Source organism: Bos taurus, chromosome 1 (genome assembly GCF_002263795.3).
Source record: "Bos taurus isolate L1 Dominette 01449 registration number 42190680 breed Hereford chromosome 1, ARS-UCD2.0, whole genome shotgun sequence".
NCBI lineage: Eukaryota > Metazoa > Chordata > Mammalia > Artiodactyla > Bovidae > Bos > Bos taurus.
The window spans coordinates 42,661,086-42,805,264 of record NC_037328.1 but is presented as its reverse complement, the minus strand read 5'-3'; the positions used below and the strand labels follow the sequence as shown (position 1 = coordinate 42,805,264).

At 38.0% G+C, this 144,179-nt stretch overlaps 5 protein-coding genes, 1 non-coding gene and 2 pseudogenes across 7 annotated transcripts; all 8 read right to left on the bottom strand.

Moving 5' to 3' along the window:
- Positions 1 to 12,251: 12,251 nt before the first annotated feature.
- On the bottom strand, positions 12,252 to 13,220 carry OR5K1 (olfactory receptor family 5 subfamily K member 1). Its single transcript, NM_001390439.1, has one exon. It carries the CDS (start codon positions 13,218 to 13,220, stop codon positions 12,252 to 12,254), a length of 969 nt encoding a protein of 322 aa, NP_001377368.1.
- A 55,709-nt stretch (positions 13,221 to 68,929) lies between these two features.
- Positions 68,930 to 69,856, bottom strand: OR5K8 (olfactory receptor family 5 subfamily K member 8). The gene has a single exon (XM_002684700.3). The coding sequence runs from the start codon at positions 69,854 to 69,856 to the stop codon at positions 68,930 to 68,932; it is 927 nt and encodes a 308-aa protein (XP_002684746.3).
- OR5K27P (olfactory receptor family 5 subfamily K member 27, pseudogene) lies at positions 82,530 to 82,895 on the bottom strand (annotated as a pseudogene).
- OR5K21 (olfactory receptor family 5 subfamily K member 21) lies at positions 92,479 to 93,408 on the bottom strand. The gene has a single exon (NM_001390444.1). The coding sequence runs from the start codon at positions 93,406 to 93,408 to the stop codon at positions 92,479 to 92,481; it is 930 nt and encodes a 309-aa protein (NP_001377373.1).
- An 18,676-nt stretch (positions 93,409 to 112,084) lies between these two features.
- On the bottom strand, positions 112,085 to 112,187 carry LOC112448299 (U6 spliceosomal RNA). The gene has a single exon (XR_003036666.1). It is a non-coding gene; the product is annotated as a U6 spliceosomal RNA (small nuclear RNA).
- A 5,218-nt stretch (positions 112,188 to 117,405) lies between these two features.
- On the bottom strand, positions 117,406 to 120,085 carry OR5K22 (olfactory receptor family 5 subfamily K member 22). 2 transcript variants are annotated; one of them, XM_010801004.3, is made up of 2 exons: positions 119,170 to 120,085; positions 117,406 to 117,883 (listed from the first exon to the last, which is right to left on the bottom strand). In XM_010801004.3, the coding sequence occupies exons 1-2, from the start codon at positions 120,083 to 120,085 to the stop codon at positions 117,822 to 117,824; spliced, it is 978 nt and encodes a 325-aa protein (XP_010799306.2). In that variant the 3' UTR covers positions 117,406 to 117,821. The 2 variants fall into 2 exon arrangements, with proteins under 2 accessions (XP_010799306.2, NP_001377377.1); NM_001390448.1 differs by lacking the exon at positions 117,406 to 117,883 and having other exon boundaries at positions 119,159 to 120,085.
- OR5K8BP (olfactory receptor family 5 subfamily K member 8B, pseudogene) lies at positions 128,850 to 129,236 on the bottom strand (annotated as a pseudogene).
- OR5K19 (olfactory receptor family 5 subfamily K member 19) lies at positions 142,548 to 143,483 on the bottom strand. Its single transcript, NM_001390689.1, has one exon. It carries the CDS (start codon positions 143,481 to 143,483, stop codon positions 142,548 to 142,550), a length of 936 nt encoding a protein of 311 aa, NP_001377618.1.
- Positions 143,484 to 144,179: the final 696 nt, after the last annotated feature.

Sequence of the window (144,179 nt, the reverse complement as noted above, 5' to 3'; positions counted from 1 at the left end):
CAGTCATCTACTGTGTAAGATTTTCTTTTTAAAAATGGAATTAATATATTTAACTTGTTTACTGTTGGTTATTTTGCTTTAAAAAAACCCACTATATATAACTATATATTAGCTAATAAATTACCCCTTCTGGGCATTTTTGCTCATTTTTTTCCTTTTTAACATTTTCACTATAAAAGGTGAACTAAGACAGTGAGAAATTGTTCAAATCAATATATTTTATAGTTTATAGTAGCAAGTTGGTGAATGTTTTCACTGCAAAATTGAAATAATGAAGTATGATGAAAAGCAGTATTTTGTAATGTAAGTTACGTGTTCAGATGTTCAAAGAGACAAGGCAGGTGGCATAAAAAGAAATAATTATTGCCAGATCTCCCAGTTTTTCAAAGTTACATTTTGCTTTCATAAATATTCTCCTGATTTTTAAATCTTGGAGAGTAAATAAAAAGTACCATGCTGTTCGGCACTGCATGGGTTGAACTATTCAGTGCAGCCCTCAGGATGATCTTTCATCAGACATCTTCATCAGATCTTTCATGTGACTTCTTACATGATAGGTGAAATGCAGGTTTTGCAGTTAGCCTGGGATTCAGAACACAAATTCTACTATGGGACCCTGAGCAAGTGACTCAGCCATACTGGGCTTCATTTTCTTGTCACGAGTGATGATAACTGTACCTCTCTTGTAGTATTTTGACTTATTGGGACCATGGGAGTTAAGGGACATCTGAGAAGCTCCATATCTGAAAAGCTGAATTCCTTTGGTGTTCCCTGCTTTGTTTTTTGTTTCACAAGAGTCCTCTTTATCCAGGGAAGAACAAATTTTACAAAGAATAAGTGACTAAGCAGTCCTTAACGTTTTCCCTTCAAACTAGCCGTTGATATCCTTCTCAACTCTTCCTCAACTCTTGTGGTGGTGGTGGTGGTTTAGTCACTAAGTCACGTCTGACTCTTTGCGACCCCATGGACTATAACCTGCCAGGCTCTCTGTCCATGGGATTCTCCAGGCAAGAATACTGGAGTGGGTTGCCATTTCCTTCTCCAGGGGATCTTCCCAACCCAGGAATCAAACCCAGGTCTCCTGCATTGCAGCAGATTCTTTACCAACTGAGCTGTGAGGGAAGCTCTTGTAAACTGTATAAATTGTGAAGGCCAACACAGTATATCTCATTCCACAAGAACATCTTATAGAGTGGCATTGACACTCTGTCCCCTTTCCTTAAATGAGTAAAATGTAGTGATTGTCTCAAAGATTGCTTTTATGTGACTTCCCAAGCTGGGCCTTCAAAATGTCATGCAATCCTGCCCTGCTCTCTTGGTATATTCTTGGAACCTAGTAGCCATGCTGTCAGGAAACCCAAGTGTATTGTTTTCTAGCACTGCCATAACAAAGTACCACAGAAAGGTGGCTTAAAACAGCAGAATTGTGTCATCACACAGATCTGGAGGCTAGAAGTTTGAAATTAAGGTGTTGGCAGGGCCACACTCCCTCTGCAACCTATGAAAAGAATCATTCGCTGCCTCCTCCCGTCTTCTGGCGGTTTATTAGCGCTCCTTGTTGTTCCTTGACTTAGGTACATCACTCCAATTCACCTTCGTAAGGCATTCTCCTGTCCCTCTGCACTGTCTTCCCTCTGCATATCTGTCTCTGTGTCCCCTTTTTCTAAAGGACACTAGTCATATAGGTTTAGGGCTCATCCTAATGACCTCATTTTAACTTGATTACATCTGTAAGGATCCTATTGCCAAAAATTCAACCCTTAACACTGATCACAAGGAGAGGCCACGTGTTGGCTTAGATCCCATCTGACAGCTAGCATCAACGGCCAGTCATACAACTGAAGAAGCTTTTGAGATGACTGTAGCCCCAGCCACCGTTTGACTACAACCGCATGATAAATACTAAATAAGAACTTGCCTGGGTGAGCACAGTCAACCCCAAACCATGGGAGATATAATATAGTGATTGTTGTTGTTTTAAGTCATCAAGTTTTGGGATCATGCAGCAATAAGTAATTGGACTGTAAGTCGTGGTTAGATGGTAAAGAAGTTTTATCCCCACAGGAGCCCAGCATACCCCAAAGTTGCAAATATCTCAGAATCTGTGGCTGCATCAGGCCAGTTCTGCTTCTTGTCTAGGCCTGCCCCAGCAGTTTTCAAAGTCTTACCCTAATTGGATGCCTAAAGACTCATTTTTTACCTTTGGCCAAAAATTCTTTCATTCTGTATATGCAGCATTTAATATGTACCTTTCCTTTAGGTCCTCCCTTGGCATTTATGATGCAAATTCTCTTGCCACTTTTTGTAATAATATACTTTTCCCAAGGAGTTTCTGTTAATTTTTTAAAAATTTATTTTATTGAAGTAAAGCTGGTTTACAGTATTGTGTTCATTTCTGCTGTAGAGCATAATGATTCCATTATACATATCCATTCTTTTCCATAATGCTTTATCACAGGATATTGGATACAATTTCTATGCTATACAGTAGGATCCTGTTTATCCATTCTGTATGTAATAGTTTACATTCCTAACCCCAAACTCCCAATCCATGCCTCCCCCACACGCCTTCTTTGGCAACCACAAGACTGTGCTCTGTATCTGTGAATCTGCTTTTGCTTCGTAAGTAAGTTCATTTGTGTCATATTTTAGATTCCATGTGTAAGTGATACCACATGGTATTTGTCTTTCTTTCTCTGACTTACTTCTCTTCCTCTAGTTCCATCCATGTTGCTGCAAATTTCTGAGGGACACAGAGACCAAAAGAAGCTTGGAATTTCAAATGTTTGGAACATACCTTTCTTCAAAAATGCTAATTTAATTTTCTATCATAAATATTGGACGTGGAAAGGAGCAAAAGACTCAAGTTTAAAATAATGTTACCAATGTTTTAAAATTCTTCTTTTATTTTTATCAAAATAATTTGCAGCATTTCAAATATCAGATAATTTTAAATAGCCTTATAATAAAGGTTTATAATAAAAGCCTTTATAATAAAAAAAATAGCATCTATACCTTAACCCTAATTTTGCCCTCCCCAACCCTCAACCAGTTTCAACTCTCCTAAATTTTTTCTAGACTCATTTTTGTATTTCTATGTGATACGCTTATACTGCTTTTTATAGTTTCTTACAGACGCTTCTGCAGAGGAAGGTAACAGCTCTCTCACTATACCACAGCCCTCCTCAGAGAATCCTCTTTCATTCCCTTTACCCTCTCAGTGCAGTTAAATCACCACTTTGGTTAAATCAGTAGTCATTATTTTTATTATTTTGAATATATATTTGTTGCTGATATCTATGCCATGTAATACATTATGATATCACTTTTCTCTTATTAAAAAAAATTCCCCTTTAGTTAATAAGGCCTTTTTTCTTACTGTTTTGACACAAAATTATTTTCTAGAAGTTTAATTATTTAAAAATTTTTATTGAATAAATTTGACATGTAACTTTGTATAATAGTGTGTACTTCAATATTTATATATTGTGATGTGATTGCTATTGTTATTTATCACATTCCATAATTATAGTACAATGTTATTGTCTATATTCATTATATCGTGCATAGGTCTCTATGTGCATTAGATCCCTAACTGTTGCAAGTTTGTAGCCTTAAGCACTACCACTGTGCCCTCCCCATACTAATCCCCTGGTAACCATCATTTTACTCTTTTTACAGGATTGACTTTTTTGGATTCTATGTATAAGTGATAACATACAGTATTTCTCTTCTTTGTCTGACTTACCTCAGCGTAATGTATTCATGTGAAGTTGCTCAGTCGTGTCCAACTATTTGCGACCCCATGGACTGTAGCCTACAAGGCTCCTCTGTCCACGGGATTTTCCAGGTAAGAGTACTGGAGTGGATTGCCATTTCCTTCTCCAGGGTATCTTCCCAACCCAGGGATCGAACCCAGGTCTCCCGCATTGCAGGCATTCGCTTTACCATCTGAGCTACCAAGGAAGCCCAATGTGTTCAAGGTCAATCCATATTGTTGCAAATGACAATCTTTTTTGTTAGGATCAAATAATCCATTGTGTGTATGTAACACATCTCTCTTTACTCATTCATCTATTGATGAGCACTGGTTGTTTCCATATGTTGGCTATTGTGAATAAAGCTGTAATAAACATTACATTGTAGTGTAGCTATTTCATTAAAATCCTGTTTTCATTCCCTTTGGATATATACGCAGAAGTGGAATTGCTGGATTAGTAAATCTATTTTTAGTTTTTTGAGGAACTTCCATGTGTTTTGCACAGTGGTTGGACCAGTTTGCATTTCCACCACCAGTGTGAAAGAGTTGCCTTTTCAATACCATCCATGCCAGCACCTGTTGTCTTTTGTGTTCTTGATGATAAGACTCCAACAGATGTGAGGCAATACCATCGCTGTGGTTTCAATTTGCATTTCCCTGATGATCAGTGATGTTGAGTGTCTTTTCGAAAGCTTCAGCACACAAGAGAAACAATTAGCAAAATGAAAAGACAACCTACACAATGAGAGAACATTTTTGCAAACTATCTAGTAAAGGGTTAGTATCTAAAATATATGAAAAACTCATAAAACAAAAAACAATCTGATTTTAAAACACCCTGAAGAACTAAATAGGTATTTTTTTCCAAAGATGATATCAAAATGGCCAATGCTGCTGCTGCTAAGTCGCTTCAGTCATGTCCGACTCTGTACAACCCCATAGACGGCAGCCCACCAGGCTGCCCCGTCACTGGGATTCTCCAGGCAATAACACTGGAGTGGGTTGCCATTTCCTTCTCCAATGCATAAAAGTGAAAAGTGAAAGTGAAGTCGCTCAGGCATGTCTGACTCTTCACGACCCCATGGACTGCAGCCTACCAGGCTCCTCCGTCCATGGGATTTTCCGGGCAAGAGTACTGGAGTGGGGTGCCATTGTCTTCTCCGAAATGGCCAATAGGAACATTAAATATTTAAATTGAACACTTCTCTGTAGCTCTCTGTCACTTTAGTCTGGTTTTAATCCTTGTTTTCTTTTGTCTCATCATTTCACTTCACAATCATCCTGTGTATTCTTCTTGTATTTATTAATATGTAAATATTTCCCAGGTAGTATTTATTTTTTCCTATTATTTGATAAGATGATGACAATTCCTATTATATAAACTCCTTATCTTTTTACTTTAATCTTCAATCCTTTTTTTCTACTTTCTAAAATATTAGGTCAGCTTAATCTTTTAACTCAAATTGACTTTTAAAAATTTCTTCCATTGTAATTTAAAATTTTCAAGATCCTTTTGTAGTTCCTTTTCCTGTTTCATTGCATTAGCTAGCATTCCAGTACAATGTTGAAAAGCTACGGTGTTTTTGCTTGCTTTGCTTCTGATCTAAGTGGGAAAGTTTCAAGTTTCTCACCATAAGTTTGATGTTAACTATAATTTTATGTAGATATTATTTATTGAGTTGAGGACATCCTTCCCCATTTTTAGTTTACTGAGAATTTCTATCATGAGTGGATGTTGAATTTTATCAAATACTCTTTATGCACCTATTAAGGTGATTATGTAATTTTTCTTCTTTAACCAGCTGATGTAATAAACTACATTAATTGCTTTTTAAAATATTGAACCAGCCTTGCATACCTGAAATAAATTCCACTTGATCATGGTGTATAACTTTTAATATATTGTTAAATTCACTTTGCTAATATTTTGCTGAAAAATTTTCAACTATGTTTATGAGAAATATTAATCTATAGTTTTCTTGTATTGTCTTTGTCTGGTTTTGATTTTAGAGTGATATTGGCTTCATAGAATGAGTTAGAAAATATTCTCACTGCCCACAATGTTTGGAAAGAAATTGTAGGAAATTGGTACAATTTCTTCCTTAAATGTTTTGTAGAAATTATTAATTGAACCTCTCTGGGCCTGGTGCTTTTTGTTATGGAAGGTTAATTAATTATTGATTCAACTTCTGTAATAGATATAAACTCATTCAGATTGTCTATTTCTTTTTGTATGAGTTTTGACAGATTGTATCTTTCAAGGAATTGGTCCATTTCATCTAGGTTATCAAATTTATGGGCATAGAATTATTCATAATATTCCTTTATTATCCTTCTAATGTCCAAGAGATATTTGGTTTTTAAGGATTTGAAGAGTTAACCACTAAGTAGTTCTGTAAGAAATGTTTTAAAACATATTGTCTGGCCGTTATAGAGTCATAAAGAAGATTGTTACATATATTTTAAATTTCTTAAATTTCTTTAAATTTTTATTTACCTTTAAGTATAGTTATGTTACATAAATTTTAAAATTATCTTTATAATTCAATTTTCTGAAGTTTTGCAAATTGTTTATCTATTAACTACAAGATCCATAGAATATTAGTGAATTTTTGCTGAAACAGTACAATGTAAATGTTGTAGCAAAATATAACCTTTGTACTTGTGAGCTATAGGAGATTAAACTAAGTTAAGACTGTACCTAGTAAGTATTTACACATGAAATATTTTTGAATAAAGTAACTATGCTATGCTATATTGTATATTTATGTTGTTTTTGTATCACAGCATACTTCCTCTCCTACCTTATATACCCAGTGTATACTACAGATATCTTAAAATTTTTGTTTTGATCATGCCAGAAGGGATCCTAGTTCCCCAACCAGGGATCGAACCTGCAATCCAGTGGTGGAAGTGCAGTGTCTTAACCACTGGACCACCAGGGAAGTTCCTAAACATTTTTTTAAGTAATAAATGAGCCTAACCCCATTAACAGGTTTACCCTCTTGGGAAAAAAAATGAGATAGTCATGTCTTTATTTAGTTAAAACTGTATTTTAGTAAAAAATTAATGAAAACTTCAAATTAATAGAAATAATTTACAACATTAATTTTAAATTTCTGAAAGATGTATAGGACTCAGGAACATTTAAGGTTGCCATGAGGTCTTTTATTTTTTCTGGTGTAGGAACAATTGTCTAATAAAACACATTATTTCTCCCTTATACATAGTCCAAATATAGTCCCATTTTAACAGATTAAAAATATAACCTGAGATTTATGATATTAATCTGAAGATGTAAAGTTCTAACATTTAGTATGATTTATAGAGGTGAATGGACTATAGGCATAAGTTCTGCCTCCCTGATGCTTCATCACATCAGTTATGATCCAGTATTTGAAACCAGGTAGTGAATCGGCTCACTGATAAAACAGATCTGCATCAGCAAGCAATGCCAACTTCAGAGCAATTTTGCAGGGGCTAAAAATGGGTAGGAAGATTGAAACAACAAAGGAAATCTTGAAATGTCTCCATTTTCGATCTTGAAATCTTTGCTTACATGGGATGAGCTGAATTAGATTTTTATGGAAATTACAAGTATAAACTAAGTAGTTATAGTTTTGTATTCATAAGTTAGAGAATTAGAAATATTGTACTTGCATGCCTGCCACTTTCTGTAAATACACGCAACATATTGATTTTCCATGTGAAGTCAGTCTTGGTGGCTAGCTAGGCTGGGCCATAGCTACCACCTGACCTGGTAATTTAGATGTGACCTCAGAGCATCAGGAGAGAAGGTGGAAAGGGGGATTTCTTTTACTTGATAAGAGTCCTTCTTGGAAGAAGTTAGTCATTAAAGTTATGGCAATGTTCTGTTATTTAAAAAAATGGAAAACCTGGTATTTTGGTAGCTAGTTATCCCAGCACCTAAAGCAGTGCTTCTGCATAGATAGTGCTTCTCTGTAGATATATGTTGAATAAATAACTGGAAAGAAATTCTTTCATTATGTCACATGAAGTTCATGCAGTTCTACCTACCTTCTAGAACTTCAGGTTTTACAGCAGGAAAAGAAAAAAATAGTTTCAGATAAGCCTTAGCCACAGTTCAAGAAGCATACTTTTCTTCATGTTTCCATATAGTGTAGTAAGTGTCCTCATTGTTGAACCCCTTCCTCATCTCTCAGGAAGGTGGATAGAGAAATTTAGCCTAACTCACTGGCAACACACTCTTCAAATCCTAAATGAGATTTTGCCTGGAACTTTATGTGATAGCATTATTGTGCATATTTATATGGGGGTAAATAAATGTCTGTGAAGATAACTACTCTTGAAAATTGACATTCCATCTTTCATTACACAAGTTGATAGGAAAGTCAACTTGGAAATTTAGTATTCACTTTTATATCACACCTTTATTTCCTAACTAACTCTATTCTAACTACAATGTGCTATTAAAAGTGATTCTACAAAATTCACTCGCCTCAAAAAAAAAAAAAAAAAAATCACTCGCCTCAACTTTGTCACAAATTGTTGTAAGCGATTTCATGGGTTGAAGATTCACATGCCCTTAAACCCTTTTAGCTTAACTGGAGTGTTCACATGCCAAATTATTAATGTACACTTGCTATTAAGGTTTAATTGAACTACCCTTTATATTTGTAACTGCTAATTTTGTTTTTATTCTTCCTTTTGTCTGACAATTTAAAAACTTTTTTTTCAGTTTTATTGTGATATAATTGCTGTTTTTCTTTTCCTTGGTGATAATCCCTCATGCTAAAACAATCCATGATCTTGGAAATGTATGTGTTATTTTTTTTTTTAAGATTTTTTTGATGTGGGCCATTTTTTAAGGTCTTTATTGAATTTGTTACAATACTGATTCTGTTTTCTGTTTTGTTTGTTTGTTTGTTTTGGCTGCAAGGCATATGGAATCTTAGTTCTACAACCAGGAATTGAACCCACACACCTTCCATTGAAAGGTGAAGTCCTAACCACTGGACCACCAGGGAAGTCTTGTGTTATTTCTTGAATTAATTCAAAATTTGGTTTTGGGGTTTTGTCATTTTGAATTAAGACATTCCTACCTTACATATTTCTGTGTAAGTTGATTGTATTATGATATATTTTAATATTTTACATGAAATTTGTACATTTTCTCTGTGTAATTTCACTTGAACAGTATGAAAAGGCAAAAAGATAGGACACTGAAAGATGAACTCCCCAGGTCAGTAGGTGCCCAACATGCTACTGGAGATCAGTGGAGAAATAACTCCAGAAAGAATGAAGGGATGGAGCCAAAGCAAAAACAACACTCAGTTGTGGATGTGACTGGTGATAGAAGCAAGGTCCAATGCTATAAAGAGCAATATTGCATAGGAACCAGGAATGTTAGGTCCATGAATCAAGGCAAATTGGAAGTGGTCAAACAGGAGATGGCAAGAGTGAATGTCAACATTCTAGGAATCAGCGAACTAAGATGGAATGGAATGGGTGAATTTAACTCAGATGACCATTATATCTACTACTGTGGGTAGGAATCCCTTAGAAGAAATGGAGTAGCCATCATAGTCAACAAAAGAATCCGAAATGTGGTACTTGGATGCAATCTCAAAAATGACAGAAGGATCTCTGTTCGTTTTCAAGGCAAACCATTCAATATCAAGGTAATCCAAGTCTATGCCTTGACCAGTAACACTGAAGAGGCTGAATGGTTCTATGAAGACCTACAAGACCTTTTAGAACTAACACCCAAAAAACGATATCCTTTTCATTATAGGGGACTGGAATGCAAAAGTAGGAAGTCAAAAAACACCTGGAGTAACAGGCAAATTTGGCCTTGGAGTATAGAATGAAGCAGGGCAAAGGCTAATAGAGATTTGCTAAGAGAAGGCACTGGTCATAGCAAACACCCTCTTCCAACAACACAAGAGAAGACTACACATGAACATCACCAGATGGCCAACATGAAATTAGATTGATTATATTCTTTGCAGCCAAAGATGGAGAAGCTCTATACAGTCAGCAAAAAGCAAGACCGGCAGCTGACTGTGGCTCAGATCCTGAACTCCTTATTGCCAAATTCAGACTTAAATTGAAGAAAGTAGGGAAAACCACTAGAACATTCAGGTATGACCTAAATCAAATCCCTTATAATTATACAGTGGAATTGAGAAATAGATTTAAGGGACTAGATCTGATAGAGTACGTGATGAACTATGGATGGAGGTTCATGACGTCATACGGGAGACAGGAATCAAAACCATCCCCAAGAAAAAGAAATGCAAAAAGGCAAAATGGCTGTCTGAGGAGGCTTTACAAATAGCTATGAAAAGAAGAGAAGTGAAAAGCAAAAGAGAAAAGGAAAGATATAAGCATCTGAATGCAGAGTTCTAAAGAATAGCAAGGAGAGATAAGAAAGCCTTCTTTGGTGATCAGTGCAAAGAAATAGAGGAAAACAATAGAATGGGAAAGACTAGAGATCATGGCACCCCACTCCAGTACTCTTGCCTGGCAAATCCCATGAACAGAGGAGCCTGGTAGGCTGCAGTCCATGGGGTCACTAAGAGTCGGGCATGACTGAGTGACTTCACTTTCACTTTTCACTTTCATGCATTGGAGAAGGAAATGGCAACCCACTCCAGTATTCTTGCCTGGAGAATCCCAGGGACAGAGGAGCCTGGTGGGCTGCCATCTATGGGGTCGCACAGAGTCGGACACAACTAAAGCGACTTAGCAGCAGCAGCAACAGCAGCAGCAGCAGAGATCTCTTCAAGAAAATTAGAGATACTAAGGGAACATTTCATGCAAAGATGGGCTCAATAAAGGACAGAAATAGTAGGGACATGACAGAAGCAGAAGATATTAAGAAGTGGCAAGAATACACAGAAGAACTGTACAAAAAAGATTTTCATGACCCAGATAATCACGATAGTGTGATCACTCACCTAGAGCCAGACATCCTGGAACGTGAAGTCAAGTGGCCTTAGGAAGCATCACTACGAACAAAGCTAGTGGAGGTGATGGAATTCCAGTTGAGCTATTTCAAATCCTAAAAGATGATGCTGTGAAAGTGCTACACTCAATATGCCAGCAAATTTGGAAAACTCAGCAGTGGCCACAGGACTGGAAAAGGTCAGTTTTCATTCCAATCCCAAAGAAAGGCAATGCCAAAGAATGCTCAAACTACTGCACAATTGCACTCATCTCACATGCTAGTAAAGTAATGCTCAAAATTCTCCAAGCCAGGCTTCAGCAATACATGAACCGTGAACTTCCAGATGTTCAAGCTTGTTTTAGAAAAGGCAGCGGAACCAGAGATCAAATTGCCAACATCACTGGATCATTGAAAAAGCAAGAGAGTTCCAGAATAAAACATCTATTTCTGCTTTATTGACTATGCCAAAGCCTTTGACTGTGTGGATCACATTAACTGTGGAAAATTCTTAAATAGATAGGAATACCAGACTCCCTGACCTGCCTTTTGAGAAACCTGTATGCAGGTCAGGAAGCAACAGTTAGAACTGGACATGGAACAACAGACTGGTTCCAAATTGGAAAAGGAGTACGTCAAGGCTGTGTATTGTCACCCTGCTTATATAACTTATATGCAGAGTACATCATGAGAAACGCTGGCCTGGAGGAAGCACAAGCTGGAATCAAGATTGCCAGGAGAAATATCAATCACCTCAGATATGCAGATGACACCACCCTTATGGCAGAAAGTGAAGAAGAACTAAAGAGCCTCTTGATGAAGGTGAAAGAGGAGAGCGAAAAAGTTGGCTTAAAGCTCAACATTCAGAAAACGAAGATCATGGCATCTGGTCCCATCACTTCACTGCAAATAGATGGGGAAACAGTGGAAACAGTGGTTGATTTTATTTTTTAGGGCTCCAAAATCACTGCAGATGGTGATTGCAGCCATGAAATTAAAAGACGCTTACTCCTTGGAAGGAAAGTTATGACCAACCTAGACAGCATATTCAAAAGCAGAGACATTACTTTGTCAGCAATGTTCCATCTAATCAAGGCTATGGTTTTTCCAGTGGTCATGTATGGATGTGAGAGTTGGACTGTAAAGAAACTGAGCACTGAAGAATTGATGCTTTTGAACTGTGGTGTTGGAGAAGACTCTTGAGAGTGCCTTGGACTGCAAGGAGATCCAATCAGTCCATCCTAAAGGAGATCAGTCCTGGGTGTTCATTGGAAGGACTGATGTTGAAGCTTAAACTTCAATACTTTGTCCACCTGATGTGAAGAGCTGACTCATTGGAAAATACTCTGATGCTGGGAAAGACTTAGGGCAGCAGGAGAAGGGGATGACAGATGGTTGGAGGGTATCACCAACTCAATGCACATGAGTTTGGGTGAACTCCAGGAGTTGGTGATGCCTGGCATGCTATGGTTCATGGGGTCAAAAAGAGTCAGACACAACCAAGCAACTGAACTGAACTGAACTAAATTTTACTTGGAATTTTTTTCTGCATTTAAACAATTAATGTATAGTAGACATCATTTGTTTTAAACTTTTTTGAGATTTTTCTTTCTTCAGAATTTTTCTCAAGATAGTTATTACTTCCTTATTTCTTAGGCTATAAATAAAAGGATTAAGTAAAGGAACAACTTCCGTAAACAAAATAGCAGCTGGTATATCTTTATCCCCTTCTTCAAGCAAATTTGGTCTAATGTACATGAAAAAAAGAGATCCATAGAATAATGAAACTGACAAAAAGTGGGATGCACAGGTAGAAAAAGCTTTGACCCTCCCATTTTTGGATTTCATTTTGAAAATACTTAACAGAATGTAGATATAAGATATTAAGACACTACCTATTGTGAAGACTTGAACTGAACCTGAAAAGATAAATAGTACCAGTTCATTGACATAAGGGTCAACACAGGAGAGCCTGTATAAAGGAAGAATATCACAGTAAAAGTGGTTGATGTGATTTGATCCACAGAAATTTAACCTAAATAGAAGACCTACATGAATCATGGAATGCAGGTTTCCAGCTATGTAGGCCCCTGTGGTCATCTGAATGCAGAGTTTCTTTGACATCATGGTGTGGTACTGCAGTGGTTTGCAGATGGCCACATAGCGATCATAAGCCATTGCTGCCAGGAGAAAGCAATCTGCAGTCTCAACAGTGCAAAGAAAATAAAATTGTGCCATGCATTCATAGAAGGAAATCATTCTGTTTTTAGAAAAGAAGTTCCTTAACATCTTAGGAGTCACAGCACAGGCACAGCAAGAATCCACAAGAGCGAGGTTTCCCAGAAAGATATACATCGGTGTGTGAAGACGATGCTCTTTCGAAATCAGTATCACCAGGCCAAGGTTGCCCACTATGGTGATCAGAAAGACGGTAAGAAACACAACAAACAGAAGAGTCTTCAGTTCTGGGTGATCTGTAAATCCTGTGAGGATAAACTCACTTTTTATGGTATGATTTTCTTTAGCCATTCCTGACTCCTCTGTTGAGGGGGAAAAAAAAAAAAAAGTTGTTGAGAAATGAGGTAGTAATCTATAGTATGCTCAATTCAACTCTTGAGCTCTCAGGTCCAAAAGGGCAAGGAGCTTCTTCCACAATACTTTGACAAGTTATGTGCTTTTGGATGCATATGCTTATCTGGGGGAGTATCAATCTCCCGGAGCTGTTACCTTTTAAGCTAGTTATTTAACATTTTCCCAGCATATTTTCAAGAAAAATGTCAAGTTAGATGGACAGAGATGGCTTTTGAGGTTTTGAGAGGAAGATTCAGTGCAAAAGTTTTCTCTGTGTGGTTTAGGTAAAGGTGAGTAATTTAGGTGTCACCAATAGGTATCAAATGGGCTTCCCTGGTGGCTCAGCTGGTAAAGAATCAGTCCTCAATGTGGAAGACCTGGGTTCCATCCTTGGGTCGGGAAGATCCCCTGGACAAGGGAATGGCTACCCACTCCAGTATTATTGTCTGGAGAACTTCATAGACAGAGGATCCTAGCAGGCTACATACAATCCATGGGGTCCCAAAGAGTTGGACATGACTGAGTGACTAACACTTTTACACCACTTTCAGTTACTGTCAGTGTTCTCAAACTATTTCAGTGACTGTATCTGCATAGATTAACATTGTTGTTTGAAAGACTATTTTTGTACTCTCATGTTCATAGAATTTTATTCAGGATAGCCACAGGTGCAAACAACCCAACTGTCCACTGCTGGATGAATGGATAACAAAATGTGGTATAGACAAAAAGTGGAATATTATTCAGCCTTAAAAAGGAATGAAATTCTGATACATGTTAAAACATGAATGAAATTTGATAACATTTCACCAAGTGAAATAAGCTAGGCACAAACAGACAAATATTGTGTGATGCTACTTACAGGAATTAAAGGTTGTCTGGGTAGGGAAGCCATGGGGAATTATTGTTTAATGGGTACAGAGTTTCAGTTTGGGCAGATGAAATGTTCTGGAGTTGGATGGTGATGATAGATGCACAACAATATAAATTTAGTGCCACTGAACTATAGATACTTAAATATAGTTAAAATGATAAGTTTTATGTTATATATATTTTTTTCTATTATAAAATGTTTTTTAAAACTATTTTCCTGGTCTTTGTGGTATTTAAAATATCATTTAGGCATAAAGTATAAAGTTGCTCCTGTGTCCATGTGCATATTAAAATGTAAAGAAATTTAAATGCTATCAAAAAAACTGAAGCATTCCTAAGGGTTAGAAATTGATAAATTCAATTATATAGCTATCTGTGAAAAACATCATGAATAACATCAATGTCAGACACAAACTAGGAAATTGTTTCAATAAATAGGATACCATTTCTATTGTTTTATTTCATAAAGAGCTTCTATCAGTCAATAGGAATGTGAAGTGAGTGAAAGTTGCTCAGACGTGTCCAACTCTTTGCGATTCCATGGACTCTACAGTCCATGGATTTCTCCAGGCTAGAATACTGGAGTGGGTAGCCTTTCCCTTCTCCAGGGGATCTTCCCAACCCGGGGATTGAACCCAGGTATCCTGCACTGCAGGCAGATTCTTTACAAGTTGAGCCACAAGGGAAGCCCAATTAATAGGAATAATCACTAGAAAATAGATAAAAGACAGAAACATAAAAATATCAAAAGAAATAAAATTTTTAACAAACTTAAAATGTTTGACTAATCAGAAAAACATAATTTGAAATAATTACAAGGGGATAATTATTTTGCCTATCAAAATAACCATATTTAAAAAATGATACTATATATAGTGTTGTTTAAAGTACAGTAAAATGGGAACCTAAAGAATTGATGCTTTTGAACTGTAGTGTTGGAGAAGACTCTTGAGAGTCCCTTGGACTGCAAGGAGATCCAACCTGTCCATTCTAAAGGAGATCAGCCCTGGGATTTCTTTGAAAGGAATGATGCTAAAGCTGAAACTCCAGTACTTTGGCCATCTCATGCAAAGAGTTGACTCATTGGAAAAGTCTCTGATGCTGGGAGGGATTGGGGGCAGGAGGAGAAGGGGACGACAGAGGATGAGATGGCTGGATGGCATCACTGACTCGATGGACGAGAGTCTCAGTGGACTCTGGGAGTTGGTGATGGACAGGGAGGCCTGGCATGCTGTGATTCATTGGGTCGCAAAGAGTCAGACACGACTGAGCAACTGATCTGGTCTGATCTGATCTGAACTGTTTTCTGGCAAAAGTATAAACTGGTGCAATTATTGGAAAATAATTTGTTTATAGGTGAAAGAAACTAATGTTCAGATCTGTGACCAGTAATCATGAATCTACAAGAAAGAAATATTTAGAACCTCACACAGAGATTTATATATAATTATGCCCACCAGAGCATTATTTATAATAGTGAAGAATTCTAATTGTAAACATTTGGTCAGTATAATTAAGTTAATGTGAATCATCCATACAATGGTATATTGTGCAATACTTTAAAACAATGTTTATTTAGAATATTTAAAGTAATGATAAAACAGACATAATAAAACATTATGTGAAAAACAGAATACAAAGTTTTGTGCATATAATAATTCTAGTTTTCCAAATAAATACTCACAGATGAATGAGAAGGGCAGGCAGAAACACATAAAATTTTTCACACTAGCTTTCCCTGTGCAGTGGAAACTAGAGATCTTTTTTGACTGTTTTTTCCTTCTATTTCAAATTCTCTACAATAAATATTACTTTTAAAATGACATGCTCTTAAATCTATGTTTTAAAACTTGATAGCCCCATAATAATTATTGGGAATCCAACTAATGTTTTCTGCACTTTATAATTCTGTAGTGGCTAAATCACAATGAATGTGTTGAGGAAGTGTCTGCTCCATTCCAATGATAATAAAATTCATGGTTTAAATAAGAATTTGCCAACAGTCTTACACACATTTCAGATCATTTAGGAATATGTTCATGTCTTGTGGTAATGCATTCCTGAAACCACTTACCTTTATTAAAGCACTAACGCTTCAGTGTCAAGTTCTGCTAACATCAAATGTTTTCACAATATTCTGAGATTCTATAATCCTCGTATTTATTAAATTTCAGTGTGTCTTGAAACTTCAATTATCTATCCCTCATATTTTTCCTTATAGCCTAACAGTGCTAATCTATTGGTGAATCCTTTATTTCAATCTACCTTCATTTGTTTTAGTCAATTCATAGATTTGTTATTTACTAAATGCCTGCTCTGTGATGTCTACCCTCTTAGAAGATTAGTAGACTCTCCTGGACATTTGCACATTGATAATTTGCTGAATAGTCATTAACCATAAATATACTGTATATTTTAGAGAGAAGATCTCTTCTTTTGGCTTCCTGAAACTGTTTACTAACTTTTAAATTCAGACTATTTGTGACTGATTCCTTTAGAAACAATATTAGAAATGGATATTTGAAATCTATATAATTTGAATTAATATTTTTTCATTAAATGCCTTACTCTTGATAACCTGAAGTCTAAAAAACCAAAAACTTTAAATCTATATAATTTGAATAAGTTCATTAAATGGCTTATACTTGCCAACTTGAAGTACATAACATCAGCTTCCTTCATTTTCCCCAGTTGATGATAATTAATCAGACAGAAATGATATTTTAAAATACATTGATATTTTATTTCTCTAAAAATTAAAAGATAAACTGAAAAGCTCCTTAAAATTATATCAGGAGTTTAAGAGCATGATTTAAATATATATTCCTTCCTTATATTGTTTATTTAATACGTAAGGAATGTCTGACACAAAAATTTTAAACACCATTTCCTTGTAGAGGCTAATGTTACATTTTTCCTGTTGAGTTGTAAGTTATATGGCAAACCCTTTTAAAAGAAGTTCCAAAAATGTTGCTAATGTTTTCTGTAATTACTAGAAAAGTATGTTTTTACTTATTTATTTTTGGGTAAATTTAGGCTTCTTTTAAATTCAGAAATGATGCAGATAAATTATAGTCATTCATCCATTTCTTATACAGTGGACCTTTAGGGTAGACAAAAGACTTCAAGGAGCTTTAAACATTTTCAAATAAAAATTGTAAGGAGAAAACCTTAAAGAACTTAAATAAATGTTTCTGGAGATTAATATTTCTACCCCCAAATTAAGCATTTTCTCACCTGGATTTCCCCAATAAGAGCTTAAGAAAGGCTATTGGTTGCCTGATGATAGACCCAGAAATAAAATTCTATCTTCTTGATTGTTTAGAACATTTCTACCAACAAATCAACAATAATATTTATGTCGTTGGTAGAGAATGGCTCAAATATTTTAAATAATTCTAGAGGGATTTACTTGGCATTGACATCAGAGTTTTGCCTGAGAGATTTAATTTCCTAAACTTTATAAGAATACTAAATTGGAATAATTACTTGTATCCTTTGAGACCTAAGGAGTAGGGCAAATGCCCATTTCTAAGCAAATATTAAAGGCCATGTTTGATTTTAATTTACCCTTGTTACCAATATGAATATAAAGTTGTAGGTGGGAAGAAAAAATTCCCTCTGGCTTGTTCAGGAAAGGCTTCATAAAAGAAGTGGGAACTGAAACAGGGTTTATTGACTGAGAGGAAAGATTGTGTGAGCAGAGGTCTTAAAGTAGCACCTTTCCCACCTCTTTTTAAGGTGGCTTAAATGGACTGTACAAATGACTTACTTTAAGGTGGCTTAGTGGTGAAGAATTGGCCCACCAAGCAGGAGACACAGGGGACATGGATTTGGACTCTGGGTTGGAAAGAACCTCTAGAGAAGGGAATAGCAATCCACTCCAGTCTTCTGGTACTCTCTGGCTTAGATTAGGCCAGATTATCTAATATCCGAAATGCCTGGTGGGAATAGAATACAGTGATGGAGAAATTACAGGAAGCATCCTAAAAAAGATGAGGTCAGAATGCCAAATCAAAGAGCTTGAATGCTATTTAGTAGGACCTGAATAAATTTGTCAAGGGACTGACTCTATCAAAGCTGAGTTTCAGAAAAACAATTCTGTGTATGATTCATTTCTTTATTCTGTGTGTGATATTTTCCATGTTGACATGGCATAAATTAACAAATAATTGTTTGGGTGCCCCTAGGTATCATGATAAGATTAAAGCTGTGAACTAAAGATGCCTTTAAGATTGTTATTTAAAAAAACAAAACAAAACGAAAACCCAAGACAACAAAAAAGGACCCCAGATTTAATGTGATGAATATTGATTTGTTCTTCTGGTCATGTTTGGCCCCTTGTTCAAGAGTTGACAGTTGGGGAATTCCCTGGTGGTCCAGAGTTTAAGACTCTGAGCTTTCACTGCTGAGGTCCCCAGTCTGGCCCTGGTCAGGGAAATAAGATCAGTGTGACACAGCCAAGAAATAAAAGAAAGCAAAGAGCTAACAGTGCTTATTATGCTTATTCCAATGCTAAGCACAGTGAATAAGCAATAGTAATTCAAAGCTGTGTAAGATTCAACCCTTGTTTACAGCAACTTCTCAACGTACTAAGGAGGCAGTGATGTAAACAAATACTTAGAATGCAAGGTGGTAGAATCTATAGTATAATCATATGTTTGGAACTATGGGAGAACAGATGGGAGCAAATTAATTTGTCTCGGGGTGTTGAAAAAGCTTCCTGGAAGAAATCTGTCTTTTTCATAATAGAATAACATTCTAGTTTGGCAGTAGAGTGCCAGTTCCCATGTGGGAGGGGCAAAATTCATCCTCCAAACCTTTTCCCAGATTCTCATGTATCTGAATTTTCATGAGATTCTCACAAATTCTCATGAGAATTCCCAGATTCTCATCCCTGGGGAAGTAGTCACTATTGCTGCCAAGACCATGGTGACCACAAAAAAGCATTGCTCTCTCAATCACTCTGGCCCATCAGACTTAAACATACTCTGGGAAACAAAATGTAGCAATATGCAACAAGAGGAGTAATTCTCAAACGTTTTCCCCACTGAGAAAGCAAGTTGGCAGATGATGTTGACTGAGTGATATGCGCCTATGGGCTTTGTCAGGTAATGAATAATTGCCCACTGGCTAGCTATGATCTCTCTGTATTTCTTCCACTCAAGGTACTATATTGTAAAGAAATGAGGAAAGTATTACTGAGATAATATGGAATCCTTTTTAGTTCATGTGTATGTGTATATATTATATGTATAAAACCATATTAAAGTATGATAGCTTATTATTCAGTTCAGTTCAATTCAGTCACTCAGTTGTGTCTGACTCTTTGCGACCCCATGGACTGCAGCACACAGGCCTCTCTGTCCATCACCAACTCCCAAAGTTTACTCAAACTCACGTCCATTGAGTCAGTGATGCCATCCAACCATCTCATCCTCTGTCGTCCCCTTCTCCTCCCACCTTCAATCTTTCCCAGCATCAGGGTCATTTCCAATAAGTCAGTTCTTCGCGTCAGGTGGCCAAAGTATTGAAGTTTCAGCTTCAGCATCAGTCCTTCCAATGAATACTCAGGACTGATTTCTTTAGGATGAACTGGTTGGATTTCCTTGCAGTCCAAGGGACTCTCAAGAGTCTTGTCCAACATCACAGTTCAAAAGCATCAATTCTTTAGTGTTCAGCTTTCTTTATAGTCCAACTCTCACATCCACACATGACAACTGGAAAAACCATAGCCTTGACTAGATGGACCTATGTTGACAAAGTAATGTCTCTGCTTTTTAATATGCTGTCTCGGTTTGTCATAGCTTTTCTTCCAAGGAGCAAGTGTCTTTTAATTTCATGGCTGCAGTCACCATCTGCAATGATTTTTGAGCCCAAGAAAATAAAGTGTCTCACTGTTTCAATTGTTTTCCCATCTATTTTCCATGAAGCTTATTATTAGAAACAGAATAATTGTGATGCATATCATGACTCATTCAGGGCATTCAAAATGTCTGAATGCTGCTGATCTTGATAATCTGGTTTATACAGGTGAGTCAGTCATCTTGTCCTTTTGGTTTCCTATGGCAGGGCCTCCTTACCAATCTCCAATCCTACCCTTCATGGGCAGATGCTGTTTCTTCCCAGTTGTCTGGAAGCTTAGGCATGGCTCAACTCCATGAGAGCTATTTCTAAGAAAGTGAGAGACAGGAGAGTGGGCAGGAGCTCCCCTTATGTTGTTTTGTCTGAGGACTTAGCTCTTTTGCTTGAGATTGCCACTAAGAATTCCCAACCCTTGAGGGAAGCTTCCAATCTAAACCACATGAACAGAGCCATATCCATAACAGAGGAGTCATATTAAAATATCCCACAATTATGCCCAACATCTCAATTAGAACTATACTTACACACACATAGGACACACATCAAAAAACAACTCAGTTCAGTTCAGTTCAGTCACTCAGTCTTGTCTGACTCTTTGCAACCCCATGAATCACAGCACGCCAGGCCTCCCTGTCCATCACCAACTCCTGGAGTTCACTGAGACTAACGTCCATCGAGTCAGTGATGCCATCCAGCCATCTCATCCTCTCTCGTCCCCTTCTCCTCCTGCCCCCAATTCCTCCCAGCATCAGGGTCTTCTCCAATGAATCAACTCTTCGCATGAGGTGGCCAAAGTACTGGAGTTTCAGCTTTAGCATTGTTCCTTCCAAAGAAATCCCAGGGCTGATCTCCTTCAGAATGGACTGGTTGGATCTCCTTGCAGGCCAAGGGACTCTCAAGAGTCTTCTCCAACACCACAGTTCAAAAGCATCAATTCTTCAGCGCTCAGCCTTCTTCACAGTCCAACTCTCACATCCATACATGACCACAGGAAAAACCATAGCCTTGACTAAATGGACCATTGTTGGCAAAATAATGTCTCTGCTTTTGAATATGCTATCTAGGTTAGTCATAACTTTCCTTCCAAGGAGTAAGCGTCTTTTAATTTCATGGCTGCAGTCACCATCTGCAGTGATTTTGGAGCCCCCCCAAATAAAGTCTGACACTGTTTCCACTGTTTCCCCATCTATTTCCCATAAAGTGATGGGACCAGATGCCATGATCTTCGTTTTCTGAATGTTGAGCTTTAAGCCAACTTTTTCACTCTCCTCTTTCACTTTCATCAAGAGGCTTTTGAGTTCCTCTTCACTTTCTGCCATAAGGATGGTGTCATCTGCATATCTGAGGTGATTGATATTTCTCCTGGCAATCTTGATTCCAGCTTGTGCTTCTTCCAGTCCAGCGTTTCTCATGATGTACTCTGCATATAAGTTAAATAAGCAGGGTGACAATATACAGCCTTGACGAACTCCTTTTCCTATTTGGAACCAGTCTGTTGTTCCATGTCCAGTTCTAACTGTTGCTTTCTGACCTGCATACAGGTTTCTCAAAAGGCAGGTCAGGGGGTCTGGTATTCCCATCTATTTAAGAATTTTCCACAGTTAATGTGATCCACACAGTCAAAGGCTTTGGCATAGTCAATAAAGCAGAAATAGATGTTTTTCTGGAACTCTCTTGCTTTTTCCCTGATCCAGCGGATGTTGGCAATTTGATCTCTGGTTCCTCTGCCTTTTCTAACACCAGCTTGAACATCTGGAAGTTCACGGTTCACATATTGCTGAAGCCTGGCTTGGAGAATTTTGAGCATTACTTTACTAGCATGTGAGATGAGTGCAATTGTGCAGTAGTTTGAGCATTCTTTGGCATTGCCTTTCTTCAGGATTGGAATGAAAACTGACCTTTTCCAGTCCTGTGGCCACTGCTGTTTTCCAAATTTGCTGGCATATTGAGTGCAGTACTTTCACAGCATCATCTTTCAGGAATTTAAATAGCTCAACTGGAATTCCATCACCTCCACTAGCTTTGTTCGTAGTGATGCTTTCTAAGGCCCACTTGACTTCACATTCCAGGATGTCTGGCTCAGATGAGTGATCACATCCTCGTGACTATCTTGGTTGTGAAGAGTTTTTTTGTACAGTTCTGTGTATTCTTGCCACCTCTTCCTAATATCTTCTGCTTCTGTTAGATCCATACCATTTCTGTCCTATATCGAGCCCATCTTTGCATGAAATATTCCCTTGGTATCTCTAATTTTCTTGAAGAGATCTCTAGTCTTTCCCATTCTGTTGTTCTTCTCTATTTCTTTGCATTGATCGCTGAAGAAGGCTTTCTTATCTCTTCTTGCTATTCTTTGGAACTCTGCATCCAGATGCTTATATCTTTCCTTTTCTCCTTTGCTTTTCGCTTCTCTTCTTTTCACAGGTATTTGTAAGGCAAATAGCTCCCCAGATAGCCATTTTGCTTTTTTGCATTTCTTTTCCACGGGGATGGTCTTGATCCCTGTCTCCTGTACAATGTCACGAACCTCATTCCATAGTTCATCAGGCACTCTATCTATCAGATCTAGGGCTTTAAATCTATTTCTCACTTCCACTGTATAATCATAAGGGATTTGATTTAGGTCATACCTGAATAGTCTAGTGGTTTTCCCTACTTTCTTCAATTTAATTCTGAATTTGGCAATAAGGAGTTCATGATCTGAGCCACAGTCAGCTTCTGGTCTTGTTTTTGTTGACTGTATAGAGCTTCTCCATCTTTGGCTGCAAAGAATATAATCTATCTGAAATCGGTGTTGACCATCTGGTGATGTCCATGTATAGAGTCTTCTCTTATGTTGTTGCAAGAGGGTGTTTGTTATGACCAGTGTGTTTTCTTGGCAAAACTCTATTAGTCTTTGCCCTGCTTCATTCCGTAATCCAAGGCCAAATTTGCCTGTTACTCCAGGTGTTTCTTGACTTCCTACATTTGCATTCCAGTCCCCTATAATGAAAAGGACATCTTTTTTGGGTGTTAGTTCTAAAAAGTCTTGTAGGTCTTTATAGAACCATTCAATTTCAGCTTCTTCAGCGTTACTGGTTGGGGCATAGACTTGGATTACTGTGATATTGAATGGTTTGCCTTGGAAACGAACAGAGATCATTCTGTCGTTTTTGAGATTGCATCCAAGTACTGCATTTCGGACCCTTTTGTTGACCATGATGGCTACTCCATTTCTTCTGAGGGATTCCTGCCCGCAGTCGTAGATACAATGGTCATCTGAGTTAAATTCACCCATTCCAGTCCATTTCAGTTCGCTGATTCCTAGAATGTCGACATTCACTCTTGCCATCTCTTGTTTGACCACTTCCAATTTGCCTTGATTCATGGACCTAACATTCCAGGTTCCTATGCAATATTGCTCTTTATAGCATCAGACCTTGCTTCTATCACCAGTCACATCCACAACTGAGTGTTGTTTTTGCTTTGGCTCCATCCCTTCATTCTTTCTGGAGTTATTTCTCCACTGATGTCCAGTAGCATATTGGGCCCCTATTGACCTGGGGAGTTCCTCTTTCAGTATCCTATCATTTGGGGTTTTCATACTGTTCATGGGGTTCTCAAGGCAAGAATACTGAAGTGGTTTTCCATTCCCTTCTCCAGTGGACCACATTCTGTCAGATCTCTCCAGCATGACCCGCCCATCTTGGGTTGCCCCATGGGCATGGCTTAGTTTCATTGAGTTAGACAAGGCTGTGGTCCTAGTGTGATTAGATTGACTAGTTTTCTGTGAGTATGGTTTCAGTGTGTCTGCCCTCTGATGCCCTCTTGCAACACCTACCATCTTACTTGGGTTTCTCTTACCCTGATGTCTTATTATAAATTATCCAGGAGAGGACACTTGACCTGGCCTTGAAAGATATTCTTGCCTGGAGAATCCCATGGACCGAGAAGCCTGGTAGGCTACAGACCATGGAGTCGCAAAGAGTCTGACATGACTGAGAGACTTTACTTTCACTTTCTTTACTTTCTTGAAAGATACATGGATATTTTCTCAGCACAAAATGTTGGAAAAGGAATGCTAAGCCAAGTGTCAGAGATATGAAAGCTCATGAAGTGTTAGAGAAATGGAAAGCAGTCCCCAGTCTGGCTGGAGTGTAGGGTGTTTTTGAGAACTTGGCTTTCACAACTATGTTATAGGTGGATTACTCAGTGCTTGGTCCGATTTTGACATCCTCTGACTGAAATGAAGATTGAATGACTCAGCTACACATAATCAAGTAATTACTCAGGAGGAATTCTAAAGTCATTCAGTATACAAGACAGGATCCCTGAATTTGTTCTCATCACAGTCAGAAGACTTCTTAGAACAGATAAAGAAGTAGACAGTGGTAGGCTGTGCTGTGCTCAAGGGAGAAACCCACAATTGGAAACACGGAACTTGCTTTCTTTTTCTTTCTCCCTCCCTCCTTTCCTCTTTCCTTCTCCTGTCTTCCTTTCTTTTTTTTTCAGATATACATACATTTATTTTGTATCATTTTATTCACATATATTGTATGTCTACTTTATGTCAGCCACAATACTGGGCACTGAAGTCAAGCAGTAAACAAAAGCAGACGTGGTATCTGATTCCCGTTCCCTTATAGAGCTGGGAGGAAGTTGCAGGAGACATTAACCAAATATTCACACAAATGAATTTATAGTTACAACTTCACTATTATGAAAGCAAGGTTATTAGAGATATAAGACTTACAATAGAGGGGTTTAGCCTAGTCTGAAAAGACTATATAATGTAGTAGTTAACCCTGTGGGTTCTGAAAACAAGACCTAATTTTGAATCTTGGCTATGCCACTTTACAGTTGGTTGTGGAAAAGTTCCTTAACCTCTCCATGTGTCAATTTCCTCAATGGAGACTAAAAAAAGTAGATTAGAAGACTTAGTGAATTATTTGTGAAACACCAGAAGGGAGCCTAATGCATATGTGTTTAATAAATAATAATACTAAATGCTATCACTACCACCAAGACTGTCATTACTACTTGAGGTGGGAATGGGAATGAGGGGAGATAACAGAAAGATTTCCTGAGAAAGTGATGACTGAACTTAAATTTGGAGGTTAAACAGAATTTGCCAGAGAAGGATGGAATAGGTAAGTTGTGAGAATGACTTACAAAGGCCCTATTTCTGGAGGAAACATGACAATTTCAAGGTACTAAAGAAATTCAATGAGGCAGAGAGAGTTCTGGAGAAAATGGTTTAAAGGGAGGGTGGACAGGAATGCAAGGATTCTTCAAAATCCACAAATCAATCAATGTAATACACCACATTAACAAATTAAAAAATAAAAGCCGTATGATTATCTCAATACATGCAGAGAAAGCCTTTGAGAAAATTCAACATCTATTTATGATAAAAACCCTCCAGAAAGCAGGAATAGAAAGAACATACCTCAACATAATAAAAGCTATATATGACAAACCCACAACAAACATTATCCTCAATGGTGAAAAATTGAAAGCATTTCCCCTAAAGTCAGGAAAAAGACAAGGGTGCCCACTCTCACCACTACTATTCAACATAGTTTTGGAAGTTTTGGCCACAGCAATCAGAGCAGAAAAAGAAATAAAAGGAATACAGATTGGAAAATAAGAAGTAAAACTCTCACTGTTTGCAGATGACATGATCCTCTACATATAAAACCCTAAAGACCACCAGAAAATTACTAGAGCTAATCAATGAATATACTAAAGTTGGAGAATATAAAATCAACACACAAAAATCCCTTGCATCCTTATACACTAATAATGAGAAAATAGAGAAATTAAGGAAACAATTCCATTCACCATTGCAATGAAAAGAATAAAATACTTAGGAATATATCTACCTAAAGATACAAAAGACCTATATATAGAAAACTATAAAACACTGGTGAAAGAAATCAAAGAGGACACTAATAGATGGAGAAATATACCATGTTCATGGATCGGAAGAATCAATATAGTGAAAATGAGTATACAACCCAAAGCAATCTATAGATTCAATGCAATCCCTATCAAGTTACCAACAGTATTTTTCACAGAGCTAGAACAAATAATTTCACAATTTGTATGGAAATACAAAAAACCTCAAATAGCCAAAGCAATCTTGAGAAAAAAGAATGGAATCAACCTGCCTGACTTCAGGCTCTACTACAAAGCCACAATCATCAAGACAGTATGGTATGGGCACAAAGACAGAAATATAGATCAGTGGAACAAAATAGAAAGCCCAGAGATAAATCCACACACCTATGGACACCTTATCTTTGACAAAGGAGGCAAGAATATACAATGGAGAAAAGACAATCTCTTTCACAAGTGGTGCTGGGAAAACTGGGCAACCACTTGTAAAAGAATGAAACTAGAACACTTTCTAACACCATACACAAAAATAAACTCAAAATGGATTAAAGATCTAAACGTAAGACCAGAAACTATAAAACTCTTAGAGGGGAACATAGGCAAAACACTCTCCGACATAAATCACAGCAGGATTCTCTATGACCCACCTCCCAGAATATTGGAAATAAAAGCAAAAATAAAAAAACAGGACCTAATTAAAATTAAATCTCTGCATAACAAACGAAACTATAAGCAAGCTGAAAAGACAGCCTTCAGAATGGGAGAAAATAATAGCAAATGAAGCAACTGACAAAGAATTAATCACAAAAATATACAAGAAACTCCCGCAGCTCAATTCCAGAAAAATAAATGACCCAATCAAAAAATGGGTCAAATAACTAAATAGACATTTCTCCAAAGAAGACATACAGATGGCTAACAAACACATGAAAAGATTCTCAACATCACTCATTATAAGTGAAATGAAAATCAAAACCACTATGAGGTACCATTACATGCCAGTCAGAATGGCTGCTATCCAAAAGTCTACAAGCAATAAATGCTGGAGAGGGTGTGGAGAAAAGGGAATCCGCTTACACTGTTGGTGGGAATGCAAACTAGTACAGCCATTATGGAGACCAGTGTGGAGACTCCTTAAAAAACTGGAAATAGAACTGCCTTATGACCCAGCAATCCCACTGCTGGGCATACACACCGAGGAAACCAGAATTGAAAGAGATGTGTGTACCCCAATGTTCATTGCAGCACTGTTTATAATAGCCAGGACATGGAAGCAACCTAGATGTCCATCAGCAGATGAATGGATAAGAAAGCTCTGGTACATATACAGAATGGAATATTACTTGGCTATTAAGAAGAATACATTTGAATAAGTTCTAATGAGGTGGATGAAACTGGAGCCTATTGTACAGAATGAAGTAAGCCAAAAACACTGGAAGAGGATCTGATTTGGGGAAAGAGAGCAGGAGCTAAGTTTTTTTTTTTAATTTAAATTTATTTGTTTTTATTAGAGGCTAATTACTTTAAATATTGTATTGGTTTTGCCATACATCAACATGAATCTGCCACAGGTGTACACGTGTTCCCCATCCTGAACAGCTCCCCCCACCTCCTTCCCCGTACCATCCCTCTGGGTCTTCCCAGTGCACCAGCCCTAAGCATCCTGTATCCTGCATCGAACCTGGACTGGCAATTCGTTTCATGTATGATAATATATATGTTTCAATGCCATTATCCCAAATCATCCCCTCCTCACCCTCTTCCACAGAGTCCAAAAGACTGTTCTATACATCTGTATCTCTTTTGCTGTCTCATATACAGGGTTATTGTTACCATCTTTCTAAATTCCATGTATATGCATTAGTATACTGCATTGGTGTTTTTCTTTCTGGCTTACTTCATTCTGTATAATAGGCTCCAGTTTCATCCACCTCATTAGAACTTATTCAAATGTATTCTTTTTAATGGCCGAGTAATATTCCATTCTGTATATGTACCAGAGCTTTCTTATCCATTCATCTGCTGATGGCTGTCTAGGTTGCTTCCATGTCCTGGCTATTATAAACAGTGCTGCAATGAACATTGGGGTACACATGTCTCTTTCAATTCTGGTTTCCTCGGTGTGTATGCCCAGCATAAGGCAGTTCTATTTCCAGTTTTTAAAGGAATCTCCACACTGTTCTCCATAGTGGCTGTACTAGTTTGCATTCCCACAAACAGTGTAAGAGGGTTCCCTTTCTCCACACCCTCTCCAGCATTTATTGCTTGTAGACTTTTGGATAGCAGCCATTCTGACTGGCATGTAATGGTACCTCATAGTGGTTTTAATTTGCATTTCTCTGATAATGAGTGATGTTGAGCATCTTTTCATGTGTTTGTTAGCCATCTGTATGTCTTCTTTGGAGAAATGTCTGTTTAGTTCTTTGGCCCATTTTTTGATATTTGAAACTTGTGGTTTGATTGGCAATTGAATACAAGGATTTAAGCTTCACAGAAGTCTGAATATACATTTATGTGAAGATGTATATTTATGAGTCAATTGTCTTAGAGGTGGTTTCTGAAGTCTAGAGAGAGGATACAAGTAAGAAAGCCTAGAGCAATGCTGTCCAATAGAAATATAACAAAAGTTACATATGTAACAGAGAGTTTTTTGGTAACTACATTAAAAATAGTAAAAATAAACCTACGAATTTAAATTTAATAATACCCCAATGAACGGTTATAGATCTTCTCTCGGGAGTTGTTGCAGATGTTCTCCAACTCTTCCTCCGTGATTTCGTCCACCGGGCGAACAACATGGGGAAGGGTCATGGGTCCCGGGCGAAGACTTCGGGGCATGTCATCTTCATTCATGTAGCCGACCATGGACTTCCTCTTCCTCACCAACAAGTACTTGTCTTCCTTTTCCTCCTCCTCCTCCTTCTCTGTGGGCAGGGCCCTGAGTGACCCAAGGACCCGGGACCTAGACCTTGTGAGTGGACGAGCTCTCCGCTCAGGGTTTCTCCTGCAGGCAACACCTGGAAATGTGCGCCTCCTGGGGGTCTTTGGACGTGAACTGGGGCCCGGCAGGGAACGCCTTCCAGGGAAGGAGCCAGGGAAGCTTTCTAATTCTGACATGAGTTTTGCAAGCATTGCTTTGTTTTGCTTTATATTTGCTTTATATTTAAAACCCAGAGTGCTGGGGTGTTCGAGGCCAATTCTGTGGTCCCTGCCTTCGAAACCGTTATGGTGAAGAAGTCAAGGATGCTCTGCTTGACCCAAACTGGCACTGCCCACCATGTCTCGGGATCTGCAACTGCAGCTTCTGTCGGCAGCGAGATGGGCGGTGTGCGACTGGGGTGCTCGTGTACTTAGCCAAGTACCATGGCTTTGGAAACGTGCATGCTTACTTGAAAAGTCTAAAACAGGAGTTTGAAATGCAAGGATAATGATTGGAAGATCCACTACCTGCCTTCCACTTCGCAAATCTTCCTTGTTAAAGTCTTCAGTTTTGTCATGTGATTGAAACCCGGGTTAAGAATTCTGAGGCTCAGTCTGTCTTAGAGGCAAATCAAGTTGTTCCCATTAAATGCGCGCGTGTGTCTGGGCATCACAGAAGTGTAGTGCCAGCTGTACTCTGCCCTCCTGCAGTTTCTCCTTTGCTTTTCTGCCCACCCCTTGCCCCATGCTGTCCTCTTATTTCCAGTGATTCTCCTCCATATTTAGTTTGGGAATCCTTTTTGAACGAAGTTTTATGAAAGCATGTTGGATTTAATTGGCGTTGAAAATAGCCCTGGAATCCATGCATAAAACCAAGCACTTAGAAACACAGTAGTAGTATTAACTACCTCTATTCAATTTCAGAGACTATCCCTGTAACTTGCTCACATGTAAACACTGGGTCTTATATAGTGTTTGTCAACCTTTTTAGCAGAATCATGGCACAAAAGTTGTAAGACCGTGTGGAAAAATTAGGTGATTGTTGGCAAGTAGAGCATATGACTGTGGAGGCTTCTGAGGATAATATTTCGTGTATTTTACTTGTATTTCCTCTGCCATGTGCATCTGGCCCACACAGTCACAATATGAAGGTTCGAGGACAGTACTAAGCTTGAAATCATTGTAGAAAAGCCATCCTAGGAAATTGAGATGGGGAGGCTTCAGGAGTAGGCCAATCTTTGAATTCATGGAATAAAACCTCAGGATAATTGAGTTTGCCAAGTTTATTTCAGTTCATAACATCGGGTGTTTCAAATAAATTCTTGGTTATTTTGCATGGAAAATTGGTACTTAAACTCAGCTACAATCCTTTGCAGTTTTTGCTTTCTTGAAGAAATTATAAGCCAGGCATAGAGGATTCATGTTCAGGTTTGAAGCACTTTTATAACTGAGAAGTGCCTTTTTTGGAGAAGGGTGACTGTCACCAGTTTGCGAACTTGCCATCTCTGCCAGTTTAGTTTCTGGGCAGAGTCGTGTGTTGTCTCTCCCTGGCCCTGTTTTGGCATGAATCAAACCTTTCGTAGAGGTAGATTCAGAGTGTGTGTGTGTGCATTTTGCTTTGCATCTGCAGCCTGTAGCTATGCCGGTTCGATTTAGTGTTTGGTGCATAATTGGACCTTGAATCAATACATGTAAATAGAGCTTTTTATCTGTTATGCTTTTATACAAAGTTTTTTTATTTTAATAATAAAACATTTTGTTTAAAAAAAATAAATTTAATAATATATATCTAACTAAATAGTTATAAAATATAATTTCAATATGTAATCAATACAAAATTATTAATAGATATTTTATATTATTTTTTTATACTAAGTCTTCAAATTCTGGTGTGTTTCTTTGTACTTACAGCACATTGTAATTTGGATTATACACAGTTCATGTACTCAATAACAATCTGCTTAGTGCTTACCTATTGGCTAGTCCACATGTAAGGGTAGGGAGAAAAGGGAGGAAAAAGAAAGGAAGCAGAGATAAAATAGGGAAAGGATCAGAGAATAACGTAGTATAAGCCAATGAGATGGTATTTCCAAAATAAAACTAGTGGCCCAAAGATTCAAATGACTTCAGTTTTTTTCACTATAAAAAGTGTTGGGGTTTTTTTTTTTTTTTTGGTCCTATTTTGGAAAACCTCCAATTGACCTCACTGTCAATTCTTAATTCCTTTCTCATTTCTCTCAATTTTTAGCACCAAACTTCTTTAAAAGCATCTACATCTGCTTTTTCCATTAACTCTCTTTAATTGTCTGCAACCTAGATTTTTCATTTCTTTTATTTTGTAATAACCACATTCTCCAATGACCTGTTCCCTCAAGTCCAGTGACCTTTCTTGGACTTCTGTTCTCCTTGACCTCTCTAAAACATTTGAAAGATTAAACCTTCTCTCATTCTTAAAACTGTTATTTTCCATTTCATCATAAGCAATTTTTGAAGTTCCATCTCTGAACATTTCATCTTACTTAGAAATCAATGACATTTGACTGGAAGCCAGATGATGCAATTGGCTCCCAGATATCCATTTGCAGTCCTAATCACCTAACTGATGTCCGTGGGATATGTCCATAATTTCTAATCATCCAGTCAAACTAGACACACTTGAAAGGAGAATTACCTTGTACTGCTGCTTCTGCTGCTAAGTTGCTTCAGTCGTGTCCGACTCTGTGCGACCCCATAGATGGCAGCCCACCAGGCCCCGCCGTCCCTGGGATTCTCCAGGCAAGAACACTGGAGTGGGTTGCTGTTTCCTCCTCCAATGCATGAAAGTGAAAAGTGAAAGTGAAGTCGCTCAGTCGTGTCCGACTCTTAGCGACCCCATGGACTGCAGCCTACCAGGCTCCTCCGTCCATGGGATTTTCCAGGCAAGAGTACTGGAGTGGGGTGCCATTGCCTTGTACTAAGAAGGAATATTTCCTCTTAACCTCCCGAGGCTTTCATAGTATGATTAGTCAGGAAAAACATACCTGAAAAAAACATCATATAAGCTGAAGACTAGAAATGTATGAGTTAACCAGACAACAAAGGAAGAAGAGAGGGAAACAATATTGTGGGTTGTAGATTCCATTTGTTCACTCAAATATCTTTTCATGCCTTTATCAGTAGTGTCATCTATTAATGCTACTCACTATGCTAGTCCTTTGGAATAGGCAGTGAGCAAGTTAAACATGGTCCTGAGCCTCATGGAGCTTAATCATCCAGTAGTAGAGAGACACATTAAGCAAATACAGAAAACTATCAGTGAATATAACAACCTTCTTACCCTCATCTGTGGATGGGAGCGGAAAAAAATTCCCTGAGAAAACAGCACATAAGCTGAAGAGTTGAGATTATATGAATTAACCAGATAATTGGGGAAGAAGTGAGACAAATGACATTTATTCCATAGACAGCATTTAGAAGCTTTGAGATGGGAAGTAGCCTAGTGGGTTTCAAAAACTGAGCAACTAGAGCATTTGTACCACAATAAATTAGAGGCATAGTGATAGTAAGTGAAGCTAGAATGGGAATCAGGAGTCAGATATCATAGGTCCTTGTGGTCCAGGGTCAAGACTCTCAAGTGTATCCTAAGAGAAACAGTAAGACATCATACACCCCCAGGTTCAAACCGTCAGGATTCTCTAAGTCACTGCTATTCTCCTCAGTTCAGTTCAGTTCAATTCAGTTCAGTCACTCAGTCGTGTCTGACTCTTTATGACACCATGGACTGCAGCACACCAGGCCACTCTGTCCATCACCAACTCCCAGAGTTTACTAAAACTCACATCCATTGAGTTGGTGATACCATCAACTATCTCATCTTCTGTTGTCCCCTTCTCTTCCCACCTTCAATCTTTCCCAGCATCAGGGTCTTTTCAAATGAGTTAGTTCTTTGTATCAGGTGGCCAAAGTGTTGGAATTTCAGCTTCAACATCAGTCCTTCCAATGAACATTCAGGACTGATTTCCTTTAGGATGGACTGGTTGGATCTCCTTGCAGTCCAAGGGACTCTCAAGAGTCTTTGAACACCACAGTTCAAAAGCGTCAATTTCTCAGTGCTCAGATTTCTTTATAGTCCAACTCTCACATCCATACATGACTACTGGAAAAACCTTAGCTTTGACTAGATGGACCTTTGTTGATAAGGTAATATCACTGCTTTTTAATATGCTGTCTAGGTTGGTCATAACTTTCCTTCCAAGGAGCAAGCGTCTTTTAATTTCGTGGCTGCATTCTCCATCTGCAGTGATTTTGGAGGCCCCCAAAACAAAGTCTCTCACTGTTTCCATTGTTTCCCCATCTATTTGCCATGAAGTGATGGGAACAGATGCCATGATCTTAATTTTATAAATGTTGAGCTTTAAGCTAACTTTTTCACTCTCCTCTTTCACTTTCATCAAGAGGCTCTTTAGTTCTTTGCTTTCTTCCTTAAGGGTGGTGTCATTTGTATATCTGAAGTTATTGATATTTCTCCCAGAAATCTTGATTCCAGCTTGCGCTTCATCCAGCCCAGTGTTTCTCATGATGTACTCTGCATATAAGTTAAATAAGCAGGGTGACAATAAACAACTTTGATGTACTCCTTTCCCAATTTGTAACCAGTCTGTTGTTCCATGTCCAGTTCTAACTGTTGCTTCTTGACCCGTATACAGATTTCTCTCACTGCCCATATTCAACTTGTGATTAAGTTGCCATCGAGTCCCATGGGTTCTTCCTTTATAACATCTCTTATGTCATTTCCTTCTACTACAGTGCCTCAGGACTGTATCCTAGGATTCTCAGCTCATATGCTTCAGGCTCTGCACAAGTGAGCCATAAACTTGAGATCAATAAGATCAATTTTGATCAAACTATTTTCCAAATCTTGATTAACATTTAAAATTTACTTTTTTCCTAAAACTGACCATATATACTGAGATACTCTATACTGAGATACTCTTTGCCAAATGGAGTATTTATTGAGTGGGTCTTGAGAAGTGCAGAGAAGGTTGTTACTTGCAGCAAATAGGCAGTCAAAAGTGTACCATAACACTTGAGCTAGTTCCATAGAAAAATTTGGAAATTTTGTCTCATGAATATGTAAGAGGGCTTGATAAAACCAGTTAAGAGTTCTTTCAAAATAGAAACATGGAGAACAAGATGGTGGAGGAGTAGGTGAACGTGGAATACATCTCTCTCCATGGATACATCAGGAATACACAGTCAGACACGGAAGTGTGTGCAGAACAGCACCTGAGAGTGGACAGGAGTACCTGACCAGCAGAAAAGAATGCATATACCCACGCAAAACTCAAGATTAAGCCCCGAGCTCTTGGAGTGGGAGCACTGAATCCAAGACCCTAGACTACCAGAGAACTAACCCTAGGGGTATCAAATAGAGAGAACTCATACAAACGAAACCACTGTAATACAAGATCTTGTATCAGCAAACCACCAAAAGCACCCTGTGCAGGATGCCTCATCTAAACAACAAACAAAACAAAAATACAAACCCAATCATCAGCAGACAGGATTACTGCCTCACTCAGCCTTGTGCATCAGAGGAAAAATACACCAACCAACAAACAGAAACTCAGCATGAGTCTTACCCTATAAGAAGCTTACACAAACCACTGGACCAAAATTAGAGGGCAGAAACCAAAAGGAAGAAAGAATTAAACTTTGAAGCCTGGGAAAAGGAGACCTCAAACACAGTAAGTTAAAAAAAAATAATGAAAAGGCAGAGAAATACTACACAAATGAAGGAACAAACTAGAAACACAGAAGTCCAAATAAATGAAAAGGAAATAGGCAAACTACCTGAAAAAGAATTCAGAATAATGATAGTAAAGATGATAAAAAAAACCTTGAAAGCAAAATGGAGAAAAGGCAAGAATCAATTAAGAAAGACCTGCTGCTGCAAAGTCGCTTCAGTTGTGTCCGACTCTGTGTGACCCCATAGATGGCAGCCCACCAGGCTCCCCCATCCCTGGGATTCTCCAGGCAAGTACACTGGAGTGGGTTGCCATTCCCTTCTCCAACAAAGACCTAGAAGAATTAAAGAATAAACATGCAGAGACAAACAACACAATTACTGAAATTAAAAATATTCTGGAGGGAATTAATAGCAGAATATCTGAAGCAGAAGAATGAATCACTGAGCTGGAAGATAAAATGGTGGAAATAACTTCTGAAGAGCAGAATAAAGTAAAAATAATGAAAAGAACTGAGGATAGTCTTAGAGACCTCTGGGACAATATCAAACATACCAACATTTGAATAATAGAGGTCCCAGAAGAAGAAGAGATAAAGAAAGGGTATGAGAAAATTTTTGAAGAGATTATAAGTTGAAAATTTTCCCAACATGGAAATGGAAACAGTCATTTAAGTCCAAGTCATTCATGTCCAAGAGGCACAAAGAGTCCCATACAGGATAAACCCAAGGAGAAACACACCAAAACGCATACTAATCAAACTAACAGAGACTAAACACAAAGAAAGAATATTAAAAGCAGCAAGGGAGAGCAACAAGTAACATACAAGAGAAACCCCATATGCTTAACAGTTGATCCTTCAGCAGAAACTCTGCAGGCCAGAAGGGAATGGAAGGATATATTTAAAGTACTGAAAGGGAAAAATCTACAACAAGATTACTGTACTTGGCAAGAAACTCATTCAAAATTGATGGAGAAATCAAAAGCTTTCAAACAAGAAAAAGTTAAGAGAATTCAGTACCACCAAACCAGCTTTACAACAAATGTTAAATGGACTTATATAGTCAAGAAATACAAGAGAAGAAAAAAAGATTCACAAAATCAACCCCAAACAGTTAAAAAATGGCAATTGCTGCTGCTGCTGCTAAGTCGCTTTAGTTGTGTCCGACTCTGTGCGACCCCACAGACGGCAGCCCACCAGGCCCCGCCGTCCCTGGGATTCTCCAGGCAAGAACACTGGAGTGGGTTGCCATTTCCTCCTCCAATGCATGAAAGTGAAAAGTGAAAGGGAAGTCTTTCAGTCGTGTCTGACTCTTAGCGACCCCATGGACTACAGCCTACCAGACTCCTCCATCCATGGGATTTTCCAGGCAAGAGTACTGGAGTGGGGCGCCATTGCCTTCTCCAAAAAAATGGCAATAGGAACATATATATCAATAATTACTTTAAATGTAAATGGGTTAAATGCTCCAACCAAAAGACACAGACTGGCTGAATGGATACAAAAACAACATATATATGCTGTCTACAAGAAACCCACTTCAGATCTCAAGACACATATAGACTGAAAGTGAGAGGATAGAAAAATATATTCCATGCAAATGGAAAGCAAAAGAAAGCTGGAGTAGCAATCCTCATATAAGACAAAATAGACCTTAAAATAAAGAAGATTACAAGAGATAAGGAAGGACACTACATAATGATCAAGGGATCAATCCAGGAGAAAGACATAACAATTGTAATATCTATGCACCCAACATAAGAGCACGTCAATACATAAGACAAACACTAACAGATATAAAAGGAGAAATTGACAATAACACAATAATAGTAGGAGACTTTAACACCCCACTCACATCAATGGCTGCTGCTAAGTCGATTCAGTCGTGTCCGACTCTGTGCGACCCCACAGACGGCAGCCCACCAGGCTCCCCTGTCCTTGGGATTCTCCAGGCAAGAACACTGGAGTGAGTTGCCATTTCCTTCTCCAATGCATGAAAGTGAAAAGTGAAAGTGAAGTCGCTCAGTCGTGTCTGACTCTTAGCAGCCCCATGAACTGCAGCCCACCAGGCTCCTCCATCTGTGGGATTTTCGACAGATCATCAAAACAGAAAATTAATAAGGAAACACAAGTCTTAAATGATACATTAGATGAGATGGATCTCATTGCTATCTTCAGGACATTCCATCCAAATGCAGAAGAATACACCTTCAAGTGCATATGGAACATTCTCCAGGATAGACAACATCTTAGGTCACAAATCAAAGAAAACTGAAGTCATATCAAGAATCTTCTTCAACCACAATGCTATGAGACCAGATATAAATTACAAGGAAAAAAACTGTAAGAAACACAAATACATGGAAATTAAATACCACGTTTCTAAATAACCAACGGGTTACTGAAGAAATCAAAAGGGAAATCAAAGAATTTCTAGAAACAAATGACAATGAAAACACAACAACTCAAAGCCTATGGGATGCAGCAAAAGTAGTTCTAAGAGGGACGTTTATAGCAATACAATTTTACCTCAAGAAACAAGAAAAACATCAAATAGACAGCCTAACTTTACACCTAAAACAACTGGAAAAAGAAGAAGAAGAAGAAGAACAACAACAACAACAACAAAAAACCAAAATTAGGCCAAGGAAAGAAATCATAAAGATCCGAGCAGAAATAAATGAATAAGAAATGAAAGAAACAATAATAAAGATTAATAAAACTAAAAGCTGGTTCTTTGAGAAGATAAAACAGAATTGACAGACTTTTAGCCAGACTCATCAAGAAAAAAAGAGAGAAGAATCAAATCAACAAAATTAGAAATGAAAAAGGTGATGTTACAACAGATAATGAAGAAATACAAAGCATTATAAGAGACTATTATGAACAACTATATGGCAGTAAAATGGATAACCTGGAAGAAACGGACAGATTCTTAGAAAAGTTCAATCTTCTAAGACTGAACCAGGAAGAAATAGAAATTATGAACAACCCAATTACAAGCACTGAAATTGAAGCTGTGATCAAAAATCTCCCAAAAAACAAAAGCCCAGGGCCAGATGTCTTCACAGGACAATTCTATCAAACATCAGTTCAGTTCAGTTCAGTTCAGTTCAGTCGCTCAGTCGTGTCTGACTCTTCAGGACCCCATGAATCGCAGCACGCCAGGCCTCCCTGTCCATCACCAACTCCCAGAGTTCACTCAGACTCATGTCCATCGAGTCAGTGATGCCATCCAGCCATCTCATCCTCTGTCATCCCCTTCTCCTCCACCCTCAATCCCTCCCAGCATCAGAGTCTTTTTCAATGAGTCAACTCTTCGCATGAGTGGCCAAAGTACTGGAGTTTCAGCTTCAGCATCATTCCCTCCAAAGAAATCCCAGGGCTGATCTCCTTCAGAATGGACTGGTTGGATCTCCTTGCAGGCCAAGGGACTCTCAAGAGTCTTCTCCAACACCACAGTTCAAAAGCATCAATTCTTCGGCGCTCAGCCTTCTTCACAGTCCAACTCTCACATCCATCCATACATGACTACAGGAAAAACCATAGCCTTGACTAATTGGACCTTTGTTGGCAAAGTAATGTCTCTGCTTTTGAATATGCTATCTAGGTTAGTCATAACTTTCCTTCCAAGGAGTAAGCGTCTTTTATTTTCATGGCTGCAGTCACCATCTGCAGTGATTTTGGAGCCCCCCAAAATAAAATCTGACACTGTTTCCACTGTTTCCCCATCTATTACCCATGAAATGATGGGACTGGATGACATGATCTTCGTTTTCTGAATGTTGAGCTTTAAGCCAACTTTTTCACTCTCCTCTTTCACTTTCATCAAGAGGCTTTTGAGTTCCTCTTCACGTTCTGCCATAAGGGTGGTGTCATCTGCATATCTGAGGTGACTGATATTTCTCCCGGCAATCTTGATTCCAGCTAGTGTTTCTTCCAGTCCAGCGTTTCTCATGATGTACTCTGCATATACGTTAAATAAACAGGGCGACAATATCCAGCCTTGACGTACTCCTTTTCCTCTTTGGAACCAGTCTGTTGTTCCATGTCCAGTTCTAACTGTTGCTTCCTGACCTGCATACAGATTTCTCGAGGCAGGTCAGGTGGTCTGGTATTCCCATCTGTTTCAGAATTTCCCACAGTTTATTGTGACCCACACAGTCAAAGGCTTTGGCATAGTCAATACAGCAGAAATAGGTGTTTTTCTGGAACTCTCTTGCTTTTTCCATGATCCAGTGGATGTTGGCAATTTGATCTTTGGTTCCTCTGCCTTTTCTAACACCAGCTTGAACATCAGGAAGTTTACGGTTCACATATTGCTGAAGCCTGGCTTGGAGAATTTTGAGCATTACTTTACTAGCATGTGAGATGAGTGCAGTTGTGTGGTAGTTTGAGCATTCTTTGGCATTGCCTTTCTTCAGGATTGGAATGAAAACTGACCTTTTCCAGTCCTGTGGCCACTGCTGAGTTTTCCAAATTTGCTGGCATATTGAGTGCAGCACTTTTCACAGCATCATCTTTCAGGAATTTAAATAGCTCCACTGGAATTCCATCACTTCCACTAGCTTTGTTCATAGTGATGCTTTCTAAGGCCCACTTGACTTCACATTCTAGGATGTCTGACTCTAGATGAGTGATCATATTATCCTGATTATCTGGATCATGAAGATCTTTTTTGTACAATTCTTCTGGGTATTCTTGCCACCTCTTCCTAATATCTTCTGCTTCTGTTAGATCCATACCATTTCTGTCCTTTATCGAGCCCATCTTTGCATGAAATGTTCCCTTGGTATCTCTAATTTTCTTGAAGAGATCTCTAGTCTTTCCCATTCTGTTGTTTTCCTCTATTTCTTTGCATTGATCGCTGAAGAAGGCTTTCTTATCTCTTCTTGCTATTCTTTGGAACTCTGCATCCAGATGCTTATATCTTTCCTTTTCTCCTTTGCTTTTCACTTCTCTTCTTTTCACAGGTATTTGTAAGGCAAATAGCTCCCCAGATAGCCATTTTGGTTTTTTGCATTTCTTTTCCACGGGGATGGTCTTGATCCCTGTCTCCTGTACAATGTCACGAACCTCATTCCATAGTTCATCAGGCACTCTATCTATCAGATCTAGGGCCTTAAATCTATTTCTCACTTCCACTGTATAATCATAAGGGATTTGATTTAGGTCATACCTGAATGGTCTAGTGGTTTTCCCTACTTCCTTCGATTTAATTCTGAATTTGGCAATAAGGAGTTCATGATCTGAGCCACAGTCAGCTTCTGGTCTTGTTTTTGTTGAATGTATAGAGTTTCTCCATCTTTGGCTGCAAAGAATATAATCAATCTGATTTCGGTGTTGACCATCTGGTGATGTCCAAGTGTAGAGTCTTCTCTTGTGTTGTTGGAAGAGGGTGTTTGTTATAACCAGTGCATTTTCTTGGCAAAACTCTATTAGTCTTTGCCCTGCTTCATTCCATATTCCAAGGCCAAATTTGCCTGTTACTCCAGGTGTTTCTTGACTTCCTACTTTTGCATTCCAGTCCCCTATAATGAAAAGGACATCTTTTTTGGGTGTTAGTTCTAAAAGGTTTTGTAGGTCTTCATAGAACCGTTCAACTTCAGCTTCTTCAGCGTTACTGGTTGGGGCATAGACTTGGATTACTGTGATACTGAATGGTTTGCCTTGGAAACGAACAGAGATCATTCTGTCGTTTTTGAGATTGCATCCAAGTACTGCATTTCGGACCCTTTTGTTGACCATGATGGCTACTCCATTTCTTCTGAGGGATTCCTGCCCGCAGTCGTAGATATAATGGTCATCTGTGTTAAATTCACCCATTCCATTCCATTTTAGTTCACTGATTCCTAGAATGTCGACGTTCACTCTTGTCATCTCTTGTTTGACCACTTCCAATTTGTCTTGATTCATGGACCTGACATTCCAGGTTCCTATGCAATATTGCTCTTTACAGCATCGGACCTTGCTTCTATCACCAATCACATCCACAGCTTGGTATTCTTTTTGCTTTGGTTCCATTCCTTCATTCTTTCTGGAGTTATTTCTCCACCCATCTCCAGGAGCATATTGGGCCCCTATTGACCTGGGGAGTTCCTCTTTAAGTATCCTATCATTTTACGTTTTCATACTGTTCATGGGGTTCTCAAGGCAAGAATACTGAAGTGGTTTTCCATTCCCTTCTCCAGTGGACAACATTCTGTCAGATCTCTCCACAATGACCCGCCCGTCTTGGGTTGCCCCACGGTCATGGCTTAATTTCATTGAGTTAGACGAGGCCGTGGTCCTAGTGTGATTAGATTGACTAGTTTTCTGTGAGTATGGTTTCAGTGTGTCTGCCCTCTGATGCCCTCTTGCAACACCTACCATCTTACTTGGGCTTCTCTTACCTTGGGCATGGAGTATCTTTTCACGGCTGCTCCAGCAAAGCGCAGCCATTGCTCCTTACCTTGGACGAGGGATATCTCCTCACTGCCACCCTTCCTGACCTTCAACGTGGGCTCTAGGGCTTAACCGGAGGTCTTCTGGAATCTGAGACTGGGATGCATGAGCTTTCTGCTGAGTTCGTTTTTCGCTGTCCCGGTTTCCAGCACAATGGGCCTTCCCCAGCGCTGGGTTTCTTCGCCTTCCACTTCTAGGGTGGGAGCTTCTCTGAGTTGGGCTCCTGCTGTGCTTGGTCTCTTCCGCGCAGAGCTTGTTTCAGTCAGGTTAAACCCGAGTCATGGCACCATAGGTGTCACACGAGTGTATGTTCCTCAGTTCTTTGTCTCGTCACAACAAAGATTTGGAGCGATGGACATTAAAGCCCTCGGCGCGTCACAGCTCTCGGGTCTTGGACAAACCGTGTTATAGCTCTTAGGCAAATCAGTGTTATAGCTCTATTTTATTTAGAAGATAGCAGGAGAATCCCTCCTTGAAGAATGAGGGCATGCCAACCCAAAGATTCGAAGAGATGAGAGTGGAGGAATAGCTAATTTCTATCCTTCTAAAACTCTTTCAAGCAATTGCGGAGGAAGGTACACTTCGAAACTCATTCTATGAAGTCACCATAACCCTGATACCAAAGCCAGATAAAAACAACACCAAAAAAGAAAACTAGAAGCCAATATCACTGATGAACATAGTTGCAAAAGTCCTCAACAAAATTTTAGCAAACAGAGTTCAGCAACACATCAAAAAGCTCATACACCATGATCAATTCACATTTATTCCAGGAATGCAAGGATTCTTCGATATATGCAAGTCAATCCATGTGATAAACCATGTTAATAAATTGAAAGATAAAAACCATATGATAGTCTCAATAGATGCAGAAAAAGTCTTTGACAAAATTCAGCACCCATTTATTGTCAGGAAGCATTTAACAGGAGGCTTCCTGTGTGCTGTTTTGGATCTGTCAGGAATCCTCTATTCCTTATTAATTCCTGAATATTCAGGATCTAAGAGGAGAGGGGCTGAGGAATCCAGGCATTTCATTCGTTAGTTTTTCAATACGGTGGTAAGTACCCTCTTCCTTCTTATGAACCATATGGTAAAAGTGATTGTTTACAACTCTCTCTCTTTAATATGGGTCGCCTATGTTTTGTATGTCTGGAATTTTAATCTTTATCTTTGCTGAGAATAACTACCTTGTAGTTAGTATGCCCGCAGTATATATGCCCACACCATGTTGATTAAAACACCTTTGCTCCAACAGAGCTTTGGTCCTTGTGTCTTGCTTTCCTTCTATCTCTCTCTCAAGCTAATTCTTTTGGAGTGCAGAGACCTGTCATGCGCATTCTCCTGCCCAGGCTTCTAAAACCCTCTGGTGAATGCGCACTATGCCTTCACCCCCTAAAGAGGGTGCCAGGTGCCTTTGTGAGTGACACAAGCCCTGTGTCAAAGGGCTTTATTGGTTTTCTGTGTAAACCAAGGAATATCAGCCTCTTTCTCTCTCTCTTTTACTTTCTTATCATCGATTCTGGACCACCAGGTTCCGGTCCATTAAAGGACCTCAACAATTTATTAAAACTCTTCAACAAATGGGCATAGAAGGAAACTACCTCAACATAGTAAAGGCCATATATGATAAGTCTACAACAAATATTATTCTAAAATGGTGAGAAACTGAAAGCATTCCACCTAAGATTGGGAACAAGACAAGGGTGTCCACTTTCACCACTATTATTCAACATACTTCTGGAAGTCCTAGCTACAGCAATCAGAGAAGAAAAAGAAATAAAAGGAATCCAGATCAGAAAAGAAGAAGTAAAGCTTTCACTGTTTGCAGATGACATGATACCGTACACAGAAAACCCTAAAGGTAGCATCAGAAAATTACTAGAGCTAATCAGTGAATTTAGCAAAGTTGCAGGATACAAAATCAATACACAGAAATCACTTGCATTTCTGTATACTAACAAAGAAAAATCAGAAAGAGAAATTAAGGAATCAATCCCATTCACCATTGCAACAAAAAGAATTAAATATCTAGGAATAACTTACCTAAGGAGACAAAAGAACTGTACTCAGAAAATTATAAGACACTGATGAAAGAAATCAAAGATAACATAAACAGATGAAGAAATAGTCCATGTTCCTGTGTAGGAAGAATCAGTATTGTGAAAATGACTATATTATCAAATGCAATCTACAGATTCAATGCAATACCTATCAAATTACCAATGGCATTTTTCACAGAACTAGAAAAAAGTTTCACAATTCATATGGAAACACAAAAGACCCTGAATAGCCAAAGCACTCTTGAGAAAGAAGAACGGAGCTGGAGGAATCAACCTCCTGGCTTCAGGTTATACTACAAAGCTACCGTCATCAAGAGAGTATGGTACTGGCACAAAAACAGAAATATAGACCAATGGAACAAGATAGAAAGCCCAGAAATAAACCTATGCACCTACGGGTACCTTATTTTTGACAAAGGAGACAAGAATATACAATGGTGCAAAGACAGCCTCTTCAATAAGTGGTGCTAGGAAAGCTGGACAGCTACATATAAAAGAATTAAATTAGAACACTTCCTAACACCATACACAAAGATAAACTCAAAATGGATTAAAGATCTAAATGTGAGACCAGAAAGTATAAAACTCTTAGAGGAAAACATAGGCAGAACACTCGATGACATAAATCAAAGTAAGATCCTCTATGACCCACCTCCTGGAGTAATGGAAATAAAAACAAAAGTAAGTGAGTGGGACCTGCTTTTGCTGTGCAAGAGCAAAGGAAACTACAAGCAAGGTGAAAAGACAACTCTTGGAATGGGAGAAAACAATAACAAATGAAACAACTGACAAAAGGTTAATTTCCAAAATATGCAAGCAGCTCATACAACTCAGTACCAGGAAAACAAATGACCCATTCAAAAAGTAGGAAAAAGACCTAAACAGACATTTCTCCGAAGAAGACATACAGATGGCCAACAAACACATGAAAAAATGCTCAGCATCACTCATTATTAGAGAAATGCAAATAAAAACACAATGAGATCACTTCACACTGGTCCGAATGGCCATCATCAAAAAGTCGACAAACAATAAATGCTGGAGAGGGTGTGGAGAAAAGGGAATGCTCCTGCTCTGTTGGTGGGAATGTAAATTGATACAGCCACTATAGAAGATGGTATACTGCTGCTGCTGCTAAGTCGCTTCAGTCGTGTCCGAAGATGGTATGGAGATTCCTTAAAAAACTAAGAATAAAACCACTATATGACCCAGAAATCCCACTCCTGGGCATGTACCCTGAGGAAACCAGGGTTGAAAAAGACACATGTATCCCCATTGTTCATTGCAGCACTATTTACAATAGCTAGAACATGGAAGCCCATTGACAGATGAATGGATAAAGAAGTTGTGGTACATATACACAATGGAATATTCAGTTCAGTTCAGTTCAGTCGCTCAGTTGTGTCCGACTCTTTGTGACCCCATGAATTGCAGCACGCCAGGCCTCCCTGTCCATCACCAACTTCTGGAGTTTACCCAAACTCATATCCTTCGAGTCAGTGATACCATCCAGCCATCTCATCCTCTGTCATTCCCTTCTCCTGCCCCCAATCCCTCCCAGCATCAGAGTCTTTTCCAATGAGTCAACTCTTCACATGAGGTGGCCAAAGTACTGGAGTTTCAGCTTCAACATCAGTCCTTCCAATGAACACCCAGGACTGATCTCCTTTAGAATGGACTGGTTGGATCTCTTTGCAGTCCAAGGGACTCTCAACAGTCTTCTGCAACATCACAGTTCAAAAGCATCAATTCTTCGGGGCTCAGCTTTCTTCACAGTCCAACTCTCACATCCATACATAACCACTGGAAAAACCATAGCCTTGACTAGATGGACCTTTGTTGGCAAAGTAATATCTCTGCTTTTCAATATGCTATCTAGGTTGGTCATAACTTTCCTTCCAAGGAGTAAGCATATTTTATTTTCATGGCTGCAATCACCATCTGCAGTGATTTTGGAGCCCCCCAAAATAAAGTCGGACACTGTTTCCACTGTTTCCCCATCTATTTCCCATGAAGTTATGGGACCAGATGCCATGATCTTTGTTTTCTGAACGTTGAGCTTTAAGCCAACTTTTTCATTATCCTCTTTCACTTTCATCAAGAGGCTTTTGAGTTCCTCTTCACTTTCTGCCATAAGGATGGTGTCATCTGCATATCTGAGGTTATTGATATTTCTCCCAGCAAATATTACTCAGCCATAAAAGGAATGCATTTGAGTCAGTTTTGATGAGGTGGATGAACCTAGAATCTATTACACAGAGTGGAGTGAGTCAGAAAGAGAAAGAAAAATATCATATTCTAATGCACACATATAGAATCTAGAAAAATGGTTCTGAAGAATTTATCTACAGGGCAACAAAGGAGAAACAGACAGATTATAGACTTATGGACATGGGGTGAGGGGAGGAGAATGTGAGATGTATCGAAAGAGTAACATGGAAACTTTATATTACCATATGTAAAATAGATAGCTAACAGGAATTTGCTGTATGGCTTGGGAAATTCAAACAGGTGCTCTGTATCAACCTAGAAGGGTGGGATGGGGAGGGAGATGGGAGGGGGGTTCAAAAGGGAGGGAATATATGTATACTATGGCTGATCATGTTGAGGTTTGACAGAAAACAATGAAGTTCTGTAAAGCAATTATCCTTCAATAAAAAAAATAAATTAAAAAAAATAGACACACTGTATAAAGGGCAAGCAAGAAAAGCTTCTGCACTTTATGCAAACATTAGGAAACTTTATTATACTAGAGTAGTAATTTTATTGTAATTACTGCTATCTTGTTTAATGCTTTTGTGTCTTTTCATTTTTTTTTTTTTTTTTGAGTATGCTGCTAAAATTATTTAGGGCTCTGTATGATTTGGTTAATTTTAACTTTAGTTAGATGGGGGGAAATTGCATGAATGGATAATATCTAGTGAAATATTTAGCAAACCTGAATTTCCTCACTGGAGACTTTATTAAAAGTTTGGTTCTTAGAGACTGGGAATTGGATAAGTTCCATAGCTGCAAATGAATTTCTCTTCATTTGCAGGCAATGCACAGTGGACATTATTAGGAAACAGGGATTTCCAGTAAAGATATGACAGAATAAGGAAAGAGTTTGTACTGAGGCAGCCTTTTGGGCCAGAGACATCATTAGCAAGGAGGGCTGAATCTATCTTTCAAGAATCACAATTTCATTACATGAAACAAAGAGCCCTAGAAAATCTCCAGCAGTCTGATAATCAATCCTTTCATTAAAAAACAAAACAAAACAAGAATCCAGTCTCAGGCGAATCACTCTAGGGCTCTGTCCCCAGATAGTATACATCAAAGGTTTGCTTCATAAGGGATCTCTATACTCTTCAGCTTTAAAATGGAAATGACTTCTCTAGTGAAGGACCTTGAATTCCTAAGGGCTTGAATGCCTCCTCGCATCAGCAAACCACAGTAGTCAACAAATATTTCTTGCCGTTCTCTTGTAAAATGTTGTGAGGACTTCCAACTACAAAAGCACTCTGTAACAATAACAATGGCTGTTCTTATTGAGAGCTTAAGCCTTTTATAAATATGATTTAGTACCACCAAAAAAACCCTCAAGACAAAGTTTCACCTTCAAGGAAACATAAATGATTTTCAATGAATGTAATTTCTTTATCCAAGAGGATCTTCAGTATTTTCTAGTCTGGAGCTTAAAAAAAAAAATAGCGTCTTTAAATTGTGTTGTTTTGGAGCCCTATCAGATCAGATCAGATCAGTCGCTCAGTCGTGTCCAACTCTTTGCGAGCCCATGAATCACAGCACGCCAGGCCTCCCTATCCATCACCATCTCCCGGAGTTCACTGAGACTCACGTCTATCGAGTCAGTGATGCCATCCAGCCATCTCATCCTCTGTTGTCCCCTTCTCCTCCTGCCCCTAATCCCTCCCAGCATCAGAGTCTTTTCCAATGAGTTAACTCTTCCAATGAGGTGGCCAAAGTACTGGAGTTTCAGCCTTAGCATCATTCCTTCCAAAGAAATCCCAGGGCTGATCTCCTTCAGCATGGACTGGTTGGATCTCCTTGCAGTCTAAGGGACTCTCAAGAGTCTTCTCCAACACCACAGTTCAAAAGCATCAATTCTTTGGCGCTCAGCCTTCTTCACAGTCCAAATGTCAACATCCATACATGACCACAGGAAAAACCATAGCCTTGACTAGATGAACCTTTGTTGGCAAAGTAATGTCTCTGCTTTTGAATATGCTATCTAGGTTGGTCATAACTTTCCTTCCAAGGAGTAAGCATCTTTTAATTTCATGGCTGCAGTCACCATATCAGAATTTAATTTGTGTGTGTGTGAAGTTGCTCAGTTGTGTCTGATTCTTTGAGACCCGGTGGACTGTAGCCTGCCAGGCTCCTCTGTCCAGGGGATTCTCCAGGCAAGAATACTGGAGTGGGTTGCCATTTCCTTCCCCACGGGATCTTCCCAACCCAGGGATCGAACCCAGGTCTCCTGCATTGCAGGCAGATGCTTTATCCTCTGAGCCACCAGGGAAGCTACAGAATTTAATTTATATTGATATAAATATCAATATTTGGATATATCTATATAATTGATATATATATATAAACATCAATTATTAATTATGTAAATATAAATATCAATGGGGCTTCCCAGATGGCGTTTGTGGTAAAGAACCAGCCTGCCTATGCAGGAGTCATAAAAGATGCTGGTACGGCAAAAACCATGGCAATATTGTAAAGTAAATAGTCTCCAATTCAAATAAATAAACTAATAATAATAAAAAAAGAAGCTGGTTATAAAGAAGGCTGAGTGCCAAAGAATTGATGCTTTCCAATTGTGGTGCTGGAGAAGACTTTTGAAAGTCCTTTGGACAGCAAGGAGATCAAACCAGTCAATCCTAAAGGAAATGAACCCTGAATAGTCATTGGAAGGACTGATGCTGAAACTGAAGCTCCAATACTTGGGTCACCTGGTGCAAACTGCTGACTCCTTGGAAAAGACTCTGATACTGGGAAAGATTGAGGGCCTGAGGAGAAGGGGACGACTGAGGATGAAATGGTTGGATGGCATCACCTACTCAAGGGACATGAGCTTGAGCAAACTCTGGTGATAGTGAAGGACAGGGAAGCCTGATGTGCTGCAGTCCACGGGGTTGCAAAGAGTCACACATGACTTAGCAACTCAACAACAACAAAATATCAGTGATTGATGATATCATTTATATTGATATATGTTGTTGTTGAGTTGCTAAGTTGTGTCCAACTCTTTTGTGACCCCATGGACTGTAGCCTACCAGGTTGCTCTGTTCATAGAATTTCCCAGGCAAGAATACTGGCGAGGGTTGCTATTTCCTTCTCCAAGGGATGTTCCCCACCCAGGGATCAAACCCACCTTTACTCACTGCAGGCAGATTCTTTACACTGAGCAAACCCACATTTATTGTATTGCAGGCAGATTCTTTATGCTGAGCCATCAGGGAAAACATATTGGTATCAATTCAGTTCAGTTGCTCAATCGTGTCCGACTCTTTGCGACCCCATGAATTGCAGCACGCCAGGCCTCCCTGTCCATCACCAACTCCCAGAGTTCACTCAAACTCACGTCCAGTCATGATGGTGATGCCATCCAGCCATCTCATCCTCTGTCGTCCCCTTTTCCTCCTGCTCCCAACCCCTCCCAGCATCAGAGTTTTTTCCAATGAGTGGAAACAGACTTTATTTTTGGGGGCTCCAAAATCATTGCAGATGGTGATTGCAGCCATGAAATTAAAAGACGCTTACTCCTTGGAAGGAAAGTTATGACCAACCTAGATAGCATATTGAAAAGCAGAGACATTACTTTGCCAACAAAGGTCCGTCTAGTCAAGGCTATGGTTTTTCCTGTGGTCATGTATGGATGTGAGAGTTGGACTGTGAAGAAAGCTGAGCGCCGAAGAATTGATGCTTTTGAACTGTGGTGTTGGAGAAGACTCTTGAGAGTCCCTTAGACTGCAAGGAGATCCAACCTGTCCATTCGGAAGGAGATTGGTTCTGGGTGTTCTTTGGAAGGAATGATGCTAAAGCTGAAACTCCAGTACTTTGGCCACCTCATGTGAAGAGTTGACTCATTGGAGAAGACTCTGATGCTGGGAGGGATTGGGGGCAAGAGTAGAAGGGGACGACAGAGGATGAGATGGCTGGATGGCATCACTGACTCGATGGACATGAGTCTGAGTGAACTCCGGGAGTTGGTGATGGACAGGGAGGCCTGGCGTGCTGCGATTCATGGGGTCGCAAAGAGTCGGACACGACTGAGCGACTGATCTGATCTGATCTGATGGATACCAAATTAAACAACCAGAAAAACATTTCTCTCTTTTGATGAGAGCTCTTGGAATTTTAACAACTTTCATATGTAACATACAGCTGTGTTAATTCTATTTATCAAGTTGTACATTATATCACTAGTACTTATTTATATTATAACTGAAAGTTTGTATCTTTGGACTGACTGACTTCATCCAGTTCCCCCTCCCCACACCCCTAACTTTTGGTAACCACAAATCTGATCACTCTTTCTATGAATTTGCTTGTTCATTTGCTTTTGAAGTATAATTGACATACCACACTATGTGAGTTCTTGGTATACAACATAGTGATTTGGTATTTCTATGCATTTCAAAACAATTACCACCTCATTTCCTCATGTATGTAAGTCTAGTTATAATATATCACCATACAAAAATATTGGTTATTGACCATATTCCTCACAGTGTACATTGAATACCTGGGACTTAAGTTATTTTGCAACTCAAAGTTTGTTCTGCTTAACCCTCTTCACCTATTTCTTTCCTCCCTGATTCCGTTTCCCCTGTAGCAACCAGCTGTTTGTTTTCTGTATCTATAACTGTTTTGTTATGGTTCTTTGTTTATTTTGGCTTTTACATTCCACAGTAAGTGAAATCATTCAATATTTGTCTTTCTCTGACTTATTTCACCTAGCATAATATCCGGGAGAAGGCAATGGCAACCTACTCCATTACTCTTGCCTGGCAAATCCCATGGACGGAGGAGCCTGGTAGGCTGCAGTCCATGGGGTCGCTAGGAGTCGGACACTACTGAGCGAATTCACTTTCACTTTCATGCATTGGAGAAGGAAATAGCAACCCACTCCAGTGTTCTTGCCTAGAGAATCCCAGGGACAGGGGAGCCTGGTGGGCTGCCGTCTCTGGGGTCGCACAGAGTTGGACATGACTGAAGTGACTTAGCAGCAGCATAATATCCTCTAGATCCTTCCATGTTATCACAAATGGTAAAGTTTCAGTTTTTTATAGTTGAGTATTATTCCATTGGCTTCTCTGGTGGCTCAGAGGTAGAGAACCTGCCTGCCAGTGAAGGAGATGTGGGTTCAATCCCTGGGTCAGGAAGATGCCCTGGAGAAAGGAAATGGCAACCCATTCCAGTATTCTTGCCTGGGAAATCCCATGGACAGAGGGGCCTGGTGGGCTACAGTCCATGGGTTGCAAAAGAGTCAGGCATGACTTAGTGAATAAACAACGTTATTCTATTATACATGTATACCACATCTTTATCCATTTATCTGTTGATGGGCACTTAAGTTGCTTTATTTATTGGCTATTGTAAATAATACTGCAATCAACACAAGAGTGCATTTTAATTTTTTTCAAATCAATATCCAGGAGTGGAATTGCTGGATCCCATGGTAGTTCTGTCTTTACTTTTTTTCAGGAATCTCCATTGTTTTCCATAGTGGCTTTGCCAACTTGCATTCCCATCAACAGTGCACAGATGTTACATTTTCTCTACATCCTTGTCAACATTTATTATTTGTTGTCTTTTGGATAAATGCCATTTTGACAGGAGTGAGATGATATTGTGGTTTTGATGTGCTTTTCCCTGGTAATTAGTTGATGTTGAGCATCTTTTCTGTGCCTGTTTGTAATTTCTGTGTCTTTTTTTTTTTTTGAAGAATGTCTATTCCTACACTCTGCCCATTTTTATGCCCAAACATAATCTGGTTGTTTATTTTTTTGAGGTTGAGTTGTATGAGTTCTTGTATATTTTGGACATTAACCCCCAAACAAATATATTGTTTGCAGGTATATTCTTCCATTCTGTAGGTGGCCTTTGCATTTTGTTGATTGTTTCCCTTGCTGTGCAAAAGCTTTTAATGTGATATATTTTAGTATGTTTAGTTTTGATTTTGTTTACATTGTTTGAGAAGACATATGAAAATAAATATTACAAAGACAAGAGTCAAAGAGTGTACTGCTTATGTTTTCTTCTAGAAGTTTTATGGTTTCAGGTTTTACACATAAGTTTTAATCCATTAAAAATTTTTTTAATTGAAGTATATTTGATTTACAGTATGTATAGTTTCAGGCATATAGCAAAGTGAATCAGTTATCCATATACATATAGTCACTCCTTTTTTAAAGATTCTTTTCCCATATAGGCCATTACAGAGTACTGAATAGAGTCCTTTGGTGCTATCTAGCCAGTCCTCACTAGTTATCTGTTTTTATATAGTGATGTGTATATACGTCAGTTCCAGTCTCTCAACTGAGCCCTCCCCGCTTATCCTCTGGGAATCATAAGTTTGTTTTCTATATCTGTGACTCTACTTCTGTTTTGTAAATAGGTTCATTTGTACCTTTCCCCCCCTATATTCCACATATAAGCAATGTCATGTGCTACTTGTCTGTGTCTGACTTACTTCATTCAGTATGACAATCTCTAGGTCCATCTATGTTGCTACAAATGGCATTATTTCATTCTTTTTTAGGGTTAAGTAATGGAATCCCTCAGAAGAAATGGAGTAGCCATCATGGTCAACAAAAGAGTCCAAAATGCAGTACTTGGATGCAATCTCAAAAACAACAGAATGATCTCTGTTCGTTTCCAAGGCAAACCATTCAGTATCACAGTAATCCAAGTCTATGCCCCAACCAGTAATGCTGAAGAAGCTGAAGTTGAACGGTTCTATGAAGACCTACAAAACCTTTTAGAACTAACACCCAAAAAAGATGTCCTTTTCATTATAGGGGACTGGAATGCAAAAGTAGGAAGTCAAGAAACACCTGGAGTAACAGGCAAATTTGGTCTTGGAATACAGAATGAAGCAGGGCAAAGACTAATAGAGTTTTGCCAAGAAAATGCACTGGTCGTAACAAACACCCTCTTTCAACAACACAAGAGAAGACTCTACACATGGACATCACAGATGGTCAACACCGAAATCAGATTGATTATATTCTTTGCAGCCAAAGATGGAGAAGCTCTATACAGTCAACAAAAACAAGACCAGAAGCTGACTGTGGCTCAAACCATGAACTCCTTATTGCCAAATTCAGACGTAAATTGAAGAAAGTAGGGAAAACCACTAGACAATTCAGGTATGACCTAAATCAAATCCCTTATGATTACACAGTGGAAGTGAGAAATAGATTTAAGGGCCTAGATCTGATAGATAGAGTGCCTGATGAGCTATGGAATGAGGTTCGTGACATTGTACAGAAGACAGGGATCAAGACCATTCCCATGGGAAAGAAATGCAAAAAAGCAAAATGGCTGTCTGGGGAGGCCTTACAAAGAGCTGTGAAAAGAAGAGAAGTGAAAAGCAAAGGAGAAAAGGAAAGATATAAATATCTGAATGCAGAGTTCCAAAGAATAGCAAGAAGGGGTAAGAAAGCCTTCCTCAGTGATCAATGCAAAGAAATAGAGAAGAACAACAGAATGGGAAAGACTAGGGATCTCTTCAAGAAAATCAGAGATACCAAAGGAATATTTCATGCAAAGATGGGCTCAATAAAGGACAGAAATGGTATGGACCTAACAGAAGCAGAAGATATTAAGAAGAGATGGCAAGAATACACAGAAGAACTGTACAAAAAAGATCTTCACGACCCAGATAATCACGATGGTGTGATCACTGACCTAGAGCCAGACATCCTGGAATGTGAAGTCAAGTGGGCCTTAGAAAGCATCACTACGAACAATGCTAGTGGAGGTGATAGAATTCCAGTTGAGCTATTCCAAATCCTGAAAGATGATGCTGTGATAGTGCTGCACTCAATAAGCCAGCAAATTTGGAAAACTCGGCAGTGGCCACAGGACTGGAAAAGGTCACTTTTCATTCCAATCCCAAAGAAAGGCAATGCCAAAGAATGCTCAAACTACCACACAACTGCACTCATCTCACATGCTAGTAAAGTAATGCTCAAAATTCTCCAAGCCAGGCTTCAGCAATATGTGAACTGTGAACTTCCTGATGTTCAAGCTGGTGTTAGAAGAGGCAGAGGAACCAGAGATCAAATTGCCAATGTCCACTGGATCATGGAAAAAGCAAGAGAGTTCCAGAAAAACACCTATTTCTGCTTTTTTGACTATGCCAAAGCCTTTGACTGTGTGGATCACAATAAACTGTGGGAAATTCTGAAACAGATGGGAATACCAGACCACCTGATCTGCCTCTTGAGAAATTTGTATGCAGGTCAGGAAGCAACAGTTATAACTGGACATGGAACAACAGACTGGTTCCAAATAGGAAAAGGAGTATGTCAAGGCTGTATATTGTCACCCTGTTTATTTAACTTATATGCAGAGTACATCATGAGAAACGCTGGACTGGAAGAAGCACAAGCTGGAATCAAGATTGCTGGGAGAAATATCAATCACCTCAGATATGCAGATGACACCACCCTTATGGCAGAACGTGAAGAGGAACTCAAAAGCCTCTTGATGAAGGTGAAAGAGGAGAGTGAAAAAGTTGGCTTAAAGCTCAAGATTCAGAAAATGAAGATCATGGCATCTGGTCCCATCACTTCATGGGAAATAGATGGGGAAACAGTGGAAACAGTGTCAGACTTTATTTTCTGGGTTCCAAAATCACTGCAGATGGTGACTGCAGCCATGAAATTAAAAGACGCTTACTCCTTGGAAGGAAAGTTATGACTAACCTAGATAGCATATTCAGAAGCAGAGACATTGCCAACAAAGGTCCATCTAGTCAAGGCTATGGTTTTTCCTGTGGTCATGTATGGATGTGAGAGTTGGACTGTGAAGAAGGCTGAGTGCCAAAGAATTGATGCTTTTGAACTGTGGTGTTGGAGAAGACTTTTGAGAGTCCCTTGGACTGCAAGGATATCCAACCAGTCCATGCTGAAGGAGATCAGCCCTGGGATTTCTTTGGAGGGAATGATGCTGAAGCTGAAACTCCAGTACTTTGGCTACCTCATGTGAAGAGTTGACTCATTGGAGAAGACTCTGATGCTGGGAGGGATTGGGAGCAGGAGGAGAAGGGGATGACAGAGGATGAGATGGCTGGATGGCATCACTGACTCGATGGACATGAGTCTGAGTGAACTCCGGGAGTTGGTGATGGACAGGGAGGCCTGGCGTGCTGCGATTCATGGGGTTGCAAAGAGTCGGACATGACTCAGTGACTGATCTGATCTGATCTGATCTGAATATTCCATTGTATATATGTACCACATCTTCTTTATTCGTTCTTCTGTTGATGGACATTTAGTTTGCTTCCATGGCCTATCTATTTTAAATAGTAATGCAGTGAACATTGGGGTGCATGTATCCTTTTGAATTTTGGTTTTCTCTGGGTATATGACCATGCTGGCTCATATAGTAGCTCTATTTTTAGTTTTTTAAGGAACATTCATACTGTTCTCCATAGTGGCTGTACCAATTTTTATTGCCAGTGACACGTAGGAGGATTCCCTTTTCTCCACACCCTCTCCAGCATTTATTTGTAGATTTTTTGATAATGGCCATTCTGACTGGTGTAGGGGTGATTCTTCATTGTAGTTTTATTTTGCATTTCTCTGGTATTTATTGGACACGACTGAAGTGACTTAGCATCAGCATCAGCAGTAGTTAATGATGTTGAGCATTTTCTCATGTGTCTTCTTTGGAGAAATGTCTATTTAGGTCCTCCACCCATTTTTTGATTGTTGTGTGTGTGTGTGTGTGTGTGTGTGTGTGTGTGTGTGACATAGAGCTGCCCAGGCTGTTTGTATATTTTTGAGGTTAATTCCTTGTTGGCTGCTTTGTTTGCAAATATTTTCTCCCATTCTAGGGTTTTCTTTTTGCTTTGTTTATGGTTTTCTTGCTGGGTACAGTATCCTAGGTTGCAGATTTGATTATATCTTTGCCACTCCCTTCTGGCCTGCAGTTTCTTTCAAGAAATCAGCCGATAGCCACCTGGGGGTTCCCTTGTAACTGACTCTTTATTTTTCTCTTGCTGCCTTTAGAATCCTCTCATTATCTTTTGCTATTTTAATTATGATCACTCTTGGTGTGTGTTTGGGCTCATTTTGTTTGGGACCTGCTGTATTTCCTATGTGTTTCCTTCTTTAAGTTTGGGAAATTTTCAGCCATAAATTTTTTCAAATACATTTTTGATTCCTTTCTCTCTTTTTGGTCCTTCTGGGGCACCTGTTATGTGTAGGTTGGTAAGCTTTATATTATCCCATAATTATCATACATTGCATTCATGTTTTTCATTGGTCTTTCTGTCTACTGTTGTGATTGGGTGATTTCCTTTTTCTGTCTTATTGATCACTCATTCTTCTGCATTATTTAGTCTGCCATTCATTGCCTTTAACTCAGTTTTTATCTTGGCAATTGAGTTGTCGAATTTTGATTGGTTCCTCTTTATAGTTCTGGTTTATTGTTACAGTGATCTGTGTCTCTATTGATAGTATTTGCTCATCATTTTAGCTTTTTTGTTACCTCCTTTCTGAAGTTGGAGTCTGGTAGACTGGGGAGTTCTTTCATTGTTCCTTCAGGTGATTTCTTTTAATTGAGAGTATTTCCTCTGTTTTTTATTTTTACTTAAATTTCTCTAACTCTATGAATTTAAGAAAAACATTTATTTGTTGTGGTCTTGATGGGCTGTTTTTATGTGGGAGCATCCCTGTGTTGACTGTAAAAGTAATATTTTTGGTGTGAGGGTTTTTTGCATGGATGCCTGCCTCATCTTTCCTCAGGGTGCACTGCCAATTGTCTCCTTGACAGGGAGTATGAGTGTTGTTTTGGTAATCAGAGCCTGCACTGTGTTGGGCAGGGCATCCTCTTTGCTCTGTGGCTTTTATAGCCCTGTCAAGGAGCAGAGTCTCTCTCTAGTTTTTGGAGTGGTAGACTCCAGATCTGATTGTAAGCTGTGGTGTGATGTTAGTGAGACTGTAGCGCTTTCACTATGAAAGAAGCTACTGAGTGTTCCTCCCCGGGGCTTTCTGCCAGGAATGTGTGATTCTGCAATGCTGCCCATCACCCAGTATGTGTGCCAATGTAGTCTGCTGCTGCTTGCACCACCCCTAGACCCATCCTTGCTGTGTGAGCACTAGTAGATGGCTGAGATGTTAGTACCACCACTGGCATGTGCGTGCTCCCAAACCCCCCTGCTGCTGGACCTGTGCCCGACCATGAGCACACTGCCAGTGGGCTTCTGCGGTGGACCCATGCCAAAGCCTTCATGTCCTGATAATGGGGCACCTGTGGTGGGCCTGGACATTGCCTTGTGCTTGCCAAGCAACCTGTAGCACACCACAGAACCTTCAGGCCATCTCCATGTACTGAGTCCTTTCCCTGGGTCTGTCTGCTGAAGTCCAAGATTCAATACCCAGCAGCTGTGTACACTAGTAAGAGCAATCCTGGGCTGAGAAATGTAGTGACACGACAGTTATCAGTGCAGGTCCCTGTCTGCTCTGCCTGGCAGCAAGCCAGCACATGCATACTCCTCTACAGCAGAGTCCAGGCCACTCCATCTGTCCTGGTGGACATCACAAATGGCAAAGGGGCTCGCAGGGTGAGGAAACCTTTCCTCTTTCACGGCTCCATCTCCAAAGGTACACGTCTCATCTTGATTCCTTTTTGTTTTTGTCTTTCATTCTACCCAGTTATGTATCTTTCTTGCAGCATTGGTTGTTAAGGTATCTTCTGCAAAATTTCAGTTGGTAAGAACTGTTCCACGTGTAGATGTATTTTTGATGTGTTTGTGAGGGAAGATGAGCTCCAAGACTTTGTACTCCACTATCTCTTTCACTGCTAGATAGCTAGACCTCTCCTGTTGGCTTGAACTTCCACGAACACCTCCTCCTTTACATGATAGTTCTTATTTATCTTATATCTGGAAATTTGTACTTTTTCAATGCCTTCTTACAATCCCCCATGCCCTCCTACAGACTCACTCACACACACACATACACAAAAGCTCTGGTAATCATATATCTGATCTCTTTTTCTATGAACATTTGTTTTTGAAGTATAATTGACCTGCAATACTATTTCAGTTTCTGTTATGCAACATAGTAATTTGATATTTCTGTACAGTGTAAATGTAAACTGAAGATCATGATAATTCTAGTTACAATATATCAGCATCCAATGATGTCACATATTTATTGACTATATTCGCCACACTGTATATTTGACTGTGACTCAATTATTTGCAACTGAAAATTTGAATCTGTTAATTTTCTTTATGTGTTTTTCTCCTTCCCTCAACACCTTCCCCTCTGGTCAGCACCTGTTTGTTTAATTTATAATTCTGTTTCTGTTTTGTTATGTTTATTTGTTTTATTTTTTAAGTTCCATATTTAAGTGAAGTCATACAGTATTTTCTTTCTCTCACTCATTTATCATAATCCCCTTGTGGCTCATCTGTGTTGTGACAAATGGCAAATTTTCATTGTTTTTCTTTTTCTTTTTTTTCCCTATTCTTATCTGTTTTATTCTTTTTAAAAATGGGATATAGTTGCTGTACAATATTGTTATTTTTTGCTGTTCAACAAAGTGAGTCAGCTGTATGTATGCACATGTCCCTTCCCTCTAGTACCTCCTTCCCACCTTCCCTTCATCCTATCCATCTGGGTCATTACAGAGCAATGAGCTGAGCTCCCTGCAATATCCCCCTAGTATGTGCCCACTAGTTATCTGTTTTACACATGGCAGTGCACATGCATCAATATCAATCTCCCAGTTCATCCCTCCCTCCCCCACCCCGTGTACACACATCCATTCCCTAGGTCTGAATCTTTATTCCTGCCCTGCAAATAGGTTCATCTGTACCATTTTTCTAGATTCCACATATATGCATTAATATATGATATTTGTTTTTCTCTTTCTGATTTACTTCACTCTATATGACAGACTCTTGGTCTATCCATGTGCCTATTAATGACCCATTTCAGTTTCCTTTTATGGCTGAGTAATATTCCATTGTATATATGTATCACATCTGTTTTATGTATTCATCTGTCAATGGACATTTAGGTTGCCTCCATGTCCTGGCTACTGTGAAGAGTGCTGCATTGTACATTGGGAGTACCTGTGTCTTTTTTAAATATGGCTTTCTCAGGGTATATGCCCAGTAGTAGATTTCTGGGTCGTATAATAATTTTAATTTTTTTTTCTGAAAAATTTAGTTTATTGAAAGAATTCTTACAAAAAGAAGCCAACAGAAATGCTCTAATTGTTTTGTTATATCTCAATGTTCATCCTTTTTTCTTGGTCTTTGTATATAAAGATGCTACTTATTTAGCATGTTCTGTTCTTCATTTTCTCTCTTGTTCATGCCTTTGTTTATTTTTTAATTTGAAGGTAATTGCTTTTCAATTTGTGCTGGTTTCTGCTGTACAGCAATGTGAATGAATTATAATTATATATATATATATCCCCTCCCTCTTGAGCCTCCCTCTCTGCCTCCCTCATTTTTAGTTTTTAAAGGAAACTTCATACTGTTCTTCATAGTGGTTGTATCAATCTATATTTCCACCAACAGTGTAAGAGGTTTCCCTTTTCCCCATTATGTATCTATTATCACACTTTCTTTTATCCACTCATCTATTGATGGGCAGTTATATTGCTTTTATATCTTATATAGAGGTGCACATATATTTCCTAATTTTTTTTTGCATGCTTTGGATATATCACACATGAATGAAATTACTGGATCAGTGGTAGATCTGTTTTTAATTTGTTGAGGACTCTTCATTCAGTTTTCCATAGTAGCAGCACTAATTTACTTTCTCTCCCTTTCTCCACATCTTCACCAACACTCATTCTTGTTATTTTTGGTATAATACTTATGACAGGTGTGGGCTTCCCTCATAGCTCAGTTGGTAAAGAATCCACCTGCAATGCAGGAGACCCCAGTTCGATTGCTGGGTCAGGAAGATCTGCTGGAGAAGGGATAGGCTACCACTCCAGTATTCTTGGGCTTCTCTTGTGGCTCAGATGTAAAGAATCTGCCTGTAGTGCAGGAGACCTGGGTTCCAACTCTGGGTTGTGAGATCCCCTGAAGGAAAAGGCTACCCACTCCAGTATTCTGGCCTGGAGAATTCCATGGACTGTATAGTCCATGGGGTCACAAAGAGTTGGACATGACTGAACAACTTTCACTTCACTATGACAGATATAAAGTGATAGCTCATTGTGGATTTGATTTGCATTTCCCTGATGATTAGCCATGTTGAACACCTTGTCATGTACATGTTGGCCTCGTGTATGATTTTTTTTAGCAAAATATCTGTTCAGATATTCTTCCCATTTTAAAAATTTGCTTGTTTTTTTTAAACTGATTATATGAATTCTTTGTATATTTAGGATATTAATCATTTATCAGGTATGTTGTTTGCAAATATATTCTCCCATTCTGTAGATGGATATTCCATTATATTAATAATTGCCTTCACTGTGCAAAAACTTTTTAGTTTGATGTAATCCCCTTTGTTTATTTTTGCTTTTGATTGCCTTTCCTGAGGAGACATATCCAATTAAACACTATTAAGATCAATGTCAAAGAACATATCACCTATGTTTTCTTCCAGAAGTTTTATAGTTTCAAGTCTTACATTTAATTCTTTAATACATTTCAAATTTACTTTTGTTCCTACTGTGAGAAAGTCATCCAACTATAACTAGAAGTTCACGTACTGTTGAAGCCTAGCTTGAAGGATTTTGAGCATTACCTTGCTAGCATGTGAAATGAATGCAATTATATAGTAGTTTGAACATTCTTTGGCATTGCCCTTCTTTGGGAATGGGATGAAAACTAACCTATTATAGTTGTGTGGCTATTGCTGAGTTTTCCAAATTCGCTGGCATATTGAGGGAAGCACTTTAACAACATCATCTTTTAGGATTTTAAATAGCTCAGCTGGAATTCCATCACCTCCACTAGTTTTGTTCATAGTAATGCTTCCTAAGGCCCACTTGAATTCACACTCCAGGATATCTGGCTCTAGGTGAGTGACCATACCATCATATCTGGGTCATGAAGATCTTTTTTGTATAGTTCTTCTGTGTATTTTTGTCACCTCTTCTTAATATCTGCTGCTTCTGTTAGGTCCTTATTATTTCTGTCCTTTATTATGCCCATCATTGCATGAAATGAAACTAAAACAACAGTGCAAACCCTAAGGGATGCACCGAAAGCAGTTTTAGGTGGAAAGTTTATAGCAATACAAGCTTACTCAAGAAACAGGAAAAATCTTACACAACCTAACCCTATACCTAAAGGAACTAGAAAAAGAAGATAACCTAAAGATAGTAGAAAAAAGAAATAAAAATACATAAAATGGAGATTAAAGAAGCAATAGGAAAGATCAGTGAATCAGTGAAACTAAGAGCTGGTTTACTGAAAAGATGAAGAAAATGAATGGATTTTTGCCAGACTCTTCAGGAGAAAAATGGAGAAGTCCCAAGTCAATAAAATCATAAATAAAAAAGAAGTTACAATTGATGCCATAGAAATACATGGCATCTTATGAGACTATGGTGACTATGTCAAATAAAGGGACATTTTATTTATTTATTTTTTATTTTTTTGCTATTATAAATAAGGTTTTCTTTTTTTTTTCCATTTTTTAAATTTAATTTTATTTTTTAACTTTACAATATTGTATTGGTTTTGCCATATATCAAAATGAGGAAATGGAAAAATTCTTTAAAAAGATAAAACCTCTCAAGATTGAACCAAGAAGAAATTTAAAAATATAAACAGGCCAGTTACCAGTAATGAAGTAGAGTCAGTAATTTAAAAATTCCCAACAAAAGAACATCCAGGACAAGATGGCTTTCTGGGTAAATTCTATCAAATATTTAGAGAAGAATTAACAATTATGGTTTGAAACTATTTCAGAAAATTGCAAAGGAAAGAACACTACAGAATTCATTCTATGAGACCAGCATCACCCTGATCGCCAAACCAGAGATACCAAGAAAAAAGGAAACTTACAAGCCAGCATCACTGATGAACACAGATGAAAAAATTCTCAATAGAATATTTGCAAACTGAATCCAATAACACATAAAAAGGATCATACAGCATGATCAAAGGGAGGAATGCAAAAACAATACCCACAAATGAAATGTAATATACAACACTGACAAATTGTTGAATAAAAATTATCTAATCTAAGCAAAGGAGAAAAGGAAAGATATACCCATTTGAATGCAGAGTTCCAAAAAATAGCAAGGAGAGATAAGAAAGACCTCCTCAGTGATCAATGCAAAGAAATAGAGGAAAACAATAGAATGGGAAAGACTAGAGATCTCTTCAAGAAAATTAGAGATACCAAGGGAACATTTCATGCAAAGATGGGCTCAAAAACGACAGAAATGGTAGGGACCTAATAGAAGGAGAAGATTAAGAAGAAGGTTAAGAAAGGTGGCAAGAATACACAGAAGAACTATACAAAAGAGATCTTCACGACCCACATAATCAGGATGGTGTGATCACTCACCTAGAGCCAGACATCCTGGAATGTGAAGTCAAGTGGGCCTTAGAAAGCATCACTATGAACAAAGCTAGTGGAGGTGATGGAATTCCAGTTGAGCTATTTCAAATCCTGAAAGGTGATGCTGTGAAAGTACTGCACTCAATATGCCAGCAAATTTGGAAAACTCAGCAGTGGCCACAGGACTGGAAAAGGTCAGTTTTCATTCCAATCCCAAAGAAAGGCAATGCCAAAGAATGCTCAAACTACTGCACAATTGCACTCATCTCACACGCTAGTAAAGTAATGCTTAAAATTCTCCAAGCTAGGCTTCAGCAATACGTGAATTACGATCTTCCAGATGTTCAAGCTGGTTTTAAAAAAGGCAGAACCAGAGATCAAATTGCCAACATCCGCTGGATCATTGAAAAAGCAAGAGTTCCAGACAAACATCTATTTCTGCTTTATTGACTATGCCAAAGCCTTTGACTGTGTGGATCACAAGAAACTGTGTGGAAAATTCTGAAAGAGAAGGGAATACCAGCCCATCTGACCTGCCTCTTGAGAAACCTATATGTAGGTCAGGAAGCAACAGTTAGAACTGGACATGGAACAACAGACTGGTTCCAAATAGGAAAAGGAGTATGTCAAGGCTGTATATTGTCACCCTACTTATTTAACTTATATGCAGAGTACATCATGAGAAATGCTGGGCTGGAAGAAACACAAGCAGGAATCAAGATTACCGGGAGAAATATCGATCACCTCTAATATGCAGATGACACCATCCTTATGGCAGAAAGTGAAGAAGAACTAAAGAGCCTCTTGATGAAGGTGAAAGAGGAGAGTGAAAAAGTTGGCTTAAAGCTCAACATTCAGAAAACGAAGATCATGGCATCTGGTCCCATCACTTCATGGCAAATCGATGGGGAAACAGTGGAAACAGTGGCTGGCTTTATTTTTTGGGGCTCCAAAATCACTGCAGATGGTGATTGCAGCCATGAAATCAAAAGATGCTTACTCTTTGGAAGGAAATTATGACCAACCTAGACAGCATATTCAAAAGCAGAGACATTACTTTGTCAAAAAAGGTCCATCTAATCAAGGCTATGGTTTTTCTAGTGATCATGTATGGATGTGAGATTGGGGCTACAAAGAAAGCTGAGTGCTGAAGAATTAATGCTTTTGAACTGTGATGTTGGAGAAGACTCTTGAGAGTCCCTTGGACTGCAAAGAGATCCAACCAGTCCATCTTAAAGGAAATCAGTCCTGAATATTCTTGGAAGGACTGATGCTGAAGCTGAAATTCCAATACTTTGGCCACCTGATGTGAAGAGCTGACTGATTGGAAGATACTCTGATGCTGGGAAAGATTGAGGGCAGGAGGAGAAAGGGATGACAGAGGATGAAATGGTTGGATGGCATCACTGACTCGATGGACATGGGTTTGGGTGGACTCTGGGAGTTGGTGATGGACAGGGAGGCCTGGCGTGCTGCAGTTCATGGGGTCGCAAAGAGTCGGACATGACTGAATGACTGCACTGAACTGAATCATCTCAATATATATAGAAAAAAATCTTTTGATGAAATTCAGTGTACACTTATAAAAATGCTCTCCAGAAAGTGGGCCTATGGAGGGAACATTCGTCAACATAATAAAGGCTGTATATGAGAAACGCACAGCTAGAATCATACTCAATGGTGAAAAGCTGAAAACATTTTCTCTAATATTCAGAAAGAGACAAGGATGCCCACTCTCACCACTTCTGTTCAACATATTTTTGAAAGTCCTAGCTACATCAGTTAGAGATGAAAAATAAGTAAAGGCATCCAAATTAGAAAAGAAGTAAAATTGTCACTTTTGGCAGATGACATGATACCGTACATAGAAAATGCTAAAGACACCACTGAAAAACTACTGGAAGTCATCAATGAGTTAAGTAAAGTTGCAGGATGCAAAGTTAATGTACAGAAATTTGTTGCATTGTTGCATATTAATACTAAAAATGAGCTCTCAGAAACAAAATTAAGAGAGCAATCTCATTTACCACCACATCAAATAGAATAAAATACCTAGGAATAAATCTAATTAAGGAGCTAAAAACACCTGTACTCAGGTAACTTACAACTCATTGATGAAAGAAATTGACAGCAACACAACTTAAGTTTCCATCAACATATGAATGGATAAAGAGGAAGTCACACTAGAATATTACTGAGCCATAAAAAGAATGAAATTTTGCTACTTGCTGCATTATGGATGGACTTGAAGGGCATTATGCTAAGAAAAATAAGTCAGATAAAGACAAATACTGTACGATATTTGGGCTCTAAAAAATACAAAAAACTAGTGAATATGACAGAAAGGAAGGAAACTCACAGATATAGATAACAAGCTAGTTGTTACCAGTGGGGAGCTGGAGGAGGAGTAGTGTAGGGGTTGGGGGATGGGAGGCACAAACTGCTGGGTGTAAGATAGGCTACTGGTGTGTATTACATAACACAAGGAATATAGCCAATACTTGTCATAAGTGTAAGTGGAGTGAAACCTTAAAAAATTGTATAGAAAGTAAAAATCAAAAAAATTAAGTTACCTTTAATTGAATTCTTGTTGAAAGAATAAATCACTATAGAGAACAATATTGGGAAAATGGGGAAAAGTTCAAATGTGAACTTCATACTTGATGTTGTTAAATTACTTGGGATTAGAATAAATGTCTTATTTTCAGATGTATGTTGAAGTTTTTATGGTAAACTCTCATAATGTCATCAAACACACACACATACACACACACACATACGTATGTATTTGGAGATGGCTTACAAGTCAAATGTAAAATTTTAACAGTTGTTTGATCTTGACTTAAACATCTGTGGCCATTCTCTTGACTTTGATATGTTTGAGATTTTTCAAAATAAATTTGGAAGAATTTATTTTTACCCACATCAAGAATGATTCACATCATTCTTGAATCTCTGTTCTATTTCCCTGTCCACTTGACAGCATAGGTTCTTGGAGGTTTTCCTCTCCTGATACTTTTACTTCTTTGTGTTGTGTGTAGTATGACTTAGTGGCTAAGAACATGGGTATGGAGCTAGATAGCCTGGGTTTGATTCCTGAGCTCCACCTTAGTATTTCTGTGGATAAATTGTGGGACTTCTGTGTCCCTCATATATTTTAAGTGGAGTTATATGAAAAGAGAATAATGCAGTGAAGGTAAAAAGACAATAGATGTAATGAGTAGACAAATGGGTACTGGTGAAAAGTAATTTGTAAGCTAAAGACTATTTGAGGATTGTTTTAAAATAGACTATAAAAATGCAAGGCAAGAGACAAGAATGTGTCAGTTCTCATATATTCAGCTACAGATAATGTGTCTTGACCAAACAAGGTAAATTAATAAGGTCTGTTGGATTATAAAACCAGTCAAATAGTTTATTCCAGTGATCGTGGGTTGATTTCTCTGTGATTTCCTCAGCTATGTCTTCTCTTGTGTACTGACTTCATCTCTGGGCTGGTTTCCCTCTTGATGGCAAAATGGATGTAGATTACGCCAGCTATCATGTTCACACACCTTTCAAGAGGGAGAAATCCTATCTTTTATGAATGTCTTTTCAAATAAACAATACATATTTCCCAGAAACATCTAGAAAAATCACTTTTTTTTTTAATCTCATTGACCCCAAATAAGTCACATATTCTTTCCTTAACAGACCTCTGGGATACAGAATTGCCAAGGGTCGAGGTCGGTGGGACAGAAATACATAATAAAAATCATTGCATCTGTAGAAAAGGGAAGCTAAATCAGTAAATTCAAGTCTGAAGACTAAAAATATCCATTTAAATAGACAATGAATATAGGACATACAGTTCAGTTCAGTTCAGTCACTCAGTCGTGTCCGACTCTTTGCAACTCCATGAACTGCAGCACGCCAGGCCTCCCTGTCCATCACCAACTCCCGGAGCCTACCCAGACTCATGTCCATTGAGTTGGTGATGCCATTCAACCATCCCATCCTCTGTGGTCCCCTTCTCCTTCTGCCCTCAATCTTTCCCAGCATCAGGGTCTTTTCAAATGAGTCCCTTCTTCACATCAAGTGGCCAAAGTATTGGAGTTTAAGCTTCTTCAGCCCTTCCAATGAACACCCAGGACTGATCTCTTTTAGGATGGACTGATTGGATCTCCTTGTAGTCCAAGGGACTCTCAAGAGTCTTTCCCAAAACCACAATTCAAAAGCATCAATTCTTCAGTGCTCAGCTTTCTTTATAGTCCAACTCTCACATCCATCCATGACCACTAGAAAAACCATAGCCTTGACTAGATGGACCTTTATTGGCAAAGTAATGTCTCTGCTTTTTAATACGCTGTGTAGGTTGGTCATAACTGTCCTTCCAAGGAGTAAGCATCTTTTAATTTCATGGCTGCAATCACCATCTGCAGTGATTTTGGAGCCCCCCAAAATAAAGTCAGCCACTGTTTGCCCATCTATTTGCCATGAAGTGATGGGACTGGAAGGACTTCCCTTGGGTATCAGATGATAAAGCGTCTGCCTACAATGCAGGAGACCTGGGTTCGATCCCTGGGTTGGGAAGATCCTCTGGAGAAGGAAATGGCAACCCACTCCAGTACTCTTGCCTGGAAAATCCCATAGATGGAGGAGCATGGTAGGCTACAGTCCATGGGGTCGCAAAAAGTTGGACACGACTGAGCAACTTCACTTGGTCACTTGGATGGGACTGGGTGCCATGATCTTAGTTTTCTGAATGTTGAGCTTTAAGCCAACTTTTTCACTCTCCTCTTTCACTTTCATCCAGAGGCTCTTTAGTTCTTCTTCACTTTCTGCCTTAAGGGTGGTGTCATCTGCATATCTGAGGTTATTGATATTTCTCCTGGCAATCTGGATTCCATCTTGTGCTTTATCCAGCCCAACATACAACATCCCTCTAATTCTGAACTGTCAAAGATTTTGTTATCTAGATTCCTTTTTTTGCTCATAAAGTATCTTATGACCGTAAAGAACTGTGTTTATATTGTAATATGTCTATATTTACAGTATTAGAAATAAAAACCATGAAATTAAAATTTATTAATCCAGTCAAAAGTAAAATAAGCCTAGTATATATTTGCTTATATAATTAAAATATATTGAAGGAAATGTTTAATGAATAACCAAATGTGTTAGGTACCTTGTTAAGTTTTGGTGATACGAAATGAGTTATATCATGTTTGATATTCATGGAAAGAAAATAGGCCTTCATTTTATTATCCAACAGCTACAATTTACTATTCTTTTCTTTCAACTATTGCTGCTGTCTGTGCATTCCTCTACTTTCAGAGTATTCTCCAGTTTCTGTTTTCCTCATCTGATATAGAGTTAGCCTTCTTGCTTTAGTCTCTTTCTAGTCAGTTGCATGATCAGGTGTTTGAAGTGTACAATTGTATTACTCTGCTCCAAGGACACTTAAGTGTCTGATGGCTCTAAAATAAATTCAGATTTCTTAGGGTGACATTTAGGATTCTCAAGTAACTTGATCTGTTTCTCCCCTTTCCCCCATATTCACCAATAGCTCTCTCCAACAATTTTGCCCACTTTCTGACTCTGTCCCCATCCTCCACTTCCAGTACCACACTCTTTTCCATAAACATTGAATCTGGTCATGATCATTCCTGTTTTCCTCCAGATATAATTTTTTTCTTCATTTTTTAAGGCACAGGTTACCTCTGATGCTGCTAAGGAGTAAACACTTTAGGCTACAAGAATCTCCTTTTTTTGGAACTCCCAAGCACGTGGGGAAAAAGTAATAATTGATTCAAATTCTGGCTAAATCTGATGAACTTGGGCAAGCTCCTCAATACTGCAAAGTATGAGGTTTTTACTGATGAAAAGCATGAAAATATCACATCTGATAACTTGGAAGGTAATATATATGAAAGGTCTAGCTTAGCACCAACCAGAGAACAGGTTCTAAGTATAAATTGGTTTTTTTCTTCCATGTTTGCACATGTAAAGATTAAAAATATTATTCTTTAGATATTTAAATTTTTACTATTTTATGCCTCATTTTTGCTTTATCAGGACCTGCAACTTTTTGTTAATGCTATGTATATACCAATACTTTACCTTGGAATCAGTCCACGTTGGTGGTATTCCTAATAACAAAAAAGACAGATAATAATATCAGAGAGAAAAAGCTTTATTTAAGAATATATTCAGGTGTTGAGTTGTCATATATGATGGTCATCCAATCAAACTATATGAAATTATCAAATCCATAGTGATGTCAATATAATTAGCATCATCTTCAGGTACAGAATTATTCACCACAAATTTATAGATACTCTATTTCAGAGAACTTGACAGAAAATTGACTATAGTACACTAAAGAGGAAAATATTCTTGACTTGCGAATATATATTCTGTGTGATTTCATATTCAAACAAAATCTGTTGAACAAATTGAGAATAAAATGAAATATATAGTTTACTTCTGTCACATGGTGATGCTTAAGATGAGACTAATATTTGACAACTTGGGATATAAGGGAGCTTGTAATATTATGCCTTGGGATTCCTGAAATTTGCCAAAGATATTGAATGGAGGTGACTTTTATATGAATGGAGGTGACTGGCTTCAAACTGTTGGCTTAGACAGCAAAGAATCCACCCACAATGTGGGAGACCCAGGTTTGAACCCTGGGTTGGGAAGATCCCTGGAGAAGGGAATGGCTATCTACTCCAGTATTCTTGCCTAGAAAATTCCATGGGCAGAGGAACCTGGCAGGCTTCAGTCCATGGGGTTACAAAGAGTTGGACATGACTGAGAGACTGATACTTTCACTTTTGATTCTTAGCATTTGCTGAATTTGTTGAAGATTTTAAGTTATTATACTTTGAAATACAGTTACTAGTGTAACTGATTATACTGTGACACAATTGTGACCTCAACTGTAATTATTTAGTTTATTCCTAATGAAACTAGTAGCTTAGATTTAGAAATATATTTACCATACTCTCTTCTTTTGAACATCTTTATTTAACTAATACATCATCATGTTTTAGTAATTCAGTGTTATATATGTCATGGCCTTTTCCCACTTTCTTGCTGTTCCTTGATTTTGGAAGTTTAGTGACATTATAATCAGTTGTCCATAAGGATGATTGATATTTGTTTCATAAAGTTATAAATTCTTCATAATTTTTTTCATAGCATTTATGACTTCCTTATTTCTTAGACTATAAATAAATGGGTTTAACAAGGGAATCACCAGAGTATAAAAAATAGCAACAGGTATATCTTTATCTTCATCATTAACTGAATTTGGTCGAACATACATGAAAAGAAGGGAACCATAGAATATTGAGACAGAGAGAAAATGGGATGCACATGTAGATAAGGCTTTGCCTTTTCCCTCTTTGGATTTCATCTTGAAAATTGTGAAAAGAATAAAAAGGTAAGAGATTATTACTGTGGTAATAGTGAAGACTAAAACTGACCCTGCAAAGATGAATATCATCAATTCATTGATATAAGGATCCACACAAGAGTGTCTGTATAATGGAAGGACATCACACAAAAAGTGATTGATTTGATGAGACTTACAGAAAGTTAGCCTAAACAGAAGTCCTACGTGAATCATGGGATGAATGTTTCCAGCTATGTAGGCCCCTGTGGTCATCTGAATGCAGAGTTTCTTTGACATCATGGTGTGGTACTGCAGTGGTTTGCAGATAGCCACATAGCGATCATAGGCCATTGCTGCCAGGAGAAAGCAATCTGTAGTTTCAGCAAGGCAGAGACAATAAAATTGTGCCATGCATTCATAGAGGGAAATCATTCTGTCTTTAGAAAAGAGGTTCTCTAGTATCTTAGGGGTAATGGCACAGGAACAACAGGAATCCATCAGCGCGAGATTCCCCAGAAAGATGTACATTGGTGTGTGAAGACGATGCTCTGTGACTATCAGTGCCACCAGGCCAAGATTTCCCACCATGGTGATCAGATAGATGGTAAAGAACACCTGAAACAGAAGGGTCTTCAGCTCTGGATGATTTGTAAATCCTATCAGGATAAACTCTGTTGTCAAGGAGTGGTTATCTTCAGTCATATCCACCTTTTCTGTTGACATAGGAATTGTGGAGATAAGATTTGAAATTATAATGTCAATAATTTTCCCTTCAAAAACATTTTTTTTTATATATTGAATAGAGCTCTTCCTTATTTCCTCTGGGAAACAGGGACACATACCTGTATGAGACATTCATTTCTCTGTAATGTCAGCTTTTATGATCTTGATTCTGAAACTCAGATTTCCCAAGAATATTTTGGTAATTCTAGGGAGGATGCTTACAATGGAAAAGGCTTGTCTTTAAGAATTTATGAAGAATACTATATGTATCAGTGTGTGCGTATGTGTGCTCAGTTGTGTCTGGCTCTTTGAGACCCCACTGACTGTAGAGTGTAGCCCACCAGGCTCCTCTGTCCATGGAATTTTCCAGGCAAGAATACTGGAGTGGGTTGCCATTTCCTTCTCCAATTCATATCCAGGACACTCTATATTTGATTCAGCATTCCCAAATAACATATGTCAGTTTTTATATTAGAGGTCCTTAAATATCAAGTCACTTTATATATATGTGTGTGTGTGTATGTGTGTATGTATGATTGTGTGTGTGTGTATATATTAAATTGAGCAATATTTTTCACACATCCTCTCAGTAGAGGGTATGTTTAAAATGTGTACACAGATATGTTAAATTTATATCTTAGGAATTGCATGAAAATCACTAAGGGTTAAGGAGAGGCCTGTTCTTCTTAAAGAAAACTACCTTGGAAAGCTAAGAAAAGAAATACCCATAGCTTATCACCTCTTTTATCTGTTTTCCCAGGGTCATGCTAAATCCATTATTCTCTTTGAAGGTACCCAAATATCTAAATCCTTTCCTCTTTTATATTAAGCATAATTTTTATATATGATACTTAATGAAGTTTACTCAGTGCCCCAGACTGTATACCAGTCTCCATTTGTTGAATGATCAAGAGTGTCTTATATACCCGATACAAATTAGAATTGCTTATGTAAAATCCAATATTGCTTTTGTTTCATGTGTGCATGTACAATTTCTTATGTTTAAATTTATTTATGTTTAATTCCAGGATAACTGCTTTTAATATTGTGTTGGTTTCTGCCATACATCAACACGTATCAGTCATAGGTGCACACATGTCCCCTCCCTCTTGAAACTCCCTCCCATCTCCCACCCTATCCCACCCCTCTAGGTTGTTACAGAGTTCTGGATTGAGCTCCCTGTGTCGTACTTTGAGGTTTCCTGTGACTTATACTTCTATAACAGCTGTGGAGAGCTATGGGAAAAAAGCATGATTGACTCCAGTCCTATGTCCAGTTCAGTGACCTGGGATGGGTGAACTTGTTTTCAGTATCCTACCAAACATCCTTAACGAACTATTTGGTGTCTGAAAATTGAAATTTGATTATGAAGAATAGTTTACAAAGGATAGTATTGAAATTCATTGTTTAAAAAATTTAGCGTCTCTTTCTTTTACCTGAATTAGTGTATCTACTATTTTACTAATTCCTGGGAAAATTATGTAAGATTTTCTGAAGTATGTCACAGTATGTAAAAGCTAATAAATAAAAGAAAGCCATGCCTTTATACTTTAGTTTTCTAACACTTAGGAAGAGAGAAAATCCTTTAAATCTTAATGTGATTTATGAGAACAAATCTTGCTTTTCTTTTAAAGGCTATATTCTATTATTATTTAGTGATCTACAAAAACATTTTGACTGAGTTTCAATTATATAAATTCTTCAGTCAAAATGGTTTATTTGAATTCCAAACTACAGGCAATGGCTGAAAGTTTTCTTTATTTTTTTGTTTTAAAATATTTAATAGCTAAGATAGAAAAAACTTTCTGTATGTAGTCCTTAATGATATAACAGAATTATATTCTGTTCTTTCCTGTATTTTTTGAAGTTCTACATTATAATCAGAGAGGTCAGCATAAATTGCAATAAATTTTCTCATCCTAGTTCCCATAGTTTTCAGTTTTGAGACTAGCTAGAATGATAACTAGTTGAAATCTAGCAACAACAAAAATGCTCAAAGATTCAGAAAAATAAATATTAATTGACATTAATATTAAAGTAAAAGTGAACTAGACTATTCCTCTTACCTTGATTTCACTAAGTGGTTTGTAACACCTCATTGTTTGCTTTATGGTTTAGGTCTACTAGAATTTCAGAATATAAACCTCTAACACATTTGGGATTAAAAGAATAAATAACTGGAAGGCTACTAATAGGCCAGTGTCAATAATTATTTTCCATACAAATGTAAATTTTCCATCAAATGCTAAAGGGATTTCCTTGCAATGTTGCAATGACCTCACTGTATTTCTATGGGGAGATTAGGTCACTATGACATACACTCCTCCCTCCATGGGATTCTCTAGGCAAGAGTAATGCAGTGGGTTGCCATTTCCTTTTCCAGGGGATCTTCCCAACCCAGGGATCGAACCCAGGTCCTCTGCATTCCAGGCAGACGCCTTAACCTCTGAGCCACCAGGGAAGCCTGACATATACTACCTAACTTTAATTAAAGATGACCTGTGGTTTGGGAAGATCCAATGGAGGAGGAAATGGCAACCCACTCCAGTATTCTTAAAATGGCAACCCACTTCAGTATTCTTGTCTAGAAAATCCCATGGACAGAGGAGCCTGGTGGGCTGCAATCCATGGGGTTTCAAAGAATCAGACACAATTTAGCCACTGAGCATGAATGAAAAATTTAAAGTGAAAGACCTTCATTAAAGTCAGTAAAGTAATTTGAGATCATCTTGCTGAATCTTATTTAACTGACCTAATTTTTATGATTCTTTGCATTCTTTGTGTAAAATGTAAAATGGTCAGAAGAGGTTGGTTTCACCTCCTACTGGATGAATTAATATGTTTATGGGATTAATTATGGTTTATGAAAGATGATTGGATTTGGAGGTGTAGAAAATTCAGCCACGGTATCAACTTCTTCCCTCTGTGAGTTGACTTTGGCTCCATGTCCTCCAAAACCCATTTTGGAAACTTTGATGTTATTAATATTATATATTCCTACATATGAATTACTGAGACTATTCTCTTTTCTTTTAAATTTACAGCAGCTGCATTTGTCTTTATTATGCTGATTCCCCCTTAATTCTAATAATCACTCTTCAGCATGCTGTATATTTGTTAGTACATCTATAATCAGTCACTCATCCCCCAGTCTCTATGAGCTTAAGAGGGAAGAGATGTCTCTCTTATGTTCATTTCTTTAATTTTAACACTTGAATAATATGTGACACTTTCACGTGCTGAACAAATATTTGTCTGATGATGAAAAAAGATAATACTCCCTTGCTCATGTATTTGAAATGGTCTTTGGTTCGTTTTTAAACAAATACTTTCCCTTATTTTGCCAGCCCTGTTGCTGCACAGTTGCTTTCTTCCTCTCACCACAGGGCACTTGACCATGTACATTCCTTCGCTCTTCCTCTGTGCACCTGCTTCATTAATTTGCTTGTTCCTCATCTAAAATATCTTTTTCTCACTGTCTATCACTGCAGTCCTACTCATTCTTGATCTCAAATGAGATCTCTTTCTTAAGGATTTTTCTAGTCCTCCCTCTAAATTAAAAGGTTTTCTTTTTCCTGGTCTTTGTGATAATTACCTGCCTTTATAATGCATTTGTGACTTTATCAAATATGAATTGTATATGTTATGTGTCTTAATTGTAAAGACATTGGCTAAATATTCGTAAGTCACATCTTACATCTTTTGGGCTCCTGACAACGAAATGAGTTAGATCCTTAATACAAGCTGCATTGATTTTTCAAATTTCAGTTCTGTTTAACCTTAAATCAAATATTTACAATATACAGGGTGTTGGAAACAACTGTGGGTAGAATAAGCACAGGATAAGGAATTCTTAGATTTTAGAAATGGCTCCTGAAAAGAAGTTCATAATCTAGTGGGGAGAAAACAGTTACGTTGGTAACGAGGAAACAACTCAAGCTGTGGTATAAAAAAGTATAAACATATAATATGGAAATAAGGAGAATGAAATGAATAGAGATCTGAAAGAAGAAAAGAAGATTTTTTCATTGAAAGTATCATTTCACATGAACCTTGGTGGATAAGTAGCATTGTACTACATGAAGCACATGTGGAAAAGAAACAGCAGATTGGAAGCATATGTTAAATTTTGAAAGGTTGAAATAGCAAGACCAAATTACAAAGTGGATAGTTTGGCTGAAGTATATGCATACATGATATAGGAGATATTTACAGTATCTTATTTATACGTACTTATAGGGCATGGGAAAATTGAAAATTGTTGTGTTTGGGTCCTTCCCTGATAATTCCCTGAAGCCTCTCAGTAAGGTCAAAACCAATGCTAAAAGGAAACTCCAAAGAGCATCTAATTATCTGCCTAACCAAGCTGTGGTGTTTGGTACTATTGAAAATCTTCAACTTTGGTTCTGTGGTAAAACTCACTGCTTCTGTCTTCCTGAGTGTTCCATCTCAGTTTTAATGCTGGGTTGTGTTTCTCTGTGTTTTACAGTGTTGTGTTCCCCTTGGTTCTGTACTTGACCAACTTCTCTTTCATTCTCTGAGTTTCCTCCAGATTATCACATCTAATTGTATATTTCAGTTATATTCCATCTTCTGATGATTTCACTATAGGAGAGTAACAAGACTCATTTTTGGTTTTAATTTACAACCCCTTTTATTTTTATCATCTTTTATGTATTGCTGTTTTACTTTTTAGTTTTATTTTATATTGGAGTATAGTTGATTTTTAATGTTGTGTTAGTTTCAGGTTACAGCAAAGTGATTCAGTTATACATATTTTTATTTTATCTTTTTCAAATTCTTTTCCTGTTTAAGTTGTTGTTGTTCAGTCATTAAGTTGTGTCCGACTCTTTGTGACCCCATGGACTGCAGCACGCCAGGCCTCCCTGTACCTCACCATCTCCCAGAGTTTGCTCAAGTTCATATCTATTGAATCACTAATGCCATCCAACCATCTCATCCTTTGTTGCCCTCTTCTCCTTTGCCTTTGATCTTTCCCAGCATCACGGTCTTTTCCAATGAATTGGCTGCTCGCATCAGGTGGCCAAAGTTCTGGAGCTTCAGCTTCATCATCAGTCCTTAAGATGAGTGTTCAGGTTGATTTCCCTTGGGATTGACTGCTTTGACTCCTTGCTGTCCAAGGGACTCTCAAGAGTCTTCTCCAGCACCTCAATTCAAAAGCATCAATTCTTCAGCATTAAGTCTTCTTTATGGTTGAACTCTTACTTCCATATATGACTATTGGAAAGATCACAGCTTTGACTATATGGACCTATGTCAGCAAAGTTATGTCTTTGCTTTTTAGTATGCTGTCTAGGTTTGTCATAGCCTTTCTTCCAAGAAGCAAGCATATTCTCATTTCACAGCTGCAGTTATCATCTGCAATGATTTTGGAGCCCAAGTGAAAATCTGTTACTGTGTCCACTTTTCCCCCTTCTCTTTGCCATGAAGTGATGGGACCAGTTCCATGATCTTAGTTTTTTTTTTAAATGTTGAGTTTTAAGCCAGTTTTTTCACTCTCCTCCTTCATCTTCATCAAGAGGATCTTTAATTCGTCTTCACTTTCTGCCATTAGAGTGGTATCATTTGCATATCTAAGATTGTTGATATTTCTCCTGGCAATCTTGATTTCAGCTTGTGATTTATCCTGCCCAGCATTTTGCATGATGCACTCTGGATATAAGTTAAATAAACAGGTGAGAATATACAGCCATTTCGTACTCCTTTCCCAATTTTGAGCCAGTCATTTGTTCCATGTAAGGCTCTAACTGGACTTCCCTTGTGGCTCAGCTGGTAAAGAATCCGCCTACAATGCAGAACACCTGGGTTCAATCCCTGGGTTGGGAAGATCCCCTGGAGAAGGGAAAGGCTACCCACTCCAGTATTTTGGCCTGGAGAATTCCATGGGCAGTATAGTCTATGGGGTCACAAAGAGTTGGACATGACTGAGTGACTTTCACTTCATTTCACTTCAAGTTCTAACTTGCTTTTTGACCCTTATACAGGTCTCTCAGGAGACAGGTAAGATAGTCTCTAGTATTCCCATCTTTTAAAAAAATTTCCTCAGTTTGTTTTGGTCCACACAGTCAAACGCTTTTGCGTAATCATTGAAACAGAAGTCGATGCTTTTCTGGAATTCCTGGCTTTGCCTATGATCCAGTATGTTAGCAATTTGATCTCTGGTTCCTCTGCCTTTTCTAAACCCAGCTTGTACACTTGAAAGTTTTTGATTCAAGTGCTGCTGAAGCCTGGCTTGAAGGATTTTGAGTACTAGCTTACTAGCATGGGAAGTGATTGCCATTGTCCGGTAGTTTGAACATTCTTTAGCTCTAGCTCTGCCCTTCTCTGGAATTGGTATGAAAACTGACTGTTTTTAGTCCTGTGGCCAACGCCGGGTTTTCCAAATTTGATGATAGCACTTTTGAGTGCAACTCCCTATTGAGTGGAGCACTTTAACACCATCATCTTTTAGTATTTTTTATTTTATATAGCTCAGCTGCAATTCCATCACCTCCACTAGCTTTATTGGTAGTAATGCTTCCTAAGGCCCACTTGACCTCACACTCCAGGATGTCTGGCTCTGAGTGAGTAATCACACCATCATGGTTATCCGGGTCATCAAGACCTTTTTTCTACAGTTCTTCTATATATTCTTAACCACCTCTTCTTAATATTTTCTGCCTCTGTTAAGTCTTTACTGATTCTGTCCTTTATCATGCACATCCTTGCATGAACTGTTCCTTTGATATCTCTAGTTTTCTTGAAGAGATCTCTAGTCTTTCCCATTCTGTTGTTTTCCTCTTTTTTTTTTTTTTTGCATTGTTCACTGAAGAAGGCCTTCTTATCTCTCCTCGCTATTCTCTGTAACTCTGCATTCAGTTGGGTATATCTTTCCCTTTCTCCCTTTCTTTTAGCTTCTCATCTTTCCTCAGTTTTTTGTAAGACCTCTTCTGACAAACACTTTGCCTTCTTGCATTTCTTTTTCTTTAGGATGGGTTTATTCACTGCCTTCTGTACAATGTTATGAACTTCAGTCCATAGTTCTTCAGGCATTCTGTCTACCAGATCTAATCCCTTGAATCTGTTTGTCATTTCCACTGTATAATCATAAGAGATGTGATTTAAGTCACACCTGAATGACCTAGTATCAGTCCCCACTTGCTTTAGTTTAAGCCTCAATTTTGCTATAAGGAGCTGATGAGCTGAGCCACAGTCAGCTCCAGGTCATGTTTTCACTGACTGTATAGGGCTTCTCCATCACTACAAAGAATATAATCAATTTGATTTCAGTATTGAACATTTGGTGATGTCCCAGTGTAGAATCATTTCTTGAGTTGTTGAAAAGTGTGTTTGGTGTGACCAGTGCATTCTCTTGGCAAAGCTCTATTAGTCTTTGGCCCTGCTTCAGTTTGTACTCCAAAGTCAAACTTGCCTACTACGCCAGGTATCTCTTGACTTCCTTCTATTTCATTCCAGTTCCCTATGATGAAAAGGACATCTTTTTTTGGTGTTAGTTCTAGAAGGTCTTATAGGTCATCATCAGATCAGATCAGATCAGTCGCTCAGTCGTGTCCGACTCTTTGCGACCCCATGAATCCCAGCACGCCAGGCTTCCCTGTCCATCACCAACTCCCAGAGTTCACTGAGACTCACGTCCACCGAGTCAGTGATGCCATCCAGCCATGTCATCCTCTGTCTTCCCCTTCTCCTCCTGCCCCCAGTCCCTCCCAGCATCAGAGTCTTTTCCAATGAGTCAACTCTTCGCATGAGGTGGCCAAAGTACTGGAGTTTCAGCTTCCGCATCATTCCTTCCAAAGAAATCCCAGGGCTGATCTCCTTCAGAATGGACTGGTTGAATCTCCTTGCAGTCCAAGGGACTCTCAAGAGTCTTCTCCAACACCACAGTTCAAAAGCATCAATTCTTCGGCGCTCAGCCTTCTTCACAGTCCAACTCTCAGATCCATACATGACCACAGGAAAAGCCATAGCCTTGACTAGACGAACCTTTGTTGGCAAAGTAATGTCTCTGCTTTTGAATATGCTATCTAGGTTGGTCATAACTTTCCTTCCAAGGAGTAAGTATCTTTTAATTTCGTGGCTGCAGTCACCATCTGCAGTGATTTTGGAGCCCAAAAAATAAAGTCTGACACTGTTTCCACTGTTTCCCCATCTATTTCCCATGAAGTGGTGGGACCAGATGCCATGATCTTCATTTTCTGAGTGTTGAGCTTTAAGCCAACTTTTTCACTCTCCACTTTCACTTTCATCAAGAGGCTTTTGAGTTCCTCTTCATTTTCTGCCATAAGGGTGGTGTCATCTGCATATCTGAGGTGACTGATATTTCTCCCGGCAATCTTGATTCCAGCTTGTGCTTCTTCCAGTCCAGCATTTCTCATGATGTACTCTGCATATAAGTTAAATAAACAGGGTGACAATATACAGCCTTGATGTACTCCTTTTCCTATTTGGAACCAGTCTGTTGTTCCATGTCCAGTTCTAACTGTTGCTTCCTGACCTGCATACAAATTTCTCAAGAGGCAGATCAGGTGGTCTGGTATTCCCATCTCTTGAAGATAGAACTGGTCAACTTCCTCTTTGTTGTTAGTAGTTGGGGCATAGACTTGAATTGCTGTGAAGTTGAATGGTTTGCCTTGGAAATGAACTGAGATCATTCTGTTGCTTTGGAGATTGTGCCCAAGTACTGCATTTCAGACTCTTGTTAACTATGACGGCTACTCCAGTTCTTCTTAGGGAATCTTGCCTACAGTAGTAGATATAATGGTCGTCTTAATTAAATTTGCCTATTCCTGTCCATTTTAGTTCACTGATTGCTAAGATGCTGATGTTCACTCTTGCCATTTCCTACTTGACCATGTCCAATTTACCTTGATTCATGGACATAACATTCCAGGAGCCTATGCAATATTGTTCTTTACAGCATCAGATTTTACTTTCACTATCAGACATATACATAATTGAGTGTCATTTCTGCTTTGGCCCAGCCACTTCATTCTTTCTGGCACTGTAGTATAATTTCCCTCTGCTCTTCCCCAGTAGTATATTGGACACCTTCTAACCTGGGGGCTCATCTTTTAGTGTCATATCCTTTTGCCTTTTTATACTGTTCATGGGATTCTCACTACAAAAATACTAGAGTGGTTTGTCATTCCCTCCTCCAGTGGACCACATTTTCTCAGAACTCTCTACTATATCCCATCCATCTTGGGTTGCCCTGCCTGGCATGGCTGATAGCTTCATTGAGTTACATAAACCCATTTGCCACAAGGCAGTGATCCATTAAAGGGCCTGTTTAGGTTACTGCAGAATATCGATCAGAGTTCCATGTGTTGAATAGTAGGTCCTTGTAGGTTAACTATTTTAAAATAGTAGAGTGTACATGTCAATCCCAAACTCAATTTATCCATTCCTCAACATTTTCCCTTTGGTAACCATAAATTTGTCTTCTAAGTCTGTTTCCGTTTGGTAAATAAATTCATTTGTATTATTAAAAAAAAAAAGATTCCACATAGAAGTGATTTTATATGTATTTGTCTTTCTCTCTCTGACTTACTTCACTTAGGAAAATCTCCAGGTCCATCCATGTTGCTGCAAATGGCCTTATTTCATTCTTTGTTATGGTAAATTATATCCCGTGGTATATGTGTTCCATGTCTTGTTTATCCATTCTTCTGTGGATGGACATTTAGGTTGTTTCCATGTCTTGGCCATTGTAAATAGTGCTGCAGTCAACATTGGGGTGCATGTATCCTATTGAACCTTGTTTTTCTTCAGACATATGCTCAGTGAAGGGATAGCTCTGTTTTTAGTTTTTTAAGGAACCCTCATACTCTTTTCCATAATGAATGTACCAATTCACATTTCCACCAATAGTGTAGGAAGGTTCCCTTTTTGAAACACATTCTCCAGCATTTATTGTTTGTAGACTTTTTGATGATGGCCATGCTGACTGTGTGGTGTGTGGTGATACTTCATTGTAGTTTTGATTTGCAGTTCTCTAATAATTAGCAATGTCAAGCCTCTTTTCATGTGTCTCTTGGCCATCTGCATGTCTTCTTTTGAGAAATGTCTATTTCTTCTGCCTATTTTTTGATTGGATGTTTGTTTATTTTAATATTGAGCTATATGAACTGTTTGTAAATTTTGGAGGTTAATCCATTGTCAGTCACATCATTTGCAAATATTTTATTCTATTCTGTGGGTTGTGCTTTGATTTTGTTTATGATTTCCTTTGCTGTGCAAAAGTCTTTTGAGTTAATTTGGGTTCTATTTGTTTATTTTTGTTTTTATGTCTCTTACTGTAGGAGATGGTTTGAAAAAGATCTTGTTGCAATTTATGTCAAAGAGTGTTCTTCGGTATTTTCCTCTAAACATTTTATAGTATCTGGTCTTAGATTTAAATTATTAAATTTTATGATTAATGATTAATAATAAATGCATTTAATAAATTTGAATTGTTATATTTAAAATTAAATTTAAATTTGATATTGTTTTATATTTTTACAATTTTCCACCTCATTTTTGCTTGATCAGAGCCTGGTGATTTTTGTTTGATCAGAACCTGGTGATTTTTGTTAATGCCTTGAATGTATCAATAATTTATCTTGGAGTCAGTCTTAATTTGGTGGTATTCCTCATAACAAGCAAGACAAGTAACAGTATCAGCGAGAAAAACTTTATTTAAGAATATATCTATGTATTGGATTGTCATATATGATGGTCAACCAATAAAACTATTTAGAAATATCAAATCCACAGTGATGTCAATATAAATAGCATCATATTCAAGTATAGATTTTAAAATCACAAATTTATAGATACTTTATTTCAGAGAGTAATAGAGTAAATAAAATACTTAATTTTAGAGAATATTGACTAATAATTAAGATGAAAATGTTCTTGATTAACAAATATATATTCTGTGTGGTTTCATATTAAAAGAAAACCTGTTGAACAGACTCAAATTCAGAATCAAATGAGACATAAAGACTACTTCTATCACATGATTCTTCTTAAGAAAAGTTTAATAGTTGAAAACTTGGGATATGTGAGAGTTTGCAAATTTTTGCCTTGGGATTCCTGAAATTTGCCAAAAATATTGAATGGAGGTGACCTCATATATACTGACTTCAATTCTTAGCATTTCTAGAATTTGTTGAAAATTGTAACTTACTTGGACAGGGAAGCCTGGCATGCTGCAGTCCATGGGGTCACAAAGAGTCAGACAGGACTGAGCACTGAACTGAACTAATACTCTGAAACATAATTTCACATAATTGTGACCTCAAGGTTAGTTAGTTCATTCCTCATGAAACCTCTAGTAGCTTAGCTTTTGAAATGTATTTACCACACTCTCTTCTTTTAAACTTGTTTATTTGCCTGATACATCATCACGTTTTAGTAATTTAATGTTATATATGACATGGCCATTCCATTTTCTCAATATTCCTTGATTTTGAAAAAAGTTTAATGACATTACAGTCAGCTGTCCATATTGGATGATATTTGTTTCATAATTTTATAAATTCTTCTCAATAATTTTTTTCAGAACACTTATTACTTCCTTATTTCTTAGACTATAAATAACTGGGTTTAACAAGGGAATCACTAGAGTATAAAAAATAGCAATAGATATATCGTTATCATCTTTATTACATGAATTTGGTCAAACATACATGAAAAGGAAGGAAGAACTATAGAATGTTGAAACAGAGAGAAAGTGGGCTGCACATGTAAGGTTTTGCCTTTTCTGTCTTTGGATTTCATCATGAAAATTGTGGACAGAATAAAAAGTTAAGAGATTATTACTATGGTAATAGTGAAGACAAAACTGACTCTACAAAGATGAATATCATCAATTCATTGATGTAAGGATCCACACAGGAGAGTCTATATAATGGCAGGACATCATAAAAAAAGTGACTTATTTGATGAGACCTATAGAAAACCTCTTGATGAAAGTGAAAGAGAAGAGTGAAAAAGTTGGCTTAAAACTCAACATTCAGAAAACTAAGATCAGGGCATCCTGTCCAATTGCTTCATGGCAAATAGATGGGGAAACAATGCAAACAGGGAGAGACTATATTTTGGGCTCCAAAATGACTGCAGATGGTGACTGCAGCCATGAAATTAAAAGACACTTGCTCCTTGAAAGAAAAGCTATGACCAACCTAGACAGTATATTAAAAAGCCTAGACATTACTTTGCAAACAAAGGTCCATCTAGTCAAAGCTATGGTTTTTCCAGTACTCATGTATGGATGTGACAACTGGACTATAAGGAAAGCTGAACCCTGAAGAATTGATGCTTTGAACTGTGGTGTTGGAGAAGACTCTTGAGAGTCCCTTGGACTGCAAGGAGATCCAACCAGTCCATCCTAAAGGAAATCAGTCCTGAATATCCATTGGAAGAATTGATGCTGAAGCTGAAACTCCAACACTTTGGCCACCTGCTGTGAAGAACTGACTCACTAGAAAAGACCCTGATGCTGGGAAAGACAGAAGGCAGGAGGAGAAGGGGATGACAGAGGATGAGATGGTTGGATGGCATTACTGACTCAATGGACATGAGTTTGAGTAGACTCTGGGAGTTGATGATGGACAGGGAGGCCTGGCATGCTGCAGTCCATGGGGTCTCAAAGAGTTGGACATGACTGAGTGACTGACTGACAGATAGTTAACCTAAAGAGAAACCCTACATGAATCATAGTATGAATGTTTCCAGATATGTAGGCCCCTGTGGTCATCTGAATGTAGAGTTTCTTTGATATCATAGTGTGGTGCTGCAGTGTTTTGCAGATGGCCACATAGCAATCATAGGCCATTGCTGCCAGGATAAGGCAATCTGCAGTTTCAGCAAAGCAGAAAAAATAAAATTGTGCCATGCATTCATGGAGTGAAATCATTCTATTTTTAGAAAAGAAGTTCTGTAGCATCTTTGGGGTAATAGCACTAGAACAATAGGAATCCATCAGAGTGAGATTCCCCAGGAAGATGTACATTGGTGTGTGAAGACAATGATCTTAACTATCCTCAACATTCAAGGCCATATATGACACATCTACAGCTAACATACTCAGTGGTGAAAAGCTGAAAGCATTTCCTTTTCTTCCTTTTCTGGAAGAAGATAAGGTTGCCAACTCTCGCCACTTCAGTTCAACATAGTCCTAGCCATATAAATCAGAGAAGAAGAAAAGATAAAGTAATTCAAATTGGAAAGTAAGAAGTAAAATTGTTACGTTTGGCAGATGATGTAATACTGTACATAGAAAATCCTAATGATGAAATTGGAAAACTTAGAGCTTGTCAGTGAATTTGTTAAAGTTGCAGGATGCAAACTTAATATACAGAAGTATGTTACACTTCTCTATACTAACGATGAAGTATCAGAAAGAGAAATTAAGAAACAATTCCATTTATCATCACATCAAAAATAAAAAAATAGCTAGAAATAAACCTATCTAAGGAGGTAAAAGTCTGGTACTCAGAAAACTGTGAGACATGGAAGAAAGAAACTGAAGACAGCACAAAGAGATTGAAAGATATACCGTGTTCTTGTACTGAAAGAATTTATATAGTCAAAATCACTATACTAACCAAAGCAATTTACCTATTTTTCAACCCCCATCAAAATACTAATGACATTTTTCATAAGCAAAAAATGTTTAAATTTGTATGGAAGCACAGAAGACTCCAAACAGCCATAACAATCTTGAAAAAGAAGAACTGAATTGGTGGAATCATGTTCCCTGTCTTCAGAGTATACTACAAAACTATTGTATTCAGAATTGTATAGTACTCGCTAAAAACAGACATGTAGATCAATGAAACAGAGGGTAAAGCCCATAAATAAACCCACATACTTATAGTCACTTAATTTATGGCAGAAGAGGCAAGAATACACAATGGAGAACAGACAGTCACTTGCAGAAGCGGTGTTGGGAAAACTGGACATCTGCATGTAAAAAAAGGAAACTTGAACATTCTTCAACATTGTAGACAGAAATAAACTCAAAGACATGAATGTAAGACCAGATTAAAGACCTAAATGTAAGACCACATACTGTAAAACTTCTACAGGAAAATGTAGGTAGAACAGTCTTTGCCATAAATTGCAGCAATATTTCCTTAAATTAATTTACTAAAACCAAAGGAAACAAAAGCAAAATTAAACAAGTGGGGTCTAATTAAACTTAAAAGATTTTGTATAACAAAGGAAACTGTGGACAAAATGAAAAGATAACCTAGTGGGAGAACATATTTGCAAATGAAAGTGAAAGAGGAGAGTGAAAAAGTTGGCTTAAAGCTCAACATTCGGCAAACTAAGATCATGGCATCTGGTCCCATCACTTCATGGGAAATAGATGGGGAAACAGTGGCTGACTTTATTTTTTTGGGCTCCAAAATTACTGCAGATGGTGATTGCAGCCATGAAATTAAAAGACGCTTCCTCCTTGGAAGAAAAGTTATGACCAACCTAGATAGCATATTGAAAAGCAGAGACATTACTTTGCCAACAAAGGTCCATCTAGTCAAGGCTATGGTTTTTCCAGTGGTCTTGTATGGATGTGAGAGTTGGACTGTGAAGAAAGCTGAGCACCGAAGAATTGACACTTTTGAACTGTGGTGTTGGAGAAGACCCTTGAGAGTCCCTTGGACTTCAAGGAGATCCAACCAATCCATTCTAAAGGAGATCAGCCCTGGGATTTCTTTGGAAGGAATGATGCTAAAGCTGAACCTCCAGTACTTTGGCCACCTCATGCGAAGAGTTGACTCATTGGAAAAGACTCTGCTGCTGGGAGGGATTGGGGGCAGGAGGAGAAGGAGACAACAGAGGATGAGACAGCTGGATGGCATCACTGACTCGATGGACAAGAGTTTGGGTAAACTCTGGGAGTTGCTGATGGACAGGGAGGCCTGGCGTGCTACAATTCATGGGGTCAAAAAGAGTTGGACATGACTGAGTGACTGAACTGAACTGAACTGATGACTGATAAAAGATATTATTAATATCCAGCATATATAAAAGTTTCATATAACTCAACATCAGAAAAACCCAAATAACCTGATTTTTTAAAATGGACGTAAGTACTGAATAGACTTTTTCCAAGGAGGAATTGCAGGTAGCCAACAGGCACATGTAAAGGTGCTCAATGTCACAAATCATCAAGGAAATGGAAATTACAACTGCAGTAAGTTATCATATTACACCATTCAGGATGGCTATCATATGAAACAATACAGATAACAAATGTTCAGAAGCATGTGGAGAAAAGGGAACCCTCATACACTGTCAGTAGGAATGTAAATTGGTGCAGCCAACAGTATGGAGGTTTCTCCAAAAAACGAATAACTGAACTGCCATTTGACCCAGCAGTTCCACTTCTGGGTATACATCTGGGGAAAAGCCCATTAATTAAAAAAGATACACGTACCCCAGTGTTCATAGCAGCATTATACAATTGTAAAGACATGGAAACTAGTGTCTACTAACAGATGAATGGATGAAGAAGTGTACACACACACACACACACACACACACACAGTGGAAAAGTACTCAGCCATATAAATAATGCCTTTTTACCATTTGTTGTTTTATGAATGGACTTGAAGGGCATTGTGCTAAGTGAAACAAGTCAAACTGAGAAAGACAAATACTGTATGATATCACTTACATGTGAAATCTAAACTATGCAGTGAACTAGTAAATATTAGAAAAAGAAAGACTCACAGATACAAAGAACAAACCAGTGGGGAAGTGGGGAAGGAGAATATAGAGTTAGGAGAGTGGGAGGTACAAACTATTTGGTGTAAGAAAGCCTACACAGATGCATTATATAACATGGAGACTAAAACCAATATTTATAATAAGTAGAAATGGAGTGTAACCTTTGAAAACTATATAAAATATAAAAATTATCAAATAAATAAAAAAATGACATTTAACTGAATTCTTGAAAAATAAATCACTATAGAGGACAATCTGGGAAAATTGGGAAAAGTTCAGATGTGACTTTCATATTTGGTGCTGTTAAATTACATAGAGGTTATAATGACATTATGATCATGTAGGAAATGTCTATGTTCCTTTGAGATGTATGTTGAAGTATTTATGGGTAAACTGTCATACTGTTTACATGTATCAGTTCAGTTCAGTTCAGTTCAGTCGCTCAGTCATGTCCAACTCTTTGCAACCCCATGAATCGCAGCACGCCAGGCCTCCCTGTCCATCACCAACTCCCGGAGTTCACTCAAACTCACATCCATCGAGTCAGTGATGGCATCCAGCCATCTCATCCTCTGTCGTCCCCCTTTCTTCCTGCCCCCAATCCCTCCCAGCATCAGAGTCTTTTCCAATGAGTCAAGTCTTCGCATGAGGTGGCCAAAGTACTGGAGTTTCAGCTTTAGCATCATTCCTTCCAAAGAAATCCCAGGGCTGATCTTCAGAATGGACTGGTTGGATCTCCTTGCAGTCCGAGGGACTCTCAAGAGTCTTCTCCAACACCACAGTTCAAAAGCACCAATTCTTCGGTGCTCAGCCTTCTTCACAGTCCAACTCTCACATCCATAAGTATATATGTATGTACACATTTGGAGATGGCTTACCAGTCAAATGTAAAATGTTAATAGTTGTTTAATATTGATTTTAAAAATCTCTGGGCATTCTCTTAACTTTGGTATGTTTGAAATTTTTCAAATGTATTTGGCAAAACCAATACAATATTGTAAAGTTTAAAAATAAAATTAAATTAAAAAAATAAATTTGGAGGAAAATATCATTTATTCATAGCATTCTTGAATTTCTGTCCTATCCACTAGATAGCTTAGCTTCTTGGAAGTTTTCTTCTCCTGGTACTTTAACTTCTCTGTCCTATGTGATCCTCTCATGGCTCAGATGGTAAAGAATCTGCCTGCAATGCAAGAGACCCAGGTTCGATCGCTGGATCAGGAAGATCCCCTGGAGAAGAGAATGGTTACCCATTCCAGTATTCTTGCCTGGAGAATCCCACGGACAGAGGCAGACTGCAGACCATGGGATCACAAAGAGTGTAACTTGACTGAATGACTAACAACACACTATGACTTTGTGGTTAGAATATAGACTCTGAAGCTAGAGAGCCTGGGTTTGGTTCCTGAGCTCCACCTTAGTATTTTTGTGGATAAATTTTTAAAGTGGAATTATACAGAATTAAAATAGAGTAAGGAAGGTAAAAGACAATAGACGTAGATGAGTAATATTCTATTGTATATAGGTAGCACATGTTCTTTATCCATTTTTATGTTGATGGACATTTAGGTTGCTTCTATGTCTTGGCCATTATAAATAGTATTGCAATGAAACTATCATATGATATAGCTTATATGTAGAATCTAAAAAAAAATGATACAACTGAACTTATTTACAAAACGGAAACAGACTCATGGACTTAAAGAACAAACTTAAGGTTACCAGTGGGGAAGGATGGTGGAGAGGGATAGTAGGGAGTTTGGGATTGACATGTATGCACTGCTGTATTTTAAATGGATAACCAATAGGGACCTATTGTGTAGTGCAGGAACGCTGCTCAATATTATGTAACAACCTAACTGGGAAAGGATTTGAAAAAAAATAGATACATGTATACATATAACTGAATCACTTTATTGTACAACTGAAACTAACACAAGACTGTTAATCAACTGTACTCCAATATAAAATAAGAAGTTAAAAAAAGATAGGTGTGAATAATACCTGAATGGATACTACTGAAGAGTAATTTGTAAACTAAAGACTGTCTGATGATTATTTAAAAATAGACTATGAAAAGGGGAGGTAAGGCAAGATACATGAATGTATCAATTAACATTTCCTTAGTTATAAATAATACATCTCTTCCAAAGTTAAACATTAAGAAGAGCTGTTAGATTGTAAAACCAGGTGAATTTATGCCAGTGACTCTGGGTCTGTTTCTCTGTGACTTCCTCAGCTATGCCATTGACTTTATCTCCAGTCTGGTTTCCTTCTTGATGGCAAAATACACATCAGTTCAGCCGCTCAGTCGTGTTCAACTCTGCAAATCCATGGACTGCAGCACGCCAGGCTTCCCTGTCCATCACCAACTCCTGGAACTTACTCAAACTCATGTCCATTGAGTCGGTGATGCCATCCAACCATCTCATCCTCTGCCATCCCACCATCTCATCCTCTGCCATCCCCTCCTCCTCCCACCTTCAGTCTTTCCCAGCATCAGGGTCTTTTCTAGTGAGTCAGTTCTTCACAGCAGGTGGCCAAAGTATTGGAGTGTCAGCTTCAGGATCAGTCCTTCCAATGAATATTCAGGACTGATTTCCTCTAGGATGGACTGGTTGGATCTCCTTGCAGTCCAAGGGACTCTCAAGAGTCTTCTCCAACACCACAGTTCAAAAGCATCAATTCTTCGGCACTCAGCTTTCTTTATAGTCTAACTGTACATCCATACATCCATACATGACTACTGGAAAAACACATCTAGTTGTGCCATCCTCAGCCAAAGCCCACCATATCCATCCTATAAAGTCAGACGCCTGAAGACTGTGAGTAAAAATACACATTAGTCAGTTCAGTTCAGTTCAGTCACTCAGTCATGTCCGACTCATTGCAACCCCATGAATCGCAGTGCGCCAGGCCTCCCTGTCCATCACCAACTCCCAGAGTTCACTCAAACTCATGTCCATTGAGTCGGTGATGCCATCCAGCCATCTCATCCTCTGTCGTCCCCTTCTCCTCCTGCCCGCAATCCCTCACATATATTGTGCCATATATCATAGTCACATACCATGACTCGAGGGAGAGACACTATCCTTTTTGTGAACCTCTTTTCAAATAAATGATACTTATTTTCCAGATAGTTCTAGACAATAAATTTTTTTTGGTCTTGTTATCCTCGAGTCAGTCACATGTTCTTCTCTTAACAGATCTCTGGTGCTCCAGTGTTGCTAAGGGTTGGGGAGTGGTGCAGAGGTACATAGCTCAAATTTTGGTATCCTTAGGAAAGGGAAACTAAATCAATGCATACAAGCCTGAAAACTAAAAATATCCATTAAAATAGACAGTGAATATAGAATGTGCAACATACCTCTAATTCATAGCTTCTCATAATTTTTGGTATCTAGATTTCTTTTTAAATAAGCAGGGTGACAATATACAGCCTTGACTCCTTTTCCTATTTGGAACCAGTCTGTTGTCCCATGTCCGATTCTAACTGTTGCTTCCTGACCTGTATACAGGTTTCTCAAGAGGCAGATCAGGTGGTCTGGTATTCCCATCTCTTGAAGAATTTTCCACAGTTTATTGTGATCCACACAGTCAAAGGCTTTGGCATAGTCAGTTAAGCAGAAATAGATGTTTTTCTGGAACTCTCTTGCTTTTTCAGTGATCCAGCGGATGTTGGCAATTTGATCTCTGGTTCCTCTGTCTTTGCTAAAACCAGCTTGAACATCTGGAAGTTCATAGTTCACGTATTACTGAAGCCTAGCTTGGAGAATTTTAAGCATTACTTTACTAGCGTGTGAGATGAGTGCAATTGTGCGGTAGATTGAACATTCTTTGGCATTGCCTTTCTTTGGGATTGGAATGAAAACGGACCTTTTCCAGTCCTGTGGCCACTGCTGAGTTTTCCAAATTTGCTGGCATATTGAGTGCAGCACTTTCACAGCATCATCTTTTAGAATTTGAAATAGCTCACTTGTAATTCCATCACCTCCACTAGCTTTGTTTGTAGTGGTGCTTCCTAAGGCCCACTTGACTTCACATTTCAGGATGTCTGGCTCTAGGTGCGTGGGAGTGATCATACCATCGTGATTATCTGGGTCATGAAGATCTTTTTTGTACAGTTCTTCTTGATGAAAGTGAAAGAAGAGAGTGAAAAAGTTGGCTTAAAGCTCAACATTCAGAAAACTAAGATCATGGCATCCAGTCCCATCACTTCATGGCAAATAGATGGGGAAACAGTGGCTGACTTTATTTTTCTGGGATCCAAAATCACAGCGGATGGTGATTGCAGCCATGAAATTAAAAGATGCTTGCTCCTTGGAAGGAAAGTTATGACCAGCTTAGATAGCATATTAAAAAGCAGAGACATTACTTTGCCAATAAAGGTCCATCTAGTCAAGGTTATGGTTTTTCCAGTAGTCATGTATGGATGTGAAAGTTGGACTATAAAGAAAGCTGAGTGCAGAAGAATTTATGCTTTTGAACTGTGGTGTTGGAGAAGACTCTTGAGAGTCCCTTGGACTGCAAGGAGATCCAACCAGTCCCTCCTAAAGGAGATCAGTCCTGGGTGTTCATTGGAGGGATTGATGTTGAAGCTGAAACTCCAATACTTTGGCCACCTGATGCGGAGAGCTGACTCATTTGAAAAGACCCTGATGCTGGGAAAGATTGAGGGCCAGAGGAGAAGGGGATGACAGAGGATGAGATGGTTGGATGGCATCACCGATACAATGGACATGGGTTTGGGTGGACTCTGGGAGTTGGTGATGGACAGGGAGGTCTGGCGTTCTGCAGTTCATGGGGTTTCAAAGAGTTGGACATGACTGAGTGACTGAACTGAGATTTCTTTTTGCTTATAAAGTGTATTATGACCATAAAGAACTTTGTTTATGTGGATTATATCTATCCATTTTACAATGTTAGAAATTAAAATTTACTAATTCATTCAAAAATAAAAATAATAAGCCTATTACATTAATTTACATAATTATACTAAGCTATATTGAAGGAGGGCTCAGAGGGAGGCCTAAAAACTCTTCCAGAAAACCTGGCTGCAGTGAAATGTTTATTGAAGTCCAAATGTATCAGGTACCTTATTAAGTATTGGTGATATGGAATTGATTATGTCATGTTTGATATTTGTAGGGAAAAGATAGGCTTTCATTTTATTATCAACAGTTCCAGTTTACTATTTATTTTCATTAAAATGTTTCTATCTGTGCATTCCCCTCCATTTAGAGTATTCTCCAGTTTCAGTTCTTCTCATCTACTACATGAATTATTGAAGTTAGCCTTCTTGCTTTAAGTCTCTTTCTGATTAGCTGCAAGATCAGGATTCTGAAATATACAATGATATTGCTCTGCTCCAAGGAGACTTCAGCCTCTAAGATTAAGTCAGATTCCTTAGGGTGGCCTTTAAGATTGTCAGTAACTGATGCACCTCCCCTGTTTTCCCCACATTAACTGATAGCTCTCTCCGACTGTTTTGTTCATTTTTTGATTCCATCCCATGGTTCACCTTCATCCTCATTCCCAGAGCCACTCTGTTTTCCATAAACATTGACATCAGCCATAACCATTTCTATTTTCCTCCAAAAATCATTTTTTCCCATTTTTAAGGCATATTTTTACTTCTGATGCAACTTAAAAGCTAAATACCCTAGGCTGCAAGGATTTCCATTTTCTGAACTCCTAATCACATAGGGAAAAGGTAGTACCGATTCAAATTCTGGCAGAATTTGATGAGCTGGATAAACTTGGGCCAGCTCCTTAATATTGCAAAGTATGAGATTTTTACTGATGAAAAGCATGAAAAATCACATTTTATGAATTGATAGGTAATATATATGAAAGGTCTAATGCAGCATCAAGCAGAGAGCACGTTCTCAGTAAATTATTTTCCTTCCATATTTATATGTTATGATCAATAAATATCATTGTTTAGATATTTGAATTTTTACTGTTTTCTGCCTCCTTTATGCTTGATCAGCACCTCCAACTTTTTGTTGATGATATGCATATACCAGTAATTTACCCTGGAATCAGACCATATTGGTGGTATTCCTAATAACAAAAAGGACAAATAATAATATCAGAGAGAAAAAACTTTATTTAAGGATATATTCAGGAATTTCACTGTTATATGTGATGATCAAACTACATGAAAATGTCAAATTCATAGTGATGTCAATATAAATAGCATCATCTTCAAGTACAGATTGATAGTACACCAAAGTACAAATACTGCATTTCAGAGAACTTAAGTGTAAATTGACTCAGTCTAAAGAGAAAAAGTTTTTATTAATCAATATACGTTCTGTGAGATTTCATACTCAAACATAATCTTTTGAACAAACTAAAAAATTGAAAATGAAGTTGATATATGTTTTTTCTTCTGTCACATGCTTAAGAGGGTACTAATATTTGAGAACTTGAGATATTGGGAAGTTTGTAAGATTATACCTTGGGATTCTAGAAATTTGCCAAATGAAGGTGCTCTTTATATGTACTGACCTCAATTCCTGGCCTTTGCTGAATTTGTCTAAAAGTGTAACTTACTATACTCTGAAATATAGCTTCTAGTTTAACTAACATGCTGTGACACAAATGTGACTTCAATGGTAATTATTTAGTTCACTTCTGATGAAACCTAGTAGCTTAGATTTGTGAATATATTTTACCATATTTTCTTCGTTTGACCTTATTTATTTGACTGATAATGCCATCATGTTTTAATAATCTAATGTTATTTGTGAGGTGACCATTTTCCATTTTCTCAGTATTTCTTGATTTTGAAAAAGCTTTAATCAAATTAAAATCATTTGTTCATACGGAATGATATTTGTTGCAGAATGTTATGAAATCTTCATAATTTTCTTCATAATATTAATTACTTCCCTATTTCTTAGACTATAAATAAAAGGGTTTAGTAAAGGAATCACTGAAGTATAAAAAATAGCAATAGGTATAATATCTTTATTCTCTTCATTAACTGAATTTGGTCGAATGTACATGAAAAGAAGAGAACCATAGAAAATTGAGACAGAGAGAAAGTGGGATGCACAAGTAGATAAGGCTTTGCTTTTTCCCTCTTCGGATTTCATTTTGAAAATTGTGAAAAGGATAAAAAGGTAAGAGATTATGACTATGGTGATAGTGAAGACTGAAAGTGACCCTGAAACAATAAATATCATCAGTTCATTGATATAAGGGTTCACACAGGAGAGTCTGTATAATGGAAGGACATCACAAAAAAAGTGATTAATTTGATGAGACCTACAGAAAGTTAACCTAAAGAGAAACCCTACATGAATTGTGGGGTGAATGTTTCCAGCTATGTAGGCCCCTGTGGTCATCTGAATGCAGAGTTTCTTTGACATCATGGTGTGGTACTGCAGTGGTTTGCAGATGGCCACATAGCGATCATAGGCCATTGCTGCCAGGAGAAAGCTATCTGTAGTTTCTGCAAGGCAGAGACAATAGAATTGTGCCATGCATTCGTACAGAGAAATCATTCTGTCTTTGGAAAAGAGGTTCTGTAGCATCTTTGGGGTAATGGCACTGGAACAATAGGAATCCATCAGCGCGAGGTTACCCAGAAAGATGTACATTGGTGTGTGAAGACGATGCTCTGTGACTATCAATGCCACCAGACCAAGATTCCCCACCATGGTGATCAGATAGATGGTAAGGAATATCAGGAACAGAAGGGTCTTCAGCTCTGGACGTTCTGTAAATCCTATGAGGGTAAATTCTGTTGTCAAGGAGTGGTTATCTTCAGTCATGTCTACCTTCTCTGTTGACCCAGGAATTGTGGAGATACAGCATTGAAATTAGAGTGTCTATAGTTTTCCTCTTCAAATTTTTCTTTATACAAGGAATGTAGCCCTTCTTAAAACTTCCCCTATTTCCTCTGGGATATAGGGACATGGACCTGTGGGAGACATTTATTTCTTTGAAATGTAAAATTTTGATTCTGAAATTCAGGATTCCCCAAAATATTTTTGTAGTTTTAGGGGGAATGCTTGCAGTGAAAAGGGGTTGTCTTTATGAATTTATGAAGAACACTATATATATCTATGGCACCCATATTCAGTATTCCCAAATAATGTGTCATTTTTTATATGTGCTCGTGTGCAGTCGCTGACCCATGTCGAACCATTTGCAACCCTGTGGACTGTAGCTCCCTAGGCGCCTCTGTCCATGGGATTTTCCAGGCAAGAATACTAGACTGGGTTCTATTTCCTCCTTCAGAGGCTCTTCCTGACTCAGGGATCAAACCCACATCTCCTGCACTGGCAGGCAGATTCTTTACCACTAAAACCATCTGGGAAGCCCCAGATTTTGTATGAGTCCCTTAAAATAAATACCAAGTCACATATATATCTCATTCACCTAGAGCCAGACATCCAGGAGTGTGAAGTGCTGCAATAAAAAGTAGTGGGGGTGAGGGAATTCTGGCTGAGCTATTTCAAATCCTAAAGGATGATGCTGTTGAAGTGCTGCACTCAGTATGTTGAGCCAATTTGGGAAACTCAGCAATGGTCACAGGACTGGAAAAGGTCAATTTTCATTCCAATCCCAAAGAAAGGCAATGCTAAAGAATGCTCAGACTACTGCACAATTGCACTCATTTCACATGCTAGCAAGGTAACACTCAAAATCCTTCAAGCTAAGCTTCAACAGTATGTGAACCAAGAACTTCCATATGTACAAGCTGGATTTAGAAAAGGCAGAGGAACCAGAGATCAAACTGCCTACATTTGTTGGATCATAGAAAAAGCAAGAGAATTAAAACAAAACAAAACAAAACAAAACATCTACTTCTGCGTCATTGACTACGCTAAAGCCTTTGACTGTGTGGATCACAACAAACTGTCAAAAATTCTTAAAGAGATGGGAATACCAGACCACTTTACCTGTCTGCTGAGAAACCTGTATGCAGATCAAAAAGCAACAGATAGAACCAGACATTGAACAATAGACACATTCAAAATTGGGAAAGAAGTATGTCAAGGCTGTATATTATCACCCTGCTTATATGCAGAGTATATCATACAAAATGCTGGGCTGAATGAATCACAAGCTGAAATCAAGATTTCTGAGAGAAATAACAACAACCTCAGATATGCAGGTGATATCATTCTAATAGCAGAAAGTGAGGAGGAACTAAAGAGCCTCTTGATGAAGGTGAAAGAGGAGAGTAAAAAAGTTGGCTTAAAACTCAACATGCAAAAAAAATAAGATCATGGCTTCTGGTCCTATCACTTCATGGCACATAGATGAAGAAAAGGTGGAAACAGTTTATTTTATTTTATTTTCTTGGGCTCCTAAATCACTGTAGATGGTGGCTGCAGCCATGCAATTAAGAGATGCTGGTTCCTTGGGAAAAAAGCTAGGTCATCGCTAGACAGTACAGTAAAAAGCAGGGACATCACTTTGCCAGTAAAGGTCTGTATAGTCAAAACTGTGGTTTTTCCAGCAGTCATGTACAGATTAGAGTTGGTCCATAAAGAAAGCTGAGCGCTGAAGAGTTGATGTTTTGGAATTGTGGTGCTGGAGAAGACTCTTGAGAATTCCTTGGACAGCAAAGAGATCCAACTAGTCCATCCTAAAGGAAATCAACTTTGAATGTTCATTGAATGAACTGATGCTGAAGTTAAAGCTCCAATACTTTGGCCACCTGATGGGAAGAGCCAACTCATTGGAAAAGACCCCAGTGCTGGGAAAGATTGAGGGCAGGAGAAGAACAGGGTGACAGAGGATGAAATGGTTTGATGGCATCACCAACTCAATGGATATGAATTTGAGCAAACTCTGAGAGAGTGAATGACAGGGGAAAGCCTGGTGTGCTGCAGTCCATGGTATCACAGAGTCAGACATTGCTTAGTGACTGAACAACAACAAATGTGTGTTTGTGTGTGTATATATATATATATATATATATATATATATATATATATATAATTAGATACTTTTCATGTATTCTCCCAGTAGAGGCAATTTTTGAATAACATACACAGTTATGTTTGATTTATATCTTAGGAATGTGTGGAAATCACTAAGGATGAAGGACAGGGCTGTTCATCTTTAAAGAAAATTACCTAAGAAAATTGCACTTACAGATTTTCATCTCTTTCATCTCTTTTCACAGTGTCATGCTGCATCCACTATTCTCTTTGAACATGCCTAGATACCTACATCTTTATATAAATATAAAGCATCAGTTCAGTTCAGTCACTCAGTCAAGTGTTTTATATATGCTTTATATAAGCATAGTTTCTTCTTTATATAAAGCATAGTTTTTTATAATAATGCATAATAAAGTTTATTCAGTGTCCCAAACTATACCAGTCTCCATTTTTTTGAACCATCAAGAGTATTTTTTATATCCAATACAATCTAGAATTGCTTGTATAAAATCTAACCTTGCTTTTTCCATATGTGTATGTGTATTTTTCTTTTTATATTATAAGTATTCTGAGATATTCTGTAATTTATACTTCAAAAACAGTTGTAGAGTGCTATGGGAAAAAAGCATGATTATTTCCAGTCCTACCTCCAGGTCAGTGACCTGGGACGGGTGAACTTATTTTTAGTATCCTACCAATGATCCTTAATGAACTATTTGCTATCTGCAAGTTGAGATTTAATTTTGAAGAACAGTTTACAAAGGATATTATCAAAATTCTTTGCTTAGAAGTATCTGTGTATCTTTTATCTGAATTAACATGCCTACTATTTTCTGTTTCCTAAGAAAGTTATGTAAGATTTTCAGAAGTATGTCATAGTACATTAAAAGTAAATAAAAGTAAGCCACGCTTTTCTACTTTAGTTTCCTAAGACTCAGAGAAAACCCTTTAAATCTTAATATGATTTGTGAGAACAAATTTTGTTTTTCTTTAAAGAGCTACCTTCTACTATTATTTAGTAACCTACAAGACATATTGACTGAGTGTCTAATCATATAAATTCTATGGTCAAAATGGTTTATTTCAATTTCAAACTATGGGAACTGGCTGAAAGTTTTATCTATTTTTTGTTTTAAAATATTAAATATATGCCAATTTATTATTCAGCCAAGATAGAAATAACTTTCTATGTGCAGGTCTGAATTATATAACAGAATTATATTCTGTCTTTACCTGTATATTTTGAAGTTTTATAATCAGAGAGGTCAGCATAAGTTGCAATGAATTTTTTCACCCTCATTCCCATAGTTTTCAGTTTTGGAAATAGCTAGGATGATAACTAAATAGTTGAAATCTTGCATAACAAAAATGCTTAATAATTCAAAAAATAAATGTTAATTTATATTAATATTAAAAGTAAAATAGAAACAGAAATAAAAGCAAAGTAAAATAGAAGTTTATTCTTACCTAGATTTCACTGAGAAGTCTTATGTAATGCCTAGTTACATATGCCTTATGTAAATGCCTAGTTATTTATAGCTTTCCGGTGTTAGGTCTACTAGAATTTTAGAATATAAACCTTAGTCTCTAAAACACTTGGGGTTAAAGGAATAAACATCTGGGAGACTACTAATAGGTGAGCATCAGTAATTATTTTCCATACAACACAAATTTAAATTTTCCATCAAATGCTAAAGGGATTTCCTTGTAATGATTTCATTGTGTTTCTGTGGGGAGATTATGTCACTATGATCTAGCTACCAAAAGTTAATTAAAGATGACCTGTGAAAAAAATTAGGTTAAAGTAAAAGACCTTCATTAAAGTCACCAAGGTAATTTGAGGTCATCTTGCTGAATCTAACGTAACTGACCTCATTTTTACAATTCTCTGCCTTCATTTTGTAAAATGTAAAATAAGCAGAAGAGTCAGGTTGGTTTCACCTTCTGTTGAAGTAATTAATATTTTATGGCCTTAATATTGTTTATGAAAGATGATTTACTTTGGAGATGATACTAAATGGTGTTGAAGATGTAGCCAGAGTATCACCTTCCCCCTGTGAATTGAATTTGGTCCCGTGTCCTCCTCAACCCATAGTGGAAACTTTGATACTATTATTTAGTCCCAGATATGAATTACTGAAGTTGTTCTTTCTTTTAAGTCCTTACCAGCTGTTTTGTCTTTATTATGCTGATTCCTCCTTTATTCTAATAATTACTCTCCTGGAGGCTATATATTTATTTGTTATTGTTCAGTCATTAAGTTGTGTCCGACTGTTTGTGACACCATGCACTGTGTAGCGCAATTTCAAACTATCGCACAGTTGCACTCCTTTCACATGCTAGGAAGGTCATGCTCAAAATTTTTCAAGCTAGGCTTCAACAGTATGTGAACTGAGAACTTCCAGATATACTAACTGGGTTTAGAAAAGGCAGAGGAACCAGAGATCAAATTGCCGGTATCCGTTGGATCATAGAAAAAAACAAGAGAATTTCAGTAAAACATCTACTTCTGCTTCATTGACTACACTAAAGCCTTTGACTACGTGGGTCACAACAAGCTGTGGAAAATTCTTAGAGATGGGAATACCAGACCACCTGACCTCCTGACCTCGTCTCCTCAGAAACCTGTATGCAGGTCAAGAAGCAACAGTTAGAACTGGACACAAAACAAAGATGGGTTCCTTATTGGGAAAAGAGTATGTCAAGGCTGTAGATTGTCACCCTGCTTATTTAAACTGTATGCAGAGTATATCATGTGAAGGGGCTTTCTTCATAGCTCAGTCGGTAAAGATTCAGCCTGCAATGGAGGAGAACGGGTTTGATCCCTGGGTCTTGAAGATCCCCTGGAGAAGGAAATGGCAACTTACTCCAGTATTCTTGCCTGGAGAATCCCCATGGACATAGGAGCCTGGCAGGCTACAGTCCAGCAGGTCACAAGATTTGGACATGACTTAGAGAAAAACATCCACCACCATATCATGCAAAATTCTGGGCTGGATGAAACACAAGCTGGGATCAAGATTGCCGGGAGAAATATCAATAACTCAGATATGCAGACAACACCACGCTTATGGGAGAAAGCAAAGAGGAACTAAAGAGCCTCTTGATGAAGGTGAAAGAGGAGAGTGAAAAAACTGGCTTAAAACTCAGCATTCAAAAAATGAAGATCATGGCATGTGGTCCCATCACTTCATGGCAAATAGATGGGGAAACAATGGAAACAGTGACAGACTTTATTTTCTTGGGCTCCAAAATCACTGCAGGTGGTGACTGCAGCCATGAAGTTACAAGATGCTTGCTCCTTGGAATGAAAGCTATGACAAACCTAGACAGTGCGTTAAAAACCAGAGACATCACTTTGCCAACAAAAGTCTGTCTAGTCAAAACTATGGTTTTTCCAGTAGTCATGTACGAATGTGAGAGTTGGACCATAAAGAAGGCTGAATGCCAAAGAATTGATGCTTTCAAACTGTGGTGTTAGAGAAGACTCTTGAGTCCCTTGGACTGCAAGGACATCAAACCAATCAATCCTAAAGGCAATCAACCCTGAATATGCATTGGAAAGACTGATGCTGAAGCTGAAGCTCCTATATTTTGGCCACCTGATACAAACTCTGGGAGATGGTGAAGGACAGGGAAGCCTGGCGAGTTGCAGGCCATGGGGTCACAAAGAGTCGGAAAGGACTGAGCAACTGAATGACAAGGGACTGTGTAGCATGCCAGGCTCCTCTATCCTTCACTCTCTCCTGGAGGTTGTTCAAATTCATGTCCATTGAGTAGCTGATGCTATTGAATCATTTCATCCTCTGCAGCCCCCTTTTCCCCTTTTGCCTTCAATCTTCCCCAGCTTCAGGGTCTTTTCCAGTGAGTCAACTCTTCACATCAGATGGCCATATTATTAGAGCTTCAGCTTCAGTATCAATACTCCCAGTGAATTTTTAAGGGTTGATTTTCTTTAAGATAGACTGGTTTCATCTCCTTGTTGTGCAAGGGACTCTCAAGAGTCTTCTCCGGCTCCACAGTTCAAAAGCATCAGTTCTTTAGCACTCAGCATGTCTATAATCAGTCACTCCTCCTCTAATCTCTGTTGTTTTAAGAGGAAAGAGATGTCTTGATTATGTTCATTCCTTTATTTCTAACACTTGAATAGATACATGGTACTTCGTAGTGCTCAACAAATACTTATCTGTTGAATGAAAGAAATGATAATACTTCCTTGTTCAAGTATTTGTAAGGATCTTTGATTAGCTTTCAAACAGTTTTTCCTTGTTTTGTCATCCCAGATGCCCCACAGTCTGCATCTTGCCTCTCACTTTGCTTTCTTCCTCTCAGATCAGGGCAGTTGGCCAGGTGCATCCCTTTATTCTTCCTCTTATACACCTGCTTCATTAATTTGCTTTTATTTCCTCACTAAAATATCTTCTCACTCTCTCTCACCCTAGACCTACTCATTTTTGTTCTCGACTAAGATCTCCTCCTTGAGCACATTTAAGTACTCTACATTAAAAAAAAAAAAAAAAAAGCTGAAGTTGAACGGTTCCATGAAGACCTACAAGACCTTTTAGAACTAACACCCCAAAAATATGTCCTTTTCATTATAGGGGACTGGAATGCAAAAGTAGGAAGTCAAGAAACACCTGGAGTAACAGGCAAATTTGGCCTTGGAATACGGAATGAAGCAGGGCAAAGACTAATAGAGTTTTGCCAAGAAAATGCACTGGTCATAGCAAACACCCTCTTCCAACAACACAAGAGAAGACTCTACACTTGGACATCACCAGATGGTCAACACCGAAATCAGATTGATTATATACTTTGCAGCCAAAGATGGAGAAGCTCTATACAGTCAACAAAAACAAGACCAAGACCTGACTGTGGCTCAGATCCTGAACTCCTTATTGCCAAATTCAGACTTAAATTGAAGAAAGTAGGGAAAACCACTAGACCATTCAGGTATGACCTAAATCAAACACCTTATGATTATACAGTGGAAGTGAGAAATAGATTTAAGGGACTAGATCTGATAGATAGAGTGCCTGATGAACTATAGAATGAGGTTCGTGACATTGTACAGGAGACAGGGATCAAGACCATCCCCATGGAAAAGAAATGCAAAAAAGCAAAATGGCTGTCTGGGGAGGCCTTACAAATAGCTATGAAAAGAAGAGAAGTGAAAAGCAAAGGAGAAAAGGAAAGATATAAGCATCTGAATGCAGAGTTCCAAAGAATAGCAAGAAGAGATAAGAAAGCCTTCCTCAGCGATCAATGCAAAGAAATAGAGGAAAACAACAGAATGGGAAAGACTAGAGATCTCTTCAAGAAAATTAGAGATACCAGGGGAACATTTCATGCAAAGATGGGCTCAATAAAGGACAGAAACGGTGTGGACCTAACAGAAGCAGAAGATATCAAGAAGAGGTGGCAAGAATACACAGGAAACTGTACAAAAAAGATCTTCAAGACCAAGATAATCACAATGATGTGATCACTCACTTAGAGCCAGACATCCTAGAATGTGAAGTCAAGTGGACCTTAGGAAGCATCACTACGAACAAAGCTAGTGGAGGTGATGGAATTCCAGTTGAACTATTTCAAATCCTGAAAGATGATGCTGTGAAAGTGCTTCACTCAATATGCCAGCAAATTTGAAAAACTCGGCAGTGGCCACAGGACTGAAAAAGGTCAGTTTTCATTCTGATCCCAAAGAAAGGCAATGCCAAAGAATGCTCAATCTACCGCACAATTGCTCTCATCTCATACGCTAGTAAAGTAATGCTCAAAATTCTTCAACCCAGGCATCAGCAATATGTGAACTGTGAACTTCCAGATGTTCAAGCTGGTGTTAGAAAAGGCAGAGGAACCAGAGATCAAATTGCCAACATCTGCTGGATCATGGTAAAAGCAAGAGTTCCAGAAAACATCTATTTCTGCATTATTGGCTATGCCAAAGCCTTTGACTGTGTGGATCACAATAAAATGTGGAAAATTCTGAAAGAGATGGGAATACCAGACCACCTGACCTGCCTCTTGAGAAACTTATATGTAGGTCAGGAAGCAACAGAACTAGACATGGAACAACAGGCTGGTTCCAAATAGGAAAAGGAGTACGTCAAGGCTGTATATTGTCACCCTGCTTATTTAACTTATATGCAGAGTACATCATGAGAAACGCTGGACTGGAAGAAACACAAGCTGGAATCAAGATTGTTGGGAGAAATATCAATAACCTCAGATGATACCACCCTTATGGCAGAAAGTGAAGAGAAACTAAAAAGCCTCTTGATGAAAGTGAAAGAGGAGAGTGAAAAAGTTGGCTTAAAGCTCAATATTCAGAAAACAAAGATCATGGCATCTGGTCCCATCACTTCATGGGAAATAGATGGGGATACAGTGGAAACAGTGTCAGACTTTATTTTTTTTGGGTTCCAAAATCACTGCAGATGGTGACTGCAGCCATGAAATTAAAAGACGCTTACTCCTTGGAAGTAAAGTTATGACCAACCTAGATAGCATATTCAAAAGCAGAGACATTACTTTGCCAGCAAAGGTCCGTCTAGTCAAGGCTATGGTTTTTCCTGTGGTCATGTATGGATGTGAGAGTTGGACTGTGAAGAAAGCTGAGCACCGAAGAATTGACGCTTTTGAACTGTGTTGTTGGAGAAGACTCTTGAGAGTCCCTTGGACTGCAAGGAGATCCAACCAGTCCATTCTGAAGGAGATCAGCCCTGGGATTTCTTTGGAAGGAATGATGCTAAAGCTGAAACTCCAGTACTTTGGCCACCTCATGCGAAGAGTTGACTCATTGGAAAAGACTCTGATGCTGGGAGGGATTGGGGGTAGGAGGAGAAGGGGACGACAGAGGATGAGATGGCCAGATGACATGCCTGACTCGATGGACGTGAGTCTGAGTGAACTCTGGGAGTTGGTGATGGACAGGGAGGCCTGGTGTGCTGCGATTCATGGGGTTGCAAAGAATCGGACACGACTGAGCGACTGAACTGAACTGAACATTAAAAAAGGATTTCCCTTTTACTGGCTTCTGTGATAAGACAAAGCCAGTAAATGTAAAATGTATTTACCATTTTATCAAATATGGATTGTATACGCCTCGATTGTAAAGTATTGAATAAATATCCACGTGTATGTTTGTGTGCTCAGTCGCTCAACCATGTCCGGCTGTTTGTGACCTCATGGACTGTAGCCTGCCAGGCTTATCTGTCCATGGAATTCTCCAAGCCAGAATACTGGAGTGAGTAGCCTTTCCCTTCCCCAGGGGATCTTCCCAACACCGTGATCAAACCTGCGTCTCTTATGTCTCCTGCATTGGCGGGCAGAGTCTTTACCACTGGATCACCTGGGAAGCCCATATAAGTTACCAATCATGTCTTATGACTTTTGGGCTCCTGACAACATAATGAGCTGGATCGTTAATACAAGCTGCTTTATTTTTCAAATTTCAGTGCTGTTTAACCTTAGTCAGGTATTTACAGTATATAGGATGTTAGAAGAGACCTTTGGTAGAATGAGCAGAGTATAAGGAGTTCTTAGATTTTAGAAATGGCTCCTGACAAGAAGCTCATAATCTGGTGGGGAGAAAAATGGTTACATTGGTAACTACCAGACAAGTCAATCTGTGATATAAAATTGTTAATATGCTATATGAAAATATGGTGAAGAAAATGAATAGAGACACAGAGGAAAAAAGAAAGATTTTTTTAATTGGAAGTATCATTTCAGATGAACTTTACAGAATAAGTAGAATTATCATATGTGAAGCCCAGAAGAAAAAGCAGCAACAGAATGGAAACATATGATAAATCCTGGAAGCCTGAAATCAGTTCAGTTCAGTTCAGTCACTCTGTCATGTCCGACTCTTTGCAACCCCGTGAATCGCAGCACGCCAGGCCTCCCTGTCCATCACCAACTCCTGGAGTTCACTCAGACTCACGTCCATCGAGTCAGGCATGTCATCTGGCCATCTCATCCTCTGTCATCCCCTTCTCCTCCTACCCCCAATCCCTCCCAGCATCAGAGTCTTTTCCAATGAGTCAACTCTTCACGTGAGGTGGCCAAAGTACTGGAGTTTCAGCTTTAGCATCATTCCTTCCAAAGAAATCCCAGGGCTGATCTCCTTCAGAATGGACTGGTTGGATCTCCTTGCAGGCCAAGGGACTCTCAAGAGTCTTATCCAACACCACAGTTCAAAAGCATCAATTCTTCGGCACTCAGCCTTCTTCACAGTCCAACTCTCACATCCATACATGACCACAGGAAAGACCATAGCCTTGACTAGATGGACCTTTGTTGGCAAAGTAATGTCTCTGCTTTTGAATATGCTATCTAGGTTGGTCATAACTTTACTTCCAAGGAGTAAGCGTCTTTTAATTTCATGGCTGCAGTCACCATCTGCAGTGATTTTGGAACCCAAAAAAAATAAAGTCTGACACTGTTTCCACTGTTTCCCCATCTATTTCCCATGAAGTGATGGGACCAGATGCCAGGATCTTCGTTTTCTGAATGTTGAGCTTTAAGCCAACTTTTTCACTCTCCTCTTTCACTTTCATCAAGAGGCTTTTCAGTTCTTCTTCACTTTCTGCCATAAGGGTGGTGTCATCTGCATATCTGAGGTTAAATAAGTTAAATAAGCAGGGTGACAGTATACAGCCTTGACGTACTCCTTTTCCTATTTGGAACCAGTCTGTTGTTCCATGTCCAGTTCTAACTGTTGCTTCTTGACCTGCATACAGATTTCTGAAGAGGCAGGTCAGGTGGTCTGGTATTCCCATCTCTTTCAGAATTTTCCACATTTTATTGTGATCCACACAGTCAAAGGCTTTGGCATAGTCAATAAAGCAGAAATAGATGTTTTCTGGAACTCTCTTGCTTTTTCCATGATCCAGCGGATGTTGGCAATTTGATCTCTGGTTCCTCTGCCTTTTCTAAAACCAGCTTGAACATCTGGAAGTTTACAGTTCACGTATTGCTGAAGCCTGGCTTGGAGAATTTTGAGCATTACTTTACTAGCATGTGAGATGAGTGCAATTTACTAGCATGTGAGATGAGTGCAAGTAGATTGAGCATTCTTTGGCATTGCCTTTCTTTGGGATCAGAATGAAAACTGACCTTTTTCAGTCCTGTGGCCACTGCTGAGTTTTCCAAAAGATATTGCTGTGATTTATGTTGTAGTATTCTGCCTATGTTTTCCTCTATAAATTGTATAGTATCCAGCATTACATTTAGGTCTTTAATCCATTTTACATTTATTTTTGTGTGTACTGTTAGATAATCTTGAAAATTATCCTCTCATACTTCCTTTACTTCTTCATGCTATGTATAGTATGATTTAGTTGCTAAGAACATGGATTATGGAACTAGATAGCCTGGGTTTGATTCCTGAGCTCCACCTTAGTATTTCTGTGAATAGATCATGGAACATCTCTGCCGTTCAATTTTTTTTAAGTGAAGTTATATGAAATGAAAATAGTGTCATAAAGGTGACATGAAATATTTGTGCTGAATAGTTGAATGGATGCAGGTGAAAAGTTATTTGTAAACAAGAGAATGTGTGCTGAGTCATTCAATCATGTCTGACTCTTTGGAATCCCATGGACTGTAGCCTGCCAGTCTCCTCTGCCCATAGAATTTTCCAGGCAAGACTACTGAAGTGTGGTGCCACTTCCTGCTCCAAGGGATCTTTCCAACCCAGGGATAGAACTTGCATCTCTTACATCCTGCATTGGCAAGCAGATTCTTTACCACTAGCACCGTGTGGTTCAGCTGGTAAAGAACTCTCCTGCCAACGCATGAGGCTTCCCTGAGAGCTCAGTTGGTAAAGAATCCACCTGCAGTGGCTCAGTTGGTAAAGAATCCGCCTGCAATGCGGGAGACCTGGGTTCAATCCTTGGGTTGGGAAGATCGCCTGGAGAAGGGACAGGCTATCCACTCCAGTATTCTGGCCTGGAGAATTCTGTGCCTGTATGAAAGTGAAAGTGAAGTCACTCAGTCCTGTCCCACTCTTTGCGATCCCATGGACTGCAACCTACTAGGCTCCTCCGTCCATGGGATTTTCTGTGCAAGAGTACTGGAGTGGGTTGATATTTCCTTCTCCAAAGGATCTTCCTGACCCGGGGATCGAACCCAGGTCTCCTGCATTGTAGGCAGATGCTTTACCATCAGAGCAACCACGGAAGTCAGACTATACAGTCATATCCTGGACCCATGGGGTCGCAAAGAGTCCGAAATCACTGAGCCAATGCATGAGACACAAGAGATGCAAGTTTGATCCCTGAGTCCGGAAGATCCCTTGGAGAAGGAAATTGTAACCCACTCCAGTATTCTTGCCTGGAGAATCCCAGGGACGGGGGAGCCTGTTGGGCTGCCGTCTCTGGGGTCGCACAGAGTTGGACATGACTGAAGCAACTTAGCAGCAGCAGCAGGAATGTAGTAGGCTACATTCCATTGGGTCACAAAAAGTCAGACATGATTGAATGCATGCGTGTACATACACACACAGAGGAAAATGAGAGATAAAGTAAGATATATGAATTTTTTCAGTTACTACTCATTTGAAAATAAAGCATCTTTTCCAAATAAGCTTAAACATTAAGATCTGTTAGATTATACACTCAGCAGAATGGTTTGTTCCAATTTCTCTGAATCTGTTTCTCTGATTTCCTCAGCTTTGCCCTTCATTGTGTATTGACTTCATCTCCAAGCTGGTTACCATCTTGATGGCCTGTATCCCTGTGTGTTCAGTAGTGTCCAGCTCTTTGCAACCCCATGGGTTGTAGCCTGCCAGACTTCTGTGTCCATGGGATTTTCCAGATAAGAATACTGTAGTGGGTTGTCATTTCCTTCTCCAGGGGATATTCCAGACCCAGGGATCAAACACTTGTCTCTTGTGTCTCCTACATTGGCAGGCGGATTCTACACCACTGTGCCACCTGGGATGGCAAAATGCACCCCAACTGCTGAATATCATATCCACACAGCATGGCATTAAGAGGGAGACACACTACCTGTTTTGTGGATCTATTTTAAAATAAAAGATACATATTTCCTCAGAAACTTCCATTAAAACACCCTTTTGCCTTAGCCCCAAATAAGTCATATATTCTTTTAACAGACCTCTGGGATTCAGCATTCTTAAGGGTTGGGATTGACGGTGCAGAAAGAATGACAAAAATTGTGGTACTCTTAGAAAAGGGTAACAAAATTAGTGCATTCAAGCCTGAAAACTGAAAATGTTGAGTAAAACAGAGGGTGACACAGGAGGTATAATATCCATCTAATTTTTGTATCTAGATTTCCTCTTGTTTGCAAAGTGTCTTAGGACATAAAGAGCTTTCTTTATGTGTATTAAATCTATTATTATTTACAGTATTAAAATTTAAACAAAGAAATTAAAATGTATTTATTAATTAATTCAAAAATAAAAATAATATTGTTACATGTTAACTTCCTGACCTGCATACAGGTTTCTCAAGAGGCAGGTCAGGTGGTCTGGTATTCCTATCTCTTTCAGAATTTTCCACAGTTTATTGTGATCCACACAGTCAAAGGCTTTGGCATAGTCAGTTAAGCAGAAATAGATGTTTTTCTGGAACTCTCTTGCTTTCGCAATGATCCAGCGGATGTTGGCAATTGATCTCTGGTTCCTCTCCCTTTTCTAAAACCAGCTTGAACATCTGGAAGTTCACGGTTCACATATTGCTGAAGCCTGGCTTGGAGAATTTTGAGCATTACTTTACTAGCGAATGAGATGAGTGCAGTTGTGTTGTAGTTTGAGCATTCTTTGGCATTGCCTTTCTTTGGGATTGGAATGGAAACTGACCTTTTCCAGTCCTGTGGCCACTGCCGAGTTTTTCAAATTTGCTGGCATATTGAGTGAAGCACTTTCACAGCATCATCTTTTAGGATTTGAAATAGCTCAATTGGAATTCCATCACCTCCACTATCTTTGTTTGTAGTGTTGCTTCCTAAGGCCCACTTGACTTCACATTCCAGGATGCCTGGCTCTAGTTGGGTGATCACACCATCATGATTATGTGGGTCGTGAAGAACTTTTTTGTATAGTGCTGTGTATTCTTGCTACCTCTTGTTAATATCTTCTGCTTCTGTTAGGTCCCTACAATTTCTGTCCTTTATTGAGCCCATATTTGCATGAAATGTTCCCTTGGTACTGGACATGAAATAACAGACTGGTTGCAAATAGGAAAAGGAGTACGTCAAGGCTATATATTGTCACCCTGCTTATTTAACTTATATGCAGAGTACATTATGAGAAATGCTGGGCTGGAAGAAGCACAAGCTTGAATCAAGATTGCCAGGAGAAATAACCTCAGATATGCATTTGACACCACTCTTATGGCAGAAAGTGAAGAAGAACTGAAGAGCCTCTTGATGAAGGTGAAAGAGGAGAGTTAAAAAGTTGGCTTAAAACTCAACATTCAGAAAACTAAGATCATGGCCTCCAGTCCCATTACTACATGGCAAATAGATGGGGAAGCAGTGGAAACAGTGTCAGAGTTTATTTTTTGGGGCTCCAAAATCACTGCAGATGGTGATTGCAACCATGAAAGTAAAGGACGCTTATTCCTTGGAAGGAAAGTTATGACCAACCTAGACAGCATATTAAAAAGCAGGGACATTAGTTTGTCAACAAATGTCCATCTAGTCAAGGCTATGGCTTTTCCAGCACTCATGTATGGATGTGAGTGTTTCACTATAAAGAAAGCTGAATGCTGAAAAATTGATGCTTTTGAACTGTGGTGTTGGAGAAGACTCTTGAGAGTCCCTTGGACTGCAAGGAGATCCAACCAGTCCATCCTAAAGGAGATTAGTCCTGGGTATTCATTGCAAGGACTGATGCTGAAGCTGAAACTCCAGTACTTTGGCCACCTGATGTGAAGAGCTGACTCATTTGAAGAGACCCCGATGCTGGGAAAGATTGAGGGCAGGAGGAGAAGGGGACGACAGAGGATGAGATGGCTGGATGGCATCACTGACTTGATGGACGTGAGTCTGAGTAAACTCCAGGAATTGGTGATGGACAGAGAGGCCTGGCCTGCTGCGATTCATGGGGTCGCAAAAAATCGGACACGGCTGAGCGACTGATCTGATCTGATCTGATCCAAAATGTGTAAGGAACTCATACAATTCAACAATAAAGTTATAAACAATTTAAAATAATAAAATTTTAAAAATTAGATATCTTTTATTGCAATCTACTTATCTATTTTTCTGTTTCTAAGAAAATCATGTTAAGATTTTGTAAAGCATATCACTGTAGATTAGAAGCTAATAAATAAAGGTAAGTTTACCTTTTACTTTATTTTCTAACACTTGGAAAAAGAAAAACCATTTAACTTTAATACAATTTTTGAGAATAAGCTTTGTTTTCCTTTAAATGGCTATCTTCCTAGTAGATCACCATTATTTGGTAGTGATACACTAGGAATACTGACATTTTGTCTAATTATAGCAATCTATGTTGAAAATGGGTTTATTTTCCATAGTCAAATATTAAAGAGCCCAGCTGAAAATTTTATTTCTTTTAAAATATTAAATATAATCCCTAAATTATTCAGCTAAACTATAAAGAAAAACTTTCATTATCATTCCCAAATTATTTAATAGTTATTTGTATCCTTACCTGTATATTTTGATGTTTGCCTTAATCAGAAAATATCAGTGGGAATTAAACTTTTATTCTCATCTTACTTTTATCATAGTCTTTAGATTTGAGAGGAGCTAGAAAAATGATTGAGTAGCTGACTACTACTGTCTGAATATTTCAGATAATTCAATAATAAGGGGTAGTATTAAAAGTAAAAAGTAGAATATTTTCCTTACCTAGATTTGTACCTTCTCATATTTGTTTTGTGGTGTTATGGCTAATAGAATTTCAGAATATAAACCTTGTTCTCTAAAACATTTGGGATTAAAAGAATGAAAATATGGCTGGCTACAAATAGGTTAGAGTCAATAATTATGTTCCTTTTAATGAAAAGTTAAAAGTTTCCACAAATCTTAAGGTATTTTTTTGGACACATCAGGATTCCTTATAAGATAATGAGGTTAAAACCGTTGCCTTCTCTAAGGTTATGAAGGTCATTTGAGCATCATCTGTTGATTATTAAATAACTGACCTCATTTAAAAATTCTCTTTATTATTCTATATAAATTTACAATGAGCATAAAAGGGTCTTGTGTTAGCTTGGCCTTTTACTGGATCAATTAGTATGGTTTATGAGTATGATTAGAATTTTGAGAGGAGACTAAAAGGTTTGGTATGTTCAGTGAAGGTCATCAAACTGAGTTGGTTTGTTCCAAAGATATTAAGAAGAGGTGACAAGAAGATAGAAGAAATATACAAAAAAGATCTTCGTGACCCAGATAACCATGATGGTGTGATCACTCACCTAGAACCAGACACCTTGGAATGTGAAGTCAAGTGGGCCTTAGGAAGCATCACTACAAACAAAGCTAGTGGAGGTGATGGAATAACAGTTGAGCTATTTTAAATTCTAAAAGATAATGCTGTGAAAGTGCTGCACTCAATATGCCAGCAAAATTGGAAAACTGGGCAATGGAATTGGAATTATGGAATTCCAAAATTGGAAATTTTGGGCAATGCCATAGAATGTTTAAACTACTGCACAATTGCACTCATCTCACTAGCAAAGTAATGCTCAAAATTCTCCATGCCAAGCTTCAACAGTACATAAAATGTGAACTTCCAGATGTTCAAGCTGGATTTAGAAAAGGCAGAGGAACCACAGATCAAATTGCTGACATCTGTTGGATCATAGAAAAAGCAAGAGAATTCCAGAAGAACATCTACTTCTGCTTTATTGACATTTGACTGTGTAGATCACAACAAATTATGGAAAATTCTGAAAGAGATGGGAATACCAGACCACCTTACCTGCCTCCTGAGAAATCTGGATGCACGTAAAGAAGCAACAGTTAGAACCAGACATGGAAAAATGGACTGGTTCCAAATTGGGAAAGGAGTATGACAAGGCTGTGTATTGTCACCCTGCTTATTTAACTTCTATGCAGAATACATCATGTGATATGCTGGGCTGGATGAAGCACAAGCTGGAATCAAGTTTGCTGGGAGAAATGTCAATAACTGCAGATGTGCAGATGACACCACCCTTATGGCAGAAAGCAAAGAGGAACTAAAGAGCCTCTTGATGAAGGTGAAAGAGGAAAATGAAAAAGCTGGCTTAAAACTCAACTTTCAAAAAACTAAGATGATGGCATTGGTCCCATCAGTTCATGGCAAATAGATGGGGAAACAATGGAAACAGTGACAGACTTTATTTTCTTGGGATCTAAAATCACTGCAGATTGTGACTGCAGGCATGAAACTAAAAGGCATGCTCCTTGGAAGAAAAGCTGTGACCAACCTAAACAGCATATTAAAAAGCAGAGACATCACTTTGGTGACGAAGGTCCATTTAGTCAAAGCTATGCTTTTTCCAGTAGTCATGTGTGTATGTGAGAGCTGGACCATGAAGAAAGCTGAGCGCTCAAGAACTGATGCTTTTGAACTGTGGTGTTGGAGAAGACTCTTGAGAATCCCTTGGTCTGCAAGGAGATCAGAAGAGTCAATCTTTTGACTCTTTTGACTCTAAAGGAAATCAGTACTGAATATTCATTGGAGGGACTGATGCTGAAGCTGAAGCTCCAATAATTTGGCCATCTGATGCGAAGAACTGATTCACTGGAAAAGACCCTGATGCTGGGAAAGGTTGAAGGCAGGAGGAAATGAGACGACAGAGAATGAAGTGGTTGGATGGCATCACTGGCTGGATGGACATGAGTTTGAGCAAAGTCTGGGAGTTGGTGATGGACAGTTAAGCCTGGCATGCTCCATCCATGGAGTTGCAAAGACACGGACACGACTGAGTGACTGAACTGAACTGAATGTCTTATAACTACCTCGCTGAAAACCCATTATTTAGTCCTTCATATGAATTACTGAGATGGTTCTCCTTTCTTTTTATGTTTACCCGGCTGCCTTTATGTTTCTTATTCTGTTTCCCCCCTTCATTCCATTAATCACTCTTTGATATACTACATATTTATTTATTAGTTCATCTGTAATAGATTACTCCACCCACCTTACCCCTCACCCACCATTAGCAGGTAGGCTAACGTGGGAAGAGAATCTGTGTTACATTCATTCCTGTATTTTCAACAGCTTGAATAATAAATGGCTGTTTGTAGTGCTCACCAAATACCTGTCAGATGAAAGAAAAAAAATTATTCACCAACTTAAGAGTTTGAAATGTTCTTTAATTCATTTTCAAACCAAATCATTTCTCCTTCTTGGTATTCTAGATGTTCTACGGTGTCTCTGTATCTTGACTACAGCCTTGATTTTTTCCTGTCACCTCAGGACACTTGGCCATGTCACCCCTTCACTGTTCATTTGTGCACCTGCTTCATTAATTTACTCACAATGTTTCCCTCACCAAAACCACCTTCTCTCTTTGCTTACCTTAGTCCTACTCATCCTTAATTGCAGATCAGATCTCCATTAGGACATTCCTAAGCCATATGTGTCATCCTTGCACAGGGTCATACTAATCTCTATATCATTCCAATTTTTGCATATGTGCTGCTGAAGCGAGCACCATACCCAAGTCATTTAAATTGATTTTGTCTTTTCTTGATACACATGGTGCTGCTTTTATAATTAATTTGCGACTTTATCAAGTGTGACTTTATGTGTCTTGATTATAAAAGCCTTGGCTGCTGCGGCTGCATAGTCGCTCAGTTGTGTCCAACTTTTTGTGACCCCATGGACCGTAGCCCACCAGGCTCCTCTGCCTGTGGAATTTCCCAGGCAAGAATACTGGAGTAGTTACCATTTCCTCCTTCAAGGGATCTTCCTTATCCAGAGATCAAACCCTCATCCCTTGTGTCTCCTGCAAAAATATTGGCTAAGTATCCTTAAATCACTGATCATGCCATATGTATTTTGAGCTCCTAACAGTTCACTAAGGTAGATCCTCAGTACATGCTTCATTGATATTTAAACTTTTAGTTCTGTTTTATCCTTAATCAATTACTTAAAATATACAGGATATTGGAAGAGATGATAGGTTGAGTGAACACACGATGTGAGCATGGTAGGGATAAGAAGTTCTTAGGTTTTAGAAATGGCTCCTGACAAGAAGCTCATAATCTAAGTGGGGAGTTACATTGCTAACTAGCAAGCAGTTCAGGCTGTGAATGAATGTGCTATTTAAAAATATTGCAAAGGAAGTGAATGTGACCTGGGGGAAAAAGATTTCTCATTGTAAGCATCATTTCAGATGAACCTTGCAGGATAAGTAGGTTTATAATAAGCCATCTTCATGAGGAAAAGCAGCAGCCTATTGGAAGCAAATGATAAAATCCCTGAAACTCAAAAACACAAGACCTGCTTTTAAAAAGAATGTTAAGCTAGGGTGATTGAAGCTTACTTATGCATGATATTGGAGACACTTACAGATAATGTAAAAGGATTAGGAAAATAGACTGAAAACTGATTTATTTGATTCTTTCCCTGCCAATTCACAGAACTCTCTCACAGTAAGGTCACAACCAATGATGAATACCAACTCCAAAGGACATCTAATTATCTTCCTAAACAAGCTGTGGTATTTGGTGCTGTTGAAAGTCTTTGTCTCTGGTTTTGTGTTAATGTTCACTTTTTCTGTCTTCCTTACTGTTCCATCTCAGTCTTGTATGCTGGGTTGTATTTCTCTTTTTTGCCTTTAATAGTGCTTGTATTCTCCTTGGTTCTATACTTGACCTTTCTCTTCTATCATTCTAGAATTTCCACTAGATTAACTCATCAAATTATGTATTTCAACTATGTCCTATCTTATGGTGACTTTACTAGAGGACAGTTCCAAGACACTTTTGGTGTACATTCATATCAAGAAAATAATTGGGAGTACATTCCTATTACATTCATTTATACCTACTAATAGGTAAATGTGTGTGTGTGTGTTCAGTTGCTAAGTTGTGTTTGACTCTTTGCAACCCCATGGACTGTAGTCCACCAGGCTCCTCTGTCCTTGGGATTTCCCAGGGAAGAATACTGGACTGGGTTGTCATTTCCTTCTCCAGGGATTTTCCTGACCCAGGGATCAAACCCACATCCCTACATTGGCAGGATGGTTCTTTACTACTGAACCACCAGGGAAGTCCCTATAGGTAAATGTACCACTATGCTAAAATGTTATATATATCATAAAACATGAAATATAGATAGAAAAGAATATTACTCAAATAATTGGTATTATAATTTTCATGTATAATGCTATAAAAATTGTTACTCCCACTAACACTATTGTTAATTAAATAATAGTTACAGAAATATAGTAATATACAGTGTATTGTTTAAGTCTGAGGGTTGCAATATAACAAGCACTTGTTTGAATTTATTTCCAAACATTTCTTAATGTCTGACATAGTGTGAAAGATCCTACACAGAGACACGTCTGCCCAAATGGAGAATGCAAGTTTTGATTGGGTCCCCAAACAGGAAAGGGCCCTTTGACAGGTCAAGGTGTAGGGTTAAACAGCCTTGTTATTTGGGCCCAATGACTCAGCAGACCAATGGTATTAGAGACGTCGGAGGTGAGAAGAGATGTAGAGTGAGTGGAATGTTTATGGGAAAGTTTAATAGAAGAACTGCTTATGGTTTTTGAGCAAGGCCTTGTTGACTGCAGCAAAGAATTATAAACTATTAAAAAAAAAAAAAAAAAACTACCCTAAGAGCTTTTTACTTTGGGACATAATGTGACCAAGAGGCCAGAATATGAGCTAGAATTTATCAGATAAAAAAGTACAAGGTTGAGTGTGCCCAGGAGCTATTCATCAGATGACAAAGTATCTAGACTGAACAGGGCTAGATAACACAATAAGACACAGAAGTAGGTGATCCAGTATTTCTTGTTGTCTACCATCATTGCACTGACATCTTTTATTCGACACACAGATTTGGCCTCAGAAGGCCAAGTTAGTTCTTGGATAGTCAGCTTTGTATATTGATGTCATAATGTATTGCTACTGAAATATAGCTCTACCTTGGGTGACCTTCCATCAACAGGGGAAAATCCTGTTAGATCGTGCGACTGATCATCTATTTTCATTATGTATATGTGTTTAAAAAAATTTTTTTTAATTGGAGTATAGTTGCTTTACAATGAAGTTTTAATTTCTGCCATATAGCAAAGTGAGTCAGTTATATGTATACATATATTCCCTCTTTGTCACCACAGAGCACCCAATAGAGTTCACTGTGCTATACTGTAGGTTCTTATTACTCATCTATTGTATACATAGTAGTATATGTGTGTCAATCTCAATCTCCCAGTTCATCCCACCTCCCTGTTTCCCCCCACCCCTTGGTGTCCATACATTTGTTGTCTATCTCTGTGTCTCTGTTTCTGCTTTGCATATGGGTACATCTCTACCATTTTTCTAGAACCATGAACGGAGGAGCCTGGTAGGCTGCAGTCCATGGGGTCCCTAAGAGTCAGACACGACTGAGCGACTTCACTTTCACTTTTCACTTTCACTTTTCACTTTCACGCATTGGAGAAGGAAAGGGCAACCCACTCCAGTGTTCTTGTCTGGAGAATCCCAGGGACGGGGGAGCCTGGTGGGCTGCCGTCCATGGGGTCACACAGAGTTGGACATGACTGAAGCGACTTAGCAGCAGCAGCAGCATTAATATATGGTATTTGTTTTTTTTTTCTGTTTCTGACTTACTTTACTTTGTATTACAGTTTCTTGGTCCATCCACATCTCAGCACATGGCACAATTTCGTTCATTTTATGGCTGAGTAATATTCCATTCTATATATGTGCCACATCCTCTTAATCTATTCCACACTCCATGTTGATGAATGTGCTGGAACAAATTTATTTCCATGTCCAAGAAACTTAGACAGAGTCCCTACATATTTTTCAGAAATTAACTGAGATAGATTGCAGATCTAAATGTAAAACTTAAAAGTATAAACCTTCTAGGAGAAAACATGGGAAAATATTTAGGTTGGATAATTAGGAAAATTTTTAATGTGAACTTCATATTGCTAAGTCACTTCATTGCTAAGTCACTTCGTGTCCGACTCTGTGCGACCCCATAGACGGCAGCCACCAGGCTCCCCCGTCCCTGGGATTCTCCAGGCAAGAACACTGGAGTGGGTTGCCATTTCCTTCTCCAATGCATGAAAGTGAAAAGTGAAAGGGAAGTCGCTCAGTCGTGTCCGACTCTTAGCGACCCCATGGACTGCAGCCTACCAGGCTCCTCCATCCATGGGATTTTCCAGGCAAGGGTACTGGAGTGGGGTGCCATCGCCTTCTCCGGAACTTCATATTAGGTGATGTTAAATTTCTTGATGATAATAATGATGTTATGACTGTGAACTGGTGGATAAAGTGTCATAATGTCATCATACACATTTGTATTTGTATATATACATGAAATAAACACACATACACATTTGGACACAGGCAAATGTGGTAAAATGATAACACTTGTTTAATGGTGTTTAAAAAATCCATGCACATTAATTGTGTGATTCTCTCAAGTTTTCCATAGATGTGAAAATTTTCAAAATAGAGTTAGAGGAAAATGTCATTGATTCACATATTTCTTGAATATCTTCCCTATTTCTCTGCCCCTTAACAAGTTAGCTACTTGAAAGTTATCTTCTCATGCTACTTTGACTTTTTTATCCTATGTATAGTATGACTTAGTTGTTAAGAACATGGATTAAGGAGCAAAATAGACTGAGTTTGATTCTTCAGCTTCATCTTAATATTTCTTTGGACAAATTATGAAGCCTCTTTTTTAAGGTGGAATTATAGGAAATTAAAATAATGTAATGAAAGTAAAAGACTTATAGATCTGCTTAATAGTTAAGTATATACTATTGAAAAGTTATTTGTAAGCTAAAAGATGTATGAGGATTAATTTAAAATAAGATACAAAAATGGGAGATAAGGCAAGAGGCACGAATATATCAGGTAGTATTTATTCTGTTGTAAATAAAGCATCTTTTCTAATCAAGCTTGACAAGTAAGGATATCTGTTTGATTATGCAACCAGAGGGAAGGTTTATTCCAGTGACTCTATTTCTGTGTGATTTTTTTGGCTATGCCCCCTTTTCTATTTTGACTTCCTCTCTAGGCTGGCTTACCTCTTGATGGCAAATGGACATTTACTGTGCCAGATATTATATGCATGTTCTATGACATTCAGAGGGAGAAACATCATATGTTTTGTGGATTTCTTTTCAAATATAGGATACACAATTGCCTGAAAATTCCAGAAAATTATTTCTTTTGTCTCATTGACCCTAAGTAAGTTACAGGTTCTTCCCTTACAGACCTCTGGGATTCAGTGTTGCTAAGGATGGGCAAGGGTATTACAGAAATATGCAACAATATCATGGTGCCCTTAGAAATGGCAAACATAAATCAATGCATGCAAGTCTAGCAACTAAAAATAGCCACTGAAATAGAAGGTAATATTGGAAGTACAACATCCATCTAATTCAGAGCTTCTCAAAATTTTTGATATCTGTATTCCTTTTAGCTTGTAAAATATGTTAGGAACCTAAAGAACTTTGTTTATGCGAATTATATCTGTCAGTATTTACAATGTAAGAAAGTGAAATTAATAATTTAAAAGGTATTCATTAATTCATCCAAAAATAAAAATGAGAATATTACACTTTTACTTATATAATTATATTAAAACCATATTGAAAGAAAAATGTTAATTGAATGGCCAAATGTGTCAGACTTCTTATTAAGAATTGGTGGTATGAAATAATTTATGACATGTTTGATACAGGAAAAAGATAGGCTTTCATTTTGTTGTCTAACAAGTACAATTTAATATATAGAATATTCTCTACTTTTAAAGCATTTCCCAGATTCAGTTCTCCTCATCTAATACATGAATTATTGAAATTAGTCTTCTTGCTTCAGGTCCCTTTCCAGTCTGTCACATGATCAGGTTTATAAAATGTAAAGTTATTAATATATCACTCTGCTCTAGGAAGCCTTTAGTATCTGATGCCTCTAAAACAGATTTGGATTCCTCTGAATCTGAAGGAATTCCTTAAATTTAAGCTTCTCAGTAACCTTATCCACTTCCACCTTCTCATATTTATCAACAGCTCAACCAATAGTTTTGTAGGCTTTCTGACTCTGTTACATTGTTCAACTCCCTGATCCCATTCCCTGTGCCACACTCATTTCCATAAACATTGACTGGTCATACCCATTGCTGTTTTTTTCCAAATATTAAAATTCCCCTGCTTTATTTATTTTTTTTTATCCCCTGCTTTACTTTAAAGTGCAATTATTTCTGATGCTACTTAAGAACTAAATGTCCCAACTACAAGGATCTCCACTTTCTGAACTTCCAAGTATGTAGCAAAAGGTTTTGTTGACCCAAATTCTACTTTACTCCAATGATTTGGATGAACTTGGGTAAACACCACAATATTTCAAAGTATGAGATTTTTACTGAGGAAAACATGAAAAGCCATGTCTGTATATATGAAATGTCTAGCTTAGTGCCCAGCAGACAATAGGTTCTCAGGGAATTATTTTTTCTATCACATTTGCACTGTAAGGATCAATAAATATTTTTGTTTATTTAAATTTTTGCTATTTTCTCTCTCATTTATGTTTCAATAGCACCTTCACCTTTTGTTAATGCTGTGTATATATCAATCCTTTACATTGGATCAGTCCAGGTTAGTGTTATTCCCAATAACAAGCAAGGGAAGTAAGAAAGAGAAAATAAAACTTCTTTTTAAAAATAATTGTGTTCATAAATTACACAGTCATATATGTAATGAACAATCAAACTACATGAAAATGTAAAATTCATACATTTATCAGTATAAATAGCATGATTTTCACTACAGATTGATAAACCATTAATGTATTCAGATACTCTATTTTGGAGAAGTTGAGAGAAGATTTACCAACACTAAAGAGAAAACTGTTCCTGATTAGAGAATACATGCTCTGCTTGAATTCGTGGTGAAGCATAATCTCTTGAACAAATTCAAAACTGAAATTCAAATTCAAACATACTATTTACTTCTGTTATACAGTGTTGCTTAACATGGGATTGATATTTAAAAACTTGGAATATGAGGGCTTTGTAAGATTATGCCTTAGGATTCCAGCAGCATGCCAACAGTATTAAATGGAGGGGACCTTCCTATATAGTTACTTCTATTCCTTACCTTTGTTGGATTTGTTGAAAATTGTAATTCATTATACTCTGAAGTAATAGTTACTATTGTGACTAAATTCATCCTGACACAATTTGTGGTCTCAAGAATAATTATTTACCCTTGATAGAACCTGGTAGCTTAGATTTTGGAATATATTTTAGCAGAATCTCTCTCCTCACTGAACTTGCTTATTTGATTGATATACCATAATGTTTTAGTAATTCAGTATTTTATATAAAGAGGCTATTTTCTACTTTCTCAGTATTGCTTGATTTTGAAAATAAAGTTTTATCAAATTAAAATCAATTGTCCATATGGAATGATATTTTAGAATGTTATGTTTTCTTCATAATTTTTTTCATAACATTTATTACTTCCTTATTTCTTAGACTATAAATGAAAGGATTTAACAAAGGAATAACTAGTGTATAAAAAATAGCAAGAGGTATATCTTTATCTTTGTCATTAACTGAATTTGGTCTAATATACATGAAGAGAAGAGAACCATAGAATATTGAGACAGAGACGAAGTGGGATGCACAAGTAGATAAGGCTTTACCTTTTCCTTTTTTGGATTTCATTTTAAAAATCGTGAAAAGGATGAAAAGATAAGAGATTATTACTATGATAATAGAGAATACTTGAACTGACCCTGAAAAGATGAATATCATCAATTCATTGATATAAGGGTCAGCACAGGAGAGTCTATATAATGGAAGAACATCACAAAAAAAGTGATTGATTTGATGAGATCTACAGAAAGTTAACCTAAACAAAAGTCCAATGTGAATCATGGAATGCAGGTTTCCAGCTATGTAGGCCCCTGTGGTCATCTGAATGCAGAGTTTCTTTGACATCATAGTGTGGTACTGCAGTGGTTTGCAGATGGCCACATAGCGATCATAGGCCATTGCTGCCAGGAGAAAGCAATCTGCAGTTTCAGCAAGGCAGAGAAAATAAAATTGTGCCATACATTCATAGAGGGAAATCATTCTGTCTTTTGAAAAGAAGTTCTGTAGCATCTTAGGGGTAATGGCACAAGAACAACAGGAATCCATCAGAGCAAGATTCCCCAGGAAGATGTACATTGGTGTGTGAAGACGATGCTCTGTAACTATCAATGCCACCAGGCCAAGATTTCCCACCATGGTGATCAGATAGATGGTAAAGAACACCAGAAACAGAAGGGTCTTCAGCTCTGGATGAACTGTAAATCCTATGAGGATAAATTCAGTTGTCAAGGAGAGGTTATCCTCCGTCATCTCTACTGTTGTCTGTTGAGATAGGAATTATGGAGAGATAAGATTCCAATTTAGAATGTGTATATATATATAAAAAAGAATGTGTATAACTTTCCTTTTAATATATATATATATTTTTTAATAAGGAGAAAGCTTCTCTTGCTGTCTTGTGAATACAAGGACACAAACTTCTAGGGAATATTCATCTCCATAACATGTCAGCGTCTATGACCTCAACTCTGAAACTCAAAATTCACATGACTATTTGGTAATCACAGGGGAGATGCTAACAGTGGGAAAAGTTTGTCTTTATGAATTTATGGAAATATGGTGTACAAACTAGGTACTCATCTTTGCTTCATTTTGCCCATAAAATTTGTTTCAGTTTTTGTATTAAAGTTTTTAAAAAATGAATTTAAAATTACTTTTTCTATATATAGAAACTTTTAAAAATTAAATTTTCATAAACTCTCCCAGTGGAATAAACATTTTAAAATAGCATGGAATAGATATGTTAATTTATGTCTTAAGAATTGTTTGAAGATTACTAAGGATTATTGAGAGTACTGTTCAGTTTTAAAGAAAGTAAACTCAGAAAGCTAAGGAGTAAAATAAGAATTGATTATCACCTCTGTATCTGTTTTCTCAGTGTCATACCCATTTTCATAAACACTGACTGTCCGTGCCATTATTTCTATTTCTAAGACATCTGCATCCTTTTCTCCTTCATCTAAAGCATGGTTTGTATATCAGATCAGATATACTATTATTTAATAAAGTTAACCAGATACCCCTGATCACACTAATTTTCACTTTCTGGACTCTCCATCATGTCTTGTATACCCAACACAATCTTTGATAACATATCTAATTGACATTGCATTTTTCATAAATGTGTACAGTTTACTTACTGTATAGTAGACATTTTGAGGTTAGCTGTAACTTATACTTCTTATAGCAGCTGTACAGTGCAAAAGGAGAAAGAACAGTATTGATTCTAGTCCTACTTCCCTCCCAGTGATCTGGGATGGGTGAACTTGTTTTCCAGGTCCTACCACTGATCCTTAATAACTTCTTTGGTGGTCCTTACAGTGATCCTTAGTAAACTCTTCTGCAGGTTGAGAAGATTCTACAAGGAGAATTATTCAAAACTCATCACCTAAAAATTAAGATTAATATCTAAAGTATGTGAAAACTCATACAGCTCAATAATAAAAGTATAGACGTTCAGATTAAAAAATGGGCTGAGGAACTACCAAGATAATCTTACAAAAGACATCCAAATGATCAACAGACACATGAAAAGATGGACAACATCACTAATCATTAGAGAAATGCCAATCAAAAACCATGAGATATTATCTCACACATTTCAGAATGCCTATCATCAAGAAGATGAGAGATAACAACTGTTGCCTAAACTGTGGAGAACAGAGAATGTGGCAAGAAGTCTGTTGGTGGAAATGTAAATTGGTTCAGCCACTATGGATGCCAGCATGGTGTTTCCTCAAATAATTTAAAATAGAACTACCATGTAATCCCACAATTGTGCTTCTGTATATATACTCAAAGAAAATGAAAACAAATTATGAAAGGGATATATGCAGTCTTGTATTTATAGCAGCATTAGTTACAGTAGCTAAAATACAGAAACATCTGTGTATCTGTCTAAGGATGAATGGATAGAAGTGAAAGGACATTCAGACATGAGAAAGAAGGATATCCTTCCATTTTACAGCATCGTGGATTGACCTTGGGGACATTGTGCCACGTTATATAAGTCAGAGAAAGACAAAAACTGTAAGACATAGCTGAAACGTGCATCTAAAAAAGCCAAACATGAAAACAGAGTAAAATAGTGGTTACCAGGGACTCTGGGAGATGAGGAAACAGGAAAGGTATTCTTTATTGGTACAAACTTGAAATTAACAGATAAGATCTAGTACACACTATAGTGAATATAAACAATATTTTACTATAATCATCTAAACTGCCAAGAGACTAGATCTCAATTATTTCTGCCACAAAAATGAAAATTATGTGACGTTATAGAGAGCTAACATTCTGCAAATGCAATCAATTACTAGTTTTTCAAATCAACATGTTATAAGCATTAAACTTACACAATGTATGTCAAATATATTTCAATTATATATATATAAAATAAGAACTTTTAGGTATCTTTTATCTGAGTTGACTCATCTATTTTATATATATAAAATAAGAACTTTTTAGGTATCTTTTATCTGGGTTGACTCATCTATTTTTTTTTTTTTTTTGCTTCTAAAAATTTATACAAGATTTTCTGAAGTATATCACAATAGATTCAAAGTTAATAAAATAAACTTTATGCTTTAGTTTTCTAACATTTAGAAAAAGAGAAATTTCTTTAAGCCTTAATATAGTTTTTGAGAACAAATTTTTATTTCCTTTAGATGGCTATCTTCTACCATTATTTAGTGATCCACTAGAAATATTGACTGATATCTAATCAAATTAATTCTATGTTTTTTTAAAAAATGGGTTTATTTTTTCCATAATCAAGTATTAAAGAACTCAGCTGAAAAATCTTTGTTGTAAAATATTAAATATTAGCTGTTGGATTATTGAGCTAAGCTAGCAAAATATTCAGTGCAAGTTCCTAAATTATTTAACAATCACTTTCTGTCTTTACCTGTGTATTTTTAAAAAATTTAACTGACAAAAAAGGTCAGGGTACTTTACAGTTTGAATATCATTCTAGTTTTTCCATAGCCTTCAGTTTGGGGAAGAGGTAAAAAGATAACTGAGTAATTGAAATCTAATAACAACAAAATACTTTAGATAAATAAGTATTAAGGGGTACTAATATTAAAAATAAATTAGAGTACTTCTCTTACCTAAATTTCACAGCAGAAGGTTTTGCAGCATTTCATGTTTCCCTTGTGATCTTGGATCTCATAGAATTTCAGAATATAAACATTAGTCTCTTAAAACTTTTGGGATTAAAAGAATGAAAATATGGGCAAATACAAATAGGTCAGAGTCAATAATTATGTTCCTTACATTACAAAGTAAAATTTTCCATCAAATCCTAAGGGATTTCCCCACAGTGACACCAGTATATTTCCATATGGAGATTCAGTCACCAACACACATCAGGATGACCTGTGAAATAATGAGATTAAAACAGTTTACTTTCATTAAGGTCACTAAGGTTATTTGATCATTACCCATTGATTAATATGTAACTGATCTCATTTTAAAATTCTGTTTATTATTCTGCTTAAATGCAATATGAGCAAGAAAGCGTCTCGTGTTGGCTTGACCTTTTTTTACTTGAGGAATTAATATGGTTTATGAAAGATGATTAGAATTTTGAGAGGAGACTAGAAGATGTGGTAGTTTTATCATGGGTCATCTGTGAGTAGATGTGTCCTGATATTTTGCAAAGTATCATTGGAAACTCTGATATTATTTTTTAGCCCCACATATGAATTACCCAGGACTTCCCTGGTGGCTCAGCAGTTAAGAATCCACCTGCAATGGAAGAAAGAGATGCGAGTTCAATCCTTAGGTCAGAAAGATCCCGTGGAAAAGGAAATGGCAACTCACTCCAGTATTTTTCCCTGGGAAATCGCATGGACAGCGGGATTATAGTCCATGGGGTCGCCAAAGAGTCAGACCCAACTTATCAACTAAAGCAGTGACTAAACAAGAACAACAGCAACAACATGAATTACCTAGATGGTTCTCCTTACTTTTCAGTTTTCCCCAGCTGCCTTTATCCTTCTTACCCTGTTTTTTCCCACTACATTCCACTAATCACTCTTCAGTATACTACATATTTATTTGTTGGTACATTTATAGTCAATCAATATCTCCCCCACTATTAGCATGTGGAGCTAAATGGAAAAGGTTTTCTTCTCTGTTATGTTCATTTCCGTGTTTATAATGCCTTGATAGTATGTGGCAGATTGTAATGGTCAACAAATACCTGTTAGATGAAAGAAATTATATTTTCCTGCTCAAGAATTTGAAATCATCTTTCATTAGTTTCAAACAATCCATTTTTAAAAACAACTTAGTATTCTAGATGGTCCACAGTCTTTCAGTATCTTACTTATGATCCTGATTTCTTCTTCTGACCTCAGGACATGACACTTGGTTGTGTTTATCCCTTCACTGGTCTTGTGCGCGCCCACTTGGTTAATTTACACTTAAAAGTTTACTTCAGCTAAAACACCTTGTTCAGCCTCTCTTTTCAGCCCAACATACTCGTTCTTGATCTTAAGTCAGATCTCCATGAGGACATTCCTTTCAATTATATTGATGTTCCTTTTCCTGTTCTGCTTAGTAACTACCTGCTATTACACTGCATTTGCCACTTGGTTACATGTGACTTCTTATGTGTTGATTATAAAAGTATTGGCTAAATATCCATAAAGTACCAATCATGTCTTACGTATTCTATGCTTCTGACAACACACTGAGTTAGATTCTCAATATACGCTTCACTGATATTTAAAATTTCAGTTCTGTTTAACTTCAATCAAGTACTTCTAATATACAGGGTGCTGGAAGAGATGGTAGGTAGAATGAGCACAGGAAGAGAAATATTTAAGTTTTAGAAATGGCTCCACAAGAAGCTCATAATCTAGTGAGAGAAAGACACGTGCATTGCTAACTAGAAGGCAATTCAGGCTGTGATATTAAAAAGTGTAAATAGGTCACATATAAACATGGTGAATAAAATGGATGGAGACCCAGAGGAAAAAAGAAAGATTCCTCATTGGAAGTGCCATTTCAGATTAACTTTGCAGGATAAGTAGAGTTATAACAAATTATGCACATGAGGAAAATAAGAAGACTAATAGGAGCATATGTAAAAATCCTGGAAGCTTGAAAGAGCAAGACCTAATTAAAATATATATAAATAGTGTATATATTCTAATAATATGATATAAATAATATATATAAAATATTTATAAATAATCTAGGGTGGCTGAGGCTTACTCATACATGATATTGGAGATTCAGTTCAGTTCACTTGCTCAGTCATGTCTGACTCTTTGCGACCCCATGGACTGCAGCACACCAGGCTTCCCTATCCATTACTGACTCCCGGAGCTTACTCAAACTTATGTCCATCACGTAGGTGGTGCCATCCAACCATCTCATCCTCTGTCATCCCCTTCTCCTCTTGCCTTCATCTTTCCGAGCAACAGGGTCTTTTCCAATGAGTTGGTTTTTCACATCAGGTGGACAAAGTATTGGAATTTCAGCCTCAGCATCAGTCCTTCCAATGAGTATTCAAGACTGATTTCCTTTAGGATGGACTGGTTGGACCTCCTTATAGGTCCAAGGGATATAGGAGATACAGGTAGTATAAATGGAATGGGAAAATAGATTAGAAATTGTTCTAATTGGTTCCTTCCCATTCTTTTCTGTCCCTGCCAATTCACCAAACTCTGTCTCTCAATAAGGTCACAACCAACTCTAAATGTCATCTCCAAAGAACATGTGATTATCTTTCTAACCAAGCTGTGATGTTTGGTATTTTTTTAAATCTTCACCTCTGGTTCTGTGATAGTACTCACTGTTTCTATCTTCCTGACTGTTCCATATCTGTCTTTTATGCTGGGTTGTTTTCCTCTGTTTGTGTTTAATGATGCTTGTGTTTCCCTTAGTTTTATACTTGACCTTCCTCTTTAATACTAGATTTTCCTCTAGATTGTCACATCTAATTATGTAACTCCACTTTGTTCCGTCTTATGGTGGCTTCACTAGTGGAGAGTTCCAAGCCATTTTTGGTGTATATTCATATTACTAAAATCTTGGGGAGTATATTCTGAATATGTACATTTTATCTATGACTTGGTAAAAGTATCACTATGCTAAAATATTATGTGTAGTATAAAATATGAAAATAGAGTAAGAATTAAAGAATTGGTATTAAAAGTTTTATTTTGTGTATTGATTTAAAAATGGGAGGAGGGAGGAGGGTTCAGGATGGGGAACACATGTATACCTGTGGCGGATTCATTTTGATATTTGGCAAAACTAATACAATTATGTAAAGTTTAAAAATAAAATAAAATTAAAAAAAATAAAAACAATGTTACTCCTACTAACACTATTATCAATTAAAAAATTAATAATCTTATATTCAGAAAAAGGTGTAATGATGTATGGTATATAATTAAAATCTTAGGGCTGTGATATAGCAATTCATGTACTTGTTTGAATCTATTTCCAAACATTTAAAAATGTCTGACGTAGAGGAAGAGATCCTATACAAAGACACATCTGCCCAAATGGAGAAGGCAGCAAGTTTTGGTGGGTCCCAACACAGGAATGGGCTCTTCAGCAGGCTCAAGCTGGGGGTGAAGAGCCCTGATATTTGAGTCCAGTGACTCATCAGACCAATGGTGTTGGAGATATCTGGGGTGGGAAGAGGATATAGAGTGAGTGGAAAGTTAACAGAAAACTCTAGTAGGAGAGTTGCTTATGGTGTTGGGGCAAGGCCTTATTTTCTGCAGCAGAGAATAATAAACTATTTAAAAACATAATTCCCTGGAGTGCTGTAAACCCTACTAGAGAAAGAGCTCCTGACTTTGGAACATCAGGTGACCAAGAAGCCAGAGCTGACTCATGAATTGGAATTTATCAGACTAATAAGTATAAGGTTGAGTGAGCCCAGGAACAATTCATTAGAAGACAAAGATGGACCATTTAAGGACTTATTATGAGCAGGGCCAGAGAATACCATAAGCCACACAAGTAGGTGACCCGGACTGCCTTGTTAACTACTACCATTGCAATGACCTCTTTCTCTCAACCCACACATCTCGCCTCAAACAGCCAAGTTAGTTTTTGGACAGTAAACTTGGTCTGTTGATACAAGCCAATTGTCACTGAGCTATAGCCCTAGCCAGAGTGATCTTGAAAGGAAGGGGAACTCCTCCTTTAGAGTATTGGAATGATTATCCATTTCTACTCTATAGAAAGAGAAGTGGCCCAAGTTAAAACTATATAGATTCAGGGTAGAGATGAATGATTTGGATATTGGTCAGTGTCTTGGGGGGAGAGAGATGAGAAGGTCAGAGATCAGGAAGAATAGGCATATAAATGGATCTCCCAGAATGGATACGGTGTACAGAGCAGGAGCACCTTATATTGTATGTAAATGTCCTCCACACAACATCTACTATGGCAGAGCTACTAAAGAACCAAATTAGAATGACTCAGCCAGTTGAGGTCATAAAGCTTTGTTCATCCACCACCCCAGTGCTGGATTATGGACACATGAACAATGGCTATATGGCTGGGATCAGTTCAGTTCAGTTCAGTTGCTCAGTTGTGTCCGACTCTTTGCGACCCCATGAATTGCAGCACGCCAGGCCTCCCTGTCCATCACCAACTCCCAGAGTTCACTCAAACTCATGTCCATCCAGTTGGTGATGCCATCCAGCCATCTCATCCTCTGTCGTCCCCTTCTCCTCCTGCCCCCAATCCCTCCCAGCATCAGAGTCTTTTCCAATGAGTCAACTCTTCGCATGAGGTGGCCAAAGTACTGGAGTTTCAGCTTTAGCATTATTCCTTCCAAAGAAATCCCAGGGCTGATCTCCTTCAGAATGGACTGGTTGGATCTCCTTGCAGTCCAAGGGACTCTCAAGAGTCTTCTCCAACACCACAGTTCAAAAGCATCAATTCTTCAGCTCTCAGCTTTCTTCACAGTCCAACTCTCACATCCATACATGACCACAGGAAAAACCATAGCCTTGACTAGATGGACCTTTGTTGGCAAAGTAATGTCTCTGCTTTTGAATATGCTATCTAGGTTGGTCATAACTTTCCTTCCAAGGAGTAAGTGTCTTTTAATATCATGGCTGCAGTCACCATCTGCAGTGATTTTGGAGCCCAAGAAAATAAAGTCTGACACTGTTTCCACTGTTTCCCCATCGATTTGCCATGAAGTGATGGGACCAGATGCCAGGATCTTAGTTTTCTGAATGTTGAGCTTTAAGCCAACTTTTTCACTTTCCACTTTCACTTTCATCAAGAGGCTCTTTAGTTCCTCTTCACTTTCTGCCATAAGGGTGGTTTCATCTGCATATCTGAGGTTATTGATATTTCTCCTGGCAATCTTGATTCCAGCTTGAGGCATATATGTTGCCTAATAGCAGAGGTTCCAGTTTTTCTAGGCTGATTTAGCAACTGTTACTTCCAGAAGTTCAACTTGCCCAGAAAAGACCACTCTGGCATCCAGTGTGGCAACATCACTCAAGGAGATCAATCAGCCACTTGGTGGTAAGAGTGCTACTCTGAACCTTTTTTTATTCTAAAGTGGGAAGAAATTCATTTTGGGGAGGAATTCATTTTGAGTTGAATCAGCATAATCTAGTTATGGAGATGATTCATATGCATCGTAGCATGTATCTCCTCTTTTTTGAATTTCCTTCCCATTTAGGTCACCACAGAGCATTGAGTAGAGTTCCCTGTGCTGCTATACAGTAGGTTCTCATTAGTTATCTGTTTTATACATAATGCAAGTACAGTATATATGTCAATCCCAGTCTCCCAATTCATCCCTCCCCCTTCCCCCTTGGCATCTATTTATTTGTTCTCTACATCTCTGTCTCTCCTTGCTGAAGCTATTTGATTTTATAAACCAATTGTGTTTTAGTAATTTTATATATTAAATAGTGGACATTTTCACTTTTCCATTCAATAATCCTTGATTTTGAAAAAAAAATTTACTCAAGATCAATTGGCTATAGGGCATGATATTTGTTTCAGAATGTTATGAAATCTTCATAATTTTTTTCATAACTTTTATTATTTCCTTATTTCTTAGACTATAAATAGATTTTAATAAAGGAATAACTAGAGTATAAAAAATAGCAACAGGTATGTCTTTTTCTTCTTCATTAACTGAACTTGGTCTAATGTACATGAAGAGAAGAGAACCATAGAATATTGAGACAGAGAGAAAGTGGGATGCACAAGTAGATAAGGCTTTGCCTCTGCCCTTCTTAGATTTCATTTTGAAAATTGTGAAAAGGATGAAAAGGTAAGGGATTATTACTGTGGTAATAGTAAAGGTTTGAATTGACCCTACAAAGATAAATACCATCAACTCATTGATATAAGGGTCCACACAAGAGAGTCTGTATAATGGAAAGTGAAAGAAAGAAAGAAAGTGAAGTCGCTCAGTCATGTCTGACTCTTTGCAACCCCACTGCAAATGGCTGCAAATGGTAAAGAACACCAGAAAAAGAGGGGTCTTCAGCTGTGGGTGATGTGTAAATCCTATAAGAATAAATTCAGTTGTCAAGGAGAAGTTATCCTCAGTCATCTCTACCTTGTCTGTTGAGATAGAAATGATGGAGACATAAGATTCTAATTTAGAGTGTGTATGGTTTTTGATATATATATATATATATATATATTTTTTTTTTTTTTTAATATTGAGAGGAGCTTTTTCTTCAAGCTTCTCACACTGTCTCTGTGATAGAGGCACACAGACTTCTGGGGGACATTTGTCTCACTAACATATCATCTTTTATGACCTCAGCTCTTAAATTCAAGATTCATGAGACTATTTTGATAATTTTAGGGAAGATGGTTACTGTGGAAAAGATTTGTCTTTATCAATTTTTTCTATTGTACAAATCTAGGGTACCCATATTTGGCACAGTGTTCCCAAATACTGCTACTGCTAAGTCACTTCAGTCGTGTCCGACTCTGTGTGACCCCATAGATGGCAGCCCACCAGGCTCCCCCGTCCCTGGGATTCTCCAGGCAAGAACACTGGAGTGGGTTGCCATTTCCTTCTCCAATGCATGAAAGTGAAAAATGAAAGTGAAGTCGTTCAGTCGTATCCGACTCATAGTGACCCCATGCACTACAGCCTACCAGGCTCCTCTGCCCATGGGATTTTCCAGGCAAGAGTACTGGAGTGGGGTGCCATTGCTTTCTCCGGTTCCCAAATAAGTTCATTGTCAATTTTTAAATTAAAGATTAAAAATAAATCAAAACTCATTTTCCTATATATAGATCTTTTTCGTTTTAGCTTTTTTAAATTTTTAATTGGAGGAAAATTGCTTTACAACGTTGTATTTGTTTCTGCCTTACAACAACGCAAATCAGCCATAACTATATCACCTCCCACTTGAGCCTCCCTCCTCTCCCCACAGTGCACCCTTTTAGGTCATCACATAGTGCCAGGCTGGGCTCCCTGTATTATATAGCGACTTTTTACCAGCTATCTATTTTACACATGGTACTAGAGCCTGTTATACAGAGTGAAGTAGGTCAGAAAGATATTTTTTCTTGAGCAAATGTTTTCATATGTTTTCTTAGAGGAGTGAATATTTAAAAATAGCATACAATAAATATGTTAAATTTATATGTTAAAATTACATGAAGATCACTAAGGATTAACAAGGGGACTATTCAGTTTTAAAGAAAGTAATTTTGAAAAGCTAAGGGATTAATTATCCATTGATTATCATTCAGTTTTTTCATTCCTTTCCCCAGTGTCATACACATTTCCATAAACACTGACTCTGTCTGTGCCATATTCCTGTTGATTTTACCCATATATCTGAATCTTTGTTTCCTCTCTGTAAAGCAAATTTATACAAAATATTACCTCATAAAGATTTAACTAAATGTCCCAGGCCAAGCTACTCTCTGTTTTCTCTACTCTTATGCATGTCTTATGTACACAAAATGTTTTAGAATGCCTTATGTGTAATTTACATTGCTTTTTGAAAATATGTGTATAGAGAATTCCCTTATTAAATTATAGGCATTTTGAATTTACCAATAAGTCAGACGGAAAAAGACATATACTGTATGATTTAATTTACAGGTGAATCTAAAAAAAAAAAATTCATAAAAGCAGTTGTGGATACATGGGGATAAGGATTGAGGGAATAGGAGAGATGGTGTTTAAGGGCTGTTGTTGTTGTTTAGTTGCTAAGTTCTGTCTTGACTCTTTACGACCTGTGGACTGTAGCCTGCCAGACTCCTCTATCCATGGGATTTCCTAAGCAAGAATATTGGAGTGGGTTGCCATTTCCTTCTCCAAGGGATCTTCCAGACTCAGGGATACAACTCACATCTCGTGCATTGGCAGGCAGAGTCTTTATCACTGAGCCACCACAAACTTGCAACAAATAATTCCTGGAAATCTAATTAATTGTGTAGTGGATATAAACCAACAATATTTTATCATTGTCATCAAAATTATTAACAGACTAAATGACAGCTCTGTGATGTGATAGAGTGCCAACTAATGCTTCAATAAATGGGAATCATATTTCTATTTACCATTTTGTCAAATCAATATGTTGGTGGTTTAGTTGCTAACTCATGTCCAACTTTTGCGACCCATGGACTATAGCCTGCCAGGCTCCTCTGTCCATGGGATTCTCCAGGCAAGAATACTGGAGTTGAAGAAGGAATTCATAGGGCCTGGACTCCATCGTAGGCCTGTTCATGCTGATCATGCTCGGCCACCTCTCCAATGGACTCTGGACTCTGTGCTTAGTGCCTATGGAAACTACAATAGAAGGATAAGACCCCCTCTGGACAGGGGAATCTTGAAGATCACATCCAGGTTACTCATCGCCTAAGAGAAAATATGCTCTAATCACCTCTGCCTCCAGACAGGTCATAAATTCTTTCTGTATCTATCGGAGTGTAACCATAGGCTTATTGATTATTAACTGTTTGAACACCTAACACTTGAATGATGGGGTTATTGTGATTGTATTTACCCTTCCTTTGTTTTATGTAAGTCTCAAGGAAATTGGGATGGTGGGTTTGGACACGTACACATGAGGTATAAAAGATTTTCATACATGCTGGTTGGGGTCCTTGGCTGAGAGGAGACTCTGCCTTGGGCCCGCCGGTGTAATAAATTGCACTCCACTATTTGCATTGTCCTTCTGAGTGAGTTTGTTTCCCGGAATGCGTGGCTGTAACAGAGTGGGTAGCCATTTCCTTCTCCAGGGGATTTAAACGAACACAATGTTATATATCATATATATATATGTATAATATATATGCATGTGTATATTTATATAATCAAAATATCCTACACAGTTCATTAATCTGAATTGATTCATCTGTTATTTTTCTATTTCTGCAAAAATTATGTAAGATTTTCTGGAGTAGATACAACTACATTAAAAGTTTCCCATAACCTTCCGTTTTGAGAAGATCTATAAAGATCACTGAGTAGTTGAAATCTAACAACAATGAAAAAATGTGTAATAATTCATATAAATATGTATTAGTGGATGCTAATATTAAAAGTAAAAATAAATGAGAATACTTTTCTTGTGTAGCTTACACTGTAAAGTCTTCCAGCACCTCATTTTTGCTTCTTGATGTTAAGCCTTAGAATTTCAGAATATAAACCTTTGTCTCAAAAACATCTGGGATTAAAAAATGAAAATCTGGGAGACTACAAAGAGCTCAGAGTCATTAAGTATGTTTCTAACTATGGAAAGTTAAAAATTTCCATCAAATCCTAAAGGATTTGCTGCAATAACATCAGGGTATTTCTGTGGGGAGATTTAATCCATAAACATATAAAAATGACCTGTGAGATAATGAGATTAAAGCAAATTATCTTCACTAAGGTTACTTAGTGAAGTAACCTAACATCATTCATTGATCACTTTGTTGATTATTATGTAACTGACTTCATTTAAAAATTCTCTTTGACTTACTACCTAGATGTGAAATGAGCAGAAAGAATGTCATATTGACTTGACCTTTCTTTTTTGACAGGGAAAATTAATACGATTCATGAAATATGATTAGATTTTAAGAAAAGGCTAAAAGATGTGGTAGGGTCTTCAGTTTCATTCTGTGAGTTGGATTTGTTCTGCTGTTTTACAAAAATCTCATTGGAGACTCTGTTATCATTACGTAATCCAACAAATGAATTACTGTGATGATTCTCCTTTCTTTTCAATTTGCCCCAACTGCCTTTATCTTTTTACCCTGTTTTGATTTTTCCCCACTTCATTCCATGAATCATTCTTCAATATAATAATTGGTCAGTCCCATTTCCCCAACCACCATTAGTGTATAACCTTGAGAGGGAGGTGATTTTTCTGTTACTTTCATTCATGTATTTCCTACACCTTGAATAGTATGTGGTACTTTGCATCAAATTTTTGTCCCATGAATGAAAAAAATTATACTTCCTTGCTCAAGAATTTGAAAATGGTCTAAGTTTTCAAACAAACCCATTTTCCTTAATTAAGTATTCCAGATACTCTACATTATCTCTGCATCTTAAACTAAAGCTTGACTTTTTCTCACCTCAGGATACTGGCCATGTTTATCCCTTTACTGTTCCTTTATGCACCTGTTTCATTAATTTACTCTTAATGTTTCCCTCACCTAACCCCTTCTTTTCTCTCTCTTTTCTCCCAATCCTACTAACTCTTGATCTCAAATTAGATCTCCATGAGGGACTTTCCTGGGTTATTTAAATTAAATTGTTTTTTCATTTTCTTTCATTTACAAAATACTTATCTGTTTTTTTTGTAATGCATTTGCCACTTTACCCAAGTGTGACTTTATGTGTCTTGATTGAATATATTAGAGAATTGTGTAGTTGAACCTTCAGTCAATTCAGTTCAGTTCAGTTGCTCAGTCATGTCCGACTCTTTGCGACCCCATGGACTGAAGCACTCCCGGCTTCCCTGTTGAACCTTGTTGAATCTAACATGTTGACTTCAGGTAGAGGTAAAAAATCTTCCCCAATCATAATACTATTTAGTATAATCATTTAAAAAATGTCTGTCCTACCTACCAGAATATAAACTATCATTTGTTTTTTCTCTTATTGAAATACTGTTGATTTATGATATTACATTCAGGTCATGTGTACAACATAGTGATTCAATATTTTTATAGGTCATACTACATTTAAAGTTATTATAAAATAATGGCTACTTCTCATGTTGTACAATACATCCTTCTGCATTTTTATTTTATACATACTAGTTCATCTGAATGCAAAGTTCCAAAGAATAGCAGGGAGAGACAAGAAAGCCTTCCTCAGTGATCAATGAAAGGAAATAGAGGAAAACAACAGAATGGGAAAGATAAGAGACCACTGTAAGAAAATTAGAGATACCAAGGGAACATTTCATGCAAAGATGGGCTCAATAAAGGACAGAAATGGTATCAACCTAACAGAAGAAGAAGATATTAAGAAGAAGTGGCAAGAATACACAGAAGAAATATACAAAAAGGATCTTAATGACCCAAATAACCATGATGGTGTGATCACTCACCTAGAGCCAGACATCCTGGAATGTGAAGTCAAGTGGGCCTTAGGAAGCATCACTGTGAACAAAACTAGTGGAGGTGATGGAATTCCAGTTGAGCTGTTTCAAATCCTGAAAGATGATGCTGTGAAAGTACTGCACTCAATATTCTAGCAAATTTGGAAAACTCAGCAGTGGCCATAGGACTGGAAAAGATCAGTTTCCATTCCAATCCCAAAGAAAGGCAATGCCAAAGAATGTTCAGACTACCACACAATTGCATTTATCTCACACGCTAGCAAAGTAATCCTCAAAACTCTCCAAGCTAGGATTCAACATTGAGTGAGCTGAGAACTTCAGAAGTTCAAGCTGGATTTGGAAAAGGCAGAGGAACCAGAGATCAAATTGCCAACATCTGTTGGATCATAGAAAAGGCAAGAGAATTCCAGAAAAACATCTACTTCTGCTTCATTGACTATGCTAAAGCCTTTGGCTGTATGGATCACAATAAACTGTGAAAAATTCTTAAAGACGTGGTGTTATCAAACCACCTTACCTGCCTCCTGCGAAACCTCTATCCAGGTCAAGAAGGAACACTTAGAAATGGACTTGGAACAACAGACTAGTTCCAGATTGGGAAAGAAGTATGTCAAGCTATATATTGTCACCCGGCTTAGTTAACTTATATGCAGAGTGCATCATGTGAAATGTTGGACTGGATGAAGCCCAGGCTGAAATCAAATTGCTAGGAGAAATGTAAAAAACCTCAGATATGCAGATGACACCACCCTTATGGCAGAAAGTGAATAAGAACTAAAGAGCCTCTTGATGAAAGTAAAAGAGGAGAATGAAAAACCTGGCTTAAAATTCAACATTCAAAAAACTAAGACCATGGTATCTGGTTTCATCTCTTCATGGCAAATAGATGGGGAAATAATGGAAACAGTGATAGAGTTTATTATTTTGGGCTCCAAAATCACTGCAGGTGGTGACTGCAGCCATGAAACTCAAAATGCTTGTTCCTTGGAAGAAAAGCTATGACACACCTAGACAACATATTTAAAAAGCAGAGACATCACTTTACTGACAAAGTTTCGTATAGTCAAAGCTATGGTTTTTCCAGTAGTCATGTATGGATGTGAGAGTTAGACCATAAAGAAAGCTGAAAACTGAAGAATTGATGCTTTTGAACTGTGGTGTTGGAGAAGACTCTTGAGAGCCCCTTGGACTGCAAGGAGATCAAACCAGTCAATCCTGAAGTAAATAAGAACCCAGTTCATTTCTGAAATTAGGTAATGTTATTTCTTTTATAATATTTCTATACACTTTTAATAAAAATGTGTATATTTAAGATGTACAACATGATTTAATATATACATAGAACAGTTATTACTCCAGTCAAGCTAATTTACATATCACCCCCTCACATAGTTACCATTTGTGTGTATGATGAATGCACTTAGTCTAGTCTTAGCAGTTCTGACTGATCGGTTTTTATATTTTCTAATTCCTTCTTAAAATTCTTACTGTATTCATATATTCTGTTTCCTAATTCAGTTAGCATTATTATTACTAATGCTTTGAACTCCTTATCTGGTAAATCATTTATTTCTGCTTAATTAGTTATTATTTCATGGATTTTGTCCTGTTATTTAATTGGGACAAATTTGCCTGTCTCCTCATTTTTGCTTAACTTTCTCCCTTTCTGTGAAATTAGGTGAAACAGTTACTTACTTTGGTCTTAAAGTGGTGTCCTTTTGTGGGAGCATGCTTGTACAGTCTGCGTATGCCTAGTAGCTTTGGTGGGGAATCTGCATCTGACTTAGCATTTTCTCTGGATGTCCTGACAGTTATCACCTTGGTAGCAGGCAGGGCTGGAGGTGAGAAAGTTGGAGCCAGAGGTGTCAAGTCTGAGGTAGCTCTGTTCCTTCTAAGTGTGGGTTCTCTCCCTCCCAGCACCAGTGCCCTCATCCCAGAGGGAAGCAGTGCTGGAGCTAGAGGAGCTGGAGTGGATACTCTGCATGGGTCTGGTAAGAGCTATGGTGGTTCTGGGCTTATTCAGAGTTGCAGAATGCTTCTGATGCACTGCCTTTTTAAACACCATTAATTGCTGTCCCACCTCTTTCAGGGTCTTCCCTAATAGCTCAGTTGGTAAAGAATGTGCCTGTAATTCAGGAGACTCTGGTTCTATTCCTGGGTTAAGAAGATCCCTTGGAGAAGGGATAGGCTACCCGCTCCAGTATTCTGGCCTGGAGAATTCCATGGACTGTATAGTCCATGGTTTTACAAAAAGTCTGACACAACTGAGCGACGTTCACTTCACTCACATCTTTCAGATGTGTTCAAGATCCAAGCCTACTCCATCTCTCACAACTGAGTTTTTCTGTCAGTCACAGCAGCCCTTGCTCTAGCACGGAGCTATGCAGTAGAACAAGCAGGGATGAAACAAGTGCTCAACTCAGGGCAGTCATGGGAAATCTGCTTCCTCTGTCTTGCTTTGGGAGCAAGCAAGTATATGCATGCTCTTCATAAGCAGTCTAGCTTTCTTACAGCCTTCCTGGTAGTTCTACTGCTTTTCAAACCAGGTAAGGGGACTCCACTTCTCAGTGTTACAACCCTGGACTAGAGTATCCAATATGTTGCTCCAACCACTCACTCCCCAGAAAGTATCGCCACTTGTGTAATCCCTCTTTTCTTCTCTGTCCCCTCTAACAGATGCAAGTCCTGATCTGTTCACTTCTCTTACCTTCCTATCTAATTCCATGTGGTTCTGTCTTACAGCCTTGGTTGTACAAGAGTCTGTCAGTCTGCAGTTTGTTTTCAGTGAGAATTACTCTGCGGCTGCTGGTGCTAAGTCGCTTCAGTTGTGTCCGACTCTGTGTGACCCCAGGGATGGCAGCCCAGCAGGCTCCCCTGTCCCTGGGATTCTCCAGGCAAGAACACTGGAATGGGTTGCCATTTCCTTCTCCAATTCATGAAAGTGAAAAGTGAAAGTGAAATCTCTCAGTCCTGTCCGACTCCTAGTGACCCCATGGACTGCAGCCTACCAGGCTCCTCCGTCCATGGGATTTTCCAGGCAAGAGTACTGGAGTGGGGTGCCATTGCCTTCTCTACATATAGATATATTTTGATGTGTTCATGGTGGGAGATGAGGTCCATACCCTCCTAGTTTGCCACATTGATCACTTAGAACTGTCTTTTTTTATTGTGCAGACTAGATAAGGTAGAAATAGACCTCTTTGTGTATGCATGTATATATGTGAGTATATAAACAGAAAGGAGGCATAAAAATTTAGTAAGAGAAGAGTTAGTTAATAAATGCCATTTAGCCATAAAATCAAATTTTAATTTTTACTTCACAACATTATAGAATGAATTCCAGTTGAGTAAAAGTGCTATGTATAAAAACTTAAGGTGGAAAAAATATGGTGTAGATTTATAGGATATCTCTGAATGAGAGGAAATTTATAAAGTTTAACACAAATGGAAGAAACAGTTAATCAATTGATGGAAGACTATTCATTAAACAACCCTTTGTTTCCTGATTGGTTTACTTTGCTCTTCCTGTTTTATTTGGGAATTTACTTTTGGATAATCTCATTTTTTCATTTATCTATAAAGCAACAGTTAGAACTGGACATGGAACAACAGACTGGTTCCAAATAGGAAAAGGAGTATGTCAAGGCTGTATATTGTCACCCCGCTTATTTGACTTATATGCAGAGTACATCATTAGAAATGCTGGACTGGAAGAAGCACAAGCTGGAATCAAGATTGCCAGGAGAAATATCAATAACCTCAGGTATGCAGATGACACCACCCTTATGGCAGAAAGTGAAGAGGAACTAAAAAGCCTCTTGATGAGAGTGAAAGAGGAGAGTGAAAAAGTTGGCTTAAAACTCAACATTTAGAAAATGAAGATCATGGCATCTGGTCCCATCACTTCATGGCAAAGAGATGGGGAAACAGTGGAAACAGTGTCAGACTTTATTTTTTTGGGCTCCAAAATCACTGCAGATGGTGACTGCAGCCATGAAATTAAAAGAGGCTTACTCCTTGGAAGGAAAGTTATGACCAACCTAGACAGCTTATTAAAAAGCAGAGACATTACTTTGCCAACAAAGGTTCATCTAGTCAAGGCTATGGTTTTTCCTGTGGTCATGTATGAATGTGAGAGTTGGACTGTGAAGAAGGCTGAGCGCCAAAGAATTGATGCTTTTGAACTGTGGTGTTGGAGAAGACTCCTGAGAGTCCCTTGGCCTGCAAGGAGATCCAACCAGTCCATTCTGAAGGAGATCAGCCCTAGGATTTCTTTGGAGGGAATGATGCTAAAGCTGAAAGTCCAGTACTTTGGCCACCTCATGTGAAGAGTTGACTCACTGGAAAAGACTCTGATGCTGGGAGGGATTGGGGGCAGGAGGAGAAGGGACAACAGAGGATGAGATGGCTGGGTGGCATCACTGACTTGATGGACGTGAGTCTGGGTGAACTCCTCGAGTTGGTGATGGACAGGGAGGCCTGGCGTGCTGCGATTCATGGGGTCGCAAAGAGTCGGATACGACTGAGCAACTGAACTGAACTGAATTCTTAATTTGCAACCAAATTATTTCAGTTGCTGGTACTTCATTATATATTTTAATATATAATACATCAAGTGTGTTTGCTTATTTATTATTATTTTTCTACAAAACTTTTAGAATTAATTTTGCCACTTTCCCAAAGAAGTCCTCCTTTGATGTTTATTTGAGTTGAATTAATATGTGGATTATTTTTGGATAAAAAAGCCAAGTAAAGTTACATGTTCAATTCATGCCATATACTAAATAGTTTCCAGGAAGACTCAAAGGTCAAATACACACTATCACACACACAAAAAAGGAGGAAAACAAGGGGGAGGAAGAGGAGAAAAAAATACAAAAGAAGGAGAAACAAATATTGGCTAATAGTAGAATTTGGATTAAGAAAAGAAATCTAAACAAAAGTATGTGAAAAAGAAAAGAAAAGAAATCTAAAAAAAAGTGCGTATTTTAAAAATTAATAAATATATCAATTTTATAATTGTATTAATTATAAATAAGACAAACAAGTATGAAAATACTATCAGCACACAGAGAAATCATTTACCACTAATAGTCACAACACTTTAATATTTTTTCTCTATAAACATTGGTACAAATAAATGAGGAAAAAAATAGTAAGACAAAGAGAAAGTGAATAGAAAATTCATAGAAGTAAAAATGGCCAGAAAACAAATAAAATATTAATATATTTCAGCATTACTGAAAAATTAGACAAAAAACTGCCTTCATTAATACTTTTTAGAATGCTTATTGAGTATATTTTATGTAAGTTGCTATTCTATGTTCCATAATATATAATATGATTGATGCCTTCAAAAAGGTGAAGGACCTTAATCACACTTCAGGTTAAAGTAGATCTGAATCTACTGTAGCCAACTTGCTATAATTTGTTGTTAATTATTCTACAAAATGTATATGTGACTGTGAGTGTGTGTGTGTTTATTCCTTCTCACTCCTTTTCCCCCCATTCTTGGAATTGTATCTAGATCAAACTTCATTACTTTAAATATAGATTACTGCACAGTTAGGGGCTTTCCAGGCTGTGCAGTGGTAAAGAATCCGCCTGCCAGTGCAGGAGGTGCAAGAGACTCAGATTTGATCCTTGGATCAAGAAGATTCCCTGGAATAGGATATGGCAATCCACTCTGATATTCTTGCCTGGAAAATTCCATGGACAGAGGATCCTGACGGTCTTACAGTCCAAGGGGTTGCAAAGAGTTGGATACGACTTGAGTGAGATAGTTAACTTAGGCAGGTTGATGAGTCCAAGCCTAAGGCCCCTTTAAGGAGGAGGTAAACATTCTTTCTTTTTCACTTTCTTTTGTCAGAAACAAGTTGGTCTCATAGGCAACAGTATCACTTGTTCAAGGACACACCTTTTTTGAGCTTCAGATGTATGTTATGGGAGAAGGTCTGGGTTAAAAACTTCTACAGTTTTTAGCTCTGAGTTAACCTGGAAAATCCCATGGATGGAGGAGCCTCGTAGGCTGCAGTCCATGGGGTTGCTAAGAGTCGGACACAACTGAGCAAATTCGCTTTCACTTTTCACTTTCGTGCATTGGAGAAGGAAATGGCAACCCACTCCAGTGTTCTTGCCTGGAGAATCCCAGGGACGGGGGTGCCTAATGGGCTGCCGTCTATGGGGTCGCACAGAGTCGGACACGACTGAAGTGACTTAGCAGCAGCAGCAGCAGCAGCAGCAACCTGTTCTTTCTGGCTAATCTTGTTCTGATGTCAACCCAGGATGTACGTTACAGGAAAGGGTCTGGGCAAAATTCTCGTAGCCTTGACATATTTTTTAATCTATTTTCAGCAGCTGGTTGAGAAGTATATAAGGCCCCGCTTAAACTAGTGAGGCGGGTACTCTCCTGCCCCCTTCCAGTGCCTCTTGCTGGACACTTTCTCTGTCCCTTTTACTTTAATAAATTCTACACAAAGCTCTGAGTGACTGAGACTATCTTTGGTCCCAGAGTTAAATCTTCTCATTTGGAGACCATGAATCCAGTGACACTGTTCACCATAAGCTATCATGAATAACTGGGCACACGCTCACACATGCAATTAGTTAGCTTGCTTCTAGTCTCTCTCTCCCTCAAACTCATCTACTTGTGTCTACCAGGTCAGTTTTCTGAATAAGAATTATCATTTCAGTCTGCCAGAAAATTTTAAGTGTTTCAAACAGTCTACATAGAATCAGACATAATGTTTTCCATTAGCTAAACAAGGTAAATCAAGGCAAATTCTTCTAAACATTTAATTTTGATTCTTTGTTGAGTTATTAAGTTGAAAATACTGATCTGAGACAATTCTATAAGAATAATCTTCTGCTGCTACTGCTGCTAAGTCGCTTCAGTCGTGTCCAACTCCGTGAGACCCCATAGACGGCAGCCCATCAGGCTCCCCCGTCCCTGGGATTCTCAGGGCAAGAACACTGGAGTGGGTTGCCATTTCCTTCTCCAGTGCATGAAAGTGAAGAATGACATTGAAACATGTAAAATATCATGTAAGAAACGAGTTGCCAGTCCAGGTTCGATGCACGGTACTGGATGCTTGGGGCTAGTGCACAGGGATGACCCAGAGGGATGGTATGGGGAGGGAGGAGGGAGGAGGATTCAGGATGGGGGACACATGTATACCTGTGGCGGATTCATTTCGATATTTGGCAAAACTAATACAATTATGTAAAGTTTAAAAATAAAATAAAATTTAAAAAAATAAATAAATAAAAATAAAGTAAAAAAAAAAAAAAAAAGAAAGTGAAGAGTGAAAGTGAAGTCGCTCAGTCATGTCCTACTCTTAGCGACCCCATGGACTGCAGCCTACCAGGCTCCTCCATCCATGGGATTTCCCAGGCAAGAGTACTGGAGTGGGGTGCCATTGCTGGTAATAAAAGTTATTATTGAGTTTCCTCCTGATTTTAGTCTGGTATTTGTGAAATTTGGATTAAGATCTGATGGACAATTTTGAATTTCATTCATATATCTTTATATAAATCGTTGGTTTAAAGATATATGAATGAAATTCAAAATTGTCCGGCAGATCTTAATCCAAATTCCACAAATACCAGACTAAAATCAGGAGGAAACTCAATAATAACTTTTATTACCAGCAATGGCACCCCACTCCAGTACTCTTGCCTGGAAAATCCCATGGACGGAGGAGCCTGGTAGGCTGCAGTCCATGGGGTCGCTAAGAGTCGGACACGACTGAGCGACTTCACTTTCACTTTTCACTTTCATGCATTGGAGAAGGAAATGGCAACCCACTCCAGTGTTCTTGCCTGGAGAATCCCATGGACAGAGAAGCTTGGTAGGCTGCAGTCCGTGGGGTCGAGAAGAGTCTGACACGACTGAGCGACTTCACTTTCACTTTTCACTTTCCTACACCGGAAAAGGAAATGGCAACCCACTCCAGTATGCTTGCCTGAAGAATTCCAGGGACGGGAGCCTGGTGGGCCACTGTCTCTGAGGTCACACAGAGTCGTGACTTAGCAGCAGCAGCAGCAGCAGCAGTCTAATGAATTATAGATTAATATTTTATTTAAGAATACAGTTTTCATTTTCTGTGTCCCTTAATCTATAAATCATTTTAATAAAATCAGTTTTCCATAGAAGATTAAGTTTGTTTAAGAATATTATAGGTCCTCATAATTTTTTTCAGAACATTTATCACTTCCTTATTTCTCAGGCTATAAATAAAAGGGTTTAATAAAGGAATTACTATTGTGTAAAAAATTGCCACTGGTATATCTTTATCCCCTTCTTCAAATGGTCGAATATACATGAGAAGACAAATGTAGAATATTGAGACAGATAGAAAGTGGGATGCACAAGTAGATAAGGCTTTACCTCTCCCTTCTCTGGATTTCATTTTGAAAACAGTGAAAAGAATGTAAACATAAGAAATCAAGACAGTGGCAATGGTAATGATTTGAATTGGCATTGAAAAAATATATATCATTAGTTCATTAATATAAGGGTCAGTACAGGAAAGTCTATATAGTGGAAGAATGTCACAGAAAAAGTGGTCAATTTGACTAGATCTACAGAAAGTTAACCTCAGTAGAAGTCCTACATGAATCATAGAATGCAGGTTACTAGCTATGTAGGCTCCTGTGGTCATCTGAATGCAGAGTTTCTTTGACATCATAGTGTGGTACTGCAGTGGTTTGCAGATGGCCACATAGCGGTCATAGGCCATTGCTGCCAGGAGAAAGCAATCTGCAGTTTCAGCAAGGCAGAGAAAATAAAATTGTACCATGCATTCATAGAGGGAGATCATTCTGTCTTTAGAAAATAAATTCTGTAGCATCTTGGGGGTTATGGCACTGGAGCAACAGAAATCCATCAGAGCGAGGTTACCCAGAAAGAAGTACATTGAAGTGTGAAGATGACGTTCCATAAAAATCAATGCCACCAGACCAAGATTGCCCACCATAGTGATCAGATAGATGGTAAGAAACACCTGAAACAGAAGGGTCTTCAGCACTGGATGATCTGTAAGTCCTTTGAGAATGAACTCAGTTGTCAAAGATTGGTTTTCCTTAGCCATTCCTGGCTTTTCAGCTGGGATAGAAATGGCACAGAAATGAGATTCTAAATTAGAAAGTATCTAGTTCTTTCCTCTAATTTCCCCACATACAAAAAGAAAGAAGCTCGTCTTTAATCATCCTGTGCTGTGTCCTGAATACTAGTACATGCATAGTAGATTAAGTCTGTGAGAATAAAAGTATCACAGACTGAGTACTGAGGGTTAGTCTAGAAATCCTGTGTAAATTCTCAGGGCAGAAAACATTTTTATGCATGAATTATCTAATGCTGATGTACTAATTCCTGGTTAATGTATATAATTTGACATTTCCAAAATTAGAAGACATAAAAAAATTTTATGGTGTTTTTTTCTCCAGGAAAAAAAATTTTAAATACAGTCCTATGGGATTGATGTGGTGTTTGAAAATAAATTAATTTAGACATTTAAAATGCCTAACTTTTAAAACTTCCCAGAATCATAGTTGGCTTTAAAAATTATTTCTCTTGCTTAGTATCCCTTTATCAAGGGATAATTTAAAGGAAGACATTTTAAGCCTTTAAGACAGTAAGAATATAGAAATTTAGAAGTTTTATTAATAGGTTAATTTTGTTATCATTTTTATATTTATTTCATCACATTTTGGATCCTACTACTATGGTGGTATGGCATATGCCCTCAAGAAGTTATTATTCTTAATTACTCATTTATCCTAATACT

Excerpts from the sequence above, each read along its gene's own strand:
- OR5K1 (NM_001390439.1), bottom strand. The coding sequence starts at position 13,220 with ATGGCTAAAGAAAATCATACCATAAAAAGTGAGTTTATCCTCACAGGA.
- OR5K8 (XM_002684700.3), bottom strand. The coding sequence starts at position 69,856 with ATGACTGAAGATAACCACTCCTTGACAACAGAGTTTATCCTGATAGGA.
- OR5K21 (NM_001390444.1), bottom strand. The coding sequence starts at position 93,408 with ATGACTGAAGATAACCACTCCTTGACAACAGAATTTACCCTCATAGGA.
- OR5K22 (XM_010801004.3), bottom strand. The coding sequence starts at position 120,085 with ATGACGGAGGATAACCTCTCCTTGACAACTGAATTTATCCTCATAGGA. Across the intron at positions 117,884-119,169 it reads TGTTATGAAAAAAATTATGA|GGAATTTTAATATTTGGAAA; the intron begins AGAAAACATAAC and ends AAATAAAGCAGG.
- OR5K19 (NM_001390689.1), bottom strand. The coding sequence starts at position 143,483 with ATGGCTAAGGAAAACCAATCTTTGACAACTGAGTTCATTCTCAAAGGA.